We start from the raw sequence: 110,963 nt of genomic DNA, 5'->3' as shown, positions 1-110,963 counted from the left end.
TATAACGTCGACCTAAATTGATTGTTACTAGTTCATTGCTAATATTCCTCTACTTTCCTTTATTAGGTTAGGCTCATAATAATGGTTGATAAGTAACTGAAAAGATGCTGATTCTAGATGCTAAGATCATCTTTTCTAATTCTTAATATTGTGTAAGTTTAAATTATTTTTTAATTTATAATTCTGTAAATGTGTTTAGTGAATCTGTATCGTTTATTTTATGTGTACCATTTGAATATAGAATAATTTTATTTTTTAACCATGCATCTATTTGTAAATTATCGTTGTATAGATTTGTTTTATTTGTATTTAGGTATGTAATGTAAATAATTATAGTGATATGAGTTATATACTAGGCAGTGTAGAGAAAAAGAAAGAAGTGTGATTGAATTGCAGCGTTTAATATTACACTGTTTCTTCGAAATGGCGTAGGTTGTATCGCATTATGGCTGTCTGTTTACTTGATATGATCTATGAAAGTTATTGAAAAAATGTAGCCATATTTTAGATTACTTTGGCGGTCTAGCGGTTTAGCATATCGCCTTATAAGGTCAAGGGTTCGATTCCTCGTATTATACAAATATTTCTATTACAGTAATGTTATGATCTATTATTATAATAGAATATAGAAAATTATAATTTTTAGTGTTATACATTATTTATAGGTTGTTACAATATATTGACTATTTATAATGGTTGTTTTATTTATTATTACATAGTATAAAACAAAGTCGCTGTCGCTGTCTGTCCGTCCCTATGTATTCTTAAATCTTAAAAACTACGCAACGGATTTTGAAGCGGTTTTTTTTAATAGAAAGAGAGGAAGGTTCGGCTACCGGCTTTGCCCGGGTGTACACGTAACCCGGGCGAAGCCGGGGCGAATAGCTAGTAGAATATATTTCAAAGAGTTACATGTTATGATGATTAAGTTTAAAAAACTTTCCAACCATGAAAAGTATTCGTGATTTGTAATGTTTTGCAGCGTAGTTTTAGCCTAGTTTTGATATGGGCGGTTCGTTTTAGGAAAGAAAAATCTTTACATTGTCTCTGTTCACTGTGTCTGTTCTATTATATATTAAAAGTCCTCAAAAAAATATTCAAAGGTAACAGAAGTAAAGCATATTTATTAAAAAGTAGGAATAATTTTTAAATACAAATTAAAAAAATAATTCACTGATATTTTAGTCATATAGTAATATTTACTGAATTTTATTTCTCCCTATATATTCTGGGTACCCACTATGTAGTCTAACAAGTACTAACAAACAGTTCATGCATATGAAAAACCAATGACTGAATCAAATGACGGGGAAGATAATTCTCTACAACTTTGCTATTTTATTCGTGTTCATTCATTTATTGATAATTTAAGAGCGACGATCTTGTCGGTTGAGCTCTTGCTATTTTCTACGATTTTCCATCATGCTCTTCAAATCTTGATACAACACAACTCCAATTGTGTCTTTCATTTGATTGATGTAGCTGTTGCCCTGTTCTTCCCCTCCTTCTCTTTCCTTCTATCTTCACTTTTCTTCTATTTCATCTTATCTTTCCTTCTTTCTTTCCTTTTCAAGTGTCCCAATATTTTCCTCGTCCATTTTCTATATTATTTAATATCAGCCTTTTTTCATCCACTCTGTGAAATACTTCTTCATTTCTTAATTTATCTTTCTAGTTAATTCTTTTCATACTTTTTCAGCACCGTATTTCAAAAGTGTTTTCCTGATGGAACTGTGTTTTGTTAATTTTTAAATTTGTTTTATTATGCTTAGCAAACTTAATTGTATTATTGATTCATCGTTATGAAATGTAATAGTTGGTCGATCAAGTGAGAGCAAAGTGTAGATCTTTTCTATAAAACTCGAAAGTTTGTAAGTATACATGCACAGTTGGATGGATGGATATTTGTTACTCATTCACGCAAAAACTGCTGAACGGATTTTAATGAAACTTAACAGTAATATAGCTTATACAACAGAGCATACAGCAGAATAATAAGCTATAAATTTTATGCAAATGATACTGCGGGCAAAGCTAGTATAAAATGAAAGTATATGAAATAATACAAAAATTCAAGATCAAAAATTAATACCCACAATGACTGTGCATTGATAGATTAGAACTTAGAACCATCAAGGAAGTCAATGTGTGTAATAGAAGAAGATTGTGTAAATTATTTTCAGATAAAAAGATGAAAAATCATCCGATGTTTGTTTGAAACAAACATTGACATAATTAATTGTTTCGAATGATAATTATTACATTACTTGCATTTAGTTTGAAATACACACGAACGTAGGTTGTGCATAGTCAATGTTATAAATATAATAATGTCAAAAGAAATTAAAAATAATTCTGAACCAACTAATGATATTGATAAAAAAGGTACTTACTTACATGTTACTATTTTCACAAAGCCTTTGCTCACATTATTTCCAATTAATATGGTTACTGCACCTAAAAGTACAATAAAGAATGTATAACAAAATTCATTGCTAAAATTTAAACCAATACTCGATATTTAAAAGTATTTAAATTTGATTGAATTGAAACTGTAAACTCTAATTTATTTATTTAAAAGTTGCATAAAATATCATCATCATTATTAGCCCTCTGCAGAGCACTGCTGAGCATAGACTTCTCCCAAGGCTCGCCACTGGGCACGATACAGTTAGTGCAACCCTATGTATGTTGTTGCTCCACCTAGCTGCGGTTCGTTATACGATTTGTTTGCCAATTTGCAGTCTCCACTCTAGAACACGTCTACTCCAGCGAGCATAGGTTCTGCGACAGATATGATCAGCCCATGACCGTTTCCATTTCCAAATAAGAAGAGTCTGTCGATGCATAAATAGTATACTAAAATATATTCGTTATAGTTTCAGGTTGGGGCCAAAGACATCAGCAATGTGTTCTCTTATTCCTGTGTCTTGGAACAGCTTACAGTATGAGATCTTGTATGGGAGTATCTCTAGTAGCTATGGTCAAACATGAAACCAAAATTATTGAGAACAATAATACAGAAAGTATTCTAAATAATATAACTTTAGATGCTAATATTACTACAGAATTGTTAGATGTTAAAGTTCCACAAACAAATGCTTATTTAAATGACTCCTACAAGGAAATTAAACTAGAAGGTTTCTTCAATGTACTATTACTAGCTCCACCAGTAAGTGTCTTTGTCGACGCGCTATCATAAGCACAATTCTATAGCAATATAAATTTTCTATAACTTTGTCAATTTTTGCCACTTTGTGAATTTCGTCTATAACTGCAATATTGTTTACGTACTACTATTGCATCCATTTGTTCACCTTCAAGTAGATTATTCGCATGCAGTATTTGAAGAATGCCATTAGCATCATGGTAACTGTGACTTAACTTGTATGACGTGACCATGAGAGTTGACTATACGACACTGATGGCTACACTTTAATACTTTTTGAAGGATAGATCTTCTTTTCTATTGTGATTATTTGCATTAAGCTGGCCATGTACATGTACTGTATCTGCGGTTTTACCCTTATGAAATTTATAGCCTGTATTATTCTGATGTATAAGCTATATTACTGTAAAGTTTCAACAATATCCTTTCAGTAGTTTTTGCGTAAAAGACTATCATATGTCTATCCTTCCACACTCACTTTCTTTCGCATTTATAACATTAGTAAGATGTTAACTCACTCTTTTTTCAGTATCCTACGTTTACATGGAGCAAGCAAGTCCAGGATACTATAATGTCCTCCTTCTTCTGGGGCTACGTAGTTCTGCAGATTCCTGCTGGACAACTGGCTCATCGTTTTGGATCTACAGCTCTGCTTACAATTGCATTGATTATTAATTGCATTGTATCTTTGGTATTACCTTTAGCTGCTTATTATGTAAGTTGAATTTTATTGATTACTGATTATTACCCGCAACTTAGTCTATATGGAATTAATATATTAGAAATGTCTAAAATAGAAGTAGCCAAAAATACTTCTTATAACATTAGCTAACTGCGAGTGATAGTCGTCAAAATCTGTCAAGCCATTTCAGATATTAACAAGAACAAACAGGCAGACAAAAAGCAAATATATTTTTTAGATGTAACTACCGTTTGTAGTTTAATATGCAATTAGTGAAAACTTGTTAATTTGAAATTGCAAACAGACACTTCAATTTTATTTATTTGTATAGGTAAATATAATTAAAGCCAGCAATGACTCAAATATATTTTCATAAATCAACCAAGTTCTTATGTGTCGAAATTATATTTTTTCGTAACACGATTTCTCTATTTTAAAATATGTATTTATTATAATGTTCAAATGATATCTATAAATTACATTACATCTTACCCGATTATTCTTGATTGGTCAATTACAACCTGAGTATCTTACCATTTGATGATCTATGCAGATTGGATATTATGCGAGTTCTGCCTAGTTTAGTGCATCTCAATTGCATTACTATTTTACTACATTCTGATGGTGTTTTTATAGGGTGGTTGGGTGTCAATTGTAATATGCCGGATAATACAAGGTTTAAGTCAAGCGTGTATTATACCGAGTCTGCATACAACTCTTGGGAAATGGGCCCCACTGGCGGAGAGAGCGAGAATGTCGGCTTTTGTTTATGGAGGTACGGTTATTTGTTATATATCATAATTTTCTTATTTAAAATAGCACATTTTTTATACAATTATATAATACAGCCCATCTGATGGTAAATGGTCACCGTCGTCTATAGACGACTGAAACACCAGGTGTGTTATCTGCGCTATCCTGACTCTTAATATACCCTTCTAGATAATTAAATAAAACTGCTATGACCACAAGGATGAATGTGCAAATAAAAAACCTGAATGATAACACCGCTGTTTTGGGGGGAAGGGGATTGTTAGTAATGGGAACTAGTAACTCCCATTGCTAGCAATGTACCATGTTAGGTCGACCTCCACGCGGTTCTCCCTGGAAACTATGATGAAATGATGAATCCTTGGTGAATTTGTCACGATGGGCTAACTGACCTGACTTCATACTCATCTTATCATCCTGCACTGGTGCCCCGCCAGCGTAAACCGTTAGCGCAGGCGGGTGCACCATTCCATTATCGTACACAAAAAAAAAACACCGCTGTTTTCACTAGCCGTTCACAGTTTAATGGCATCATGACGCCAGCAGTGTGCGCAAGAGACATAATGCTTCCTTCTCTTTCCCACATGTACTACAATAATAATAAAAAACGTGAAATTGAATAGGGGACCAGAATTTTATAGTAATAATGTACATGTATTTCGACTAAAAAGAGAACTTGTAATTCTAATAATGGTTAATGCCTGAGTGGCCCCTGAAATGGGTCATAATAACCTTTTCTGAAATGTCAGTCGTGATCATATTTTTCATTTTATTGCAGCATCAGCATTAGGAGCGGTACTAGGTTTACCCATAACGGGTTTCATCGCGTCTTCCGCTATGGGATGGCCAGGAATCTTTCGGTTTTATGGAACTCTTTCTGGTATTATGGCAGTAGTGATATGGAAGCTTGGGGCCGACAGTCCCGCAAAACATACGAAAATAACACCCGAGGAGAAATTGTACATAGAACAAGAATTGCATCAACATAATGGAAATCAGAAAGTAAGCTATGCATTATTATTACTTATTTCTGCAAAAGAATGCATTGTCTAAATGATATATAATAATTTCGCTCCAGTACATCATTTACATATAGGTGTCTAACAAATGTATTAATTTGATAGATAAAAAATATGTTTGGTTTGCCATTATTTTTTATGCACATTTAAATATCATATTTATATCACTTAATTTTTATTAAATTTCACCCGCACGAAATTTATATCCTGTGTATAAGCTGTTTACATATTACTGTAAATTTTCATCATTATCTGTTCAGTAGTTTTTGCGTAAAAGAGTAACAAATTTAACAGAGTAACAATCCATACTCTTAAACTTTCGAGTTTCAAATATTACGAGTAATAACAATAAATTGAAATGCATTCATCTGTTTACAAGAGAAAATATAACAAACAGAGAGACATTTGTTGACAGACAGACAAACTTTGAATTTTATAATCATTACATAGTATAAAACACAGTCGTTGTCGCTGTCTGTCCGTCCCTATGTCTGATTAAATCTTTAAAACTCAACGGATTTTGAAGCTTTTTTTTAATAGATAGAGTGATTCTAAAGGAAGTTTTATATATATAGTATATGTATACTAGGGCAAAGTGGCGAGTAGCTAGTATTAGTATAAATTAATAAGCAAATTGTTAATTGTAGAAAAATCCACCGGTCCCGTGGTCTCGTCTGCTGCGCAGTCGAGGTCTGTATTCAATTGTCGTTGCACATATTGGCTACACTTGGGGTCATGTGTTCTTCTATTCTGAAGTACCATCGTACATGAACAAGGTTATGGGCGTCAACATTAAGGCGGTAAGAGTTAACATCATCAATCAGTGCATCATCGGTCTTACATGATATAGAAATAGTCTTTATTCAAATAAACTTAATAAACACTTTTGAATAACAGATAAAAATACATGTAGATCAGAACTAGAGTCTCGGCTCCGATCTGATGAAGCTATAGATTTATTAATAAAATTTAAATTGCCATTTAAATTGATATTGCTATTAAAAGATCAAATTGTTGAAAGGTCCAAATTTAAGGATGTATGTATTTTTTAAGACCAAAAAAGATTTTACCAAAAATAACATTATTTTATACTAGTCCACCCTTATAACTTATAGTATATATTACATATGAATTATAGTATGAAAAATAGCTTACGTCCTATTCTCTACCTACTGAACATATGTAGGTACAAACAAAATTTCGTAAGGTCGGCAACGCGCAAGATACCCCTGGTGTTTCAGGCGTTCATAGGCTACGGTAACCATTTACCATCAGATGGACCGTATGCTTGATTGCCACCATCGTAGTATATAAAAAAAAAGGTTCGTTCGAGCCTTCTCGAAGGAGTTTTTTGACATGAAAATTTTATATGTTAGATAATAATAGATGCCTATAAACGGACGCTTTTTTACGCTCAAATTTCATGCAAGAAAGAATACGCATGTAAATGTAGCAAAAGAATGAATCGTGCACGTTCCTGATCACTTTACAGTTTACACGATACGTTCTTTCACGAACGTGCCGTGTAAAGGCAGCTATTGATTGATCTTTCAGAATGGCATGCTGACTGCGCTTCCCTTTCTAGTAATGTGGTTTACCAACTTTTTCTTCAGTTGGATATCGGATATGATCATCGTGAAGAAATACCTTAGTGTCACCACTACGAGGAAACTTGCTAATACTATCGGTAAGTAACCTTTCTTGACTGACTGATCAATGACTTCTATGGACTGTAACAAACACGGCGTTACTACAGGTGCATTCTTGTGGTTGCAATGAATGACTTCTATTGACTGTAACACCACGACTTTCCTTTGTACTCATTCTGGTGATTGCAATACCACCTGTAACTTTAGCAGAGATGACTCCTTTTCGGGCACTGTCTCGTTTTTCTTTAAAACTAGTAGCTATGTACCTAACGGATCTAGAGACCTTGCATGAATAATAAAGAACCAGAGTGACCAACATAGCCCGAAGAATTGCGAAACTGAAATGACAATGGGCAGAGCATGTCTCGTAAAACAGATGGTCGTTGGGGCAAAAAAGTCAAGTGGCGACCGCAGACTGGAAGACACTGCGTGGGAAGGCCTCCAGCAAGGTGGACCGACAATTTGGTCAAAATTGCTGAAAGGCGATGGATGCGAGCCACGCAGGACCGATTGTCGTGGAGATCTTTGGAGGAGGCCTTGTTCAGCAGTAGTCAGCTGAAATGTTGATGTTGATGAATAATAAAGATTACGATACCAGATTCTTATTATTCGACGATTTTGGTTTTCTATCAGCTTGCACACAACCCTTAGCTGCTTTAGTCGCGGCTTCGATACAAATATTTGTATACACGAATTCGTTGTTCCGAGTACTTTCTATATATATTACGTATGAATTTCCAAAAAAAACTGTATTTAAGTATATCTAGTAGTTGTCTAGTACCCATAACAGAAGCACTGCTTATCTTCGCACTAGATGGCACTGCATGAATTTATTATTATAATTTCAATAAGCATTGAAAGTATTAATAGTGACAAAAACTACTCTTTTAATTTGGTCCAAATATGTACAATAATTTCGGAGTTATATCGTAGAAGAATAGGTCATCAGTTTGTTAATTTATTTCATAAATATACATGGTAGAAAGCAGTGTAAGTAAGACATGCTCTATATAAAGGAACCGACGAAGCAAATATTACAATTTTGAAACATTTGTAATTATTTTCAGGTTCTGTGCCCGCGTCGATCGGTTTTATTGTGTTAGCGTACGCGCCTAACAATATATACATAGTGGAAGTCATTCTGGTTGTCATTTGTGCTTTCAATATTGCATCGCATGTTGGTTTTAAGGTAAAAAAATTATTATCCATCCATCTCCATATTATTTAGATACTTTTTTACTCATGATGGGATGATGCAATTGTGGTATGGGCATGTAATGCGTAGGAATGAAGATCATATCCTAAGGACGGTGTTACATATGAATGTGGATGGTTATAAGGGTAGAGGAAGACCGAAAAAGAGATGGATGGACTGTGTGAAAGATGATATGGTGAGAAAGGGAGTAAATAACGGAATGACTGCGAACAGAGATGAATGGAAGAGAAAAACATATTACGCCGACCCCAAATAAATGGGATAAGGAAGAAGCAGATGATGATGATGATGATGATGATGATGGGATGATGCAACCCGCCTGTGCTAACAGTTTGTTCTAGCGGGGGAGCCGATTAGCCAAACGAATTCACCAGAAATCTATCATAATGGTTTCCAAGAGGAACCGTTTGGAGATCAACTTGACATGGTACATTGCCAGCAATGGGCTTAATAGTCTTCCTTTTAGCCCATCTAGGGCTTATCAGTAGTATTGTTAACGTCGCGATGACCGTACGTGACACCCCTGGTGTTTCAGGCGTCCATAGGCTGCGGTAACTATTTACTAGATAGATATGGAGATGTTGGATACTGTATACTTGATTGCCACCTTAGTGGTATAAAAAAATAACACATATATTATAGATATTTTTTTACCACTGTCAGTATGTTTACTGTCATAAATCCGCCCCTCCGATCGATCCCCTGTCCAATTCAAACGGGGATCGAAATTACGACGGCCTGAGACGAGGTTCGAACCCCTAGTGGTGCTCTCAGACTAAAGTCGTATCCGTCAGGCAGGAGTTGGTCTTCAGCCGCACCATAAGTCCTTCCGCAGGTTTGGAGTGCCATCTGCACTCGCCCCCTAACGTCCGGTGAAGCTGTAAAGGCCAGCTGCGGCCAACAGCATTAGAGTAGTCCGAAAAAGAAACTGTCATAAAAAGAAACTTAAAGTTTTTGAACCTAATTCTTTTTTTATTGTTCCACTAATGAGAACCATTGTTAACAATAAGACCTTTTAATATCTGTTGTGCAGGTGAATCATATAGATATTTCACCAAATTTCGCCGGCACCATGATGAGCATCAGCAATTTCTCGTCAAACCTCGTCGCGTCCTTGGCTCCTATTGTTACCGGCTTCATTCTCAAGGATGACGTGGTAAGCTACTTTATTTTTTATTTCCCCATCAATATCTTTCCCTTTTCATTTCTTTTTACTTCTTTTACTACTATTTAAGGGAAACAATATGCATTATAGTCAACGGTTTAGATAAGCTCTGTGTTTTGATTTCAGAATTAATCTCGACTTAGTTACTTGACACTTTCGTTTAATTTATACTACACTTTTTTTTTTATATATTGAAAATGATACAATAATAATAATCTAGAACAATTTTCATAGCGGCATCTAGTCGCAAACTATGCTGAACTTGAACTACAGGTACTAAATAACTGATAGAAATAATATACATTGAAAACATCCAATACAAATGTGTGCATCGTGCGAGGAATCGACCTCATAACCATTGCAAGATAGATGAAGCGCTAAACCGCTACCCCACCGAGACTTTTAATAATAATATTACATTATTACATTATGACTTTCAGGAGAATCAATACTTGTGGAGACAAGTATTCTTCGTGGCCAGCGGTTTATACTTCTTCAGCAACCTTATCTATGTTCTACTTGGCACAGCAGAGTTAGCTGATTGGAACGACCCTGATCCAGTATCGGAAGAAATCGCAAGAGAAGAGCAAGAGGAAACTCCAATGCTTAAAATACAAAACGAACAAAAAGTCGATAGTTAGCAAAGGAAGTAGCATACTTAGATTCATTATTAAATAACCCTTTCTCTATACTTTCACCAGCGCTTTACTCGCCAGAAGCTAAAATACCATCGATCATCTGAATAAATGGCAGTTCTCCACAGTGCGTTTATCGAACAATATTTTGAACTCCATTGTGGAATCGCCTTAGAGCAATGGTATTTCCTAACCGTTACGATATTCAAACCTTCCAAGAAGGAACTTATGCTTTTATAAAAAGCTGACAAGATATTTGCATTTCACTTGAATTTGTAAATCACTTACAATGAGGTAAGCCGTAAACACCTTTGGATTCCCTCCCTGCGAAGTTGGGTTTAAATCTAACCATTACTACTGGAAACGTTACGACTTATTATAACAAATTCCGACCTTTACTGAGTCTACACCCATATATCGACACAAGCCCGTAAACAGAGCATCATCAGGCATTGAATAGAGTTCAGATATAGTTTGGAAACCGGCTGTTCGGCGACCAAACTGCGACTGAACTGTACTAACTCCCTTAGTACTAAATCCATTTAGTAACGAAATGGACTTCCGCAAAATAAAACCTTATTTGATAAAATATATTTATATCAGTCGTCTAGTCCCATAACACAAGCTCTACTTAGCTTGGGACTTCTCTAGGATTTATTATTATTATAAATATTTGGATGATCAGAAACAACGTGTTGGTGCTACTCAATTTAGTAACGGAAACTGACAATACACATTGTTATCTTAACTTTGGAGTTATGTACATTACAAATTGTGGTATATTAAGAGCTGTTTGTAATGATAATAAATAGTTTGACAAATACTTTGTTATTTTACTAAATATAGTTAAACGTTCTTTAGTTAAACAGACTTTCATAGTTATATTGGTTACGTTATCATTGTTAAGTACATGACATTCAATTATTATATCTCTTGTTTGTATTTCTAATCATACGATCTTACAAACAGTAGCAAGACCACCGACTTGTTATCTAGTAAGTATATTAAGTGCAAGTAATGCAAAATTATCTTATGTATTTGCAATAGTTTTATATATGTTCATTATTATTAGAACATTATAGTGGTTTTACTCACTATTGATTTAATGAAATGGCAGCTACGCCTTGCTCAAACTGCTGTTGGCCGCAGCTGGCCTATACACAGCTACGCTATGCTCAAACTATTGTAATGCTGTTGGCCCCAGCTGCGGCCAGCAGCCTTTACAACTTCATCAAACGACAGGGGTCGAGTGTAGATGGCACTCCTAACCGCGGAAGAACTTATGGATCGACTCAAGGCCAACTCCAGCCTGATAGATATGACTTTTGTCTGAGGTCACCGCTAGGGGCTAGACACTTAGCTCAGGACATCGCAATTTAGATCCTTGTTTGAATTAGATGGGGTTCGATCGTGCTATCCAATTAAACGAAAAATCATAAATTTTCGCATAGTGGTTGGTATTCATTTTAATTTTGACTTCTTATATATTTGATTACTTCTAAGGCTTATAGCGTGATATCTCAATACGAATTTCCTAAGAATTAGAAAAACAAGTGCAAAAAGATATTTTCATATCCCACAGATACTTCTAAAGAAGATCGCGTTCAAACAACCTCGACTAACTAAAATTATAAAAGCGGAAATTTTGAAGATGGATCTTTGATACTGTTTCGTGGAAAAGTAATGTAGATATTGGAATACAGTTTGATTCATAGATATTTTTTTGTATAATTGGAATGGTAAACAAGCTGACGATTCACCTGATGGTAAGTGGTAACCGACCCTTATGTATACATGAAGTGGACATGGACATCATGCGGTACCATTTCTTTGCGCCTGTGCTAACGGTTTACGCTGGCGGGGCACCAGTGGAGGATGATAAGATGAGCATGAGGTCAGGTGAGTTAGCCCATCGTGAATTTATCAGACGAAACCGCATGGAGGTCAACTTGACACGATCAGTCCACATTACTAACAACCCCCCCCCCCCCACCGCGGTACAAAGTAAAAAATATACTAAAATCACCTGATTTCACCCTTCACCCGAAACACATCTTGCAAAGTCAGTTACTTTGCAGTTAAAATAGATAACACACTCTTTGAGACGACTTTCTACAAAGTCACTTAAGTAAAAACTTATTATAATTAATATGTATATACAGGTAGTATTTAGATAACTTAGATATCCTGAAATTATGCCGTTCTCTACGTAAAACCAGTGTCGTGGCACCCCGTCACGACATATGTTGAGCGGAGACCTAGTTGGTACTTTACTTATTAATATAAAATTTAGTGTTTGGTACACTGAAAATAATTTTTAAAATTTCATAAACAATTTTCTTTCTTTCTTTCTTTAATTCCAAAGGGCTTTTAAAGTACAACGTACAGCGAACTCGATAGGAAAATCTACTCGCAGTCCGAAAAATTCGAAAGGGGGTCCCCGGTGTTTTGGGTCAATGTTTTAATGAAATTCCCGTGTCCGAGGAAATTAATCGTTTTCCATATTTCAGTGACCCCACGCTTCATTCTTAGCATAACGTTTGTATTATTATTAATTAAAAACTGTTCGAGACAAATTGTTTTCAGGTCTGTTTTAATTAAAATCATTCGATTATCTTCATGCAAATATTTATTGTTTTCCAAACATTCTAAACGACTTAAAAGAAGATAAAGGTAAAGGCATAAGATTTGCGAATTTTATTATACTATTTCAATTCAAATTTAAATTCAAAATATCTTTATTCATGTAGGTCTATTACAGACTCTTATGATATGTCAAATCTAATCTCAGTTTGGAATGATTTTGAGATGAGAACAACTGACAAGAAACTCAACTCGTATTCTTTTGAAACAAAAATGTACATGTTAACAATAATATACAGTCATTTAGTCTGTAGCGCATCAGAGATGTTTGCAGCAGCGCGGGTAGATGGATTTGAAGCCATAATGCGTAAAAGAGCTGCATCACTGATGTCTAGAATTCGGGGGAGCTCAAACAGCATCCTAAAAACTGTTGCGAATATACCTGATTGTCCGCTCCAGAGGCACTGGATAACGTTGCATTGTGGACCCAGTGCTTCTGGACGTGGACACAGATATATGAATTAAATATATCTACGTATATGTATATTATAAGTTACTAACATAGTTTTATAAGTTTTTACTAACACAATATGGATGTAATCCGAATTAAAATTAAATAAATAAATAAATTTAAATTCAAATTTGGTATTTAATAGAAATAATCTTTATTCAAATATACTTAATATAAGATACTTTTGAATACTCACATTTTTTTATTCTACCACTAATTCAGAAAGCAGACTCATCATAAGAAGTATGAGTATAAATGTTGATCTACGTAAATATACATTAAAAAGGACTAATCCTAATTTCTAGAAATAAGTCATATAAATCTATACATATAAATGAAATTGGAGTGTCTGTTTGTAATATTGAAACAACCGTTTTTTACTACATGCATATGAATATAAATAAGGTACATACACAAAAATTTAATTATTACAATTTTTGTCTGTCTGTCTGTTTGTTCCGGCTAATCTCCGAAATGGTTGGACCGATTTTGACGGGACTTTTTTTGCAGGTACCTGATGTAATAAGGAGTAATTTAGGCTACTTTTATTTTAGAAAAATATAGTAAAATTCCACGCGAGTACAGCTAGTTAGACATAGAAATCGCTACGCACTCAATCTTTGTTCAATTAGGTAACATTGTCAGCACTATGAATTTTAAATTAGTTTTTTCTACAAAACCTTATTGATTTTGGACTTACGGATTCATTTTCGACTAGGTATATCTCTAGGCTCTGAAGATAGAAGAACTTTAAATTAACTCCTTTACGAGTTTATCTATAACTACCTACTCGCCCCGGCTTCGCCCATGTGTACATCATCATCATCATTGCAGCCCGGAAGACATCCACTGCTGGACAAAGGCCTCCCCCAAAGATCTCTACGATGATCGGTCCTGCGCTGCTCGCATCCAATGCTTTCCAGCGATCTTGACCAGATCGTCGGTCCACCTTGCTGGAGGCCTTCCCACGCTGCGTCTTCCGGTCCGTGGTCGCCACTCGAGCACTTTACTGCCACAACGGCCATCTGTCCTGCGAGCTATGTGTCCTGCTCATTGCCACTTCAGAGTCGCAATTCTTCGGGCTATGTCGGTCACTCTGGTTCTTCTGCGGATCTCCTCATTTCTGATTCGATCACGCAGAGTAACTCCAAGCATAGCCCTCTCCATTGCCCTCTGAGTGACTCTGAGCTTGTTGATGGGGCCCATAGTTAGCGACCACGTCTCCATGTGTACATGTATTATACATATAAACCTTCCTCTTAAATCGCTCTATCTATTAAAAAAACTGCTTCAAAATCCTTCAGTTTTAAAGATTTAAGCATACATAGGGACGTAGAGACAGCGACAGCGACTTTGATTTATACTATGTAATAATGATAAATGTGGTAAGTGCGAATTTTCTCTTCATAATAATGTTATAGAGTACTAAAACGTCGGTCAAGATCGCTGGAAGGCATTGGATGCGAGCAGCGCAGGACCGATCGTTGTGGAGATCTTTGGGGGAGGCCTATGTCCAGCAGTGGACGTCTTCCGGGCTGCGATGATGATGATGATGATCAGAGTACTAAAACAAGGATGAATAAAATATTGTAAATTTAATTAACAAAAAGTTTATTGGCTCCAAACATAACCTTCAAAGTTTATTCCTAATCCTCTACTATAAACATTTCCTCTAATCTCATGACCACATACACATCTATGAATCTACCCATATAACTGGGCATTTCATTTGTTTTCATTCAATTTCTTGACATAACTGGGCTCGTTCCACGGCTGTGTTTTAGCACTCATTAATGCCACAAATATGCCATTAGTTACGAAAGCAACAATACCCACGGTGATGAACATGATCCGCCATTGCAGTTGGTTTGTCTGGAAAAGTAAAATTCAATATGATTTATAATCAATTGCTGAGTGTGAATAGAGTGTGCACTGATAATAACAGAGATCTTAGTGGTTTAGCGGTTTAGCATACCGCTTTACTTTCGACGGTCGCGGGTTCGATTCCTCGCACGGTGAAAACATTTGAATTCATGAGTATGATGATTGATTTTATCGGCTTAGGTGATTTCTTTATGTATCTATTTAAAAATGTATCTAAGTTTTTATATCAGTTGTCTAGTACTCATGAAACAAACGTTGGTTACTGTGGTACTAGATGGCGCTGTGTTAATAATTCAGAGTTTAAATTAAAAAAAAATACTTCAATTTAAAACACACAGCTTGCAAAGTAAACTGCTTGGCGGTAGAAATATATGTTCAAATTAAAAAACAATTTATCAATTTTTTTATATTCAGAAGAAAAAAATAATATTATAAAAAAATTCCCTACCACCCAGTTCAATATATAGATCTAATTGAGAAGACCTGGCAAGAAACTCAATTTAACTACTTTTTATAAAAGCCAATTTACTTACAATGTATATTTATATAGGTGTCTATGTCTAACATTAAATGAAAATCCCGAACATGAACAACTATTGCCATGTACGCTCGTCATTCAAGTAATCGTCTAGTGAGTAAGGCTATGATACAATATATATATATATATTAAACGTTCTTAATATATATTAATTATTATTAAGCAACATACATTTAATACTTACCATATCAGTAATAATGTACGACACAAACACTGGTGTAATTAACACAAAAATGTTCATTAGCGTGCTTCCAATTGCTATGAGTGTGCCGCTAAAGTTTGGCGTCAAGTCTATATGATTAATCTGAAATATGTTAAAAAAACATTAGAAAAACAGATCGTCAAAGTATATAATAAGATGTATACATGTTTCCAGCGAATATCCTCATCATCATCACCATCATCATAATCATTATCATCATCACCATCACATCATCATAATCATTATCATCATCATCGTAATCATTATCTGCTTCAACCTTATCCCATTTATTTGGGGTCGGCAAAATATGTTTTATTACCAATATTATCAACAAAAAATAATAAAGATATCAGGACAATTCAATTTAGTCCCAATCTAAGCAGTGTCTAAATTGTTATTATTATATTTTATTGTATAAATTAACTTGTAATAATCTTATATACAAAGAAATAGTTTTGCCTTAAATATTGAGGTTTAAGTAAATAGTTTTATTATTTTTATAAATAGAAAAATTTAATACTTAATACTAAGAAAAATGGGCGAAGCATCATTTGAACAGCCTGTATATTTGTTAATTCTATTTTCTTTCAATATTCTAGTTCTCAATATATCTTGATGATTCTTTTTGTAACAAAAGTCCAACCTATAAAAATTATTAGAGAAGCTCTCCTATACCGTATTATATTATTATTTCATTTGTATGTTCGTCTTTAAAGTATTTATAATATAGGCTGTTAGAAACAGAAAGAAATGTATTGAATTCGTTAACGACAATAATGTTTTATAGAAAAACTTAAAATCCATAGCACTGACAATACTATCTGATTACACTAATAATGAGTGCGTAGCGATTTCTATGTTGATTATCGCATGCCTCTTACTTGTTATACTGTAATAATTTATATAAAAAAAAACATCTATTCGAAAGAGCAACACACAAGTTTCTCGCTCATTCTTCTTGTGATGAACCTGCATTCCGAATGAGTGGTAGAATCAAAATATGACTATTCAAAAGTGCTCGTAATGAGTTTATTTGAATAAAGATTATTTCTATTTCTATTTCTAGTATGTATAAAAAATATATACCATCCATCCCAGATGAACTCCTGTCTGCAAACCAGTTCCCAGCATTAAGAGTATTATAGCCAGAGTGAGGTTCTTTGTGAACGAAACGGTTATCAAACAAACAGCTACGCCAATTTGTGCTATAACATAAAAATGTTTATATACTACCTACCCTCTCCGGTTTAGTACAGATGTATATATGTATATATAATACATAAAAACAATCCTCTTAAATCGCTCTATCTATTGCTTAAAATTGCGTAGTAAAAGATATGACGACCTCGGTGGTCTAGCTGTCTAGCACACGGCTTTACGTCCGATGGTCGCGGGTTCGATTCCTCGCACGGCACAAACATTTGTATTCATGAGTATGATTGTTTGTATCGGTCTGGGTGTTTTCTATGTAGATTATGTATGTATTTACGAAAAAAAAAAAATTATCTATGTATGTACTTGTACTGGCGGGGCACCAGTGGAGGATGATAAGATGAACATGAAGTCAGATGAGTTAGCACATCGGGGCAAATTTTTGTTGTCTGTGTTTACATCATCGGAGACTTAGTACAAGATTTTTAGTGACGATTAGAGGAACTCACGATCTTTTTCGGTCTCTAAGTCAACGTAGGTCGTAAGCCACTAAGTCATAACACTCAGATATTATATAAAAAAATATTATACTTACACACAGAATTGAACATTTGTCTAGAAGATTTTAGACTCAATATATTTTTATTAATGCAGAAATCACATAGCACTCCGAATGTGACAGAGCAGAAGCAAGCTGCGACGTACGGCAGCGACGACAATAGACCGCTCTAAAAAATAAAATTTATGTAGATCTATATAAAACATAATATACAAAACTAAAACAAAATAATGTATTTTTAATTGACTTAGACCGCTCTAGAAAATAAAAATTATGTAGATCTATAAAACATAATATACAAAACTAAAAAAAAAAATTTTAGTTACCAATGCCACGGTAACTAAAATTTTATTTTTTTTTAGTTTAGACTTATACGACGAGCGTGCATGGCAATAGTTGTTCTTGCACGGGATTTTCATTTAATGTTAGACATAGATATATAAATATACATTGTAAATCAAAAAGTAATTCAATTGAGTTTCTTGACAGTTTCGGGACCCTCAGTCCTGAGGAATCGACAAAGAAGAAAGAAGAAAGTTATAATAATATTAGCTGAGTCCGCGGTTTCATCCGAGTAACAATTATAGACCATGTGATATTTTGATGTATAATCTATATTATTTTAAAGTTTCATTAAAATCTGTTTAGTATTTGCGTAAATATCTAACAAACAAACGATGAAGGTGTACAGGCCAGCTGCGGTCAACAGCGTATAGTCTGAAAAAAAAACTTACGCTTTTAACATTAACTTCCAGGATGGAGTGTATGTATGAAGGTACTTGATTGAAGATGAAGAAGAACACCACCCCACTACCGATCTGAGTAGAGTGACATGCCCAAACATGTCTCGATGTTAGTACTGCTTTCCAAGGTACTTTAGGCTTCTGTAGAAGGTAAAATCAGAAATATAATAAAATAATCTCAGGACAATTCACACAGCGCCGTCTACACAAGTTAAAGCGAAAGCTTGTGTTATGTGCACTAGATAACAAATACATAGATTTTTCTCGTAAATACATACGTTACATTGAAAACACCCAAACAGTTACAACGAATCATACGCATGAATACAAATGTTTGTGGCATGCGAGGAATCGAACCCTCGACCACCATCGTTCGTCATGATATGTTTTAGGTTGCATTCATTCTACATTTGCGGTCCGATCTCTGTCTGTTAAAATATTATTAAAGTAGCTGTATAAATCCAAAATGTCATTAAATTTTTTGCCGACACAAAAATATGTGTTTATTTATTCTGACCGACCCTTCATGTGAAGAAAGAATCGAGAAAAAACCAAAATTAATCAAACAGACTAGATAATATATAATAAACTAGAATAATAATAATAATAATCTCAGGACAATTCACACAGCGCCATTTAGACCCAAGTTAAGCTAGCTAAAGCTTGTGTTAAGGGTACTAGACAACTGATACAAATACATAGATAATTTTTTTTTCATAAATACATACATATTTTACATAGAAAATACCCAGACCGATACAAACAATCATACATGAATAGAAATGTTTGTGCCGTGCGAGGAATCGAACCCGCGACCATCGGACGTAAAGCGGTGTGCTAGACCGCTAGACCACCGATGCCGTCAAATATAATAAATAAATAAAATAAAGAGATAAATATGTATACATATATATATATATATATATATATATATGTATATATATAAACACTCTTTGCAAGTTATAATAATTGTAACCGCATGGTGTATGTCATATTGGTCGCTCAAATAAGTAAATAAACAGACAGCACCTGTTATGCTACGTTTAGATTCAGCCGCATCCCCTTCCACTCGCGCTGCCGGAAATATTGCCGGGCGACAACTGAGCGAGAGGGCTGAATGTAAAAACACGCTGCCACTCGCGCTGCCAGTCCTTTGACTCGCGCACGAAAAACAATCAAGGGAGCGCCGGGCAGCGCGAGTGGCAGCGACAATGGCATGGGAAGTGTTTCCACTCGTGTTTACACTCTCGCGCTGCTCACTTCCCTGCCCACTCGGGCTGAGTGTAAATTGAGCATTGGATTCTAATATATTCAGCGACATGTGGCCAAATATTAGTATCGTGCGAGGAATCGAATCCGCGATCAATGAAAATAAGGCGATGTGCTACCCCGCTATACTACCAAGACCGTCGATAACTATATACGTATCTTGCGTATCTGACTGATCTGTTCAGGTTACGAACACTGATTAGACTATTTACTTTTGCAATAGCATATGCTGGTGGTCACTCTATTCTCCCAAATTTGAATTTAAATGAATCTGTATTATTGTAAACATGTACAACATTGTTTCTATTAAAATTATAAGTAGATTTATTCTTATTACTTGTACTATATTTATTTATTTAAATATTGCTTTGCGACATATATTTTTTTTTATTCTACCTATATCCACCACGCCACAATTCCTTTCAGTCACTCAAAGGTTGATTGGAAGAAATCCCTTATTCTCCAAGTCCGCCATTGTACCATTTCGTGAATACTTATAATGGAATGGAAATAAATAAATTTTATTATTTATTTTTTAAGACATATGTTTCCTTCTGTTAATAATCTGTACAGTAAATAATTACAAATAAACAAACAAACATTTATTTGAAAAGAATACGAGCTGAGTTTCATGTCAGTTCTTCTCATCTCGAAATCATTCCGAAATGACGGTATATTTGACATATTTATTTATTTAACTTTAATGCACACAATACAATATATAGTACAGTATATATAGCGGACTTAACACATTGAGGCATTTTCTACCAGGCAACCATAGGTGGGGCAGAGAATAATTGTTGGTGGTGCATATTAGAGATGTGCTAACACGTAATAAACATAGCTCGAGTTAACTCGAGTTGAAATTCAGGTAACTCGAGTTAACTCGAGTTGACCCGTTGGAATAAACAGTTTTTTTTTTTAAGTTATCGAACAAATCTAATATTTTTGGCCGCAGCTTGAAAACTTCACCGAACCATAGGGCATAGGGGGGAAATGGGATTGTTAGTAATGTGGACTAATGAACCCATTACTAGCAATGTATCATGTCAGGTTGACCTCCACGCGGTTCCCCCTGGAAACCATCGTGTTAAATTCCTGGTGAATTTGTCACGATGGGCTAACTGACCTGACCTCATGCTCATATTATCACCCTCCACTGGTGCCCCGCCAGCGTAAACCGTTAGCGCAGGCGGATGCACCATTCCATTATCACATACAAAAAAAAAACTATAGGGCATATAGGCTAGTAGAAATGGCACTACAAAGCCGCGAACGGACTTATAGAACGCATAATAATTTTAATGATAACATAACCGGATGAATATGCGAAAAAAAATGATAAAAACCTCAAATTAATATTAAAACATTTGTGACGAGTGAAAATTGTGTGATATGAAATGATCGGAAAATTTCATGTCATTGTCAGTTCGACAACAGACTCATGCTCTCTCTCTTTCACTTGATTCGTTCATTTATCAGTTGAATTCGTCCAACTCGAGTTGGCAGAATTCAACTCGAGTTAACTCGAGTTGAAACATCTCTAGAGCAAATATGATAGGAAGAGATATCATAAGATTCTCTAATAGACTTACATGAATAAAGATATTTTGATTTTGAATCAAATACAATTCAATAGATATATTACCTCTTCTACAGCTGCAGTATTGTAAGAATTAGAAATGAAGTTCTTTTCTGCTACAGTTATACTTTTATGTTCAGCCGGTGTTGCAGCACCAAATATTGTGAGCAAGGCGAATGTGACTAAACATATGCCACCCGACGCCCAGAATATAGATGGCCAGCCACCTGCACTTTCAGCCAGGATACCACCAACTTGGAAAGCTACCACGGTACCCACTGTTGAGCCTGTTAAAACATTATAAAACTAAGTTCAATAAGATGCAATAACTATCAAAGAAAGAAATAATTGACAACGATAAAACAGTTCTCAGTAGATATATTATTAAAACATTACTAAGTATGATTAAGCTTCGAGAAGTAGATATATAGATAGATAGAATGATATGATAAAGAATAAGTACAAAAAATGTACTTATTCTTATATTCTTTAGGCTTACTTACTTAGGCTACTTTTATTTTAGAAAATATCTTTTATTTAAAAAAATAAAAGTTAAATTGCACGCGGACGAAGTCGCGGGAACAGCTACTTGTATATAATAATAAATCCAAAAAGTAATTAAATAGTATCCGGCAATGTAATACGTAATTAACTAAAATATTTACCAGTGTAAACGTAACTTGCAAGCCTGCCTCTTTCAGATTTTGGCACCCACTGCGCCAGTATTGTTTGAACGGCAGGATAAAACCCAGCTTGTGACAAACCCTGGACTATTCGACACGCACAAACAGCTTTCCATCCACCCTGTCATAGGAGAGCATTTCATTTTAATCATATTTAATATTCACCAGATTCAAAACCAAGCTTGTGACAAACTCTGGAATATTCGATTTTCATTTTCAAACCCTGGACTATTCGATATGCACAAACAGCTTTCCATCCACCCAGTCATAGGAGAGCATTTCATTTTAATCTTATTTAATATTCACCAGTTTTAAAACCCAGTCTGTGACAAACCCTGAACTATTCGACACGCACAAACAGCCATAGGAAAGCATTTTTAATATTCACCAGTTGTAAAACCCAGCCTGTGACAAACCTTGGACTATTCGACATGCACAAACAACTTTTCATCCACCCTGCCATAGGAGAGCATTTCATTTTAATCTTATTTAATATTCACCAGTTGTAAAACCCAGCTTGTGACAAACCCTGGACTATTCGACACGCACAAACAGCTTTCCATCCACCCTGTCATAGGAGAGCATTTCATTTTAATCTTATTTAATATTCACCAGTTTTAAAACCCAGCTTGTGACAAACCCTGGAATATTCGATTTTCATTTTCAAACCCTGGACTATTCGATATGCACAAACAGCCATAGGAGAGCATTTTTAATATTCACCAGTTGTAAAACCCAGCCTGTGACAAACCTTGGACTATTCGACATGCACAAACAACTTTTCATCCACCCTGTCATAGGAGAGCATTTCATTTTAATCATATTTAATATTCACCAGTTTTAAAACCCAGCTTGTGACAAACCCTGGATTATTGGATAGGCATAAACAGTTTTTCATTCACCCTATCATAGAAGCATTTCATTTTAATCATTTCTAATATGTACAAGTTAACTGCGACAGTGATATCTCACAGGACAGTCCTTATCTCATCTCAAACAATCCTAATAGTTAATTCTAACAACAATAAAAGTTAATTTCCACACGGACGAAGTCGCGGGAACAGCTACTGGCTGTTCCTAGAATAGAAAATAATTTATTCAAATAAACTTAATTTAAGCACTTTTCCTTGTAAGTTCACATTTTACAGGTCCAAACGTGTGAATACAAACTACCAACCAGCAAATTAAAAATCAATAAGATTAAATCAGTCGTAGTGATAAGAGTAGTGATCCCTACAAGCAGCATTCACGAGTATGACGGATGAGCCAGCCATCACTGCGCTCGACCATATTTTAAGAGCCCAATGACCCGGCCCGAAGATTAAAAACTTACCCATAGAACTAGCCATGGCGTTACGATGGCCGCAATTCCGTTTATGAACAGTCCTATTTGCAGGGGGATTTTCCCGCCCCATCGCTGTGTAACCAATCCCATAGGAAATTGCATGATGTTATACCCGAGGAAAAAGGACGACAGTATCATTTCTTGTGTGGATTTTGGCCATGCGTATGTCTGGAAAGTTAGGAAAATTATAAATTTACTGACTCACTGTTCTATATGTTTTTACAAAAAATATATCTAAGTTATAGCAGAAATCCAGATAGAATGTTCTAGAAACTGTAAAATCGAAACATCCACCAAGGAGTTCTGGAAAACTCTAAACTTTGCACGTTTTATAAATGAATCACATCACTACACGTATTGTAGGTTTTAAAAATTATTGCCAATTTTCCACATTATCACTACGTGAAATTTATCCTAATGGACAGACAGACAGAGTTACTTTCTCATTTATAATATTAGTAAGGAAGTAAGGATAATGGTGTCCTCATGCAGCCAGTAACTTCTGTTGCAAATATAAAAATACTTCAATTCATTTAATTTATATATAGTCTAGCTGTACCCGCGACGTCGTCCGCGTGGAATTTAACTTTATTTCTCTGATAAAAGTAGCCTAAGTTACTCCTTATTGCATCAGCAACCTGCCAAAAAAAGTCCCGTCAAAGTCGGTCCAGCCATTTCAGAGATTAACCGGAACAGACAGACAGACTGACAAATTGTAAAAAAATATATTTTCGTCTATGTAGCGTATTTACATTCATATGCATGTAGTAAAAAACGGTTATTTCAATATTACAAACAAACACTTTAATTTTATTTATATATATAGATTAGTAGTATTTTCAGTCGGAGTTAGCAGCTGTAAAAATCTACTTATATTTTCGCGGCGGATCTAGTGATTATTTAAAATTATTAGACCTATTGATTTTAGAAGAAAAACTCTAATCCATCACATTTAAAATAAGTAATCATGTTGTTAAGTAACAGTTTATATGTAACGTGCAACTGATCGGATCGAGAACAAATTATATTTATTACTGTATATCTATATATATATCTATATATATGTATATCTCAAGTGGGCGGTAGAGGTCCAACTATAATTAGTGTTCAATATTTTAACAGATTTAATTTTGGATATGTTTTCGCTACTATTGCTCTATTGTTTACTCTTCTGTATATTGTTTTATATTATGTATGTTATTTAAATGTAGAGATGTAGAGGGTCTCAAATGTAATGGATTAAGGGACCGTATTAGGCACATTGATTTTAGAAGAAAAACTCTAATCCTTCACATTTAAAATAAGCAATCATGTTGTTAAGTAACAGTTGATATGTAACGTGCAACTGATCAGATCGAGAACAAATTATATTTATTACTGTATATCTATATATATATCTATATATATGTATATCTCAAGTGGGCGGTAGAGGTCCAACTATAATTAGTGTTCAATATTTTAACAGATTTAATTTTGGATATGTTTTCGCTACTATTGCTCCATTGTTTACTCTTCTGTATATAGTTTTATATTATGTATGTTATTTAAATGTAGAGATGTAGAGTGTCTTAAATGTAATGGATTAAAGGATCGTATTAGACACATTGATTTTAGAAGAAAAACTCTAATCCATAACACAAGTTCTGCGTACCGTGCGACTAGGTGGCGCTGTGTTAATTGTCCAGGGTTATTTACTACTATTTATTTCTATTATAATATAGTGCAGTGCAGAGTAAATCATCCTCTAAGAAGCTTGTATTGTAAGTTTTGTTTCCACATTTAAAATAAGCAATCATGTTGTTAAGTAACAGTTGATATGTAACGTGCAACTGATCGGATTGAGAACAAATTATATTTACTGCTATATATAATGCACTGAATATCTACATCATATTCATCAATAATATATAAAGCTACATCTATACATATAAATAAACATGAAACGTTTGTTTGTATTTTCATTTTTTTTTCTTTTTCACTAAATACATATGATGTACTGACTGTGCTCGCGTTTTCACTCGCGTGAAATGTATAGTCTATGTGTTATTGCGATGTATAAGCTATTTTATTATAAGTTTTATTAAAATCCATTCAGTAGTTATTGCGTGAAAGACTAACAAATATCCATATTTACAAACTTTTGCGTTTAAAATATTAGTAATTTATACATTGCTTATATAATAATAAATAAGTAATCTCAGGACAACTCACACAGCGCCATCTAGACCCAAAATAAGCTACCTAAAGCTTGTTTTATGGATAGTGGACAACTGATATAAATATATAGATATATTTATTTTTTCGTAAATACATATATATAGAAAATACGCAGACCGATACAAACAATCATATTCATTAATACAAATGTTTGTACCGTACGAGGAATCGAAGCCGCGACCATCTAGACCACCGAGACTGTCAAAATAAAGAAGATATTTTGATTTATACTTACTCTATAAATTCCTAACGAATCTTCAATAGGAGTATCATCAAATGCATCATTATCAACAACATGATGTAACGTTGTTTCATTATCACCAATATCGAATTCATGTTCATGTCCTGGAAGCCCAATTGTTGTAGATTCAATATTTTCCGCTACCTCTGTCCTGTTATCTAAATGTTTGTTTACATTTGTCATAGCGACTATTGATACACTTAGGTACGCTCTAGCCGTGTAACCTACAGTTAGACAAATGAAAATCAGAAAAGCCTGCACGTGTCGCACTCCATACCCATATGGTTGTATTATGTCATTGGTAGGATCTCCTGAAAAAATAAAAAAATATTTAGACTAGTTACTCGCCTCGCTATATATATAAACCTTCCTCTAGAATCACTCTATCTATTAAAAAAAACCGCTTCAAAATCCATTGCGTAGTTTTAAAGATTTATACATAGGGACAGACAGCGACAGCGACTTTGTTTTATACTATGTAATGATGATTGGACTGGCTACTCGCCTTCTATAACCCTTTCTCTAGAATCACTCTATCTATTAAAAAAATCGCTTCAAAATCCATTGCGTAGTTTTAAAGATTTATACATAGGGACAGACAGCGACAGCGACTTTGTTTTATACTATGTAATGATGATTGGACTGGCTACTCGCCTTCTATAACCCTTTCTCTAGAATCACTCTATCTATTAAAAAAAACCGCTTCAAAATCCATTGCGTAGTTTTAAAGATTTATACATAGGGACAGACAGCGACAGCGACTTTGTTTTATACTATGTAATGATGATTCGACTGGCTACTCGCCTTCTATAACCCTTTCTCTAGAATCACTCTATCTATTAAAAAAAACCGCTTTAAAATCCATTGCGTAGTTTTAAAGATTTATACATAGGGACAGACAGCGACAGCGACTTTGTTTTTATATTATGTAATGATAATGTTGATTAAAAAGAAGCGAGGTTATATAATATATAATTTTGGAAGTACATCTGTATGTTTATATATGTATCGTCGGTTAAATAGATAAATGGCAGTTATTCAAAATGTATATGTTTGTCTTGTACACACGCTTTTAAAATTTTTATTTTTATTTATATATCATTTTTAAAGTATTTAGATAATGATTAAGACGGCGTGGTTAATTTAATTGACTTATATAAAACGAGCCAAATCTAGCTTCTAATTTAGAAAAATGACATTGTTTTATTTCATCGACGATGTATTATTTTTCTGTATTATATAATAATAATAATCATATTTATTTGTCTCAAACAAAAACTAATACAATTGCTACTCATACAATAATATAATTTAAAACTAATGAAGGAGACAAAACGGTCTACTACTCAGTGAGGGCAGAGAGTCCACCCTCTCTGCTATTCTGTTATAACCTTTATCAGTAAAATACAATATGAGATCGACGACGTCGAGAGCACATTAAGTTAACTTCTAAACTACTACTAACAAAGTAAACATAATAATTGACAATAATTTAACAAGATTACAAACTAAATCTTGTTAAATTATTGGAATTTTTTATGTTTTTATATTGTTATTGCACCGCCATACTATTTTTGATCAATGCGGTGGTTGACTGGTAGAGAATGCCATCAGGTATTAAGTAGAAATAGAAATAGAAATAGAAATAATTTTTATTCAAATAAACTTAATATAAGCACTTTTGAATAGTCAAATTTTTTTTATTCTACCACCGTATATACAATTTTGTGTGCAAAAGAATAAATAAATAAATAATGTTTCGCAGTATTCTTAAGAAGCAGATCTCCAGCTGGGGTGGACACTCCATTCTCAGTTCCCACACCCAAAATATCTGCTCATAGATCCGGGACTGATTGCAGATATTATAACATTTATTTGAAAAGAATACGAGCTGAGTTTCTTGTCAGTCCTTCTCATCTCGAAATCATTCGAACTGACGGTAGATTTGATATATCATAAGAGCCTCTAATAGATCTACAAGAATAAAGATATTATGATTTGATTTGATTTCTGTATTCATTCAATTTACAGGTGAGACGTAAATCACTTAAAGTTTGAGTGGAACATAATATAAGCAGTTAGAAATTTGTAATGGAATAAAATATTTGTAAATGGAGTTCGAAATTATTAATTTAGAGTAGATTTAGAGTCTGTAATAGACCTACATGAATAAAGATATTTTTAATTTTTAATAGAAAAGGAAAATAGACAAATAATTCTCACTCCTTAATTTATAGTAATATAACATACATTATCAATAATAATTATTTAATATAATAACTAATATATTATTAAAAGGGGTCCCTTTAGGCAACGTTCCGAAGATACTGGCAGGGTTCCTTCTTTGAATAGCTAGACTAATTCTTTGTCCAAGGTAGCTGCCAGCTCTTCGGTCTTCTGTGATGTCGACTAACATTTTTTCACACTAATAAAAAAATACTATAAACTTTTATAATGAGTACGCTCGACATTATTATTAACCAAATATAATTACCAATTTCCTTCTCTTCGCTACTGGGCACTTCTTCATACTCTGCTTTTGACATTTCGTTGATATCCCACTAAACACCAACATATAATAACCACTACGCCCAGATTTTTTCGTCATATTATTTAAACATAATTATATATTTAAATATGTACATAAATCACGACATCTAAATCTACTATAAGGTTCTGCGCACACTGAGCGAAAGTTATATTTATTTATTTATTATTATTTTGACAGCCTCGGCGATCTATTGTTTTAGCACACCGCTTTACTATCCGATGGCCGTGGGTTCGATTCCTCGCACGGTAAAACGAATAGGGGATGAAAGTTTGTACGAAACTTTGTCAATATTAAACCGATCGCGCTGAGACTTTTGCATGCATAAAGCTACTATGACGTAAGCATCCACTAAGAAAGGATTTTGATAAATTCCACACCTAAGGGGTTAAATTAACGCAAGCGAAGCCGCAGGCAAAAGCTAGTTTACCATAAATATGAATGAGTCTGCTGTGACCCACACAGTTTGGATGCTATGATGTATAAATTATAAGTCCGAGCTGCTTTCCAACTTGATATATTGAGTACACGATGACTGAGTGTGGACTGATGCTTGCTTGTGCTTGCTTGCGTATTTGGTGTACTGAAGGGAAAATGGTATGTGTGGGCGTTGTATGGACGCGGAGTGATGTAAAATGCTGATGGCTGTACGCACCATACAATTATTAATGTTTATTATTTTTTTTTTTTTAACAAAGATAATTGTACAGTTGTTTTTATACATTGACTCTCCAAACTGTAGAACAGTTTGTTGGCAAGATATCGCTCAGTTTTTTTCAAATACTATTCATCCCATAAACTTCTATCCACATAAATACACGTTTTTACAGATAATTACATACAATTACAATTTTTGTTTTTAAAGTTTATCTAAAAATGCTCTTTTTAATTTTGATTTCAGTACTGGTCTACTTAAATTAGAATTTCGTTGTAACCCATCTAAATTATTATAAATTTTTGGTACCAAAAACCCGGTTGTTCTTTCCCCGTAATAATTGATAGCTCTCGGTTGAACAAATTTACTCTTCGTGTTATTTCTGGTATTATATATATTATTTATTACAATTTTGTATTCATTATTGCTAATGCACACAAAATTGTAATAAATAATAAATGCAAATTTATATTTTAAATTATTTTCTACAAGGTTCCACTGAAAAACAGCATTTGGGCATTACAGCCCAGACACAAAGCTGAGTGGAAACCAATTTGGTCACAGCTGTATTTTTAAAATAATTTGTTATAATTTTTGTAAAATATTGTATGATTGTTTTGTATGCGCCAAATAAATATATTTTTCTTTTCTTCTTTTCTATACTGCTCCAGAGCTATCATATATTTAACCTTACTATGCACGGGTAGTATTTTACAATATTTCATTCTATCATGCGCCATCCACCATGTTCTGTCTTCTCTCCTGTACCCAAAGGTTGTCTGGAAGAGATAAAACCGCCTTTTGTGCCCATATACACTGAATATTGTTAATTTTATTTTTTTATTAGGTGTGATAAAAATTAATAGTAATAATATCTCAGGACAATTCACACAGCGCCATCTAGTCCCAAGCTAAGCAGAGCTTGTGTTATGGGTACTAGACAACTGATATAAATACATGGATACATTTTTGTAAATAAATATATATTATACATAGAAAACACCCAGACTGATACAAACAATCATACTCATGAATACAAATGAACTAATACATGAATGAAAATCGAACCCGTGAACATCAGAAGTAAGGTGATATGCTAAACCACTAGACCACCGAGATGATTAATAGTATACTTAATAGATATTACATTTTCCGAATGAGCGGTAGATTAAAAAAAAAACATCGTTATGACTATTCGAAAGTGCTCTTAAATTAAGTTTATTTGTATAAATGATTTTCTGTTCTATTCTATTCTATTTGAACATAGCCTTATAATATTGAACAATGTTTAATATCACACACGTTTGCTTTGTGATAAGGAAATTCAAACAGTAGTTAATATACTATACGTAATTGATAAACAATGAACAAATACACTATCCAAACACAGTAAATATAAGCTGCAGTTACCATTTGACGATGGAGTAACTCACTAAACTATATTAAAATTAAATAGAAATATTGCTGATAACATCACTGATTCAAACACTTTTCGGACTACTCTAATGCTGTTGGCCGCAGCTGGGCTTTACAGCTTCACCGGACGGTAGGGGGCGAGTGCAGTTGACTCTCCAAATCCGCGGAAGGACTTATGGAGCGACCAAGCCCAACTCTCGCCTGACGGATACGACTTTAGTCTGTGGGCACCCCTAGGGGTTCATCGTCATTGATACCCGTTTCAATTGAAGGGGGATCGATCGGAGGGGGATTCGAACACTGTTTTAATGACTTGATTATTTTGAGTAACTTAAAAATTCTTTTACTTAGATTAAATTTAGATGAGATGAGAGATTTTCTGTTCTTGTATGTGGAACCCTGCCATAACCAAGCTTCAGGAATAAACTGATTGCAAGGAAGTCAAGTGTAAGAGCATCGACGACCTCGGTGGTCTAGCGTTCTAGTACACCGCTTGACGTCCGATGGTCGTGGGTTCGATTCCTCGTACAGCACGAACATTTGTATTCATAAGTATGATTGTTTGTATCGGTCTGGGTGTTTTCTATGTATAATATGTATGTATTTACGAAAAAAAAATCTATGTACTTGTATCAGTTATCTAGTACAAGTTATCAAGCTTTAGATACCTCGGCAACGCGCACGTGTTAACCCTGGTGTTTCAGGCGTCCATAGGCTACTGATGTATGGGTACTAGATATATCTATGTATGTGTATGGAAAAAAATCTATGTATGGGCAATACATAGATTTTTCGTAAATACATACACAGTATACATAGAAAACACTCAGATCGATACAAAGACTCACACTCATGAATACAAATGTATGAACCGTGCGAGGAATCGAACCCACGATTATTGGAAATAAGGCTGTGTTCGAAACCGCTGGACCACCGAGGTCGTCGTATGTAAGTAGTAAATAAGTATATAAAAGTTAAATTAAGAATTGAGATTTGAAATTCGAATGAAGAATCGAGTATTATTGAGTTTGAATTTGAGTTTATGTACTCATACACGTATATGTGTACGAGTATGTCATGTATGGGTTTTATCAAGACAAATTGCTTACAAATGAGTTTATTATTGAGTTTATGTACTCATACAAGTATATGTGTACGAGTATGTCATGTATGGGTTTTATCAAGACAAATTGCTTACAAATTAAATTCCATATTCATATTTGCTCTGAGTATCATATTGCTATCTCCATTGTGATAATATTATTTTAATTATAGCGGTTGTTTGCTACTGTCTGGTTAAAGACGAATTCCTTTACTAATGAATGAATTTTATACGACCTCGATGGTTTAGCGGTTTGGTACATCGCTTTATTTTTATTCACGGGTTCGATCTCTCGGACGATACAAAGATAATGTATATTAGTATTCTAACAGTAGCCTACCCATAACACAAGCTTAGCTTGAGACTCAGCGGCGCTGTGTGAATTATCCAGGGTTATTATTATATACTAGCTGTTGCCGCGACTTCGTCCGCGTGGAATTTAACTTTATTATTCTAAAAAAATTCTAAAATAAAAGTAGCCTAAGTTACTCCTTATTACATCAGCTACATGCCAACAAAAATCCCGTCAAAATTGGTCCAGCCATTACAGAGATTTTGCGGAACAAACTGATTAACAGACAGACAGACAAAAATTGTAAAAATATATATTTTGGCGTATGTACTTATATTCATATGCATGTGTTAAAAAACGGTTATTTCAATAGTACAAACAGATACTCCAATTTTATTTATACGTTTGTATTGATGAACTAAATGTGCTTGAAGCGGAGATATCAAATGTGTCTGATGAGTGAGAGGTGCTGAGGGTTTTAATGAGGAAAATACGGAGATTAAATAAAATGCGACTTATGAAAGTAACAATAAAGAATATGTCAAAGAATATTATTACAAAATTTAAAAATAATATAAAAACCTATAAAAGATTTCGCAACAGTTTTCATATTAAAATTTCAACATTTACCAACTTCATTGATCACTCCCGCTGAGATAAAAGTCGTGAATGTACATCACTATACGGATATTTATCATTTCTGTCTTAAATAAATGGAAATTTATCAAGACAAATTGCTTACAGAGATTAAATAATTCATATTTGCCGATATCATTTGCAATTGTGATAATATTATTTTAATTATAGCGGTTGTTTGCTACTGTCTTATCTGTTTGAATGAATTTTATAAAAGATCGATGTTTCACGCATCAATTTTTATTCACGCGCATTTATATTAGTGGATCTGAATTTAATCAAGCCCAGTTGGTGAAACGTTTTATTATATACGTATAATATCAGCGACTTCTACAAACATCTCTCATTCTTCAAAAATGAAAATAAAAGTAGATATTTTTATTATTTTTGTCATAAAAAAATAAAATCGTTACAGAGATTTAAAAAAACTGATAAACAGACAGTCGACAAAAATTGAAAAATATATATTTTGTATGTACTTATATTCATCTTTAAAAAACTACAATATTACAAACAGATTTTGATGTATCGATTTTTTTGAATAAATCAAATGTGTGATTCAAGAGGTGCTGAGGGTTTAATGATGTATAATACATGTACACTAAAATGCGACTTATGGTTAAAGAATATGTCAAAAATATTATTATAAAATATAAAAATAATATAAAAACATATCAAAGTCCCAACGTTTTCATATTAAAAGAACATTTACCAACTTCATTGATAACTCCCGCTGAGATAAAAGTCTGATATAAATACATAAATATTTATCATTTCTGTCGTAAATACAGAGATTTAATTTGCCGATATCATTTGCAAAATCGTAAACTCCTCTTATCTGTTTGGGTATAAAAGATCCAGTGTTTCACGCATCAATTTTATGCGCATTTAAGTGGATCTGAATTTAATCAAGCCCAGTTGGAAAACGTTTTATTGTATCGTATAATATCAGCCACATCTACAAACATCTCTCATTCTTCAATGAAATTAGATATTTTTATTATTTTTGTCATATAAAAATAAAATCGTTACATAGCATAAAAAAGTCGCTGTCGCTGACTGTCCCTATGTATGCTTAAATCTTTAAAACTACGTAACGGATTTTGATGCGATTTTTTGAAAAAACTAGGGTTAGATTTCTTATATAGTGGTAACTGAAATGTCAAACAAGCGGATGACTCACTTAGTGGTGAATGGTGACAGTGTAATATTTAGAAGAATGAGGTGGGAAGGTAAGACAGAGGCAACTCGTGCTACGTAATTCAGAACCCGCATTTTTAGTATGGAACTGAAAGTTCTTTTTTAATGCCCAATTTACACTCAGAGCGAGTGGGCAGGGAAGTGATCAGTGTGAGAGTGAACACGAGTGGAAACACTTCCCATTCCACTGGCGCTGCCACTCGCGCTGCCCGGCGCTCCCTCGATTGTCGGTTTTTCGTGCGCGAGTCAAAGGACTGGCAGCGCGAGTGGCAGCGTGTTTCTACATTCAGCCCTCTCGCTCAGTTGTCGCCCGGCAATATTTCCGGCAGCGCGAGTGGCAGGGGAAGCGGTTGAATGTAAACATGGCATAAATATTGAGGAGTATGAGGTTGGGAGAGGATTGTATAAAGGAGGGATTCAAAATCAAAATAGAAAAGTATATCAAAAAACATTAATGAAAGTAGGAAATTTTATACACATATTACATTTATTTATGGATGATAATGGAATGAAGCACCCGCCTGCGCTAACGGTATATACTGGCGGGGCACCAGTGGAGGATGATAAGATAAATATGAGGTCAGGTCAGCCCATCGTGGCAAACCCACCATGAATTTATCACGATAGTTTGCAGTGCTAACTGCGTGGAGATCAATCTGACCCCATTGCTTGCAATGTGGTTATCAGTCCATATTACTAACAATCTCTTTCCCCAACATATGATACTATATGACATCTGTTAATATTGGGATATAATAACTAACAATTACACTAACAATCCCTAACAATCCCTAACAATCCCCATCCCCCTATGTGGGACATAGGGGGGATGAGGATTGTTAGCAATAATAGCCAGGAAGAATATAGACAGTTTCAAAAGAGTTAGTGATTGCACTAATAAAAGCTTACATAACAATAACAAACTGATTTCACCTAAATGTCGTTTGGCTAAAGTTAGTAATTCGTTTTATGGCAATTGCGTAAGGTTTTACAATAAAATACCAGAGTCTGCTATAAATCTGCCAGAAAAAATATTTAAATGTCAAATAAAACAGTTCCTTTGCAAAAAAGCTTACTATAAAATTGAAGAATTCGTTAACGATAATAATGTTTTTATAGAAAAACTTTAAATCCGTAGCACTGACAATATTATCTGATTACACTAATAATGAGTGCGTAGCGATTTCTATGTTGATTATCGCATGCCTCTTACTTGTTATACTGTAATTATTTATATAAAAAAACATCTATTAAAAACAGCAACACACAAGTTTCTTGCTCATTCTTCTTGTGATGAATCTGCATTCCGAATGAGTGGTAGAATCAAAATATGACTATTCAAAAGTGCTTGTAATGAGTTTATTTGAATAAAGAATATTTCTATTTCTATAGGAACTAGCAACTCCCATTGCTAACAATGTACCATGTCAGGTCGACCTCCACGTGGTTCCCCCTGGAAACTATCATGATACATTCCCGGTGAATTTGTCACGTTGGGCTAACTGATCTGACCTCATGGTCATCTTGTCATCCTCCACTGGTGCCCCGCCAGCGTAAACCGTTAGCGCAGGCGGGGGCACCAATCCATTATCATCCTTTAAAAATATATCTCACATATTATACCTATTTATGTTCATGTATGTTCATATATGTTTTACGAACACTGATTACACTATTTGTTTTTGACAAACTTACAATAGCATATGCTGGTGGTCATAGAGTGACCACCAGCATATGCTATTGTAAGTTTGAATTTGAATTTAGAAACGAATCTGTATTACAGTGGACAATTGAAAAGAATACGAGCTGAGTTTCTTGTCAGTTCTTCTCATCTCGAAATCACTCCGAACTGACGGTAGATTTGATATATCATAAGAGCCTGTAATAGACCTACATGAATAAAGATTTGATTTCTGTATTTATGCATTTTACAGGTAAAGACGTAATTCACTTGTTTTTGTAGAACATAATACAAGCATAATTGCTTTTGACAGAATTGCAATATCATATGCTAGTTATCACTCTATTCTCCCAAATTTGAATTTAAAAATGAATCTGTATTAATGTGAACAATTGAAAAGAATACGAGCTGAGTTTCTTGTCAGTTCTTCTCATCTCGAAATCATTCCGAACTGACGGTAGATTTGACATATCATAAATCTATAATAGATCTACAAGAATAAAGATATTTTGATTTGATTTGATTTCTGTATTCATTCAATTTACAGGTGAGACGTAAATCACTTGAGGTTTGAGTGGAACATAATATAAGCAGTTAGAAATTTGTAATGGAGTTCCGCAAAACTGCATTGTCGGTCTCAACCCAACTAAGTTCAGGGAAGTTTTGTGTTTGCGTATACAGAGGGTACATGCCACTAGTTGTGTACCCGTATGTCTGTATTGTCCTTATTCATACGAAACTATGTCTATTTGCAAATGTTCGAAATATATTGTCAGCGTTCCTTGTTGTGAAATGTTAATAAACATGGACAAATCGCAAAGCGCCATCTAGTAGTAATAAGCAGAGCTTGCGTTATGGGTATAGACAACTGATACAAATCTTTTAATCTATTTTTTGTTAATAAATATATAATATATATAGAAAATACGAACAATCATACTAATGAATACAAATGTTTGTATCATACGAATAAATGAATCCGCGACCGTCGGAAGTAAGGCGTTATGCTAAACTACTAGACCAGTGAGGTCGTTAAAAATATCATACAAATAATATATCCTTCGAACTTTGGTCAACTTCTTGATAATTCTAGAAGAGGTAGACAACTTCACAGACAGCTCTAGTGGTTTAACACAATGCCTTACATCTGATGGTAGCGGGTTCGATTCCTACAGTATGAACATTTGTATTCATGTTTGTGTTAGTTCGAGAATTTTCTATATATATATATATATATATATATTATAAATATATATACATTATACATAGAAAACACCGAGACCGATACAATCATACTTATGATTGCGCCATGCCGTGCGAGGAATCCAACCCGCGACCATTGGAAGTAAGGCGTTATGCTAAACTACTAGACCAGTGAGGTCGTTAAAAATATCATACAAATAATATATCCTTCGAACTTTGGTCAACTTCTTGATAATTCTAGAAGAAATAGAAATAGAAAATCATTTATTCAAATAAACTTACATTGAAGCACTTTTGAATAGTCATCACTTTTTTTTTAATCTACCGCTCATTCGGAATGCTGTCTCATCACAAGAAGAACAAGCAACTTGTGTGTGGCTCTTTTAAATAATTTATTCTTACTTTACAATTTAAGTTTAAGTGTGTGAATACAAACTACCGATTAGCACTAATTAAATTAAATAATAAAATAGAATAGGAGAGGTAGACAACTTCACAGACAGGTCTAGTGGTTTAACACAGAGCCTTACATCCGATGGTAGCGGGTTCTATTCCTTGCACGGTACAAACATTTGTATTCATGAGTATAATTGTTTGTATCGGTCTGTCTAGCGGTCCAGCACACCGACGACCTCGGTGGTCTAGCGGTCCAGCACACCGCTTTACGTCCGATGGTCGCGGGTTCGATTCCTCGCACGGCACAAACATTTGTATTCATGAGTATGATTGTTTGTATCTGTCTGGGTGTTTTCTATGTATATCCTCAAGCCTCAATAATTTTTTAATAGCGATTTTAATGTAACAGAAAAACAACATTTGCGGGGTCAGCTGGTATATATATATTTTATTACAATGAAGACCTCCATTGTTTTGAGTGAATTAAAAGAGACGGATTTTTTTTTATTTCATAAACTTATCAGCAGTTGGGGCACGTAAAATATTTGAAAGCGGAGTAGGTGGCAGGAACCTCCATAAAATTAAGTTACTGAGGATGTTGGCGACAAGTTTTCCTTATATTTTCTCATAAGGCACTCTATTATCTATACATTAGTGTTGTTAATCGCTTCAACCTGGATCTAGAGTATAATTCACATATGCTAAGCAGAAATTGTTATGGGTACTAGACAACTGATATAAATATATTTTTATAAATACACAGTAATATTGATTACTACTTTTATTTTTCTAAAATAAAAGTAGTCAACCATAATACATCAGATACCTGCCAAAAAAAGTCCCATCGGTCCAGCCATTTCAGAGATTAGCCGGAACAGATTCGTCCGCGTGGAATTTAAATATTACAAACAGACACTAATTATATTTATATTTATTATCAAGAAACTAAAATAAAAATGCCGTCTACACAAAGTTAGTAATTCATTTTATGGTAATTGCGTAAGATTCTTAAACTACATCAGATACCTGCCAAAAAAAGTCCCATCAAAATCGGTCCAGCTATTTCAGAGATTAGCCGGAACAGACAGACAGCAGGCAAAAATTGTAAAATATGCTATTTTGGTGTATGCGCTGTATTTATATACATATGCAAGTAGTAAAAAACGTTTATTTCAATATTACAAGCAGACACTCCAATTATATTTATATTTGTGTTATGTTCAACTAGTTTATACCCGCGACTTCGCTCGCATAACTTCATCACTGGCTGCTAGATGTCGCTTAAGTAGTAAAATGTTGCTATTTTATTTTTATGTATTTTATAAAACTTATTCCTTTTTTTAATAAAAAATATTCTATATTCATTCTAATACCTGTAAGAACATGTGTACAAAATTTCACGATATCATCAGTTTAGTAGTTTTTGCGTGAAAGTGTAACAAACATCCCGAATTTCACATTTATGATATTTGTACGTATTTTATTATTGAACGACCAATTGTTACTAACAAATAATTTATTGTACCTATACAAATAAATCAAAATGTGCTCTGTTCATAATTTCAATTGAGCAGCATTTCATTAAATGATTAAAATACATATGATCATCATCTGCTTCTTCCTTATCCCATTTATTTGTGGTCGACGTAATATGTTTTTCTTTTCCATTCATCTCTGCAGTCATCGCGTTATTTACTCCCTTTCTTACCATATCATCTTTCACATAGTCCATCTATCTCTTTTTCGGTCTTCCTCTACCCTTATAACCATCCAAATTCATATGTAGAATAGAATAGAATAGAATAGAAAATCATTTATACAAATAAATTTAATTTAAGCTCTTTTGAATAGTCATAACAATTTATTTTTTATCTACCGCTCATTCGGAAAGCTGTCTCATCACAAGAAGAACGAGCAAGAAACTTGTGTGTTGCTCTTTTAAATAATCATTGTAAGTTTACATTTACAAGTCGAAACGTGAGAATACAAACTATCAACCAGCAATAATTTTTTTGTGTCAAATATAAGTATACAATAAGATTAAATCATTCGTAGTGATAAGAGTAACTAAAGTATATAACACCATCCTTAGGATATGATCTTCATTCCTACGCATTACATGCCCATACCACGATAGACGATTACTCTTTAACCTCTCTGACATCGGTGCCACTTTCATACGTCCTCTGATGTATTCATTTTTTAATTCATCGTCATCTTAAAATTTAATTAAAATATATATAAAAAATAAAAAAAATCTCTCCATCTGTCGATTTGTCGGCAATAAGTAAGCCGTATCCATAAAAAAAGTTATATTAACAGTGATTTATAACTCTTTATACTTATAAATCACTATTTATATAACGTTTTTATAGATTTATATTGTACTAAAAAAATCACTATGACTGATTTCCTCTTATTAATTGTTTAACCAGTTGGTTGTATATTTAATAGTTTTTCTATTTGACTATTTAATTGAATTAGTGCCAATTAGTAGTTTGTATTCACACATTTAAACTTAAAAATGTAAAGTAATCATAAAATTATTTAAAAGAGCAACACCCAAGTTTCTTGCTCGTTCTTCTTGTGATGAGACAGCTTACCCAACGAGTGGTAGATAAAAAAAAATGTGATGACTATTCAAAAGTGCTTCAATGTAAGTTTATTTGAATAAATGATTTTCTATTCTATTCTATTAATATTCTATTATATTGTGAAACTGTTTGATTATATTAGTCTCATCTGACATTAAATTCGATACTATCCTAAGAATGTTATTTTTCAATTAGAAATAATTACACATAAATATTATTTGAGCTTATATTTATATAATACTGAGAAAGATTCGAGTTGAATTCTCACTACGAAGATTCCTTGCCGATATAAAACGTTTACTATAATGTTGTCATTCATTACTTTTCTGCCTCAATTTTCATTTTTTCATTATGATTTGACATTACTTCTAGTATATCCGAAGTGTTGTCGTAACCTGCAATTAAACGAAATCAAATTAATTTAATTAATTGTCACTAATATAACAATGATTAATTATATTAAAATTTTATTTAATCATTAATTATATTAATAAGTAATTTAATGATTAATTATATTAAAATTTAATGTAACGTAATAACGTGTAATTATTAATTACATAAATTTATTAATATTTGAATTAATGTAATTAACAATTACATGAAATTTTAGTAATAATTAATTATTACTAAAATTTCATGTAATTATTAATAATTACATGTATTTAATGTATTCAATTATTAATTACATTATTTCATATTCAACTTCAAAAATTATTTATTCATGTAGTAGCCGCTTATGAACGGCAAATTTTTTATATTAAATTTAATGTAATTAATGATTACACTAATTTTACTTTATATTTTTACTTATAATTTTAATTAATGAATTCATGGATTTTATGTGACATGTGTGCATCGATAGAGACTTCGTAGAGTCATCTGCGTGGATATCTCAGTCTATCCTATTAGAGCTGACAAGAAGCTTGTTTTTTAAGCTGTAGGGTCCAGATTAGGCAGTGAAATTACAGGATGAGTGGGATGACATCTTTATCCTTCTGAATGGCAACGTGAGCATGAGCACGTAATGTCTGTAGTGCTGTTAATATATATAGACGATAGTTATATTTACAGATCAGGTGAGACGTCAGCTTGTTCCTATTACAGAAAAACTTAAAAAGAATGTATAATATATATTAAAGTATTTACATAACCTAATTATACAACTAAGAACCTAAAATTAAAAAGCTTATAAAAATATATAATATGATGACTAAAATATATTATTAAAAGGGGTCTCTTTAGGCAACGTTCCGAAGATACTGGCAGCGTTCCCTCTTTGAATAGCTAGACTAATTCTTTGTCCAAGGTAGCTGCCAGCTCTTCGGTCTTCTGTGATGTGAATTGATGAAAAGAATTACAACAAGTGTAGAAATTACAACAATTACAAAATGTATAACAATTAAAGAAATGAATATAGTTGTTAATTTTGAATGTAATTTTAAAAATGTATAATATTGATATTCTTTCTTCCTTCCATTTTATCTTGCATGTTTCTGTCTTTCTAATAAATATGAAATAATTTATTTGTAAAATATTTGTACAGAAAATATGACGTTACATGAAATATATTGATCAGCAATATGTGCTGTATGTTAGTCTGTAAGTATAGTATGGGCCATTAAGGCTGCATTAATAGATAAATAAATTTAAAAAAATAATTAATATAATTTTTTAAAACTTCTACTATTTAACTTACTAATTAAGTAACGTATGCTGTTGCCTTTGTTTCTTGCCGATCGTTTTGAATAATTTCCCAATACGAAGTACATTATATGACAGAGTGAAACCACACTCATGAGAGTAAAGAAGATATATCGCCAACAGTGGATGTTCTGTAACAATAATTTATTTCTTTCTTTTTCTTTTTTGGGACAATTCACACAGCGCCATCTAGACCCAAGTTAAGCTAGCTAAAGCTTGTGTTATGATACTGATAGAGGGTAGATAACTGATTCATATACATAGATATTTTTTTTTGTAAATACATACATATTATACATAGAAAACACCCAGACTGATACAAACAATCATACTCATGAATACAAATGTTTGTGCCGTGCGAGGAATCGAACCCTCGCCCATCGGTCGTAAGTCGTCCAATTAATCCATTTATAAACAACCCTTTGTATGTATTAACTAACTATTACCTATGACTTCGTCCATATGGAATGTAACTTTCTTCTTTTTTTAAATAAAGGTACCCTAAGTTACTCCTTACAACATTTTAGCTATCTGCGAGTGAAAGTTCCGTCCAAATTGATTCAGTCGTTTCAGAGATTAACAAGAACGAACAGATTTTTAATATAAACAGACAGATTTTACATACATTTACTCAATACTATTTATTTGTATAGATTAGTCGTTGCGACTTCATTCCGTTACATAATTCCACTTTTTTTTCGGACTACTCTAATGCTGTTGGCCGCAGCTGGCCTTTACAGCTTCACCGGAGGAGAGGTGGTGTGTACAGATGACATTCCAAACCCTCGAGAGAACTTTGGAGTGGCTGAAGGCCAACTCCCGCCTGACGGATACGACTTTAGTCTGAGGGCACCGCTAGGGGTTCGAACCTAAGCTCAGGCCATCGTAATTTCAATCCCCGTCAGAATCCGACGGAGATCGATCGGAAGACATCTGTATCATATATTTCTGCTGCCGAGTAATTTGCTTTATAAACTATGTTTCTGTTTAAAGTCTAAGATACTGCAGTGACATTACAAGGTAAAGAAAAGGGTATGACCTTAGTCCTCGGGGAATGGATAAGGAACAGAATGATCATTGCATCCCATGATGACGAAATATCCGTATTGCACGGTAACTTACTTCTTTGAATAGTTATGACTCTTCCTTTGAAGGCACCTTTAAGGCAAGCTGCCTTATTAGGGTTATTAGGGTTAGTTTAAGGTAAGCTGCCAACTTATGAGTAGTCATTACCAAAACTAAATTAACTTTTGAATATTATTTAACTTAAGATTACTTCTATTTACTATCTATTCCAGTTAAAAGAAATATCAAGAATATACTTACCACATTATCAACAACCAGGAAACCAGTCAACATAGGCACACAAGCACCAACGATACTAGCAACGATGCTGCTCACTATTGAAATGACGTCGGGATCCAAGTCTTTAATCTGTTTGACGTTCCTCTGAAATTATAATGTGTTCAAAATCTACCTTGTAACATCGTAAGCACAGATTATTATATTAGAGTCCGTTAGTTTTCTGTTCCCGCGCCTTTCGTTCCCCTCCATTACCTAGTAACAAACGGACCGTACAGCGACCTTGACGCGCGCGTGCATTGTGTTGTGAATTAAAATAAATTAGAACTGTGTTAAACCTACTGTGAGGCCTGCTGTGAAACTGGAAAGCTAGCGAAGATACCTTCGAGACCCTGAAGCCCAAGAAATCCGCAGAACCATAAAGGTAAATTACTGACGTTTCCCTAACATTTTGGTAGCAGAGTAGTTTCCCAAACATAATGATAATTATTTATTACAGCGCATCTATATTTTATATATAAAATTCTCGTGCCACAGTTTTCGTTCCCATACTCCTCCGAAACGGTTTGACCGATTCTCATGAAATTTTGTGAGCGTATTGAGTAGGTCTGAGAATCGGCCAACATCTGTTTTTTATCCCCCTAAAAGTTAGGGGAAGTCCACCCTTAAATTTTTTTTTATTTTAAGGCAAAACAACGTTTTCCGGGTCAACTAGTATAATATATATACTAAATAACGACATAGATTACATACATATATATATATACTATATAATTACCGTATGTTCACGTGTAACGTCAGTCATGAAAACGAGGTATTTACCCCATACCACGTATGTACCCCATTGTTAAGCAACAAATATTCATTTCATTTCAGGGATGAATGGAAGAAAAAAACTTATTACGCGGACAAATAAATAGGATAAGGAAGAAGCAGATGATGATAGTAATAACAATATGAGAATAATATATAGGCCATAAATTTCACGCAAGTTAAACTGCAGGCACAGATAGTAAAAAATTAATAAAAAAAACTTGGTCCGAAAACTAAAAAAAACGTTAGCACCCCTGATCACAACCGCTATCACTTGGGGGTATGAAAAATAAATAGTAGCCGATTCTCAGACCAATCGAAAACGCATATGAAATTTCATAAAAATCGGTCAAGCCGTTTCGGAGGTGTATGGTAACCTACATTGTGATACGAGAATTTTAATGGATGTTAATGGCAATGGATTTTATTTTATAAGACATTTTTATTCCTTCATACGAATCTCTCAGAGTATGTCAGTTGAAGTGGCAGTGGGCTGGGCATATTAGTAGAGTCAGGGATGATAGATGGGGAAGAAAGGTTATGGAGTGGAGGCCGCGTATGGGTCGACGGAGTGGGCGCCCTCCTGCAAGATGGACCGCCGACATTACGAAGGTGGCCGGGAGTGGATGGAAGCGGAAGGCGGTAGAGCGCACATGGTGGAAGTCTTTGGGAAAGGCCTATATCCATTAGTAGACAGACACAGACTGATGGTAATGATGATGATACGAATCGAAGTTTTAAGGTTAACAATCCTGGTATAATCTGGTATTCTTGTTTATTACCTTTATAGCGTGTGTTTGTATACTCAAAGACGACATTATTATCATAAGCGTAAGGATCGCCGTAATTTTCCAATCTGGTAATAGATACAATAGCGCTGGCAGGCCACATAGAATGCAGATAATACCTGAAAATTTGGGAATACTTTGTTAAAAAACACCATAAATATACTATTACTATTACAGATAGAGTCATTTGCTGGATGTATAAAATAATCTATGTACTATAGACTAGGCTATTCCCCGCGACTTCGACTGTTTTTTTATGTCTTTTGTATTTTCCGTGCTTTTGATTCAATATATCTTCATATATTTCATTAAAATCCATTCTCGCGTTTAGTTTTAACAGTAATTATCATTAACAAACTAGGATAATTCACACAGCGCCATCTAGTACTAAGTTAAGCAGTGCTTGTGTTTTTAGAATAATCTGCGTTTGTGTGTGTTTTTTTATACTACTATAGTGGTAAACAAGCATACGACCCATTTGATGGTAAATGGTTACCGTAGCCTATGAACGCCTGAAACACTAGGAGTGTCACGTGCGCGTTGCGACCCTTAAGAAACCATAATATACCCTTCTTGAAAACCCCATGCTGTAGTCTCGTGAGAAAATCTCGGCAGGAAGTTCAATCCACAATCTAAGTGTACGCGGGAGGAAGCTCCTCTGAAACCGCATTGTCCGAGACCACTTAGGTTCCAGCGTATGGGGATGAATTCCCTGTCGATGGCGAGCGGTGCGATGGTAAAAGGCTGTAGGCATCATGTCGAATAATTCCTCAGAACACATTCCGTTGTGTAATCGGTAGAACACGCAGAGCAAAGCGAAGTGTGTTTGGTACTAAACATCTGTTATGACTATGTTACGAGTACAAACTCCCTATTATTTTTTTTTATTGGGTTGTTTGGGCTATTGTCAGATGTGTAGCACCTGTAGCACTGCGACCTACATAGATCTATTGTGCTCGCCCTTTCCAAAGTTCGCTACCTAGACCCGTCAGGGACAAGAATTGAAGGATATTCTTAGGAGCGATCGTTTTTATCTCCTCGGGAAAGAGTGTAAACTTTCCAAAGGAGATATTTCGTTTATGCATGAGTGGACTACAACCACATAGGATGTGAAGCGGCGTTTCCTCTTCAGTTTGGCAGAATCTGCAGATACTTGTCGTGCATAGGCCTAGCTTAGCCATATGCTTGTTTAATTTGCAGTGTCCTGTGAGGGCCCTAGTCATCATGCATATGTTGTTTTTACTCAATAGCAGTAATCTATTGGAGTATTTGGTCGAGAAGCCCGATATTAGGTCTTTTGAATGTATTAATCCTGGCATTTCTTACCAGTGATTCAGTGCTTCTCGTTTGGTTATTAATTTGAGATGTCCCAGTTTTAGGCAACGAGGCACACCACAGAAGGGTTCGGGGCCCAGTTGGACGGTTTTTGCCCCTAACTTTGCCAGATGGTCGGCACAAACTCCCTAAGTCCATATAACTATCTACCTATAATTCATGGATCAGCATGGATACAGCGATTGTTCTTGGAAAGTATGTCCCAATACTTTCCAACAGTTCCTGACTCAAATGAGCGGCATCCAAGAAGTACGAGAACAAAGGAAGGCAGGAGGACGGTCACTCTAGTTTTAGTCGAACACAAATAAGTTAATTTTAGTATAAGACGAATCAATCGCGATTCCTAAAATGTAAGCTAGAATTAAATAAATTAATTTAATGAACTTTCTTTATTTTAAAAAATCACCGGCCGTCAGAACGTAATTAGTACTATTTTTATAAATACACACATAATACATAGAAAACACTTAGACTGATACAGTAAATCATACTTATGGATATAAGTTCGTATCGTGTGACGATTCGAACCCGCGACCATTAGAAGTAAAACGATCTGCTAAGCCACCGAGAAATAAACTATTGTCATTTACACTAAATACTTACTGAGTGTAAAGATAATTTTAAATGGAATATCATTCCATCTGAATATATTATTGTATATATATAAGGCAATCATCCTTAACAGTTCTATAAGTAACCACATCGTATAAAGTAAAGCCATCCAAATTGTATTCTGTAATGATAAACACATAATATTCATTTGATGTTATTCTGACTAATATAATAATAATCATCTCAGGACAATTCACACAGCGCCATCTAGACCCAAGTAAAGCTAGCTAAATCTTGTGTTATGGGTAACTAGATAACTGATACAAATACATAGATAATTTCTTTTTTTCCGTAAATACATACATATTATACATAGAAAACATCCAGACTGATACAAACAATCATACTCATGAATACAAATGTTTGTGCCGTGCGAGGAATCGAACCCGCGACCATCGGATGTAAAGCGGTGTGCTAGACCGCTATACGACCGAGGTCGGCGAAATAATATAATGTGAAGGTTTGTTGAGTATGTATGTTCATAACATTAATACTATGTTTAAAGACAAACTTGGTGTAACTAAGTATCGTTTAGAAAAAGTGAATAGATCTTTTATGGAAATGTGTGTAAAATATACAATAAGATATCAAAGGATATACTGAATTTTTTTATTTCAATAAATTTAAAACATCTGTTAAATCATATTTACTGAGCAAGGCCTATTACTCACTAAACGATTACTTGAATGACGAGTGTGCATGGCAATAGTTTTCATGTTCGGGATTTTCATTTAATGTTAGACATAGACACCAATATAAATGCATTGTAAATAAACTGGATTTAAAAAAAAAAGTAATTCAATTGAGTTTCTTGCCAGTTCTTCTCAATTGGATCTATATACCGAACTGGACGGTAGGGAAAAAAATTATAATGTAAAACTTGACGTTCATAAGCGGCTAAAATGTCCTACATGAATAAATGATTTTTGAATTTGAATTTAAATTTAAAAAAAAAGTAATTCTTGCCCATTCTTCTCAGTAGAATCTGTATACATGTACTGAAATGGTCTACATAATTTTTTTATTTAATTTATAATTCGTTTGTTACAATAATAATTAAAATAATATACTTACCTCCTTGAGCGATATATTGAAATTTTGCAAGTAGAGCGCCATATCCGATAGGCAAAATATGAATATAACATTCGTGGCTATATGTAGGAAAGCAATCTTCCAAAATTGGGATGCTGTTAATATTTTAAACCATACTATTGATGGCGGGCTGCCACTCATTATCTGTAAAGTAATTTACATTTATTTGTTATATAGGTGTACATGTATTATATAGAAAGTGTATCATGAATAATAATATTTATTTTGTAGTTGTGTTACATAATTAAGTTGTACATAAGAGTCAATAATTTTAACATACAAGTGTAATTGTGCCATCTGAACTAGTATAAAATTATACTATATCTCAGATGTCACATACCTTCCCAGGGTGCATATTATTTAATTTATTAACATTTACTTTTACACAGCACAAAATCATACATACTACTTAACATAATATTAGATATTCGATAAAAAAAAAAAGGAGGAAATAATAATAAGACATAAAGCCAGATAAATAATAAATAAATAAATAACTTATTATATGCCGATAACCACGTAATCAAACCATTTTATAGTATTTAAAGTATAATTTGTATTTTGTATTTACAGAATAAATATTATTATTATTATTATGTATTATATATAAACTTTCCTCTATAATCACTCTGTATAATAAAAAAAAAACCCGCATCAAAATTCGTTGCGTTGTTTTAAAGATCTATGCATTCATACAGGACAGACAGCGACAGTGACTTATTTTATACTATGTAATGATGAGATGAGATATTTTTATGATAAAACTAGCTGTTCCGGCAGACGTTGTTTTGTCATATAAATTAATAACGCTATAAAAAAATAGGGGTTGGTGATAGAAGGCTGAAAATTTAGGGTTGTATGTATTTTTAATGATATAATAAAAAAATATAAATAATAAATTTTGCCTAAAAAATAAAAATAATATGTTAGAGGTGGACAACCCTTATCACTTAGGGGTATGAAAAATAGATAGCAGCCGATTCTCAGACCTACTGAATATGCATATAAAATTTCATATAAATCAGTCAAGCCGTTTCAGAGAGTATGGTAACTAACATTGTGGCACGAGAATTTTATATAAAAGATGATAGTTAAAAAACAAAATATGCAGTTTAAATGAAAGATCAGTAAGACTAGCTGACGGTACTAGCACTAAAACTAAGTAAGCGCGTAGATTTAAAAAAGAAAGAAACTGCGAACAGGGATGAATGGAAGAGAAAAACATATTACGACGACCACAAATAAATGAGATAAGGAAGAAGCAGATGATGATAGTAAGAACAGGTAGTTATATGGTTATTAAACAGTAAATAAAATACATCTTAAATAAGATAATATTATATGACAATAGCTGTATCCGCGACTTCGTCCGCGTGGAACTTAACTTTATTTTTCTAAAATAAAAGTAGCCTAAGTTACTTCTTATTACATCGGCTACCTGCCAAAAGAAGTCCCTTCAAAATCGGTTCACCCATTTCAGAGATTAGCCGGAACAAACAGAAAGACAGACAAATTTTGGTGTAAGTACCGTATTTAAAGTCATATGCGTGTAGGAAAAAACGGTTATTTCAATATTACAAGCAGACACTCCAATTTTATTTATATGTATAGATTAGTAAGAGATTTGTAATCGTACACATAATTATTACTAACACAGCACTAATGAATAACTTTTGAGTGAAAATACACAAAGACTTCAAGGAGAATTCCTTCCTTTTTTAAAACGGTGTATAAAACATCAAGCTAATTAGTAATGTTCTAAAAGAACATAAATTAAAGAAACGAGAAATTTATACAAAACATGTGCAGACGTGTCTGGCTAAAATAACGACCTACAGTTACACACTAATTAGTAATTCACGTTACTCCGGTATTATGGAAAATAATTGAGTGTACATCACCGTCACTTTTAAGGCTTCAAAGTCACTTTAAGTCGATGATATTGCCTTGAAATGAAACGTTCCTTGATAAATTTTGCGTGCCCTGATCGCGCGCGATTTAGCGCAGGAAATCCAGCGCGCGCAATCGCGCAATATTATTTGTTCACCTTTTCGGGTGTGTTTGCGCGTATGATGTCATTTCACTTTATTTTAAAATGAGCTACCAAGAATTATAATTTAATTCGAATTTATCAGTCATCATCATCATCATCAGCCTATTGCTGTCCACTGCTGGACATTGGCCTCTCCCAAGGCATGCTACTAGGCCCGATCTTTAGCCCTTCTCATCCAGTTACTACGTAGCTACGTATGTCGTCGCTCCACCTAGCTGCGGAGCGTCCTATACTATGTTTGCCAATTCGCGGTCTCAGAACACTTCTGACCAGATCGTGGTAGTAGACTTCTTCTTCAACTTACAGATACGAAGAGCTATGTCATGTATGTTATTTATCAGTAACCTACAAAAATCTAAATACAAAGAATATGTTTTGGATACTGTTTTAATTGAATTTAATATAAAATAATTACATTAGTGCAGAGACCAACCAACAATTATTTATTTATGTACTATTTATACATCAGATATATTAAGAGAATCAAAATTCACATAGTAATAAGGTACAACAAGCGATCTTATCACTTATGCAATCTCTTCCGGACTACCTTTGGGTAGAGGAGAAAAAACAAAAACTGGACAATTATCTAAAATACTAGGTATCTTACCGTCACATTAACATTTTCCCTTCCTTTCTTCTCCATCTGTAGTTTCTCAATATTACTCATAGCTACAGCAATATATTCCTTCTCAGTATCACCTACTGCTTGATGTTTGTTTGGTGAGCTGGCTGTCAGTAGTACACATATGGTGCCCATTGAAAACGCCATCATTGCTAAACTGTAGTATATCAACTCCCATCCTAAACGGGCTTCAGATACTATACCAATGATAGGTAGTGCTACTATTATACCTACGAGTAAACCTGAAATTGAATAATGAACATTGCGATCAGGAAAAATTACAATAACAATTACGATGGTGACAAAATTAGTCGTCCCTAATTAGAACAAATTGCTAATCTCTCTCTCTCTGCCTAGCCTTTTCCCATTTCATTTTAGGTCGGCTCACTTAGCCCTTCTTCGCCAGGCACATCTATCCTTACTCGGCGAGTCATTTATTTTTCTTTTTTGATAACGGATTGCCAAGTTATTAGGGGTTTTCCTCGTCTCTTTGGGCCAGTATTAAAGTTAAAAAAATGCTGATAAGTGAAGGGAAAAAATATACTCTAGAAATATGATGGAATGGCAAGACTAGTATCCGTGTGAATTGTCCTGAGATATTATTATTGTTATTCATGGCTCATTTGAGAATATCCTCTATTGAATTCAACAATATGTGGTCTTTATTAGAACCATCTGCATCTATTAAACGAATCATCAATTTTTATATTTTATTTATATTTGAAGTTTCTCGTCCACTTAAGCTATTTTAGAACTTATGCAGATATCTCTTAACGCATTTTTATTACTAGTACTAATATTATAAACGCGATAGTTTGTCTGCGTGGATGGATGGATGGATGTTTGATGAATCTTGATAATAATATAGCTTATACACCAGAATATCGCTTTAATAAAGGCTTTAAATTTCACGCGAGAGAAATCGCGGGCACAGCTATTGCATAAATAAAGCAATTACCCAAATAAAGGATCCTGCTAAACAGGTTTCTTTCATCAGGCGGTAACCATTTACGAAGCAACGCCTGGTTGGCTGGGGATACCCATGCCTGGGACATACCCATGAATAGATGCATCCCAGATACAGCCAACACGCTTCCCTGAAAATGTCAAAAGTTCTTAAATTTATAATCCTCATGTTTTGCGGGGGGAAAGGAGTTGTTAGTAATGTAGACTCATGACCCTATTGTTAGCAATGTACCAAGTCAGATTGATCTCCACGCGGTTCCCACTGGAAACCATCGTGATAAATTCTTGATGAATTTGTCACGATGGGCTAACTGACCTGACCTCATACTCATTTTATCATCCGCCACTGGTGCCCCGCTAGCATTAATCGTTAGCGCAAGTGGCTGCACAATTCCATTATCATCCGTTAAAAAAAATATCATCCTGTCCTGTAGTCCACCGTTGAAGATAGTTAAGTTTCTCTTATTAAAACTGTTGACGTCGTGCTGAACGTAGTACCTAATACAACATTACCTAAAAGAAACTAAGGTTTAAAATCTTTCGCATTAAAGTTGTTTTCTTCGGTGTTTGGTTTATCTCCATTAACAAATGACTTTTTATATTCTGATATCTCTCTCTATTACCAAATTATATTTTGACTGACGACAAGAACAATTTTTTTGACAAAGTTTTTTGCTATGTTAAGATAAACATGTTCAACATAAAAATGAAAAGAATACGAGCTGAGTTTTTTGTCAGTTTTCTCTTTTCGAAATTATTCCTGACGATAGATTTGATATATAATACACAAATATATTATAATATATTACACAAAGAAACACTACTAACTAGGGCCAGGAAGGGAAACCGAGAGGAACAATAGAAAGAAGTGACAATTTAGAATGTAGTAGAATATTGTATTTGAAGTATAAATCTCATGAATTTAATATATATTTACTCAATAATATATTTGAATTTAGAATTTAAAAATTTATGGGTCAGAAAAACTCGCGTGCGGAATTTTTAGTTCCGGCATTAAATCATGACTCTCTAACACTGAAACTAATGGCAATTACATTGGCATCCCACAAAGATGTTGGACGATATAATATAAAAAACTGTATAGAAAATAAACACAATTTCTTTTATTCAATGTTTTACCTCTATTTCCCATAACTGACCTTATTTATTACGGTCGGCATGGCGACACATAATCCACCGTTCAATAGCAGACTCACAGCCTGCGTGTACTTCCCTCCGATCCTCTTCAGGAACAATTCTCCAGGCACAAGCATTATTGCGTATCCCATAAAAAAGGAATATAATATCACCCCTTGTGTTTTCCTATCCCAATTTTTGATCTGCAATATATTATCGGTGAATAATCTTATCCACGGATCCCCAAGGGTGTACTTTGATTAGGGTAGTTAAATAAATTAAACTTCGGAAACATTTCCACAGTGGTTGTTATAATATTTATATTAATAATTATTAAAAGACTATATGTGTTCCAAAAAAAATCTAAATAGCGTGATGTAGAAAAAAGTATAAAAACTAAACAACGCCATCTAGTGGCACACTTAGGAAATAAAACAAACGTAATCTCGTTCGATTGTACAATTGGGCTTATGAAGACGTTCACAATGTGATTGTGAAACGTATTATTTACATATTAAAGAGCTGCAACTATATATATAATTACTAGCTGTTCCCACGAATTCGTCCGCCTGGAAAAGTAACTTTGAGTAAATAAAGAAAAAATAATTAATAATCTAACCCAAAAAAGCCGAAGAAAAGGTCTCATCATTCTAGCTTCAAAAATGACGAATTACCATACAAATTTTTGCCTCCTATTTTACCCTATTGAGGGAAAGAATTTTACAAACTTTGAATGTAATATTTCTTGATATTTAACAGCCTAAAAAAATTTTTACATGCTTTTAGCTTTAAAAATGATGATACTTCCATATAACTTTGCAGTTCGCATTTCAACTTACAACCCCTTTTTTATATTAAAAAATAAGTTTAAGGGTATAAACTATCTATGCACCAAATTTTATTTGAATTGATAAAAAAATTTATGAATATCCTTCAATTCTTGTTGCTTACGGGAATCAACAAGAATTGAAGGATATTCATAAATTTCTTATTTCTGTCTAGAGAGACAGAGAGTTCATTTCATTTCATCAGTAGTTTTGGTGTAAAAGAGAAACGAGACCGCTTTCACACCAAAACTACTGAATCAATTTAAATAAAATTTGGTGCATAGATAGTTTATACCCTTAAACTTAAACGAACTGCAAAGTTATATGGAAGTATCATCAGATACTTCCATATAACTTTGCAGTTCGCATTTCAACTTACAACCCCTTTTTTATATTAAAAAATAAGTTTAAGGGTATAAACTATTTTAAAGCTAAAAGCATGTAAAAACTTTTAGGTAGCGAACTTTGAAAAAGGGCGAGCACAATATGTAGCTTGCAATGCTACAGATCTTAACACTTGACAATAACTCGAAACACCCAATAAAAAAAATATACATAATAATAATCTCAGGACAATTCACACAGCGCCATCTAGACCCAAGTTAAGCTAAAGCTTATGTTCTGAGTGCTAGATAACTAATATGACTACATAGATTTTTTCGTAAACCGACTAAACAATCGAGACCGTCAGAAACAATCATACCCTGGAATACAAATGTTTGCGCTATACGAGGAATCGAACCTGCGACGAAGTAAGGCGATGTACTACACCGCTGGACCACCGAGGTCGTCATAAAGATTATTTTAAACTCTAACCTGTATGTAGGTATCGTTGAGTCGTGAGGTATCAGTAACCGCAAGCATGGCAACACTGGGACTAACACGCAGAGCGCCCATTGCGGCGCACATCAGAAACATGTACAGCAGCTGCAGATGGCGAATGCCTAGTCTAAATTCTGAAACAAAATTTGAAATTTGAATACAAAAATTGTAATTGGACCCACTGTATGACTAGGCCAGTAAAATTTTAAATTAAACCACAATGTGACCAGTTTTGGCGCAATATATAAAAATAAGTGCGGACTACCTCGGTGGTCTAGCGGTCTAGCACACCGCTTTACGTCCGATGGTCGCGGGTTCGATTCCTCGCACGGGACAAACATGAGTATGATTGTTCGTATCGGTCTAGTTATTTTCTATGTATAACATGTATGTATTTACGGGAAAAAATTATCTATGTATTTTTGTATCAGTTGTTTAGTACCCATAACACAAGTTTTAGCTAGCTTAACTTGGATCTAGATGGCGCTGTGTGAATTGTCCTGAGATTATTATCATTATTATCTGTTTTTCACAGCTTAAGCTGGTGATTAGTACCATGGACGGGACATGCTAAGTCTCTCGTTACTTTGTTTTGCTTGATGGTTTATTCTGTGGCATTTAGGAAGCATTATTATATATATATATATATATATATATATATATATATATATATATATATATATATATATATATATATATATATATTCATTATATCTCCAAGTTTTTATTACGGGGAAGTAATATATTCAAACACGCGGTGTTAGCCAAGCATGGATGAGTTATGTGATGAAGATAGAAATTTTCTGACTATTCGGCATGTGTTTAGTATGACGGCTTTTTGTAATAGGTCTGTTGTAGATCAGGGGATACGCAACGTTTCTAGGTGTTTGTAAAAGATTTGTGTGTATAATTCCTGTGGATGACAAAACTATGGGTACTATGTGGATGGTGTGTGCTTTCCATTGTTTTTTTAATTCTATTGCTAGATCTGTGTACTTTGTTAGTTTTTCGTTGAATGTGCTTTACATTATTATTATTATTATTAGAACCACAAGATTACAAAATTAAAGAAAAGGAGAATACAACATATTTTTCTTAGATTCAAATTAGATGTTTTTTTTATATTCAAATGTCTTGTAAAATATTTTCTTTGTAAAAAAGCTTATTATAAAATTGAAGAATTTATAAATGATAATAATGTTTTTGTAGAAAATATCTAACTTAAAATTCATACCGTTGACAATGTTATTTGATTGAACAAACATTTAGTGCGTAGCGGTTTCTATGTTGACTGTTGCATGCCTGATTCTTGTTAATATGAATATAATTAAATCAATATTTATTTAAAAGAGCAACACACAAGTTTCGGGCTCACTCTTCTTGTGATGAGTCTGTATTCCGAATGAGCGGTAGAGACAGAAAACTTGACTATTCAAAAGTGTTCATCTTTAGTTTATATGAATAAAGATTATTTCTATTTATATTGGAAGTTAGTTAGCTAGGTAATCGCTCGCGTTAACTTATACCCTTAGGGGTGTAATTTATCAAAATCCTTTCTTAGGGGATGTCTACGTCATAGTAGCTTTATGCATGCAAAGTCTCAGCCCGATCAATTTAAAATTGACAAAGTTTCATACAAACTTTCATCCCATATTTTATCCCTTTGGGGGTAGAATTCATCAAAATCCTATATAATCTTAGCGGATACCTACGTCATACATCTACCTGCATGCCAAATTTCAGCTCGATCCGTCCAGTGGTTTGGGCTGTGCGCTGATAGATCACTATGTCAGTCACCTTTGAGTTATATATATTTAGATTTATTAGACGCAGATATTTAGTATATGTGATGTAAATACGTAAACAATAATATTCCGTAATAAATTTTGATTTAAGTTGGCGGGAAAGGGATGGAAAAAATAAAAAAAGGGTTAAAAAAAAAGTTATGTTTATAAAAAAACTTTACCCATAATTTCATGAACAGTAATTTGTAAAATAACTTTCAACTAATATAAAATAGGATTATATCAGCAACAGGCTTTGGAAACTGTAATCTTGTTTTGTGTCATATAAATAAAATTGGATTATTTGTTTGTAATATTGACAAAAATCGTTATATTTGTCTCTATTAAAACTCCATCATATACCAATAAAAGAATCTATAGTTACTACACATACACAACGGGTCCACGATACTAGACGATCACAAATTATTATTTATATGGCCATATGATTAAAGATTGAGTGTTTTTCTGCATGTATGATAAATATTATGGTAGGGGGGGATAGTTACAATTATAAATACAGCACATATACCAAAATAACATTTTCAAAATGTTTCGTCCGTCTGTCTGTCTGTTTGTTCCGGCTAATCTCTGAAATGGCTGGACCGATTTTGACGATACTTTTTTTGGCAGGCAGCTGATGTAATAAGGTGTAACTTAGGCTTATTTTGTTTTAGAAAAAATCCTTCATTTTAGAAAAATATAGTTAAATTCCACGCGGACGAAGTCGCGGGAGCAGCTAGTAATAAATATACTATACTATATAATATACTTACTGAAGTTCTTTCCAAGCATCCTACGAGGTATATCTTCATCTTGATATTTAATGAATTCCAAGTCCATTCTCGTGGGTTGCTCTCAATTAAATACAATTTTTGAGTAGGCTCAGGTATAGCATAACAACGTAGATACTCGAAAATGTAATAACTGAAAGTAAATAAAGTAACAAAAGAAAATAATTACATAATCTAAGTATATATAACTTAAAGGTGACTGACATAGTGATCTATCAACGCACAGCCCAAACCACTGGACGGATCGGGCTGAAATTTGGCATGCAGGTATATGTTATGACGTAGGCATTCACTAAGAAAGGATTAAATCTACCTCCAAGGGAATAAAATAGGGGATGAAAGTTTGTATGAAACTTTGTCAATTTTAAACCGTTCGGGTTGAGATTTTGCATGCATAAAGCTACGATGACGTAGGCATCCCCTAAGAAAGGATTTTGATAAATTCCACCCCTAAGTGGATTTACGTATAAATTTTGTATCCCAAGTAAATACATCTGTATTTACTTGGGATATCTTAGAGATAAGTCTAGACACTTTAGAATGGAGTTTTTCAGTAATAACATTAAGTTTCCCAACTTGAATTTAAATAAATCTGTATTATTGGAAATATGTACAACATTTATTTAAAACAAAATTGAGCCGAGTTTCTTGTCAGTTCTTCTCATCTCGAAAGCGTTCCGAACTGACGGTAGATTTGATATATCATAAGAGTCTGTAATAGACCTATATGAATAAAGATATTTTGAATTTGAATTGAGTTGGTAACGCATACTCTGAATATTATATAGGCTATTGTAAATAGTTACCTACAGAACCTGATGTTTAAAACCATTTTTGTATTTAACATCTACCTGCATGCCAAATTTCAGCCCGATCCTTCCAGTGCTTTGAGCTGTGCGTTGATAGATCACTATGTCAGTCACCTTTAAGTTATATATGTTTAGATATTAGTAAGATTCATCTTATTATTTACATCATTCTAGGTATATTATGTATGTATTTACTAAAAAAAACTAAGTATTTATATCAGTTATCTAGTACCTATAACACAAGCTCTGCTTACCTTGGGACTAGATGACGTTGTATGAATTCTCTAGGGGTATTTATATTATTCTATAACACACCATAACTTTATATAAATAACTGTATATCTATATCTTCATATAATTTCTCTAGTATTAAAAAAAAACATGTAATATATTGCAAAATTGTTATGATATTCTTAATACACTGAAATAGTTATTCATCAGAGAATGTTTAGACAAAAACTGATGTATGTACCTGAATCTTTTCAAATAACATAATTATCTTATATAAATATCACTATCTGCGTATCTGTAAAGAAATGTACATGAAACATGAATGTAATATTGTACTTGATTTTAAATCTTTTGTTGATATATATAATATCTATTTTTATATAATCGTATCTTTGTTATATTATACACTCACGAGCAACCAAATAGACTCAAGCGCTACCTCTACATTCAAACATTGTTCTAAACAAAGTATCCCATTAAAAACATAAATGTGAAATGATAGCCAAGTTCAATATTATGATATATGCCTTGATTGTTGACTTCAACGATAAAAGAAGTGAGATCTAATAACCGTTTGAAAAGTGTTTATGGAATTTGGAACACATATTTATCTCGAAAGTTTCAATATATGTACCAAATTTGACAGGTTTATATGAAAAAGTGTTTGAGTTATGAGGGGGTCAAAAGTGGTTCCAAATGGTTCGTGTAAAACTACACACGGTGCTGCTCGCCAGTTCTCTTACTTGAACGTGGCTTTGACACGCTCCCGCGAGTCTAGATACATTTAAATAAAAGTAATACATCATTAACCTAAGATTTAACAAAACATCTACACCATTTAATAAAACAAGTACTGACATGTTCATTTGCGCAATTAGAGCGTATGCGACAAATTACTCACTGCGTTACCTGCGAGTTACGCTACCCTGTACCCCTAAAAACCCCCGTGACCCTTCAACCCTTATACGGCAGTTAACCTCCTCATGGGTCCACCCGTTCCGGCCCGACCACACTTTTACACACAAACACGACACCGTCCTCGCCAGCGAACACGACGATCCCAAACACACCATATCGCGCATTCTACCGGGCGTTTACGCGCTCCCTGGCGCTCCACACCGGTGGCCCCGGTCGCCCCTCCAATCGATATTACGACGGCCTGAGCCGAAGTTCGAACCGTTAGCGGTGCCCTCAGACTAAAGTCGTATCCGTCAGGCAGGAGTTGGCCTTCAGCTGCTCCATACGGGTTTGGAGTGCCATCTACACTAGCGTGATCGTGATCGCGGTGAAGTTGTAAAGGCCAGCTGCGGCCATTAGAGTAGTCCGAAAAAAACTCAACCCTTATCAGTCGCTTATCAACAGTAGACCGCAACCTACATTATTGTTTTCAAGAAACCACACCTTATGAAACCGCTCAACTTGTTGCCTTATTGCAAAATGAATGTCCTCTACAGTGTACATGAGCTATTTGTTTGCTCGCGAGTGTAGTATAAATGATTACTTTAATGGTAATTATAAAGGAATTTTCCTATAGGTAAAAGAGCAGAATATCCTGACAAATACAGTAACTCTCTTTCTTACGGTTGTCTGTAAGAGATTGCGTTAGCGATAAGTCTTCGGAACCTTCTTTCTTATATATTTAAATATAATATATAACTCAAAGGTGACTGACATAGTGATCTATCAATGCACAGTCCAAACCACTTGACAGGGCTGACGGACAATCGGGCTGAAATTTGGCATGCAGATAGTTGTTATGATGTAGGCATCCGCTAAGAAAGGATTTTGATTAATTCTATCCCCTAGGGGATAAAATAGGGGATGAAAGTTTGTATGAAACTTTGTCAATTTTAAACCGATCGGGCTGAGACTTTGCATGCATAAAGCTATTATGACGTAGGCATCCCCTAAGAAAGGAAACAAAAGTAAAGCCACAAAAACTATACCTAATTAATAATAATACTTTTTAATGCGAGCGAAGCCGCGGGCAATAGTTATATATATATTATGTATCTGCTTTTAATATTGTTTTTTTTTTCGGACTACTCTAATGCTGTTGGGCGCAGCTGGCATTTACAGCTTCACCGGACGTTAGGGGGCGAGTGCAGATGGCACTCCAAACCCGCGGAAGGACTTATGGAGCAGCTGAAGGCCAACTCCTGCCTGACGGATACGACTTTAGTCTGAGGGCACCACTAGGGGTTCGAACCTCGGCTCAGACCGTCGTAATTTCAATCCCCGTTTGAATTGGACGGGGGATCGATCGGAGAGGGGGACGGGGGATCGATCGGAGGGGTTTAATATTGGTGCAATAAAGAATTATAAATAAAATAAATAAATAAATAAAGGTGGGAATAGATTGGTAGTAGTAGAAACTTATTAATAAATAGAACTAATCTTCATTCAAATAAACTCAATATAAGCACTTTTGAATATTCACATATTTTTATTCCACCACTCATTCAGAACGTAGACTCATCACATGAAGAATAAGCAAAGAACTGTTGCTAGAATAGAAAAGAAATGTTGCTCTTATATATAAATGTTGTTCTAACACAGAAACTGTATAACACTTAATCTTTATTCAATCAGATAACATTGTCAGCGCTATGAATTTTAAATTAGATTTTTCTACAAAATCATTATTATCATTTATAAACTCTTTAATTTTATAATAAGCTTTTTACGAAGAAAATCTTATTAATATTATAAACTTGCTACTCGCCCAGGCTTCGCACGGGTGTACATGTATTATATATATAAACCTTCCTCTTGAATCACTCTTTTAAAAAAACCGCTTCAAAATCCGTTGCGTAGTTTTAAAGATTTAAGCATACATAGGGACAGACAGCGACAGTGACTTTGTTTTGTACTATGTAATGATTCATTATTCTTTTGATAGTTAGCAACTGTATAATAATATATTATACTATTGTAAACTACATGTTTTCATCATGTAGACACCCATACAGTCCACCACAAATTTGCATTCGATTCAGTAGTTTAGGAGTCCATCGCGGACAAACAACGTGACACGTTATCTATACATATTAATAAAATTGGAGTGTCTGTTTGTAATATTGAAATAACCGTTTTTTACTGCATGCATATGAATATAAATACGGAACATACACCAAAAAACCACTTATTAAAATTTTTGTCTGTCTGTCTGTCGTTCTGTTTGTTCCGGCTAATCTCTGAAACGGCTGAACAGATATTAACGGGACTTTTTTTGGCAGGTAGCTGATGTAATAATTAGTAACTTAGGCTACGTTTATTTTAGAAACACTATTGTATTTTAGAAAAATGAAGTATAATTCCACGCGGACGAAGTCGCGGGTACAGCTAGTTTTTATATATCAATATATTCGGCTTAGATACCTCTAACTATTATAAAATTATTCCCAGACAGTAAATGGTATAAATAAAATATGGGATTCATTAATAAAAATCACAAGTTCAGACATCAAATTACATTTTAATCTTATTAGATATATCTTCTTTTTGATCTTGCATAGTCAAAGCTTTAGTTTCCTCTGTAAAGAAGAAAAAATATTATTATTACATCAGATGAAGCTTTTGAAGCTAGAATAATTTTTTTTTGGGTTAGATTATTAAATACTCTATGCTATGCTAGGTCAGTATTCCACGCGGATGAAGTCGCGGGCACAGCCTATAAGCTACACGTGAAGCTACATTTGACGACCTCGGTGGTCTATGCTAGGTGGTCGTATTCCACGCACAAATATTTGTATTCATGGATGATTGTTTGTATCGGTCTGGATATTTTCTATGTATAATATGTATGTATTTACGAAAAAAAATATATCTATATATTTGTATCAAGCCCATAACACAAGTCTTACAGCTGTGTAAATTGTCCTGAGATTATTATTATTATTATTATTATTACACGTCTTACAGCTTACTAGCTGTGCTTTGAAATTAATGAAGTCACAGCTTCATTAATTTCCACACAAACTTCCAACTTCTATTTTATTTTACCCCCTTAAGGGTAATTTTTACAAACTTTGAATGTCATATATATTTATATTTAATCAACAGTTTTTACCTTTAAAAATGACGATACTTCCATGAAACCTTTCGTCTCCTCTTTCAATCCACTACAACCTTTTTCATCACTAAAAAGTAGCTTATGTTCTTCCTTAGAATCCAGATTATCTGTGTACTAAATTTCATTTAAATCAGTTCAGTAGTTTTGGCGTTTAAACGTGACAGATAAACAGACAAATACAGTTACTTTCGCATTTAAAATATAATATTATAGTAAGTATTAAGCATTGGTTTTAAAGAGACTGAATAGAATAAGTATTTTTTTATAGTATAGGAACCAACAAGCTTGCGGTTCGCCTGATGGTAAGTGATTACCGCCATGAGCACGCGCAATTTAAGAGAAATTTCAGTGCATTGCTGGCCTTTCAAAAAGAAATGAGTTCTTATTTTGTATTATTGCCAGTGATGACTTACGGAACAGAGACGTGGTCGCTAACTATGGGCCCCATCAATAAGCTCAGAGTCACTCAGAGGGCAATGGAGAGGGCTATGCTCGGAGTTACTCTGCGTGATCGAATCATGAGCACGCCGACATAGCCCGAAGAATTGCGACAAGTGGCAATGGGCAACATAGCTCGTAGGACAGATGGTCGTTGGGGCATTATGGCGACCACGGACCGGAAGACGCAGCGTGGGAAGGCCTCCAGGGTGGACCGACGATCTGGTCAAAAAAAGCAGCGCAGGACCGATCGTCGTGGAGATGAGTCCAACAGTCTTATTTGATGATGATGATGATTATTTTCAATATCGTATCGTTTCACAAACAAAAAATAAGATTCTACATTATGTTTTTTAAGGGATGATACTTTTATCATGATCGGGGTACATTAGCATTATCATGAGGAATGATCGGGGAAAAATGTTGAGGCACTTGATACGATACGACGAACTAATTAACAACATTATAGAAGGAAAAATAGATGGAAACAGAGGAAGGGAAAGACCAAGACACAGCTATATCAAGCAAGTTAAAGAAAAAGTTGGAGTCGTGTCGAATCAACAGCTAAAAGGACTGATGGAAGATCGTGGAAGGTGGCGGGAGCTCCACCGACTAACGGTTTACGCTGGCGGGGAACCAGTGGAGAATGATAAAATGAGCATGAAGTCAGATCACTTAGCCAATCATGACAAATTCACTAGGACTTTCATGATGGTTTCCAGGGTAACCGAGTGGAGGTCAACCTGATATGGTGTATTGCTAGCAATGAGGTTATATAGGGGCCGTCCTCCCTATACAAGACCGAGAGCTGCGCAGTACGAGACGTCTTTGTCTGGTAACCCTTCCTCATTCTGCTAACTTCTTTTCCCAATCCTTCACTGTCCAGGCTATTCGTCTTTGGAACTCCTTGCACTTTCTATCAGATCTGCTCAATCCATTCCATTTAAAAAAAACTAGTCACATCTCACTTTCTCTCCAATTAAAAATCTTTCTGTAATGTTTTGTTTTGTTATACATGTTTTTTTTATTTTATTTATGTATGTGTATTTAGCAGGGATGTTATGGATATGAAATTTCGGATACGGATAGGTTTCAGATATAGGAATAATTATTATATCGGATACGAATACGGATGCGGATATTATATTATTTCGTATCATCCGTTAGTTTCGGATAATTTCGGTTACGGATATTATTATTTAAGGTACAAAAGTAAAATATAAATAGCTAATAAAATGGTTACATAATGTGTCTCAATTTGGCTCCGCCCCTGTCTGATATTATCCGAAACTTTTATTTCGGATTCAGTTACGGTTACGGATATTTTTTATATCGGATATCCGATAGTTTCGGTTACGGTTACGGAGCTCCTTAACATCCCTGGTATTTCTTCTTCTCTTCTTCATATAATATTTAACTCTCTTTTTATAACCAACTACCTTTTCCTTACCCAACACATGTATCTCCCTGCTTGTCTGTAAGAGATCGCTTTGAGCGATAGGGCCACCTCTTGTTCGCATCTTTTTCTTTCTGTCTATTTTGTAATTATTTTTTCTTTTTTAATTTAGTTTTACTATTATTTACACTATTGTCGCATTTTCTCAGCTTTTACTGGTTTTTTTTCCACACTTACGGGCAGCCAAGCAAGTGCAGTGCATTGGCGTGCAAGTGTGTGTTTGTGCATGTGTGTGCACCTATGAGTGTGTGTGTACTTATTGTGTAACTGGTGTTATGTTATTATTATTATTATTACGTTACTGTCGCATTTTCTCAGCTTTTTCACACTTACGGGCCGAAACCAAGTAAGTGTAGTGTATGTGTGCTCGTATGCATATGTGTGTGTGTATGTGTGTGTGTATGGGCCGAAACCAAGTGTATGTGTGTATGTGTGTGTGCGCGTGTATGTATGCGTGAGTGTGTGTGTACTTATTGTGTGCCTGGTGTGACTGGTGTTATATCATTTTCATCGATTTCGATGATATTATTACTATTATTATTATTATTACATGTTACATGTTAGTAAATACTAACCTGAGGTAGCTCTCTGTTTATCTAAATAATTAGGATCATCCCACTTTTGCCGCTCGGTAGTACCAAATATCAGGTAGTACACATTAGTGGCTGAACACAGAACTGCATTTGATAGAAAAATAATACGCCATCGGCTTACATCTGTCTGCAAATAATGAAGAAACCCAATTAAATATCAATCGAACACGTCGGTGGTCTAGTGGTTTCACATCGCTTTACCTCCGATGGTTGCGGCTTCGATTCCTCGCACGGTAAGAAAGACAAGCAATTTATAGTCAATTAATGACATGCAATTAAACAAAAATATACATTTTACTTATATCACACATATTCTATTGTTATTTATTGAATAATCTGTATTATATATTATTTGTAACTAGCTGTACCCGCGACTTCGTCCGCGTGGAATTTAACTTTATCTTTCTAAAATAAAAGTAGCCTAAGTTACTCCTTATTACATCAGCTTCCTGTCAATAAAAGTCCCGTCACAATCGGACCAGCCATTTAAGAGATTAACCGGAAAAACCAGACAAACAAAAATTGTATAATTTTTTTTGTTGTTGTAAGTACCATATTTATAGCTACTCCTTATTACATCAGCTACCCGCTAAAAACAGTCCCGTCAAAATCGGTCCACCCATTTCAGAGATTAACAGGAAAAACCAGACAGAAACAAAATTGTAACAAAAAATATTTTGGTATATTTATACTCACTCATATACATGTAGTAAAAAACGATTATTTCAATATTACAAACAGACACTCCAGTATTATTTTTATGTATAGATGAAGCCTGTATGTGTGTACTAAGATAAAAATAAAAATGATTATGTTATCTATCTATCTACTTAACCAAATACGTTACTTATAAATAGAAGTCCACATTCAATTAAGATATTATATAGAATACAGATAATTAAGTAGTGATATTAATTACAGAATCTTTTCCCGGAGATATATTTAATAGATATATAAGATATATATAGTTAATTAACAAGTAAGGATTACTCACAGAGTCTTTTCCTATAATTGCGCTAGCCGCGAGAGTCATTGACACCGCTATTATGTTGGAAATGAAGTTGGATACCGACATTAATATTCCTGCATTGTTCGGTGACAAATCCAGTTGGTTAATCTGAAAAAAAAAATAGACCATATTCATTAACTGAATTTAACTTTATTTTACTAAAATAAAAGTAGCCCACGTTACTCCTTATTACATCACCTACCTACCAAAAAAGTCCCGTTAAAATCGGTCCAGTCATTTCAGAGATTAGCCGGAACAAACAGACAGACAGACAAAAATGTCTTTATTCATGTAGGTCCTTCCCTATAGGTGATCAAATTCCAACCGTTATTGGATCCATCACCCACATTGCTACCGTGTTTCGCCTCTAAACATCATTAAACTTTACCATCAGATGATACCAGATGGTAAAGTTGATGATGTTTAGAGAATACCAAGCGCAATCCCATTATGAATAATAAAAAAAAAACAATGAATAGAGTTCAGATATAGCACCAACCTACATCACATGACTATTCTGTCGAGTCTGATTGCAGGTAAGGTCGTAACTCTTCCAAAATAAAATGAAAATATCTTTATTCATGTAGATCTATTACAGACTCTTATGACATGTCAAATCTACCGTCAGTTCGGAGTGTTTTCGAACCAAGAGACTCAACTTTTATTCTTTTCAAATGAACTTCCAGTAGATTACACACTAAGTGTTTATGAATTATCTGATGGCAGCAATTATACCAGTATCCTGCAGCTATCAGTCTGACTAACCCTCAAAAATCAAGAATAGACCTTACTATAAATCCAGCTGTAGTGAATCCACCTAACGTCATTGCGCCAATGAGAGTTATGACAGCAAACATCCTATATTCCTTCCCCAGGAATGATAATATCACCAGACCAGAAGACACTCCGAATAAACCTGAAAAAAAATTAGTTTCCTTACTGGGAGAGAAAGAAGTAAGCCGATAACGAATTAGAAATATTACATACATTTACTCTCCCGACAGTTTATATCTATTACTAGTTATAATAGGCTAAAACGAGACGAGAGTATGTTGGTAAAAGATGGAGGAGATCTTCACACAAAGAGGGGTCCATATCCACAAATAGTATAATTGTAATACTAACAAGTAGATCATAAGAAATAAATATATTAACTTTTTTTTTATTTGTACAAAGTTCTGGATGGATATAGAAATAAATGACTTTATTATTATTATTATTATTCTGTTTTTCACAGCTTAAGCTGGTGATTAGTACCATGGACGGGACTTGCCAAGTCTCTCGTTACTTTATTTTGCTTGATATTTATTCTGTGGTTAAATACCACAGAATAAATACCAAGGAGAGGAGATGGAAATCCGTCCCTTCCTAAAGGAAGCGACGGACTGTTGCACTATTATTATTATTATTATTATTCTCTCTATCATCTCAGTCTCTCTCTTATTATTATTTTTTTTTTCCAAAAATTCTCATCGCCCCTCTTAAGGAGAGGAGATGGAAACATACCCCCGGCAGAAATACAGTCGGCCGGGGTTCAGGGCCCCAGGGAGAGAAACCGGCGTACAATGCGGGCAGAATCTAACAGCACCGCTTTTTGCATCTTTCCCGGGAGTGAGCCGCCTCGGAATCCCAACCGTCTGAGATGTTGTTCCAGACTGGTTAGGATAAGACCGTTCACCTACATACATAACGATTGGAATGATTTCGATGGACATCACCCCCCACTTTTCGGTCACCTCGTGAGCCAGGTCGAGATATTTTCTCTTTTTCTCAGTTTCGGCTCTCACGAGGTTCTCGTCATGCGGTATGGTGATGTCCACCAAAAACACCCTCGAGAGTGCCCGATCCATCACCACGATATCAGGTTTGTTCGCAAAAACGGTCCTGTCCGTGATGATGGATCGATCCCAGTAGAGCCTGACGCTGTCGCTTTCGAGGACCGGATGGGGCTCGTACTTATAGTACGGCAACCTGTCATTCGCGAGGCCGTACTTCAGAGCAAGTGTTATTATTATACTAGTCCATACAATAAGAATGAATTCTAAAATATTTGAAATAGAAAAGTCTGCAATTCAGTCATTTATACGCCTTAACGCCTTAAAATCTGTTGCCTAGTTTAAATGATCTACGCGAATATCCAGCGAAAGCGACTTCATTTCATACTATCTAAAGATAGAGTTGTCAGAGATACCGCTGGACGATCATCGACTGACATTCAATCTCGTAACTCCGGCAAAAGGCGGTTCGGGGTACCTTGAAATTTTTAGTGAGTAAGAGTCTCACAGTATCCTGCCTCCCCCGGGCGGGTGGGTCTCCATGAGGGATTACCTCAACGTTAAAAAAAAGGGTAGTCAGAGACAGTGTCAACTACCAATATTAAGGTTAACACAACACTTGATTAGTAGTAAGATACGATGGGACTGGCATTATCATATTATTATAAAAGTCCCTAAACAAATGTAAGAATAAAAAAAAACACTTGACATACCAGATATCGCTTGGTACATTTATAACAAACGTAATTGAATAACAGAGGAAATTTAAACAAATTAAAATCATACTGCCTTACCAATAGAATTGAAAGTCTTTCTACACACGTTTCTAGATAAAATATTTCTATTACAAAGTTTCTCTGATACAATCGCAGCGATCAAACTTGCAGCCCACATGCCCGCGTACGGTAGTGCAGACAAAAATGAACTCTGTATAAAAGCGAAATAAGGACATTTAATGAATGTACATACAATAGAACAAAGAACCATAGAGTAGTAGTAAAATGATGAAATATTTTGTTTAATATTTAATCTTATCATTCTGACTAAATATTTTGTTGTTTTGTTATGTGTATTACAGTTTCTCATAAATTACGAGGATGACGCTCTCAGCTTATCAAATAAATACAAATTAACATAATCTTTGTATGTATCTATAACAGTGTAGGTGAACCTTTATGCATCAACGTGCCATTTTTTCCAAAAAATATTTAATTAGGTCATTGACGTGCCATCAAATAATTTTGACTTTCTGATTATTTAGAAAATAATAATAATAAATACTATCAAAACTCTCTATGAAATAAAGTAAACAAAAGAGGTACATTTTGGATTGTTTTCATTACACGCATAAATTAAATTACTGTAAAATTAGTGTGACTTCTGTCGCTGCAGGTTAGATGACAAATAATTTATGTCAGGCTTGTACGATGTTACTTTTAGCAAAATTCATGCTGAACTGGATTCATCTGTCAAACGGTTTCTAACCGAGTTTTTAATGTTATTCATTTCTGAAAATAATGACTCGCAGGTATAGGTAGGTGGAAATATTGTTAAAATAGCATGAGCCAGCTTCTTCAAACAGTTTTATGATCGACGACGTGCTGAAAATATTGTGTCGCGTGCCATTTGTTCGCCTACCCTGATCTATAACATACATGTTAATTTTTTTTATGGTTGATAATGGAATGGTGCGCTCGTCTACGCTAATGGTTTACGCTGGCAGGACACCAGCGGTCACCAGCGGTCGTCCGCTGGTGTCCTGAAGAGATGAATAAGATGAGCATGAAGTCAGGTCAGTTAACTCCTCGTGAGAAATTCACGAAGAATTTCTCCGGGAATGATTTCCAGGGGTTACCGCATGGAGGTAAACCTCATATGTTTACCAAGTCGACTCCATATTTTGTACAGACAACATTGACATTTTTTTGTTTTTCTTACTAACATAGATACAAAAACCAATCAAACTCTAATAAGATTACTCTATAGCAACACAGATTATAAATTGTACCTTATTAATATTATAAACGCGAAAGTTTGTGAGTATGGATGTTTGTTACTCACGCAAAAACTGCTGAACAGATTTTAATGACACTTTACAGTAATATAGCTTATACATTAAAATAACATAGTGGCTATAAATTTCGCGCGGGTAAAACCGCGACCACAGCTTGTATTTGGTAATTTCAAAATCATTCATCGCATCATTTCAAGTGATATGAAAAATAATAATAATCTCAGGACAATTCACACAGCGCCATCTACACCCAAGTTAAGCTAGCTATAGCTAGTGTTATGGGTACTAGACAACTGATACATATACATAGATATTTTTCGTAAATAAAATACTGTAATTTTTCATAACTTTCGATAGCCTCAGTGGTTAAGTGGTTTAACATACTGCATTATTTCTAATGGTCGCGGGTTCGATTCCTCACGGGGTACAAACATTTTTATTTATGAGTATGATTATTATCATCGGTCTGTGTTTTCTATACATGTATATTATGTATGTATTTACAATAAAAATCTAAGTATTTACTTATATAAGTTTTCTAGTAACCCATACATATTTTACATAAAAAACATCCGATAGAAACAATCATACTCATAAATACAAAAGTTTGTGCCGTGCGAGGAATCGAACCCACGATTATCGGACCTAGACCGCTAGACCGCCGAGGACGTCAACCACAAATAACAAATAATGATCAAAAATAGGACTTACATTTTTCAAAGATATGCCCAGAGCACTTTCCATATACATGGGCATGTCTACAAAGATAATCATAAAAGCGGACGCAAAACCGAGATGTGGTAACAAAGTGGCCAACAGTGGGCCTGATGTTAATATCATCCTCCACGGAATCCGCACATTGCTCTGAAAAAAAAATGATAATTTGAAATGCAGTCTTTTTTTTATAACACAGGTGACAAACGAGCATGCGGCTCACCTGATGGTAAGCGATTACCGCCGCCCATGAGCACCCGCAACACCAGGGGAATTGCAAGTACGCTGTCGGCCTTTTAAAAAGGAATAAGCTCTTTTCTTGAAGGTTTCAATATCGTATCGGTTCAGAAATATAATAATCTTAGGACAATTCACACAGCGCCATCTAGACCCAAATTAAGCTAACTAAAGCTTGTGTACTAGACAACTGATACAAATACTTAGATTGTGTTATGGGCTATATAAATTCATCAACACACAAGTATTACAGTACAATACCAATGCACTCACCAAGGAATAAAACGTATGAATACATATATACATAGATATTTTTTTAAAAATAATGTATAAAAAATAAAAACAGCATACATAATATCAATAATAGAAATATACTAATACTAGACCGATATAAGCAATCATACATTTAAATATGTCATGAAAAATTATATATAACAAATGTTTGTGCATGATCAGCATTTAAGGTTCTACACAGGGGCAGGGCAAATAAATTGTAGTTACGATTACGCTTTCCAAGTTCTGGGATTATATATAGAAAGCACCCAGACCGATACAAATAATCCTACTCATGAATATAAATGTTTGTGCCGTGCGAGGAATCGAACCCGCGACCATCGGTCGTAAAGCGGTGTGCTAGACCGCTAGACCACCGAGGTCGTCTGCTGTGGTTGTGGTCTTCATATATCATATAATTGTCATTATCTGCTTGTGGGATTAAGTCTGTTTGGGTTACGAGCACTGATTACACTATTTGCTTTTGCAATAGCATATGCTGGTGGTCAAATTTGTGAGAATAGTCACAAATTTGAATTTAGAAATGAATCTTTATTATTGTAAACATGTATAACATTAATTTGAAAAGAATACGAGCTGAGTTTCTTGTCAGTTCTTCTCATCTCGAAATCATTCCGAACTGACGATAGATTTGACATATCGTAAGAGTCTGTAATAGACCTACATGAGTAAAGATATTTTGAATATGTATTTGAATGTGAATCGCTTTTGCTTATTTTTTACGCTTTAGCGTATACCTCACTTACGGGCTGAAACCAATGAAGTGCAGTGTGTGTGTGTGTGTGTGAATGTGCATTTGTACAACAAGCACTAATTTATTAGGGTCAAATATAAATATACAATACGATTAAATCAGTCTAGTGATAAGAGCAGACCAGTCCCTACAAGCAGCACTCGTTCACGAGTATGACGGATGAGCCAGCCGTCACTGCGCTCGACCATATTTTAGGGAGGCCAATGACCCGGGCTTTATAATTTATCTAGCTACCCACCCTGGCTACGGTGTACATGTATTATATATATATATATATATATATATATATATATATATATATATATATATATATATATATATATATATATATATATATAAATCTACCTCTTGAATCACTCTATATATTAAAAAAACAGCTTCTAAATCCGTTGCGTAGTTTTAAAGATTTAAGTATATATAGGGTCGGACAGACAGTGACAGCGACTTTTTTTTATACTATGTAATGATGATTACTCAGTGTTATGCACCTGAGTTATGTATGTATATTATTATTATTTTATATTTATATGTGTGAAGGTATCTGCGGAATACCAGCGTCGTAGCACCCATTGCTAAGAGGAGACCAATATATAATTTAAAATATAAAAATTATTTTTGTTATTCTTATGTTTACTAAAGAAACTTATTTTCTTTCTTTCTTTTTTCTTTCTTTATCTACCCTCTGCTCTTCAGTTTCCCGTGATCATGGCAGTTGAAACCCTGCCGAAATATCGGGAACTCAGTACAAATAAAACGTGGTAAGATCCCGTGATTTACTAATATACTCGATTGGGGGTATTGTGATCCCATTGCTAGCAATGTACCATGTTAGGTCGACCTCCACGCGGTTGACCCTGTAAACCATCGTGATAAATTCTCGGTGAATTTGTAGCTTTGCTAACTGACCTGACCTCATGCTCATCTTATCATCCTCCACTGGTGCCTCGCCAGCGTAGACCGTTAGCGCAATCGGTTGCACCATTCCATTATCATAAAAAAAATATCGGGTACTCAATAAAAGTAACACGTGGTAAGATTCCGTGATTTTTTTTATTTTTTTTATTGGGTTGTTTGGGCTTTTGTCAGATGTTTGTAGCACCTGTAGCACTGCGACCTACACAGATCTATTGTGCTCGCCTTTTTCAAAGTTCGCTACCTAGACCCGTCAGGGACAAGGATTGAAGGATATTCTTAGGAGCGATGGTTTTTGTCTCCTCGGGAAAGAGTGTAAACTTTCCAAAGGAGATATTTCGTTTATGCATGAGTGGGCTACAACCACATAGGATGTGAAGCGGCGTTTCCTCTTCAGTTTGGCAGAATCTGCAGATACTTGTCGTGCATAGGCCTAGTTTAGCCATATGCTTGTTTAATTTGCAGTGTCCTGTGAGGGCCCTAGTCATCATGCATATGTTGTTACTATCCCGTGATTTACTGATATACTTGATTATAGTTTTAGTATGTACATATATGCTTTCATGCTTACTAAAATGTCTGTCTAAGTTGGCGGTTCAATGGACCGCGTTATTGAGGTCTCTGAAACAGTGTTGGACAGAGATCGCTGGTTAATCCATCATACTCATGAACGGACGCTGCTTATATTATACAAGCTGTACCCACGACTTGGTCCGCATAGAAACTAGCTTTATTTTTCTAAAATAAAAGTAGCCCAAGTTACTCCTTGTTACATCAGCTACCTGCCAATAAAAGTCCCGTCAAAATCGGTCCCGCCATTTTAGAGATTAGCCGGAACAAATAGACAGACATACAAAAATTGTAAAAAAAAATATTTTGGTGTATGTACCGTACCGTGTATTTATATTCATATGCATGTAGTAAAAAACGGTTATTTCAATATTACAAACAGACACTCCAATTTTATTTATATGTATAGATGTGGTCTATATATCGACATTCTGTGGCCACTTTGACTGATTTCTTTTGATTCTTTTTGGTTGGTGATAGAACGGTGAATATTTAGGGTTGTATATATTTTTTAATGCCACATTATAAAAAAATAAAAAATTTGTCCAACAATAAAGATATTAGTGATAGACCACCCTATCTATCACTTAGGTGTATGAAAAATAGATAATAGCCGATTTTCAGACCTACTGAATATGCATATAAAATGTCATAAAAATCGGCCAAGCCGTTTCGGAGGGGGATGCTAACTAACATTGTGACACGAGAATTTTATATATAAAATACTTGATGTATATAAACAAAACTTATTTATATACTTAAGCTTATATATTTACACTTATAATTAGGAAAAAACCATGGGTTCTTATTACGTTTTATTTATTTTTTTATTGAGTACCCGATATTTCAGACGTGTTGCAACCACCATGATCATGGGTAAACTGAAGAGCAGCGAGTAGATGGCAAATAAAAATTATGGGCAAGCATATTCCTATATCTTAAAACCTTAAAATTTCTATTGAAACTTACAATAAACCTAAAGGTAACTAGCTTTTGCCCGCGGCTACGCTCGCGTTATTTTATCCCCTTAGGGGTGGAATTTATCAAAATACTTTCTTAGGGGAAGCCTACATCATAGTAGATTTATGCATGCAAAGTCTCAGCCCGATCGGTTTAAAATTGACAAATGTTCATACAAACTTTCATCCCCTATTTTATCCTCTTGGGGGTAGAATTAATCAAAATCCTTTCTTTCTTATCTTTCTTAGCGGATGCCTACGTCATAACATCTACCTGCATGCCAAATTTCAGCCAGATCCGTCAAGTGGTTTGGGCTGTGCGTTGATAGATCACTATGTCAGTCACCTTTGAGTTATATATATATAGATATCGTGAAATTTAATAAAGTATATAATTTATTTACCCCTGGTTTCTGTACATTAAGTCGAGATTCAATATACATTCTCTCTTCTTTTGAGATAAATTTATGTTCTTTAGGAGAGCTGGCTGTGCAGAAGTACCATAATATTGCAGTAGCAAATAAGAGTCCAGACATAGAGTAAAATATAGCCTTCCATCCCATTGCAGTTTCTGCCAGTAAACCAGATAATGGCATTGATAGAATTGTACCAATTTGAACACCTGAAATACAAAAAAAAATTATATTAGTCAATATCTCTATGCGCTAGATTTTTTAAAAAATATATAACTACTTGCTTTTGCCCAAGGCTTCTTTAGAATTAATCAAAATCCTTTCTTAGAGGCTTCCCTCCTGCATTAATTTATCCGTCCAGTGGTTTGGGCTTAGGGATCACTATGTCAGCAATTTATTAAATATATATATTTCTTAACAGGATACCTACGTCATAGAACTTTATATCATGCATCAGAGTCTCAGTCAAAGTTTCCATGTCATACAAACTTTCATCCCTATTTTATCCCCTTAGATAGATAGAGACAGAATTAATCAAAATCCTTTATTTAGCGGATTCCTACATCATATATATATCTACCTGCACAAAACGGGAACAACATTTCAGCCCGATGCATCCAGTGGTTTGGGCTGTGCGTTGATAGATCACTATGTCAGTCACCTTTGAGTTATATATATATACTCTAGCTTTTGACTGCGAACAGAGATGAATGGAAGAGAAAAAATTTATCGACCACAAATTGGGGGAAGAAGCAGATGATGAATTTATCAAAATCCTTTCTATAATTTCATTTTCTTGCAATGCCTACGTCATAAGAATACAAAATCAAATAATTATGCGAACAATATTATATAACTATCATTTTTAGAGCAAAATTGTCTCAGTGCACGACGATCGGTTTAATATATTCACATTGTTCTATTATTTTCATACAATATATGTCTTTCATCCCCTATTTTATCCCCTAAAATTAGAATTAATCAAAATCCTTTCTTAGGGGATGCATACGTCATAACATCTACCTGCATGTCAAATTTCAGCCCGATCCGTCCAGTGGTTTGGGCTCTGCGTTGATAGATCACTATGTCAGTCACCTATGAGTTATATTTATATATATATATTTACATTTTAACAGAGATAACCGTTTTTTGGATTTATATATACATAATTATTTGTTCTGTCATTCAGAACTTTTGAAAAATATCATGCCCATCAGACGTCCTGCCGTAAAAAGTAGTAGGTGGTACTACTTTTTGTCACCTATTATTATTATTATTATGTCTAAACATTTTATCTCAAACTATCTTTAAACTAATTAATTAGATAGATAGAGACAGAATTTCATCACAATTGTCCAGCCGTTTATTTATGTGACAATCTTATTTACAGAAGAATTATATATATATCTTATGTACACAGAACAAAACGGGAACAACAATTCAAAATTAAGAAATTCTATCTGTATGCGAAGATAGACAAGGGTTGTTGCACCACAACGGGCGGGTGCAACGTAAGAAGCAAGTCCAGAAAATAAGAGAAGTATGTATGAGGCGTGGTAGTTGGAATGTAGGTTCGATGACTGGAAGAGGAAGAGATCTAGCGGAGGTAGAAAGGGAGTAAATAACGGGATGACTGCGAACAGAGATGAATGGAAGAGAAAAACATATTACGACGACCACAAATAAATGGGATAAGGAAGAAGCAGATGATGATGATATGTGTATGCGTAAAAAATCATATAACTTTCTATTAATTTCATTTTCTTGCACAAAGCTACTAAGAAAACGTAAATAAGAATACAAAATCAAATAATTCTATTAGTATTCGAACAATATTATATAACTATCATTTTTAGAGCAAAATTGACGATTTTCATAAATACCACTATAGAACTAAGAAAAAAATAATATTAACGCGCATACTGACCTCCATATACGATTGATAATATATATAATACCAGAAATGAGTACAACAAAATTTTTGAAAACATCTTTTTTCTGGCACATCCTTCCTGTGACGAGACTGCTTTCCGAATGAGCGGTAGATTAAAAAAAAAGGGATGACTATTCAAAAGTGCTTCAATGTAAGTTTCTTTGAATATGTTTTTCTAATCGATTCATTTTAATGTCTGATCTGAAGAGGCAGGCTTATGTGTGAAATGCTTACCCATGGTTTCAAACTATCGAGACATGAAAACCAAAAAATAATAGTTTTGGCCATCCACCCTGTTATAATTTATTTATTTATTTATTTATTTATTTATTTATTTATTTACTTACACAACTATTATTACAGGCCTAAGCAGAGCATATGTTATAGGTACTAGATATCTTATCTAATTCTATATTATACATATTTATTAACATAACATAACATTGACGACCTTGGAATGGTATGCTAAACTGCTAGACCAGCACGCCGCCTTTAAATAACTTAGTCCAATGGTCACGGATAAATATTTAAATTTAATTGTATCGTCATTCACAATATTAAACGACACGGCACAAACATTTGTATTTTTTCACTTTGGCGACCTCGTATGATTGTTTGTATCGGTCTGGGTATTTTCTATGTATGATATGTATGTATTTACGAAAATTTAGAAAAAAAAATTATCTATGTACTTGTATCAGTTATCTAGTACCCGTAACACAAGCTTTAGATAGCTTAACTTGGGACTAGATGGCGCTGTGTGAATTGTCCTCGGATTATTAGATAATTATTATTATTCTATGTATAGGATGATTTACATTTTTTAGACTAGGTAAATATCATTGTTTTATGCATGGGTGTACATGTATTATATATATAAACCTTCCTCTAAAATCACTCTATCTGTTAAAAAAACTGCTTCAAAATTCGTTGCGTAGTTTTAAAGATTTAACCATAGGGACGGACAGACAGCGACAGCAACTTTATTTTATATTATGTAACGATATTTTATATCGCAGTATACATTTTAGACCATTCATATTATAATCTAGATTCATAAATGTTCTGTTTACTGTCCGCACTTAAACTATGTACTATACCAAAAGGTCGTAGTTTCGATTTTGTCTCAATTTATATTTCTAACTGTAGACCATAACTCTGGAATAACATTATTTATTGTATGAAAATATCTTACCACTGCAGCTAATGTTGGAATGAGCAAAGACAAAACACCATTTGATATCAATGACACTAACAAAATAAGCTTGCCACCGAATTTTTTTGCTAATATACCGGCCGGTACTTGGAGGATCGTGTAACCCCAAAAGAATGATGACAATATGATATTCTTTGTTCTTGGATCCCAATCGTAAACCTGAAAAATAACCGAATGCTAATAAGATATCTCAGGTAGGCATAGTTATAGATAGTTAGTATATACTATTGCAAAATCAAAAAGTCTAATCAAACAAGACTTTTTGATTTTGCAATAGATACTACTACTATGCTGGTCACTATATTCTCCCAAATTTGAATTAACAATGAATCTTTATTATTGTAAGCATGTATAACATTTTTTGAAAAGAATACGAGCTGAGTTTCCTTTCAGTTTTTTGCAACTGAAGTAGCTATACGAACTGGACGGATAGTGATTGATAATATGAAGTATATGAGAGAGGCCTCAAGATCCTATGCTAACAAAAGATGTTGAGTTTTTTCAAATAAACTTAAATTTCAAACAACCAATATTTGAATAGAGTTCCTATTTAGAAAAGAAAAGGTAACAAAGTAACCTGCCATATTTATAATATCAGCATGGTAAAAGAACTTAGTATTCCATAGAGTCAGGTCCATCGTGTGGCAGAGAAAGAAACTCCTAGCAGTTTCTGGAACTTATGACCTGGGTGTAGTTTTAAGAGTCCCCTCACCGTCTCCACAGAAACACGAGTGTGTTTCTATCTCCAAGTCAAACTAGTGGGATCTTGGTAGTGTAGTGTTGAACTTACTGGTGGTAGGATCTGTAGTTCTAGATATGTCAATTTCTTTTAAAGATTACAGAGTAACATCATAAAAAGTAAAGGTAGATCATTATTGTCATAAATGTCAGGTTATTATATTAGGGAGTTCACGGTTATTGATAAAACTGAACAGTAGTCTGGTCCCTCTTATTGTTTTTACCAATAACTGCATTCCTTTCTGTTCAAAACTTAAAGATCTCGGGTTGACCATTGATAGTATTTTTAGCTGGGCGCATCATGTTAATGACGTCAGTAAAAACATTGAGAAATCTGTATCGGCTCAAAAACTTTCTTTCGAGTAAAATCTTGCTTATTCAATTGCTGGTGCTGCCGATCCTTGATTATGCTGATGTGTGCTGCTCAGACATGAATGAAGACCTCTTGAACAAATTGTTTGCTCAATAATGCTATACATTTCATTTTTGGACTTCGTAAATATGACCACATCTCTTCTTACCATTATCAGTTTAAATGGCATCAAAATTCTCCGCAATATCTTAAATCTAAATTTCTGTTAACCTTCGTCCTTGTAGGACCTTACTTCTTCACATTCCAGACTATCACACAAACTTCATTTCTTGCTCATTCGCCATTCAGGCAATTAAACACGAGAATGCTCTGCCCCTTGACATTAAATATATTAAAAATAAATCTCAGTTCAAAGCTAAATTACGGGTTCATTTTCTACGCAATGTGCAATCATAATTAAATTTCTAATTCTCCTTGTTTATCTCTTTCTTTTCCGCTCTATTTAACTTATCATCTGCCTCATACATGGGTAATTTTCCTGTATCTAAATATGTAATCCAAGTATGTATATGTGTATATATATATTATATTTATTTGTGTGTCGTATGTAAATATGTATGTCTAATAATATGTATTATTGTAAACTTATTACGTAAGTGTTTGTAAACTATAATGCGCCGCTAACTAACTTCTCACTTTTCCTTAAGGTTGACTGGTAGAAAATGTCTTTAGGTGTTAAGTTTGCCATATGTACATTTATATATTGTATTTGTGCATTAAAGTTATATAAGCATAAATAATTTATTTATTTATTTAAAATAAATAAATTATTTATACTACATAATCAAACTTTGATACTTACGACAGCACTTGTATCATTCTTCCGTTTCGCATCACACATGGCAAGCACCGCCACTGCCATGCTACTCCTTACCATAAATAATACCATAATGCATACCCCCATGCACAGCATTTGAACATGTCGAAAGCCATATCCATAGTCTGTAAAATTTATTAAGATGAACTAACTTTACTAACTTAAAAAACTATTTGGCTTTTTTCGGACAACTCTAATGCTGTTGGCCGCAGCTGGACTTTACAACTTCACAGGATGATAGAGGGGCGATAGCACACCAAACTCGCGGAAGGACTTATGGAGCGGCTGATACGACTTTAGTCTGAGGGCACCGCTAGCAGTTCGAACCTCGGCTCATGCCATCGTAATGCCCTTTTTACGCATAATTATAATCAGGGCAATTCAGAAAGCACCATCTAGTTCCAAGCTAAGCAGAGCTTGTGTTATGGGTACTAAACAATTGATATAAATACTCAAATATGTTTGTAATTACATACATGTACGACTGTGAATGTAATGTATGGTATATCTAAATATATAAAATTTTCACGTCTCATTGCAAAATAACTCCTTCGAGTGGCTTGATATTTAATGCTGATAAAATTTTCTGTATATATTTAGTGTGAGAATAGGACGTAAAACCGATTCTCATGAAATTTAGATTTTTATACTCTTAAATGATAAGGTTGGTCCACACAAATATTTATTTTGTATTTTAAAGCCAAAACTTTCGTTTATATTTTTTTATTTCTTAAAATATATATTCCATCCAAAATTTTAATCTTCTACCATCAACTCGTATTTTTACGTAACAAAACAAAACGTTTGCTGACTCGGTTGATTCTATATAGAAAATACCTCGTAGCAGTTTTACTACGCAATATTTTCATGCTCCTATAGTAATTAGCACTTAATTTATATATATTATTACTTTTTAATAACTCCTCCTCAGTATGATCAACTTGTTTTTCAGCCTTTTCACTAGTCATCTTGGAATATCAATTTAAATTTTCTTAAATACAATTAAAATCACTAATGCACGCCATGAATTTGAAACTCTCATTAAAAATTCTCATTAACGAAATTCACTTGTTGTATATATTGTAGCACTACGATGATTGTCTTTGGTTATATAAAATAAAATAATACTAGTCAGAGTACTTGTCTATAATTATCAAATTATATATGTGACTATTGAGATTCGCAATGTTTGAAGAATACTGATAAATATTTTACACGTCAATTCAGTAGTTACAAGATCTATCGTAGATTATACACAGGCTGTATTTTTATATAATACTAGCTGACCCGCGCCACTTCGTCTACGTTTCATTTTCCCACCTTTGCAATATATTTCATTGCAGCTCCGCTCCTATGGTCGTAGCGTAATGTTATATACTTTAAAGCTTACCTCGAGAAATGGATTGTCCGACACAAAAAGAATGTTTCAATTCGAACTAGTAGTTCCTGAAATTAGCGCGTTCAAACAAACTAACTCTTCAGGTTTTTAATATTAGTATAGAAAATAATAATGTTACTTATTGGAATAGAAAAATATATTTTACAATTTTATTTTATAGTGTACCGATAATAGCTACATTAATAATACTGTGTCGAGGCTGTCAACGCCAACCTTCTTAAGACAAAGGCGTTAGCGTTCCAACAGATCATAACAATCCTTACTATCCTATCTCGCTTTCTCGCAAAAACTACTGAACCGTTTTAAATAAACTAAGATATTACCATCGCACTATTGCAAGACTATATGATTGAGTTGGACAAAGTATACTAGTAGATTGTAACATAAATCTAGGTCTATATTTATGATGAATGATGATGAAGTTTTGAGACAATTACAATTTAGCCCAGTTAAGTTACAAGTATGTGCACTTAATGGAAAATGAAGGAGCTGGTTGAGATAATAGTCTTGTAGCGAATGTCATGTAACTAGTTTTTTCTCGATATAGTGTTAGTAAATTATCCAACAACAAATTATATCACAATCGAAATGCGGATTCTGCACAATTCTGCATTTCAGTCTAATCTTTACTGTAAACGATTAACGCTGTATCATCTGCATGAGTAACTATTTTTAAATTTAGTAGTGGTAACTTACAGAGGTCATTTATGTATATCAGGAATAAGGTAGGCCCAAGAATGCTACCCTGCGGAACTCCATAACGTAGAAAATCCTCTTTACTAATATAATTATCAATCTTGATAAGTTGGGAGCGTTTCTATAGGTAACTTGAAGAAATATTGAGTGAGAGGCCACGGATACCAATACGTTCCAATTTGAGAATTATAAATGTAATGGAGACAGTATCAAACGCTTTAGATAGATCAAGAAATGTAGCAATAGTTTTGAGTTTATTATTTATATTATTAGTTATTACACCAGTTTATATTATACCAGTTAAATAATATAAGATAGCATCCTCCGTATTTTTTGCAGACCTAAAACCAGACTGATTACTAGCAATAATATTCTGTTTGATTAAATTAGGAGTCTAGAATTTTATATTTTCTCAAAATTTTATTATGGGATTGTCAGACCAAAGACAGGTCTGTACTTATTTACACTACTTCTATCTCAATTTTTGTATACGGGATGTACAAGTGCTTTTATAAATACTGAAGGTAATACTCCAGCAGCTATACATATATTAAAAACATGACACATAATAGAATCAAGACATGTTTAGCAGCTTTAATCATACTCGTAGATAACTTTCTAGTTTTTTGTTTTGTTGTTTTTTGAAGTCTGCGATCATAGCCTTCATTTCCAAAATAAAAGACAAGAGTAGATAAGTCACTATCTTGATCAGATCTTGATTCAGAACATTAACGTTTGGAATGAAGTATTTTGTTTGATAACTTACAATCAGTGCTGGTGATGTATCTATTATGTGTGGTTCAGAAGAACTGTGCAGAAGAAGAGGACCATTGGACATGGCAGTTGTGGTAGGAGAAGGTGGCGAAAGATTTATGGGCATATTAATTTTTTGTTATCAATCGACTGAGTCCAGGAACACAAAATTTATAAAAAAAACCCTACTTATAGTTAATACTCACTAAATCGCTAACGCGCCATCTAGTCCCAATCAAGTAGAGCTTGTTTTATAGGTACTAAAAAGCTGATACAAATAATTAAGCACATTTTGTTATATGCATAATACACATAGAAAACACCTAGATAGACACAAACAATCATACTCATGAATACATATGAAGTGAATTTCAATATATAGATATGAATTTACAAAAAAATGTGTATTTAAATGAATTGTAACTTGGTATGCGTGAACATTAACTCAAAAGGAAAGACAAATTAGAACCTTTTGTAATGTAGTATTGGAGAAGGAAACAGAGTGAAAGATAAAACAAATATTGAGTGCTATTGAAAATAGACGAGAGGATCCTTGATAGGGAAGGATGAATTTAGAAATATTATTAATTTAAGAGAAAAATAGAATTAAAGAGGGTAGAGAAAGGTCAAGTCAGTTATGAACAAAGTTGAAGTCATGTCGAAATGTTAAAAAGAATGATGGAAGATCGTGAGAAGTGGTAAAAACTCCACCGACTAGACCGTGGCTCTTAATGTATTTAAATATTTCGTAGTTGTCTAACATCCATAATAAAAACTCTATTTTAGGGTTATTATTATCGTTATATAGTATTAAATGAAATACCTTCCGCTGTTCGCTTAGATCTTTTAAACTACGCAACGGATTTTAATGCAGTAGTTAGCAATAGATACAGTGATTCTAGAGGAAGATTTATTAATATGTTTAATGTTACAACCGTGCGAAGCCGGGGCGGGTAAGTAGTGATAAATGATATGTACATTTATTATCTATTATAAGAAATAATTACTACCTGTATATACATTACGTAAATTACCAAATTTTATCTTTACAATAGGTGTTATAAAAATTAATTATAATATAATCTTTGATACACTTCAAATATAAGATGCTTATGAGAGTGGTAAAATTTTATATTATGCAACTGTACATGATATTACAAATTCTTATGAATCGTTAAAATGAAACGAGCTCGTTTAACAAAAGTAACAAAGTCACGTACTCTTATAGCTTTTTAAATTTCTTTAGGCGAATAATCTCAGCAAGTTTCCGACTGTTTCGGAGTATTTCTTTTATATTTTGCAAACCATTCTTCATGTATAATTAATGTAAGTACATATATGCGTATAAATAATATAGATCATCGTGTACAACTGACACAGTACCATCTAGTCTCAAATTAAGATGATTTTGTACTAACCGACATATATATAAACTTAAATACGTTATTAATACATGTTTTTTATGTAATTGGTAAACAAACTGACGGTAAGTACTGTCACTTTTATACATAACTACACAGTACCACAGGCAAACAGATCTTCTGATCGATACCCCGTCTAAATCAACGGTGAACGAATTTATGATGACCTCAACACATGTTCGAACCCGTAGCGGTGTCCTCAAACTAAAGTCGTATCTGTCAGGTAGGAGTTAGCCTTCAGCCGCTCCGTAAGTCTTTCCTTGGGTATGGTGTGCCATCTACACTCGCCCCCTATAGGTGAAGCTGTAAAGGCTGCGGCCAACAGCATTAGAGTAGTTCGAAAAACAATTTTAATGAAACTTTATTTTATTTTATTTTTTATAACTAATAATATAGCTTATACATCAGAACACCTAGATTATAAATTTCATGCGGATAAAACCGTGGGCACAGCTAGTAATTTATAAAATAAATAATTACAATTGTGGGTCATAATATGTAAAACACATTAATTCAATAAATTAATCTTTATTTTATAAATTTAATTATTATTCATTATTGTATATAAAATTGCAAAATATTGCTAAACTTAAAATATAACACTTATATGTAATAAATTATATTTACGACAACTCTGTTTGCAATCGAAATATATTCTAATAATAATAATGTATCAACAGATCAGATTTCTTGCCTTTCTCGGCTCTTCACAATCAGCCAACTATGCAATGATTTTGAGTCTTACGAATTTGTGTTTATATAAAATACAAAAAATCCTAGTTCAATAAAGTAAAGTTGCTAAATGTTTGTAACAAAATACATCAGGCAATCTTCCTATAAGCACATTTGTTAAGGGTCGGCAATGCGGATGTGAAACCCCTGGTGTTGCAGGCGTCAATAAGATATGGTAATCGTTTATCGTCAGATGAACTATATCCTTGTTTGCCATCATTTTCATGTAAAAAATAACATGTATTGCGAGTATAAATTATTTAACACACACACAATCTGAATGAACTAAACCATGAGACAATTACATGTACTTTTCCAATAGTATTCTGTACCGATTCTATAAAAAAAATACATAAATATCATGAATTGGCACTTTATAAATATAATACTTTCACGGCTATGATTCTAGATGGGGTAATCAGAGTTATTGACAATGTCGACGTCGAAGTCAATGGACCGCTTGAAAAGCGTATGAATCAACGTAGCAGGGGGCGAGACAACCGGCGCCTTACAGATTACTTCGGTAGTTTCTCTCACCGGAGAAACTGTTAGAAATATAAATAGAAATACAAACAATTTTGATGTCAACGATCAAAAATGTGAAATTGCTTAAACTGTAATGATGATAATTTATTTCGTTATATAACAATTACTTCAATAGTTAACTATTAATAATAGCTTTATATTATTTTGTTTAATTCTGCTTCCATTAGTACGTGTGACCACACTGTTCAGTGCTTCATTCAGAGACGAAACACATGTTGCAATATAAGTATGTGTAGACTCAATAACGGTCGGATTTTAATCAACAAGAGAAGGTCGTGACGCTTCTTGTAACGGTAGTCAAGTTTCCGCACTGACTATTATTCGTGGTAGCGGAATTAAAGAAAATAATATAAATCCATTAGGTAGTGAAATGGACTTCCGTAAAATGATACATATATAATTACGTTAATGTAATTTTTCTGTTAGAGACACTTGTATATTATAATGAAGGAACTTTAAATCTATATCAAAAAGTAAGTACAGAAAGTGCTACAAGATTTACATTAAATTCATTATAAATACTTAAACATAAAGTCATGTCTTGCTTTCTATTATCACGAGATCATATAACATAATCTATATTAATATTCTAAAGCTAAAGAATTTGCTTATTGGGTTTAATTGGAATAACATTGAATTGAATAATTCTTTTAATGTTGGATAGCCCATTTATCAAGGAAGGCTTCAGGCTACATACAACAATATTAGCAAAGTAAACAAAACAGCTCGAGACTGTTAGTTTTCTATCTTTGTAAGGATCTTTATATCCTACTTAGTACTTCTAAATATCACATTTTTTTCTATTATTATATCTTAAATAGAGTTCTTCAGTCAGTACTTATTAATTTGCTACGTTATAATGCAGTTTTAGCATCCACAGGTTCTATGACGTATGGCAAATGTGGTTTAGGTTGAATATCATGATTTATCTCGGGAGTTGTCTTCTGGGCTGGCCTTCTTTTTCCACCTGCAAAAAATAAATGAGTTTTCAATACATTATCATCATTACATAGAATAAAACAAAGTCGCTGTCGTTGTCTATCCCTATGTATGCTTAAAAAACTACGCAACGGATTTTGGAGCGGTTAATTAATAATTTTTAAGAGATAGAGGAATTCAAGAGGAAGGTATAACTAGCTTTTGCCCGCGACTTCGCTCGCGTTAATTTATCCCCTTAGGGGTTGAATTTATCAAAATCCTTTCTCAGGGAATGCCTACGTCATAGTAGCTTTATGCATGCAAAGTCTCAGCCCGATCGGTTTAAAATTGACAAAGTTTCATACAAACTTTCATCCTCTATTTTACCCCCTTGGGTGTAGAATGAATCAAAATCCTTTCTTAGCGGATGTCTACGTCATAACATCTACCTGCATGCCAAATTTCAGCCCGATCCGTCCAGTGGCTTGGGTTGTGCGTTGATAGATCACTATGTCAGCCACTTTTGAGTTATATATATAGATACATGTAAACCCTTGCGAAGCCAGGGGAATCTTATCTTACCAGTTTTGGCCAAAAATGGTCATTTAATTTTATAAATTTCTGGACTATTTGTGCTCCTGTAGAATAACTTTACAGGAGCAGAATTAAGTTTACTTGCAACATTAGTGGTATAAAAAGTTTTATAGCGGCTACAAATTACCTCCGCCCATTAAGAGTTTCTGCAGCGTGGAGAACGGGGCGTCTATAGCTATGCAGAGAATGAATGCAGCCAAGTACGTAAACCAGAAGTCCGCCATGAATCTGTACAACTGCGGACAGTAAACAAATGTTAATTAATTACCTAATAGTAAATGTATCTAGACACGCGGTAGCGTGTCAAGCCGAGTTTCAAGTAAACTGGCAAGCAGCACCGTGTGTATATTCACACGAACCATTTGGAGCCACTTTTGACCCCCTCATAACTCAAAAACTCTTTCACACAAACGAAATATACTGTAGCCATTGCAAGTTCTAAACATGTTACTTGTCGGTTCCTATTTTAATATTAGTAGTAACTAGCAATCGAAAGTAATAATTGGTATATGAGAACTGGCCAAGTTAGACCTTAGGCTACAGTATATTATCCTAAGTTATAAGAAGAAATGATATTTTATATTGTTATAAATACATTTCAGGACAGACCATTGAACTTGGCACCCATTTAGATCTCATCTCTTTTGTCGTAGAAGTCAACAATCAAAGTATATATCATAATATTAAACTCGGCTATCATTTCACATTTATGTTTTTGATGGGATCATCTATACATATATATATGACGACCTCGGTGGTCCAGCGGTCTAGTACACCGCTTTACGACCGATGGTCGCGGGTTCGATTCCTCGCACGGCACAAACATTTGTATTCATGAGTATGATTGTTTGTATCGGTCTGGGTGTTTTCTATATATAATATGTATGTATTTACAAAAAAAAATCTATGTATTTGTATCAGTAATCTAGTACCCATAACAGAAGCTTTAGCTAGCTTAACTTGGGTCTAGATGGCGCTGTGTGAATTGTCCTGAGATTATTATTATTATTATTATTATATAAAAGGTCAGTAATTAATAAACTTGAAGCCTTACATACACTATAATCATATAGAATCATAATATAATTCCTTCTTTTTACCTAGTCATACTGATGTACACACATACATACGCTCGCACCAACACACACACCCACCCACACTACACTCATATGTACAAACACACTTTCGCACATACAAATGCATTTTTCCTCGTATCTATAGTAAAACCTGTAACACACATATCTCATATCTCTTTTCCTCATTCAACCCACTACATATACACCATCATAATTATAAGTAGAAAATATATTGGTTTGTATGCGTTTAGTATGTATGCGACCCACATATCTTAATACTTTAATATAATTTGTGATCATGCATGTTGGATTTACAATAACATAGTACATATAAAATGTAAAATAATTATAAGTTTCCAAATTGTGAACCTGTTTTTGATCCTAAATAAATAAATAACAATAATAATATACATATAAATAAAATTGCAGTGTCTGTTTGGAATATTGAAATAACCGTTTTTTACTATATGCATATGAATATAAATACGGTACATACACCAAAGTAACATTTTTTACTATTTTTATCTGTCTGTCTGGCTAATCTCTGAAATGGATGGACCGATTTTGATAGGACTTTTCTTGACATGTTGCTGATGTAGTAAGGAGTAACTTAGGCTCCTTTAATTTTAGAAAATAAAGTTAAATTCCACGCGGATGAAGTCGCGGGAACACTTAGTATATAATCATTTTGTGTTAAATGAATACTTACATTATCTCCATTAGAGAAATAGTGGGTTTTGACCCAACTACCATTGGCTATCATGATGATAGGGAAATGAATCAGGTACATAGCGTAGGAGAGCCGCGCTGGTAGCTTCCACATTTGAAGAGATAGAAACCAATTTATTGGTCCTGCGAAAGAAATAAAAAATCATTAAGCATGTGTTTTGGAAGATAATTATAATTTAAGGAGCCAACAGAATATCAGCGCTGCAGAGTTATCTGTAGCATTATGCTCAGTTGGCTGCCTTTTCACTTTTCACTTGCTGCGCCACCAAATAGATAATCCCGCAGTTGTAGAACGGATAGGATTCAATATCCCACCGAATTACGTGAGAAGTGTCACCCATCGTTGTGTCCGACTGTTTGCAACCGCGTCGGTACACAAGCCACGCTAGCAATTCTCCCACTATGAGAGCATTGCAATTATTAAATTTATTTTTAGGTAAGAATAGAATAGAATAGAATAGAAAATCTTTTTAATATAAAAATTTATTCAAATAAACTTAATTTAAGCACTTCTGAATAGTCAACATTTTTTTAAATCTACCGCTTATTCGGAAAGCTGTCTCATCACAAGAAGAATAAGCAAGAAACTTGTGTGTTGCTCTTTTAAACAATCCTTGTAAGTTCACATTTTACAAGTCGAAACGTGTGAATACCAACTACCAACCAGCACTAATTTATTTAGGCTCAAATATAAAAACACAATAAGATTAAATCAGTCTAGTGAAGAGCAGACCAGTCCCTACAAGCAGCACTAGTTCACGAGTATGACGGATGAGCCAGCCATCACTGCGCTCGACCATATTTTAGGGAGTCCAATGACCCGGCCCACCACGCCGCCACATGTCTGGACATTTTAGTGATCATGACTACTCATTCCACTCGACCACGTCACAGCTACAAAAATTACTATATGGTAGTTACAGTATTCGCACTTTACATAAGGATGCATGCGGCAATCAATACAAAAGCCGCTAAGATCCAAGATGCTGACGTATACACAGAAGCCTTGCCTTCCATAATTACTAAAATAAGAATATTTTTATCATCGTATAATTTTAAGTAGTATAAATAGTTTTAAAATATAAACGTGCTGTAACTGTAAGTTTATATTGTATAAATTAAATAAATAAGTAAAATAAAGTCGACTACATTTCTTTTATTAATTTCATGTTTTTCTGTATCTCATGTATGTCTCTGTAATTGTGAATAAAGAATTTATCTATCTATCTATATCTAACTAATTGTTTTTTTTTTAATATGGAACATCAAAAATGGCTTTGGTGGTATTGAGCCTCGTCAGCAACAGGCAGACTACGATTCATTTGCGAACCAATATATACCAATATTCATAACATTAATACTTTATTTGAAGATAAACTTGACTGACTGACTGACAGGCTGTTCATTTAAAAAACGTCAATAGATCTTTTATAACAATGAGTATTAAAATTTACAACAAGACACGAAAGGATATACTGGAATTACACTTAAATAAATTAAAAACAAATGTTAAATCAAATTTACTGAGCAAAACGAATTACTCACTAAACGATTACTTGAATGACGAGCGTGCATAGCAATAGTTCATGCACGGGATTTTCATTTAACGTTAGACATAGACACCTATATAAATATACATTGTAAATAAACTGGCTTAAAAAAAGTCAATAGATTTTCTTGCCAGTTCTTCGCAGTTGAATCTGTATACTGAACTGGAGGGTAGGGAAAAAATTATAATATAAAAATTGTATTATCTAAAATGAACATGACATGAACAAAAGATTTTTGAATTTGTATTTAATTCCGATAATTTGTATTTAATTACAACTCTTTGCCCAATAGTTTAAAGGAAATACATAATTGGAAGCTTTTTAGGAGGAGGTTGCGTTGTTTTCTGTTGTGAGCAATCATTTTACAGTGTTGATGAATTTCTTAGCAGCAAAAATTGTATAATTTCAAACACAATAAAAATTGTTACTGAATAAATAAATATCAAAACGAGGCGTGACCGCGAAATATGTGAAACAGCTATCACAAAGAAAGTTGAATTTTTAAAAAACAAATTATTTTGAAGACACAATTCAAATTTGCTGTTTCTCTCAATTACCGATTGTGCTTTATTATTCAGAATTAAATTATTAACCAAAAAAATAAATCAAGCAACAGAGGAAAATTAAATAAAGTAACTACTATCAATTATTACTGTTATTAGTTAGATTTCGACGGCCTCGGTGGTCTAGCGGTTAACAGACCACCTTACATCCGATGGCTTCGGGTTTAATTTCTCGCACGGTGCAATCATTTGTATTCATGAATATAATTGTTTGTATGAGTTTGAGTATTTCTATGTATATTGTGCATGAATTTACAAAAAAAAAGTACTTATATTATATATATGTATATTATTTTATATATATGTAGGTATATGTATTTATATATTATACTTAAATATTTATTTAATATTCTAGTTGTTATATATTATAGTTATATAATGCGTTTGTTTCTTTTTCCTTTGTTATTATTGTCATGTATATATATAGTCCCACCACTCCACAATTCCTTTCAGTCATTCAAAGGTTGACTGGAAGAAATCCCTCATTTGGGATAAGTCCGCCATTGTACATCTTATATATTTTTTTTTTAAGATCTTTAGTTAATTTAAATGTATTTATTGTGCAATAAAGTGTTACAAACAAAACAAACTTATGTCAGTTGTCTAGTACCCACAACACAAGCTCTGCTTACCGTAGGACTAGATGGCGCTGTGTTAATTGTCCAGGGTTATTAATTTAGTGTAATTAGTATCATATATTACTATTATACATACCTCCATAGCCCTTCACGCAGGCAAATATCAACCAGCCGACTGCACACGCCCATATAGTTCTCATGTAGGCATTTAGGAAATTGTCAAAGACCTGAGCGTTATGGTCTAACTGCATTACTGGATAAATACTGAATATGCAGAAAGCCATCATTGCAAACGATAAACTCCACAGAAGGATGACATTAATCTGGAAATATCAACAAACTAATCATTAATCCAAAAATAATTCGAAATATTTATTAAATTAATTAATCAATTATTCATTAAATTAATATTTTATTAATTAAATTAATCAAATATTAATTAATTAATCATTTATTAATTAAATTATTCATTTATTAATTAAATTTATCAATTTTTAATTAAATTAATCAATTATTGATTAAATCAATCATTTATTTATTAAATTAATCAATTATTAATTAAATAAACAATTATTAATTAAATTAATCAATTTTTAATTAAATTAATCAATTATTAATTAAATAGTTATTGTATATGAACGTTTACTTGAATGACGAGCGTGCATGGCAATAGTTGTTCATGCACGGGATTTTCATTTAATATACATAGTAAATAAACTGACATTTAAATAGAAAAAATAAGTAATTCAATCGAGTTTCTTCCCAGTTCTTGACTTTTCATTCTCTCTCTCTGTCCAACCCATGTTCCCAGTTTATCTGTGGTCGTGTCCCCCCGTAAACCTGTGCCAGATAACTCTGTTCTGTGTTGTTTGAGTTGTAAGGTTCCAGATTCCATGGCACCTGTGCCGGAGAACTCTGTTCTGTGTTGTTTGAGTAGTAAGGTTCATAATCTCTTAGCATTTAATTATCCATTAAAATAATATTATAGTATTTTATAAATACCTTTGAGATTCGAATTCTTCTGTCCCTCCACAAGTGCAGTAAATATCCGAATATCATGCCGACAAAAAATGGCGGCGCTCTGGCTAGTGTATTGAAGTAATAATGTTTAGCATATTCCCCAAACTCTCCTATACGACTGCAATTAATTATATTTATATATATTACAATATGTTATAATTAATAAATGTTAGCATCACCTGCTTCTTCCTTATCCTCTTTATTTGTGGTCGGCGTAATATGTTTATCTCTTCCATTCATCTCTGTTCGCAGTCATCTCGTTATTTAGTCCATTTGTTGGCATATCATCTCTCAAACAAAGGTACATTTTACATATATATATATATACACTCATATACATACATACACACTTAGAACAATTACAAAAAAACATCTTATATCTTATATATAAAATTCTCGTGCCACAGTTTTCGTTCCCATACTCCTCCGAAACGGCTTGACCGATTCTCATGAAATTTTGTGAGCGTATTGAGTAGGTCTGAGAATCGGCCAACATCTATTTTCATCCCCCTAAATGTTAGGGGTAGTCCACCCCTAATTTTTTTTTTTATTTAAGGCAAAACAACGTTTGTTGGAACAGCTAGTTATTTATATATATATGGTTGGCAACATGGCTGATACTCAACATATAGTCCATCCGTCTCTTTTTTGGCCTTCCTCTGCCAGTATAACCATCCACATTCATATGTAACACCTTTCATTGAAATTAATAATAAAATCCTTAGACAATTCACACAGCGCCATCTAGTGCCAATCTAAGAATATCCTGTTTCATGTGTATAAAACTGTATCTGAGTTTTTATATCAGTTGTCTAAACTGATATAAAAACTCAGATACAGTTTTTTTTGTAAATATGTAAATAATATACATAGAAAATACCAGACCAATACAAATAATCATACTCATGAATAAAAGTGGTATCGTGCGAGGAATCGAACCCGCGACCATCTAAAGTATAGCGGGGTACTATACTGCTTAATCGCTAGACCACCGAGGCCATCAATTTTAATATTTCAGTATAATCTTATTAATTATATAAACGCGTAAGTTTGTGAGTATAAATGGATGTTTGTTAATCTTTCACGCAAAAACTACTGAACGGATTTTGATCTTTACAGTAATATAACTTACTATACATCAGAATAACATTTCACGCAGGTAAAACCGCAGGCACAGCTAGTATACAATAAGATTACTTACTCCGGATGCGCAAGAGCTGCAGAGAAGTTGAACAAGAAGCTGTACAGACTGGAGGAGACAAGAGAGAGCAGAAGGATAGCGCTGAGTGCAACACACGCTATCTTCTTATCACCGAACATCAGCAATAGGATGATAGGGCAGACCATGTACAGTTGCATGTCCACAGATAAGTACCAAGTGTGTGTTAAACACTGAAAAAAAAGCATTTAAATTACTATTATTATTGACAGTCTCGGTGATCTAGTGGTTTAGCACACCGCTTTACTATCCGATGGTCGTGGGTTCGATTCCTCGCACGGTACAAACATTTGTATTCATGAGTATGATTGTTTGTATCTGTTTGGGCGTTTTCTATGTGTAATATGTATGTATTTATATCAGTTGTGTAGTACCCATAACACAATCTCTGCTTAGCTTGAGATTAGATGGCGCTGTGTGAATTATCCTGAGATATTATTATTATTACTATCTATACTAGACTAGTGATCACCAGATGGTCTAAATTCGGCCATAAATAATTTTAATTATAAGTTTGATCATTATTAACATCATTAACATCATTGTCAACTAGTTACGCACCCCGGCTTCGTACGGGTGTACATGTATTATACATATAAACCTTCCTCTTGAATCACTCTATTAAAAAAAACCGCTTCAAAATCCGTTGCATAGTTTTAAAGATTTAAGCATACATAGAGACGGACAGACAGCGTCAGCGACTTTGTTTTACACTATGTAATGAAGTCTTCTATATTACAGCCAAATAACTACCTTCAAATAGTATTAAATTTTATAAATAATTTAATTTAACTGTATCCTAAACGTCGTTAGGATTGTCATATTAAATGACAAGAGTAAACGAAACAAATTCTGCAATTTTATCATATTTATATATATAGGATTTACATTTTTAAGACTAGGTATTTAAACAGTCTAGTTAACTTACCATTTGACTGCTGTTAACATAATTCTGAACATGCAGCAAAGCTGACCACCAGTACTGTCTGCAGTTCTCAGTAGCGAGAGCCACGTTCTGCCAGAACGGACCGTCGGATACATGGTTGAATACTGACGCTTGTAGGAGTACCACAGTGGCCAGCAGTGGAAACATTCGTAGCAAACGATTGATGTAAAACGCGTGTAGGGCTCTGATGAAACGACCTGGAATTTAGTATTTTGAAATAAGTTTACTTGCATTGTCATCATCATCAACAACAACAACATCACCAATAACAACAATACCAATATCATCATCATCAACAACAACAATACCAACATCATCATTATCAGCCCACTCCACTGTTGGACATTGGCCGCTCCCAAGGCACGCATCGGCAACGATCTTCTGTCCTTCTCATCCAGATATTACCCGCAACCCTACGTACATATATCGGGATCTTCCCACTTTTTATATTTATTTGCTGAGTTCCCGATATTTCGGCAGTGTTTCAACCATGGTGGTTGAAACCAACCGAAATGTATAAGATCCCGTGATTTCTACTAATTATACGTATAGTTTGTGAAAGATGATATGGTAAGAAAGGAAGTAAATAACGCGATGACTGCGAACAGGGATGAATGGAAGCGAAAAACATATTACGCCGACCCCAAATGAATGGGATAAGGAAGAAGCAGATGATGATAGGTATAGTTTGTAATATAATTCAATTTCGCTATATTTAGAATCTTTATTAATATGATCTTATTAATATTATAAATGCCCAAGTTTGTGAGTATTGATGGATGTTTGTTACTCTTGATTTTGTTGAAACTTTACAGTGATATAATAGTATAAAACAAAGTCACTATCGTTGTCTGTCCGTCCCTATGTATGCTTAAATCTTTAAAACTACGCAACGGATTTTGAAGCTTTTTCTTTTAAATAGATAGAGTGATTCAAGAGGAAGGTTTACATATATAACACATTCAGGTTGTGAACACTGATTAAATTTTTTGTTCTTTGCGATAGCATATGCTGGTGGTCACTCTATTCTCCCAAATTTGAATTTTAATAACTGTATTTATCATAAACATGTTCCACTATTATTTGAAAAAAATACGAGCTGAGTTTCTTGTCAGTTCTTCTCATCTCGATATCATTCCGAACTGACGGTAGATTTGACATATCATAAGAGTCTGTAATAGACCTACATGAATAAAGATATTTTGAATTTGAATTTGAATTTGAACATGTACACCCGTGCAAAGCCGGGCCGAGTAGCTAGTAATCAATATCAATAAGACATAGGCTATAAATTTCATGCATGTGAAACCGCGGGTGCAGGCAGTATAAAATATGACTGTATCATCAGCTTACCTCTGCTTATTTTCCCAATAGTCGTGTAAACAACAAGCAAGCCACTCAGCAAGAAGAAAGTGTCGACAGTGAGTGGTGCTGAGTTTACCCATGTACTCGAAAATTGACGCAACCACTAAAAGAAATAATCATATAAAAATCAAACATATAATAAATCTATTAATTATTATTTTACTATATAAATTATCTATCTAAATATATATAACTCAATGGTGACTGACATAGTGATCTATCAACGCACAGCCCAAACCACTGGACGGATCGGGCTGAAATTTAGCGTGCAGGTAGATGTTATGACGTAGGCGTCCGCTAAGAAAGGATTTTGATTAATTCTACCCCCAAGGGGATGAAATAGGTGATGAAACTTTGTATGAAACTTTGTCAATTTTAAACCGATCAGGCTGAGATTTTGCATGCATACTACTATGATGTAGGCAACCCCTAAGAAAGGATTTTGATAAATTCCACCCCTAAAGGTATAAATTAACGCGAGCGAAGCCGCGAGCAAAAGCTAGTTCACTAATATAATTGTTAACGTAATATATGTATATAGGAAACACTCAGAGTGTTTCCTATATACATATATTATGTACTAAGTTTCATCCATGTTAAATTTATAGTCTATATATTATTCTGATGTATAAGCTACGTTACTGTAAAGTTTCATCAAAATCCGTTCAATAGTTTTTGCGTGAAAGACTAACAAACATCCATTCATCAGAATAACATATACTTAAGTATTTATAACAGTTTTCTATTACCAATATTACTGCTTAGTTTTAGTAGGACTAGATGGCGTTTTGCAATTTTTTTTTATACTACACGAGTGGCAAATTATTCTAGATTACTATTATTGCCACTTACCTCCATAGTTTCTCTCAAGTTGTGTACAAATCCGAGTAACGTCAAAGCGTACGTGTGTCCGATAACAACCCAGGCCATGGAAATGGCTCGAATGCCATCCACACATTCCAAGGCTCCAGGCTGAGATTTGAATGTGAGAAACCGCCTCGTGTTAGTGTAAACAGAAAACACTCGATACAGAACTTCCGCTTCTGTAAATAAAATCATTATCTTATATATAAAATTCTCGTGTCACAGTTTTCGTTCCCATACTCCTCCGAAACGGCTTGACCGATTCTTATAAAATTTTGTGAGCGTATTGAGTAGGTCTGAGAATCGGCCAACATCTATTTTTCATCTCCCTAAATGTTAGGGGTAGTCCACCCCTAATTTTTTTTTTATTTTAAGTTAAAACAACGTTTGCCGTGACAGCTAGTGTAGTATAAAATAAAGTCGCTGTCTCTGTCTGTCCGTCCCTATGTATGCTTAAATCATTAAAATTACGCAACGGATTTTGAAGCTGTGTTTTTTAAATAGATTAATTCAAGAGGACGGTTTATATGTATAATACACGTACACTCGTGCGAAGCCGAGGCGAGTATACTAGATATTAATAAAAAGGACCACGAATTTCACATCATTAACTAACGTTAAATTTGAATGAGGCTTCAAAAATTTCAATTTGGTAATTATATATATACAAACTAGACTCGTGCAACTCCGTCTGCGTGAACTGTTCTCCGATTTTTATACATTTTTCATTGCAACTCAGCTAGCCTACCTCAATACATTTATTTATTTGAAAATTCTGTTAGTGTTGGATAGCCCATTGGCTATCCAACACTAACAGAATTTTCAAATTCGGTTCAGTATATCCAGAGATAATTCCTTCAACATCACAAACTTTACCTCTTTTTAATATAGATTACTAACTACTCGCCCCGGCTTCATCCGGGTGTACATGTATTATATATATAAACCTTCCTCTTGAATCATTCTATCTATTAAAAAAGACTGCATCTAAATCCGTTCCGTAGTTTTAAAGATTTAAGCATACAAATGGACGGACAGACAGCGACAGCGATTTTGTTTTATACTATGTAAAGATGACAATATAATACTATAACAAAATTAAAGTACCTTCTTTTTATGATGTAATTACATAAATTAACTACATATCTATATAAATGGGTACATTAGTATGATTTTAAACAGTAACTTATCATATCCAAATACAGTTATCAAATAATACATTTATTTTACTGATAAAGTGTAGCAACGTACCTGTCTTTAAAACAAATACACAGTAACAATCGTAGGAGGTGCTGATCACTATCAAGAATCCAATTATTGAGAAGATGGTACTGAAACAAACATACATAAATAAATATATAACCCTGGACAATTAACGCAGCGTCATATACAGAAGCTCAGCTGTCCCACGGTCAGCAGAGCTTGTGTTATGGCTATTAGAGAATAGATATAAATAGTAATATATACAGAAAATACCCAGAGCGATACAAACAATCATACTTCATCATTGAATATAAATGTTTGCACCTTGCGAGGATTCGAACCCGCAACTCCGCAGTAAATAAATAACATATATTCTATATTTTACCGAATTGGATGTAATTTTAGACTCAATAACAATCGGAATTTGTTCACAAATAGAGAAGGTCGTAACCGTAAGAATAGAACTAGTGACCTTCGGAAGTAAAATGGTGTAAACATCTACACCACTTAGGCGATCAAGATAAGTTCATGCAGTTAAAAAATTTAAAACATCTCAGAAACATATAATAACATCAAATAAATAATTATATTTATTAAATTAAAGAGTTAAAAAATTTAAAACATCTCAGAAACATATAATAACATCAAATAAATAATTATATTTATTAAATTAAAGATTTGTTCGTACAATGTAAACAAAATAATCCATTAAGTAAAGTATGACCATCATGCTCCTATACGACCAGTTCGAGTCAAACACTTACCTGCGCCATGGCTGACAGATGAAATAAAAACTTTGCAAGCCAAAAAAAATAGAGCAAAGGCAAAATTTAAATCAAATCCCGATGTATTCCGTGATGAGTATATTATTATAGAATAGAAAATTGTAATTCCTAAAGTCTGGAAATTCTTGAAGTCTCTTGGGGTTGGTAAAAATAATTACACTAATTCCTTTGATTTAGATACCAATAACCTTATAACTTCAGTTGCAAACACAAAACTAAATACCATACCAACCCCAGAATAATTGTTAAAGATGTTGAGAAGAGCTATCGTTTGGTACGGATAATATTAGATATCTAGATATTGTCCTTCCTATTATCACCAAAATTTTCAATGTTTCCTTAAAAAAGATGCTCATATTATTCCACTTCCCAAAAAGAATCTCGTAAACTCTCTTCAATCCGGTTTCCGTCCTGGTCATAGTACGACTACTGCCCTTGTAAAAATTACAGACGATATTCGTTACGGCATGGAGAACTCCCAGACTGTCCTTACATTACTAGATCTAAGTAATCTTTCAACACAGTTATATGATGCGTTCTCTCAACATATCTCCAATCGTAACTAAATGGTTTCAAACATATCATTAGTGGTGCCAACCTCAGCCGGCGTTATCTCCATTACTTTTCTCGCTATTTATTAACTCCATTACTCTCGAACTTCATTCCTCATACCACCTTTACGCAGATGATCTCCAACTATATACACAAGCTCCAGTACATAACATCACCTCTGCCATCACTAAAATCAACGATGATTTAGCAACCATTTCAAACTGGTGCAAATCGTACGGATTAATCGTGAATCCTTTAAAAACGCAAGCTATTATAATTGGCAGCCTTTATATCGCCAGAATATTGTCTTCAATGGTGAACTCATAGACAGTGACAGTGTGAAAAACCTAGGAATTTACATCAGACACTATCATGGTCGACTCAAATTATGGAACTTAGTAAAAAGGTTTTTAGTGTCGCTGGTTCATTAAAACGATGACACCAAGGTTACGCTTGCAAACACCCTATTACTTCCTATTCTGGATTATGCAGATACTTGCTATCTAAACCTCACCGAAGCCCAGTTGAACAAACTTGAGCGTCTTCAAAACGTCTGCATTAGATTCATATTTGGTTTACGTAAATACGACCGCATTTCCGTATGTATTTCTATCCTTTTTAACCCTTTTATACCTTAAAGAATCTTTCACATTTCTCGGTGAAATTAACCTCCTGTTAAAAACTCCCACCCATACCTCTAGTTACTATTCCAAATCCTTCTCTGTACAGGCTGTGCGCCTTTGGAACTCGCTACCGCCCTCCATACGTAATGCTCAATCCTCAGCCATCTTTAAGAACTTAGTTAAATCTCACTTTCTCTCCCCGTAAATACTCTTATGTTCACTTCTTTTCCACTTCTATTGCTTCTTACATTTAGTATAGTGTGTTATTTGTGTAATATTTATATGTATGTATAATTTTTATGTGTATGTATGTATTTATTAATTTTAATTTATTTAAGTAAGTTTATATATATATATTATATTTTGTTACCTTATTTCCACTCCACGTGCCGCCTACTTTATTTTTATTTATACTCTCTTTCATAAGGTTGTCTGGAAGAGATTGCGTTAGCGATAAGACCGCCTTCTGTACCTTCTTCTTTCTTTAATGTATTGTTATATATTATTTTCTTTTTATGTATCTACTTTTAATATTGGTGCAATAAAGAATTATAAATTAAATTAAAAATTAAAGAATCATGGATAAACTAAATCGTGATGATCAGGTATCAATTATATAATTTCTATATCATTAGAAGTTACCAAGATTTCTAATCTAATAAAAGAAGACAGTTTCAAATTATCCGATAACGATGAATCATTATGTATTTTTTACAAATTTCTGAGTCACCCTATCAGGTCGATTAAAGATATTTCTTATCAACCCACAGATAAAATAATGCAATCATACATTTGAGCCAATTTCTTAGATAAAATAATTCTGAATAATAATATTAGTATTGTTAATGTAGGAAAATACTAAAAAAATTAATAAATTTAGATGAGAGAGAAGATTAAATAACGAATTGATACGGTTGTACGATGGCGCAGGTTAACGAAGTTTCTCGTAATATTTAATTATCGGTTTATACGCCTGTGCTTATCTTACTTTACCTACCTTTATCATACCTTATCATCCATTAAAAAAAATATTGAACTCTGTTGCTCTGTGCATGTAATGACTACGCAAATTGGCATCATCAATATCTTAAGACATTTCTAAATTCAATGTCCAAGTTTCTTTTTACGGACTACTCTAATGGTGTTGGCCGCAGCTGGCCTTTACAGCTTCACCGGACGATAGGGCGCGAGTGCAGATGGCACTCCAAACCCGCGGAAGGACTTATGGAGCGGCTGAAGGCCAACTCCCGCCTAACGAATACGACTTTAGTCTGAGGGTTCGAACCTCGGCTCAGACCGTCGTAACATCGATCCCCGTTTGAACTAAACAGGGGATCTGTCGGAGGGGCAAAAAGTCCAAGTAATGACTCACTATTGATCACAAATTACCAATTTATTTATATTTCAGTAATATAATTTCGTTGTTTGTTTAATTTATTGTTCGTCATGATCTTCTTATCATCCATAATCTCATATAACCCTCTATGACTCATATTAAATAATATGATGTTATGACATAATACATGAATCATGCAATTTTTTCTCTATTTGTAGATGATTAACTTTGGACCCGATTAAAGGAAATAAATATTTATGAGATGGTTTAAATTTATCTATTTCATAATGTACAAATCATTTTCATACAAACTTTATCGTTTCGTAGTTTATAGCGGCTAGACAGATACACGGACATGACGTAATTATTCTAATTTTAAAACATGGCATAATTATCAGATTAAATAAAGCATTAGTAACTTTACGTTTAAAGTGTAATAAAATTGATCGATTTGACATTTTAGTTAGATTCAAATACCCAAGAAAATTTACAAATTTTGGCCTTCAGTTGGAATCAAATATCCAAAAATATTTAGACTTTTTGTTCATTAATTTCTTTGTTTGTATGCGTGTTGGTGAGTCAGCTTGTTGTTATATTTTTTCTGATGTCACCACGTTTCCATTTTACTAATTACTTTCTTGGAAGTAAATAAAAGAAAATAGACAGGATTTTACATGAAAACAATAATGTTGAGCATAGTTATGAAAACACATGAAGTAAAAGACCATTCATACATTATTTTCATTCAGTCAGATCTGTAGGATATCAGGGAAATGTAAATAATGAGACAGAAAACTACAAACAGTACTGTAGGATACAAACAAAACCATTCAGGAGAACTAATTAATCCAATAATACTCACATGGCCACTTTGTCCGCAGGCGACAGTGGTTTGTCATTCGGCAGACGACAAAAAGATTCAGTGTATCTCATTTTAAACCAGGGAAACTGTTCTTGGATGAAATCCATCGTCTGCTTTATAGAACACACTTTGGGTATGCACAGTGCAAACGTTGGTCCAATTTGTGCGGTGGTCATCATTGGGAACACTCTGAAAAAGAGAGATTTATAAGAAGAAGAATAATATTTTAAGTATATCACATCATGTTTGGTCTTATTATAATTGGAGGAGAAGTAAATTAGTTCCGTGAAGTTAAGATCTAGATGCGATTAAGAAATCTAATGAATTCCTTGATATTGATACAGGTAATAAAAATTAGATGGACGTAATTGATTAGCAAGAAATTCTTTCAAGCTCATTGAGAAGTCAAGAAACCAAAACTTTAACTCTTCGACAGACATTATTCTTACAAACGTGAACATTCTATTTCATTATTATATTCTACATAAAATTTAAGGTACTTTATCTAAACCAGATTCTATGCTCTAATACTGTTTGGATATATTTTCCAATACAAAGCTAAGGCAAAGCTTCTAATATAGTATCTATGTAATTTCTAAAAACCCCAAAAATATCTACATGATATGAATAATTATAAGTATATAAAATTTCAAAAATTGCATACCTGGTCTCAATATCTTCAACAGGTTCAATATCTCTGTCAATTCCAGTCATCATCATAGCCCACTTCCTTAATTTATAGTATTCCTCAATGTCTTTCTTCATATCGCTGTTCGAAGCAGGCCATGGAATTTCTGGCAAATCCAAATCGGCATAAGGCCAATTCACCTCGACTGGCCTTTGATCGAATGGTATAATCACAGTGCAATATTTCCCCTGGATTTCCATGTCCTGTACGTTACGATTTATGCTGAGACATTGGTAGTAGTCTCCAAGGTCGTTGAGGTTTCCAGACAAGATTCCTGGTGGAACCTTAGCACTGGCATCAAGAACTGTAGGAAAAGAAAATGGTTTTAATTTTTTCGAGTACGCAACAACGGAGTCTAATTCTCAGGCTTTATCATATTTGCATATTATTTCAATAATTGTCATTGTGATCTAAGTTTTAAATGTATGATCTGCCTGTTATTTAGATAAATTTATTAACAATTTATCCTCGTTCATTCGTAATTTAAGAGCGATGCGTTTGTCGGTGGAGCTCTTGCTATTTTCCACGATCTTCCATCATACTCTTTAAACGAAATTTGAGTAACTTAAATTCTGTTTTTATTTTAATTTATACTACCCCACATTTTTTTATATATTATATTATGGTAAAGATTTAAGTAAGAAGTAACATCAAATAATCGTTATTTAATTTAGAACCATGTATTTCGAATTAATAACATATTCTATTTCTTTATGTAGTGTTACTAAGTGATACCATCGTCTATTGACACTCATTTGTTGCTATTCAGGATGACTACTATGTCATCCTTGTTATCCGATAATTTTACAGCCTAAGCCTCTTCTGAAAATGCGCATTGCGCACTCTAATTTATATATTGTACAATAATATAATCATCACCGGTCTGAATGTTTCGAATCGAATCTGTATGTTTCGAAGCCTAATAAATAAAACATATACTATTTTACGTAATATATACTATATAAACATATGTAGTATATGTTTGTAAACATCTCACTGCTGTACATAAAATAAATCTCTCTGTATTTACAGATAAAAATGTTAATCTAAAACGTAGCGGAAATTGTGATTACAACTATCGTAGTATAGTACTAATATGTACTATATCTACTACATGCTTTAGAAGAATCAAGACGACGGATATTATTATCTCATACTATCTCATCCATGCGGAAGCAATCTGTTCATCTAATGTAGTATATTTTGAGTAACAAGTGATATGTTTCACACAAATAATGCCACGGTATGTTTTCGTTAATTTCTCATATTTTCGTTAAGAACTATGGGCTATTTTGGTAGTTAAGAGACTTATAGCACTGCGACCATTCTCATAACATTGAATGTCCTACTATGAGGACCAAACAATGCAACAATGTAGCCAAGAATTGTACTTTCAATACAATCTTTATCATGTACATCTAAAGCCTTGACACAATTTAATGTGAGGATTATAAATTATCATACACACAGGCACAAATATCGTTAGTGAGTGCTATATGAACGTATATAAAACGAAATACATTTGCAATTAATCAGCAAAATTTTAGCGTATTACCAACGTCGATAACAAATTAGGTGTGTCAAGAATTATAACTGATTGTGTATTTTATATACTTGATTAGAATAGCAAATAGACTGACGGTTTACTTCAACGAGTTTAAAACCCCTATTTCAATAGTTGTCACTATAGATATTGGGGTTCCAACTATACCTAGGATAACAGTTGATACATACATACACTGTATTACCTTAGATGTTTTTTTAATGGATGATTGTGGAATGGTGCACCCCTCTGTATTAACGGTTTGCGCTGGCGGGGCATCAGTGGAAGATGATAGAATGAATATGAGGTTAGGTCAGTTAGTCCATGACAAATTCACTAGGAATTTACCACGGTTTCCAGGGGAATTGCATGGAGGTCAGCCTGATATGGTACATGCGATGGAGTGACTAGTTCACAGTACTAACAATCCATTTCCCTCAGCCTTAGATGTTATAATTACTGTAGCAATAAACCTTCTCATTTGTTAAGCCATATAGGGTAATCAGAGGTCTTGTCAAATGTTGTCTTGGTCAATGCAACATTGACAATTTGATTGTTAGGTTTGAATCCAACATGGATTTTTATTGAATTTGGTATTGTTTTACGAAAACCCATTTCATTACATATATTATACATAATAATAATAATCTCAGGACAATTCACACTACACTAGACCCAAGTTAAGCTAGCTAAAGCTTGTGTTATGGGTACTAGATAACTGATACAAATACATAGATTTGTTTTTCGTTAATACATACATATTATATATAGAAAACACCCAGACCGATACAAACAATTATACTCATGAATACAAATGTTTTCGAGAAATCGAACCCGCGACCATCGGATGTAAAGCGGTGTGCTAGACCGCTATACCACCGAGGTGATCAAATAAATACATATTATTAATGATATTGTTTCTAAGCCTAATCTTGACTGGTAACTTGTAGTCTGGACCAAACTCTATTCCTTGCCCCGTGATCCCTTTAGAAGTAAAACAAATGTTATACGTGGGTGTAGATCCAATAACTGTCGGAGTTTGATCATTAGTGGGGAAGGTCGTAACTTTGTAGATTTCGTTTGGAGTAACTCTGTCTCTTCTATTTCTAAATCAGTATCTCTGTAAGCTACTTTTCATTCATTCCAAATATATCAAAATGCATATTCTTTTAAACAACTCAGTAAATCTCAAAGAACTTACATCTCCATCTTAGGGTATTATTTGCCAAGAAATACAACTGCTCATCGCACTGCGTCGAATTCAACACTAAATCATACAAATGCCTATCGAAAGTGCTACTCAGGCATGCACAGTTATAAACTAACGTTAAAATTAAAACTACTGACACTAAACGGAACATTATCACTGGCGTCTATTCTATTTGAAATCAAAATCACAAATCAGTACATAATAGACGGCATCCATTATAATATATTGATATTTATTGTAATAATGTAGATATCAATAATTTGAGAGATAACAGATAGTGTGTTAGGGTTCCTCAAATCAACACGAATTTTGATAATATTTTATCAAAGTAATTACATTATATTGAAATATTTTTTTCTATGTATTATACGGAATTAGGTGTAATTTTCCGAAAGTTTATTTCATTACTTAATGTATTTATATTATTTTGTTTAATTCTGCTACCATTAGCAAGTGTGAGAGGCAGTTGGAGTTTGGTCGCGGAACAGTTAACACAAGGCTTTCAAGCTATATCCGAACTCTATTCAGTGTCTGATGATGCCTCGTCCAGAGCCGAAACACGTGTCGCAATATTATATAATTGAGGGTAACGCAGCTGAAGTCGAGTCACAACGCGAGTTTCAAAGCGTTTGTGGCCCTGGTCCCCACCGACTTGCTGCCCACCTTCATGAAAGAGGACTACTGGCCGAAAGGTGTGGTGTATCGGCGCTACCGTGGCAGATTGCCGTCTTCAGTGCCGTGATCACACAGACAATATTATTGTATTAGTTTTTAAATATTATATTATATGTATGTTAGTCTATAAGGTATTTATAATATGGGCCTAGTTGCCTGAAATAAATGAATAAATAAAAAAAAATAAAATAAAAATGTGGGTGTAGACTCAATAACGGTCGGAATTTGATCACCATTAGAAAAGATTGTAAATGTTATAGTAAATACGGTCAAGTTTACGCATTGAATATTTATGGGCTCACACATGGTAATAGTAGTGAAGTTAAACAAAATGATACAAACCATTAAGTATTTCTTTTTAATGTATGAGAGTGAAATAGTGCATCTGTTTACGCCAACAGTATAATCTGGCGTAGTTCCAGTGGAGTATAATAGGATGTGTATTGAGTCTGGTTAATTAAATTCTTATGATATGTCAATTTAATCATAATTATGTGTATGAGGCATAATAATCGATTTTGTACAATCTATAGACTACAAGTTTCCATAATGTTCGCAGTTCATTTGTTTCTATTCTTTACACAAAATATTAGGTCATTCGCTAAGTAATTTAGTTTTTCTTGAGCTGTACGTATTTAAACCCAGGCCTTTCAAATGGTCATAAATAATTGGATTCCATAAATTTCTCTCACCAATCTCACGGGTAGTTACCGATATTCGCCGATTTGCATCAACTAATGCCTTTATCGTGTCTTTATCAGCTTCAACAGGCCTTTCAGAACGTGGAGCATATTGGAAATTTTGCAAACAAGTTCTGGCACTTGCATACTGTCAACACATCGACATTGGTTAATTTATTTCGAGGTTTAACAGCATTTTTACCTGTTAAATTTAAAAATGAAACGAAAATATTGCCAATTATTCTTCAGGTTTTCGATTTGAATAAATACTATTAAATCCTCCAACAACCTAATAATATATACTGAACCTCATTTGCATAATCAGAAATCAATAATTACATTGATTATCATAAAAAGATAGAGAGCAATACTTTTCTTATCCATCGAGCATGATGATACCGTGAACCAAGAATGGAACGTGATTCATCCATTTTATTACATGTGAAAGTATTAAGATCCTATTCATTTTCCTGGTCTAGGACATATTCTTTATAATTTTGGGTAATATTGTCCAATTATTGATTATAGTCTCCCAAAAATAATATCAAAAAATATCACATCACGAGAAGGTCGACAATTTTGTAACAAAGGGGCGAGATCGGTCTTAAATTTCATGCCTAACGCTGTAAAATTCAAAAATCCAAATTTTTAAGTAATAAACCACGAAAATTTATTATTAACTTTATATGTGTAAACATCTGACGACCTCGGTGATCTAACGGACACCGCTTTACGACCGATGGTCTCGGGTACGATTCCTCGCACGGCACAAACATTTGTATTCATGAGTATGATTGTTTGTATCGGTCTGGTTGTTTTCTATGTATAATATGTATGTATTTACAAAAAAATATATATCTATATATATTTATCAAATATCTAGTACCCATAACATAAGCCTTAGCGAGCTTAACTTGGGGCTAGATGGCGCTGTGTGAATTGTCCTGAGATTATTATAATTATTATTATATTGTAGAAATTTTGTTATCGAGAGTACACTCGGTTTACTAATGTAAAATTGATAAATATGTGGCGTCAAACTAGGGAAGGGAGATTCTCGGCATTATAACCAGCTTGCATTGCTCAGATGTTGCACATGCTCATGGGCAGCGGTAATCACTTACCATCAGGTGAGCTATAAAAAATGCATTCCAGTTTAAACGAGGATATGATAGTGAAAATTCAAGATACTTTACAACAGTAAGCTGCTATTTTAAATACTTACAGAATTGTTAGAAAATTTCTGGATATCCAAACGCCCACGTTTGCGCCACGGTTTAGTCGCTGAACGGCCAACTAAGCTTCAAAGTTATATCCGAACTCTATTCAGTGCCTGGTAATGCCTCGTTCAGAGACGAAACATTTGTCGCCATACGGGTGTATACTCAATAATGACAGCCTCGGTGGTCTAGTGGTTTAGCATACCGCTTTACTATCTGATGGTCTCGGGTTCGATTCCTCGCACGGTACAAACATTTGTATTCATGAGTATGATTGTTTGTATCGGTCTGGGTGTTTTCTATATATAATATGTATTTATTTACAAAAAAAATATCATCTATGTATTTATATCAGTTGTCTAGTACCCATAACACAAGGTCTGCTTAACTTGGGACTACATGGCGCTGTGTGATTTGTCCAAAAAAAAAATGATCGAAATTTGATTAACATTAGAGAAGGTCGTAACGGTAGTAAAATCTCCGCACTGAATATTTGCGGTCTCACACATGCTAATTGTAGCGGAATTAAACAAAATAATGTAAATCCATTAAGTAGTGAAATGGATTTCCTCAAAATAACACCTAATTCGATAAAATGTATTAATGCGTAAGTGATTATTACAACGTATGATTCAGGCTTTGAGACTGTATAGCTTTGTAATTGCGCAATATATGCATATTACAAAAGCGGAACTAAAGAATCATTACTTGCATTTTACTATACAATATACCTAATAAACTTGATGATTAAACATGTCTGATACAATAAAAGTAATATCTAATTAGTGAAATTTTTGATAACATCATCAGTATGAATGCTTTTGGAACTTATCTAACGATTTTGGGCGCAGTGGACCTTTACAGCGTCACCAAATCTTAGCAGGTGAGTGCAGATTGCACTCCAAATCTGCGGGAGTTTTTTTTTTTTTACGGATGATAATGGAATGGTGCACCCGCCTGCGCTAACGGTTTACGCTGGCGGGGCACCAGTGGACGATGATAAGATGAGCATGAGGTCAGGTCAGTTAGCCCATCGTGATAAATTCATCAAGAATTTATCACGATGGTTTCCAGGGGGAACCGCGTGGAGGTCGACCTGACATGGTACATTGCTAGCAATGAGATCATCAGTCGACATTACTAACAATCACCTTTCCCCCCAATCTGCGGGAGTTATCCAACGGTTGAAGGCTAACTCCTGCCTGACTTTGGTTAGATACTTTGGTTTTGGAATGGACTGAGGGTTCGAACCTCGGTTCAAGCCGTCACAATTCGTCGATTCCCGTTTGAATTGAGCGGGGTTTTTATCGGATTAATATTTGTTTAATACAATTTCCAATGTATAATAAAGTAATCATCAACTACATTGCGAATAGGAACTGTACTATCCCATTATGGTAAAATTATGAGATAGATGTCCCATTACAGATGCATGTGATGTTGAAATTGAGGATATTATTTTTATATAGAATGGAGTATCCTGCGGTAACGTTAAAAGTCTAAAGTCTTGGGAGGCTATAAAGAAACTTGCGTCCAAAGATACAAATCTAAACTCACGAGCAATAGCGCGAGAATGATTATAAATAACAAGACTTTAATATTTGTTTAAACTTTTTTATAGCATATAAATAAATCATTCATGAATCATTGAAACTTAATTTAATACGAATTGTATTGTGTATGTCTGTGTGTACGATTTAATAAAATTGACTACTTGCCTTACTACGGGTGCATATAAGTACATATTTTGTGTTATATGGTGCCCCATCTACAGCTTCATTTTTTTATATATCTTCCACACAAGAGCTCTCCGACAACTTTTGAGTGGAAGATATTGCTAAAATATTTTCAGGCTAGTCCGACAAACAAGTCAAAAATGCTTAAATTAAAAAAAACAGGAACGTAGTGTGGTATAGTGATGCAAATCAGCACGTTCAATAAAAGATTGTGCGATGTACGTTTTGTATAACGACACGTAGGTCACGCAGTACCTCATATATATAGTTTATGTAATTAGTCTAAGCGAGAGTAATTCAAGATGTAACAGTTAAATATACAAGTTACACTCTACTGTGTGTGTTTACTCTCACCACCGCTCCTGTCATCACATGGCGACCGTGACAGGACTTAATATACCTGATGGCTTTCTCTACCAGTCAACTATCATGCTGAACAGAGAGGATATAAGGCGATGCATTATCATCATCATCATCATCATCTGCTTCTTCCTTATCCCATTTATTTGGGGTCGGTGTAATATGTTTTTCTCTTCCATTCATCTCTGTTCGCAGTCATTCCGTTATTTACTCCCTTTCTCACCATATCATCTTCACACAGTCCATCCATCTCTTTTTCGGTCTTCCTCTACCCTTATAACCATCCACATTCATATGTAACACCGTCCTTAGGACATGATCTATGATGCATTAATGTAACCTAAATTACGTGGTACTGTGATGACGCAGGTAACATCTAGTTTGTAATTAAGGTATAAAATGAGTAAGATGTCTTCATAATGGCAATAAACAATTGCATATTGTAGACCACAATTCCGTAACCGCCGAGCTCTAGAGGCCGCTGGGCCCTGGCGATCATGAATATCAGAAGTTTCATTCCGCGGATATCAAATCGCTTCTCCCACGAGACGTTGTATAGGTCCAGGGCTAAATCTTCACCGCACTGTAACAAGTTATGAACAAGTTGCAATTTCTGATGAGCAATTTACAATGAAATACAGGAGTAATAGTAGTAGTACCGTTAATGTCTATAATCTATACATATAAACAAAATTGGAGTGTCTGTTTGTAATATTGAAATAACCATTGCATGCATATACAAATACGGTACATACACCAAAATAACATTTTTTACAATTTTTATCTGTCTGTTTGTCATTTACATGCTTTGGCTTTTTCAGCCGCTTCACAAGCCGCACCGGCTCTATTGTTGGTTCCATATAGATACGCAGGCCCCGGCCCATCTTCCATGGATTCAAATTGCAATTTCTTCGGATATATTAATGCGAAGGCCATTCCATATGTGCAATATTTGAACGTTTCATTAAATAATTTACAGTTTCCTTTGTACAATTGCTTCTCATTTTGTTTCCACAAATTTCAAGCCTTTAGACTTATGCAAAACTGCAACGTTGAGTAGGTTTGCATAAATAATACTATAATTTGTACCATGTACATTGCGCTCGCTATTGCATCGCAAGTCTTCAATTTGTTACCTTTTGCAGTAATGAAAGAGTAAGTAATAAGCGTTTCGCAATTTCCAGTTCATATGAATTGCTGTTAATGATCTTGGGAAGCCTTTCCCATTAATTAGGAAATGGTCACCGTACAGATTACAAGCCTGCTCGTTATTAACAAATGCAAAATGCTGCTCATTGTATTCAATACATTTCAAGGATTTTGTAGACAATTTATTATTAAAAAATTACATCGAACCATAAGCCCATTTTTAAAAAGAGTTTTTATCCTTATCCTTACTCATTACTAATATTATAAATGCGAAAGTAAGTCTGTCTGTCTGTCTCACTTTCACGCCAAAACTACTGAACCAATTTAAATGAATTTTTGTACACATATAGTCTAGAACCTGAGATAGGAGATAATCTACTTTTTAATAAAAAAAAAAGGGTTTGTAAGGGGTTGAAAGGGGATGAAAGGTTATATGAAAGTATAGACAATTTACGCGGACGAAGTCGCGAGCACATCTAGTATGTATATAAAAACTCTTTATAAAAATAGACTTACTAAGTGTTTTTATTTTATTTCTCTTTCGAAAAGGAGTCATTAGATAAGTCCTAAGATAAAAAATGCAGTTGTATTGGGAAAGTCGTCCTTTCCGACGTTGGTTCAAAAGTACTAATTTCACCGAGAGCTAATTATGCCACATTTTATCCTTAACATTTGAAGCAACAAGCGTGAACATTATTTAAATTCAAATCATTTATTAAGCAAACACTGGGCGCATCTTACAGGGGAATTTTATTCTGCGAACGTACCCACCGAAACATCTTTTTGTTTCCTTTAATTAACATATTTTTTCGTAATTTTGCATTTTATATCTCCATAGACAGACAACATAATT

At 33.9% G+C, this 110,963-nt stretch overlaps 6 protein-coding genes across 6 annotated transcripts in view; 1 reads left to right on the top strand and 5 right to left on the bottom strand.

Moving 5' to 3' along the window:
* The first annotated feature begins 2,444 nt into the window (after window positions 1-2,444).
* Window positions 2,445-10,312, top strand: LOC131851910 (putative inorganic phosphate cotransporter). The gene is made up of 10 exons (XM_059202463.1): window positions 2,445-2,463; window positions 2,886-3,172; window positions 3,699-3,884; window positions 4,488-4,626; window positions 5,401-5,624; window positions 6,289-6,441; window positions 7,196-7,328; window positions 8,358-8,479; window positions 9,540-9,662; window positions 10,112-10,312. The coding sequence occupies exons 1-10, from the start codon at window positions 2,445-2,447 to the stop codon at window positions 10,310-10,312; spliced, it is 1,587 nt and encodes a 528-aa protein (XP_059058446.1).
* A 4,723-nt stretch (window positions 10,313-15,035) lies between these two features.
* LOC131851902 (putative inorganic phosphate cotransporter) lies at window positions 15,036-28,361 on the bottom strand. The gene is made up of 10 exons (XM_059202457.1): window positions 28,310-28,361; window positions 25,810-26,126; window positions 23,346-23,525; window positions 21,995-22,133; window positions 21,396-21,616; window positions 18,470-18,619; window positions 17,772-17,904; window positions 17,111-17,229; window positions 16,007-16,126; window positions 15,036-15,272 (listed from the first exon to the last, which is right to left on the bottom strand). The coding sequence occupies exons 1-10, from the start codon at window positions 28,359-28,361 to the stop codon at window positions 15,126-15,128; spliced, it is 1,578 nt and encodes a 525-aa protein (XP_059058440.1). The 3' UTR covers window positions 15,036-15,125.
* Window positions 28,362-39,856: 11,495 nt separating this feature from the next.
* LOC131851903 (putative inorganic phosphate cotransporter) lies at window positions 39,857-56,263 on the bottom strand. The gene is made up of 11 exons (XM_059202458.1): window positions 56,172-56,263; window positions 53,606-53,745; window positions 51,986-52,165; window positions 50,818-50,956; window positions 49,845-50,101; window positions 47,164-47,325; window positions 46,081-46,210; window positions 44,137-44,261; window positions 42,566-42,688; window positions 41,235-41,370; window positions 39,857-39,933 (listed from the first exon to the last, which is right to left on the bottom strand). The coding sequence occupies exons 1-11, from the start codon at window positions 56,236-56,238 to the stop codon at window positions 39,857-39,859; spliced, it is 1,536 nt and encodes a 511-aa protein (XP_059058441.1). The 5' UTR covers window positions 56,239-56,263.
* Window positions 56,264-60,700: 4,437 nt separating this feature from the next.
* LOC131851909 (putative inorganic phosphate cotransporter) lies at window positions 60,701-79,487 on the bottom strand. The gene is made up of 11 exons (XM_059202462.1): window positions 79,430-79,487; window positions 78,505-78,644; window positions 76,571-76,750; window positions 75,610-75,622; window positions 73,434-73,651; window positions 69,301-69,453; window positions 67,370-67,502; window positions 65,592-65,716; window positions 64,786-64,908; window positions 63,774-63,918; window positions 60,701-60,765 (listed from the first exon to the last, which is right to left on the bottom strand). The coding sequence occupies exons 1-11, from the start codon at window positions 79,485-79,487 to the stop codon at window positions 60,701-60,703; spliced, it is 1,353 nt and encodes a 450-aa protein (XP_059058445.1).
* Window positions 79,488-84,920: 5,433 nt separating this feature from the next.
* On the bottom strand, window positions 84,921-104,441 carry LOC131851907 (O-acyltransferase like protein-like). The gene is given in 15 exon segments (XM_059202461.1): window positions 84,921-85,033; window positions 85,706-85,783; window positions 85,785-85,793; window positions 85,796-85,814; window positions 87,364-87,506; window positions 90,211-90,397; window positions 91,077-91,212; window positions 92,296-92,486; window positions 93,242-93,456; window positions 94,613-94,727; window positions 95,477-95,667; window positions 96,740-96,819; window positions 100,850-101,038; window positions 101,514-101,841; window positions 104,282-104,441. Coding segments are annotated over 15 exon segments (2,154 nt in total).
* Window positions 104,442-109,337: 4,896 nt separating this feature from the next.
* Window positions 109,338-110,963, bottom strand: part of LOC131851906 (odorant receptor Or2-like) — a 3,663-nt gene continuing 2,037 nt past the window's right edge. The window contains exon 2 of the mRNA XM_059202460.1: window positions 109,338-109,544. Within this exon, the coding sequence (XP_059058443.1) occupies window positions 109,338-109,544 (207 nt within the window). The remainder of the gene's footprint in view (window positions 109,545-110,963) is intronic.

Source organism: Achroia grisella, unplaced genomic scaffold, assembly GCF_030625045.1.
Source record: "Achroia grisella isolate CSIRO2021 unplaced genomic scaffold, CSIRO_AGI_Agris_v1 utg809, whole genome shotgun sequence".
NCBI lineage: Eukaryota > Metazoa > Arthropoda > Insecta > Lepidoptera > Pyralidae > Achroia > Achroia grisella.
Note: the sequence above shows the minus strand (reverse complement) of the source record. Positions and strands in the feature narration are given on the sequence as shown.

What these genes read in the sequence shown, in the direction of transcription:
- LOC131851910 (XM_059202463.1), top strand. An exon ending in GAAACTTGCTAATACTATCG is followed by an intron (nt 7,329 to 8,357) that starts GTAAGTAACCTT and finishes AATTATTTTCAG; the next exon opens with GTTCTGTGCCCGCGTCGATC. An exon ending in CATCGCATGTTGGTTTTAAG is followed by an intron (nt 8,480 to 9,539) that starts GTAAAAAAATTA and finishes TCTGTTGTGCAG; the next exon opens with GTGAATCATATAGATATTTC.
- LOC131851902 (XM_059202457.1), bottom strand. Translation starts at nt 28,361, where the DNA reads ATGTCAAAAGCAGAGTATGAAGAAGTGCCCAGTAGCGAAGAGAAGGAA. An exon ending in TAGCGAAGAGAAGGAAATTG is followed by an intron (nt 26,127 to 28,309) that starts GTAATTATATTT and finishes TTATTTTTTCAG; the next exon opens with GAGATCCTACCAATGACATA. An exon ending in CGCCATGGCTAGTTCTATGG is followed by an intron (nt 22,134 to 23,345) that starts GTAAGTTTTTAA and finishes CTCCTATGACAG; the next exon opens with GGTGGATGGAAAGCTGTTTG.
- LOC131851903 (XM_059202458.1), bottom strand. Translation starts at nt 56,238, where the DNA reads ATGGACTTGGAATTCATTAAATATCAAGATGAAGATATACCTCGTAGG. An exon ending in GATGCTTGGAAAGAACTTCA is followed by an intron (nt 53,746 to 56,171) that starts GTAAGTATATTA and finishes ATTTTGTTTCAG; the next exon opens with AATTTAGACTAGGCATTCGC. An exon ending in TCAATATATCGCTCAAGGAG is followed by an intron (nt 46,211 to 47,163) that starts GTAAGTATATTA and finishes TTATCATTACAG; the next exon opens with AATACAATTTGGATGGCTTT.
- LOC131851909 (XM_059202462.1), bottom strand. Translation starts at nt 79,487, where the DNA reads ATGACTAGTGAAAAGGCTGAAAAACAAGTTGATCATACTGAGGAGGAG. An exon ending in TTAATGTACAGAAACCAGGG is followed by an intron (nt 69,454 to 73,433) that starts GTAAATAAATTA and finishes TTTTTTTTTCAG; the next exon opens with AGCAATGTGCGGATTCCGTG. An exon ending in AAAGACTTTCAATTCTATTG is followed by an intron (nt 65,717 to 67,369) that starts GTAAGGCAGTAT and finishes ATTTTTTTTCAG; the next exon opens with GTTTATTCGGAGTGTCTTCT.